Source organism: Gopherus evgoodei, chromosome 3 (genome assembly GCF_007399415.2).
Source record: "Gopherus evgoodei ecotype Sinaloan lineage chromosome 3, rGopEvg1_v1.p, whole genome shotgun sequence".
NCBI lineage: Eukaryota > Metazoa > Chordata > Testudines > Testudinidae > Gopherus > Gopherus evgoodei.
The window spans coordinates 189,737,924-189,852,006 of NC_044324.1; the positions used below are offsets into that span (position 1 = coordinate 189,737,924).

Genomic DNA, 114,083 nt, shown 5'->3' on the forward strand with positions numbered 1-114,083 from the left:
GAATTAATGTGCCTAGTGTGGATGCGCACAATCCACTTTATAATATCTGTTTTATAAAATCGGTTTAAGCTAATTCAAATTTATCCTGTAGTGTAGACGTACCCTTATTTACAATAGTACCATAATTATCATCATAATTTTTCTTTTTCCATTTGTTGTCTTAGATGAAATACATCTTAGCTAGAAAGTACAGTTTTAGTACCTAATGCTTTTTAAGACCACCTATTAAACTTTTATACACCAGTTCACCTGGTTACTGTTTTTCCAGCAGTGGTAGGAACTTTGAACACATACTCTAAATTCTTCCTCCTGTTCATCACAGCTTACTGACCAATGTCTTGCTTCAGTAGAGCATTCCTCATTCAGCAAATGCTTACGTGCTTTCTGGAAAAGGGGACATATAGGACAGAAGCACAAAAGACAGTTTGCCTTGGAAAATCCAGAGGTGGAAAAATGTGTCCCCCATTTGCCCTATCAGAATTATTATAAACCCACTTCTTGTGGAGTTCATGAGATCTTAGATGTGTTTGGTGAACTGTTTGCATCTTGAAGAAGCCTTTATTTTTTGCAAGCCACCTGGTCAGTTCATGTTCTGCTATAGGATATGGACCAATGGTAACTTAATTCAGGAACCTGGGAAAAGGGACAGCCAAAAAAGGAGAGACACTAATTGTTGTCCTTTTAAAATGAGAAATATTATCAGAACAGATTTTTTTGCAACTCTTTTTTTAATCTTACAGTCAGAATAGCAAAAAGGGATTGACATTTAATAGATACCAGGAATATCCAGAGTTATCATAATGAAATACAAAATAATTTTGGAAGGGATATTAAACCTTGTGCTTCAGGGCTTAAGCCAATCTACAATTATTAGAGATCAGGATGAGACCTAATATAGGGAGGACAAGTTACCTTACACGTGCCAAAGGCAGATTCTTACACCTTCTTCTGTAGCATTTTGCACTGGCCACTGTCAGAGACAGGATACTAGATTGGATGGATCTCATATCTGATCCAGTCTAGCAATTCTTATGTTCCTATATTACATTTAGTTTTCAGAGTTGCTGTTTCGTCTTCCACTCTGTAGAATTTGACAACTGGTTAGTGACTTGTGAATTTACTTAGGTGCAGTCATATCTGCATATAAATTTAATTATTTTTGTAATATAATGGCTAACAAGATATTTTGCCAGAGATTTTGAACTAGTCCATTTAACTACTCTTAGGCCAAACTGGAAATATCACCACTTACTGAAACAATGTATTTTTTTTGTCAATCTCTTTATATGTGAATCTTTAGCACCACCTAATGTTTGATAATCTCAGTAATTCTTTTGAAGATTTCACTGCACGCTGATTGTCACTACATAAACCAGGTTTAGGTACCAAAAACAAACAAAAGCTGGAGATGCTGCCAAACATTAGCTAACTTGTTTAAAATAATTTTTTCGTTGGTCACATATTACAAATATACTGGAGCACTATATGCAAAGTGCTTTTCACAGTTCTAAATTAAAAAATCTGCCTCTCTCCCATATTCAAATTAGTAGATCAATTAAATCTTCCATTGAGGATTAAGAACTGAGTGCCAACTTATCTATTAAAAACAAATATTCTAATACTCAGCAATGGAAATTGAACATACCTGTAGTTTATTTTGATTGACTGAAAGACTGTCAAGCACAGTTTTGATAGAGAAAGTGACTTTACAGCATTGACAAAATGGTGAAAATTACTAAAATTTGGTATCACATTGATGCATTCATAGATTCCAAGGTCAGAAGGGACCATTGTGATAATCTATAATGACCTTCTGTAGAAGACAGGCCATAGAACTTCTCCAAAAGAATCCCTAAAGCATACATCATATTTCCAGTCTGAATTTGTCTAGCTTCAGCTTCCAGTCGTTGGATCATGTTATACCTTTCTCTGATAGATTGAAGAGCCCATTATTAAATATTTATTCCCCATGTAGATACTTATAGACTGATCAAGTCACCCTTTAACCCTCTATTTGTTAAGCTAAATAGATTGAGCTTTTTGAGTCTAGTACAATAAGGCATGTTTGGCTCTTCTCTGAACCCCCTCCAATTTATCAACAACCTTCTGGAATTATGGACACCAAAACACAGTATTCCAGCAGTGGTCACAAATGTGAAAAATATAAAGTAAAATCTCCTACTTGAGATTCCCCGGTTATGCACTGCAGGATCACATTAGCTCTTTTGGCCACAGTCACAATGGAAGCTCACATTCAGCTGATTATCCACACAACCCCAACATCTTTTTCATATAGTCACTGCGTCCAGGATACAGTCCACCATTCTGTAAGGGTCTCCTACATTATTTGGGCTGGCCTACACTTAGAAAATTAGATTGACCAGCTCTGTCACTCAGGGGTGTGAAAAATCCACACCTCCAAGCCACATAGTTAAATTGATTTAAATCTCCATGGGACAGCATTTTTGGAAAGTCATGGGAGACGGGAGAGATTCCAGAAGACTGGAAAAGGGCAACTATAGTGCCCATCTATAAAAAGGGAAATAAAAACAACCCAGGAAACTACAGACCAGTTAGTTTAACTTCTGTGCCAGGGAAGATACTGGAGCAAGTAATTAAAGAAATCTGCAAACACTTGGAAGGTGGTAAGGTGATAGGGAATAGCCAGCATGGATTTGTAAAGAACAAATCATCTCAAACCAATCTGATAGCTTTCTTTGATAGGATAACGAGTCTTGTGGATAAGGGAGAAGCAGTGGATGTGGTATACCTAGACTTTAGTAAGCATTTGATACGGTCTCGCATGATATTCTTATCAATAAACTAGGCAAATACAATTTAGATGTGGCTACTATAAGGTGGGTGCATAACTGGCTGGATAACCATACTCAGAGAGTAGTTATTAATGGCTCCCAATCCTGCTGGAAAGGTATAACAAGTGGGGTTCCGCAGGGGTCTGTTTTGGGACTGGCTCTGTTCAATATCTTCATCAACGAGTTAGACATTGGCATAGAATGTACGCTTATTAAGTTTGCAGACGATACTAAACTGGGAGAGATTGCAACCGCTTTGGAGGACAGGTTCAAAATTCAAAATGATCTGGACAAATTGGAGAAATGGTCTGAGGTAAACCGGATGAAGTTCAATAAAGACAAATGCAAAGCGCTCCACTTAGGAAGGAACAATCAGTTTCACACATACAGAACGGGAAGAGACTGTCTAGGAAGGAGTATGGCAGAAAGATCTAGGGGTCATAGTGGACCACAAGCTAAATATAAGTCAACAGTGTGATACTGTTGCAAAAAAAAAGCAAACGTGATTCTGGGATGCATTAACAGATGTGTTGTAAACAAGACACGAGAAGTCATTCTTCCGCTCTATTCTGCGCTGGTTAGGCCTCAAGTGGAGTATTGTGTCCAGTTCTGGGCACAGCATTTCAAGAAAGATGTGGAGAAATTGGAGAGGGTCCAGAGAAGAGCAACAAGAATGATTAAAGGTCTTGAGAACATGACCTATGAAGGAAGGCTGAAAGAATTGGGTTTGTTTAGTTTGGAAAAGAGAAGACTGAGAGGGAACATGATAGCAGTTTTCAGGTATCTAAAAGGGTGTCATCAGGAGAAGGGAGAAAACTTGTTCACTTTAGCCTCTAATGATAGAACAAGAAGCAATGGGCTTAAACTGCAGCAAGGGAGATTTAGGTTGGACATCAGGAAAAAGTTCCTAACTGTCAGGGTAGTTAAACACTGGAATAAATTGCCTAGGGAGGTTGTGGAATCTCTGTGGAGATATTTAAGAGTAGGTTAGATAAATGTCTATCAGGGATGGTCTAGACAGTATTTGGTCCTGCCATGAGGGCAGGGGACTGGACTTGATGACCTCTTGAGGTCCCTTCTAGTCCTAGAGTCTATGAGTACTAGGTTAACAGAATTCTTCTATTGACCTAGCTACAGCCTCTTGGGAGGTGGATTACCTACACCAATGTTTCCTAAAGAAAAAACCCTTGTCCCTCCATTTTTTTAGCCACAATAATCCCTGGACAGATGGCTTCTCATACAGTTCTTACTAGTGAGGTAAAATACCCTTCCAAGAGTAAAAAGCAACACACTTAAGATTTAGGATAAAAGTGTACAGCCTAACAGACCAAAATAAGGGTGAAGACTTAAGTTTTAGGTGTTGACCAGGCCTAAGTCGACTTAGCTACAATCACTCAGATGTGAGAAAGTCACACCCTTAAGAGATGTAGTTAAGCTAACCTAAGACCCAGTATAGGCACTGCTAAGACTTCTTCCATCAACCTAGCTACTGCCTCATGAGGGGGTGGATTTACTACAGAGATAAGATGGAAATACCCCTTCTGTCACTGTAGTAAATGTCTATGCTGCAGCGGCATAGCTGCAGCACTGCAGCTGTGACTCTAGTATTTGTCATGTAGACATATCCTTAGGTAGGTCCTTCAGTTCTTTTGGGCATTTTGAGGCCGATATGAAGAGTTGTTACTTATGCAAGTTAAAGTAAAGAGGTCTAGAGGAACACAGCTGTCCCTCTTCTTCTAGTGTCCATTCTTCTTCCAGGCCTGGTGAGCAGTGCTCCCCCACTCCCTCTCCTGTTCCAATATAGTTTAACTGTTGGTTACACAGGAGTTTCCCACCCCTTAGTGTGATCCCTCCTTACTACTGTGAGCCACCAAACAGATAATTAAAGATTAGGCCTAAGTGAAACTCCAGCTCCTGATCCCATGAGCTTTGGAGGAAAAGGGGGATTTGGGGCTCTGGGTCTGAATCTGACAGCTAGCCTCTACCTCCAAGGCCTGAACCACAAACACTGCTTCTAATACCCCAGAACATTAGTGATCCCACAATAAGTAGTTTAGGCATCGTTTCTACAATCTTTCCACCTGTATTTCTCTGCTGTGTCTTGCTGTTAATCCCTCCCTTTTCCCTCCCTCTTCTTTCTTAGCACTTCCTGTCCAAGTCAATGTTTTCCTAATACTAGCTGGATAGGCCTGAAGTGTACTAGTCAGGCCATTTGGATGACGATGCACTTCCTTGGCCTCCACTATCCTAACCCTGGACATTTACAATTTAATAAAGGTAAGTGTAAGAAGCCATTTCTATTGCTGTCTGTTACCTTGCAGGAGGAGGAAGTGACACTGGACTTGCACCAGTCTGCCTTTTCAAAGGCATGTCCTTGTGATTCCATTGGAGACCATCACCTCAAACTCAAATATGAAGGCTGTAGCCTAGCTTCTCCCTTTAGGTTAAATCCAGGGCCTATGTTTTTCAGCACTAAGTATCACACATGTTCCTTACTATAGCATAAACTGGTGCTGCATTAGATCAACCAGTCGGACAATCTGAAGGGGCTACATGGCCATTATTAAGAAGGTCCCCCTCAGACATCATCTAAAACTGCAGGGCTAGGTTCAGCAGGCAGATGTGGAGTAAGCCACATGACAGAAACAGGCAGGACTAGGATCTGAACCTAATTCTACCTTGCCAGGGCTGGTGCAAGGATGTTTCGCGCCCTAGGTAAAACTTCCACCTTGCGCCCTCCCCGTCCCCCGTGGCAGCCCCCCATCCCGAGGCCCCCCCCCGCCCAGGCTCACCCCTGCCCCGCCTCCTCCCTGAGCACAACGTGGCTGCTTCATTTCTCCTGCCTCTCAGGCTTGCGGCGCTTAAGCTGATTGGTGCCGCAAGCCTGGGAGGCAGGAGAAGTGAAGCAGCCACGGTGTGCTCGGGGAGGAGGCAGGACGAGGAGTTCCCTTGCTTGCTGCCCTCCCCTCACTTGCTGCAGGCAGCCCTCCACGTGATTCCCTGCCCCAGCTCCCTCCCCCTAAACGCCGGCAGTGACCGCAGCGGCTGAAGATCTGGCTGTCGCAGTTGCTGCCGAACAAAATGGCGCCCCCCAAATCCTAGTGCGGTCACCTAAATGGTTGCGCCTAAAAGGCCCTGTACCATGCTAGCAGTTCACCAGGCTAGGATAGCTCTCACCTTTGTAAGTAACATGGGTATAAAACAAACCTTAGTTAACAAAGCTTCTTAACTTATTACCTGTACCACCTTTCTTATGGTTTAGACTTTCAATAGTTAAAACTCAATAAAATTCAACTCTCGAGTTCTTTTCCTTTAGTTTAATTAACTAGCCTTAACAATAGCAACTAATTGTGTAGAATATAAGAATGCAAAAATAGTATTGGACTATAATTTTGCTAATAAACTAGAAAACTGATCAATACAATAACCATCCCAGTTTTAAAAAATCAAAACACAATAAAAGAAAACACTTGTACTCAACCTCTATCCCAGGAAGTGGACTTCGTTTAGATTTTTGACTGAGATCCTCAGAATAGGGCCTCACTTACCATAGTTGATAAACAATTGGTTGTTAACACAATGGAAAAAAACAAATGGAAAGAAAGCATAAGACACTTAAATGCCAGTTTACCAATGGCTCTATAGTAGTCAATCCTTTTAACCTATTTCCCAATTATATTAGGCCCAGGATCTGATTCACACTTCTAGCTAGCTAATGTAACGTCCTGTATTTATGACAAATTGAATAGACCGAGTGCAGTTCAAGATGCTTGCACACTTGGTCTTATGTCTACACCTAGAAATGGGAAGGCAGTGTCAAACCATTAGTAGTGGTAGGAACATACAGTGTTTCACAATCTTTGTTAACTATAACTTGTACAGTATAAAATGGAACAACAATTTTAATTGGAACCTGTTACACAATAAAAACACTAACTCTGTGACAATCTTTACAGCTCATACACAAGCATGTACGCTTCCTTACTGATTAGGTAACAAGTTTCAGGAAGTAGTCAGTTGATTTGGATTGTAACCTAAGAGAAAGAAAGTAACACACAACCTGTCAGCTTTGAGCTCAGTTACTGTTCACAGCAGGAGTTAAATTGCAAACAAGGGTGGAGTGAAGGACAGACATGACTAAAATCTTTTCCCAGGGAGCTAGTGTTGTTGGCAATAGAAAGAGACTGTTACTTGATACCAGCTGGAGGACTCCTAAGTCGCTGGCCCAAGACTTCAGTCTTCTCCCTTCCATGTGTCTTCGGCTTTCAGGAAGTGATGTGCTGAAGATACAGGCCTTTTATCCCATTTCTGCTAGGTGGTCCAACTCATGAGATTAAAAAAAAAATAGATGTTGGGTTCTTCTTATTTGCCTTCTGTTTTTTGAGCCTTTATGGTTCACATTTTCAAACTTTTCTCTGCACCCATGAGGTCATGGAATGTAGCAGTTTTGCTCTAGGTTCCTCCTAATGTCTGTTATGTATGGCCCAAGTTACATTCTCCCTCCTTTCCAAGACTGGATTCCTAGGAGCCATTTAGACCTTTCTTCTGATCCCTATACTTAGTAGCTTCTTCCCATTTTGATGGCTGGCTGAATATTTTTATGGATTTATGCGCATACATGAGCTTAAAATTTCTTACCTCAAAGGCTGACTAAGCAGATTTACATGGAAAAGTAGAATAGGGAAGTATCAGAGGGGTAGCCATGTTAGTTTGGATCTGTAAAAGCAGCAAAGAATCCTGTGGCACCTTATAGACTAACAGACATTTTGGAGCATGAGCTTTCGTGGGTGAATACCCACTTCCTCAGATGCATGTAGTGGAAATTTCCAGGGGCAGGTATATATATGCTAGCAAGCAAGCTAGAGATAACGAGGTCAGTTCAATCAGGGAGAATGAGGCCCTGTTCTAGCAGTTGAGGTGTGAAAACCAAGAGAGGAGAAACTGGTTCTGTAGTTGGCAAGCCATTCACAGTCTTTGTTCAATCCTGAGCTGATGGTGTCAAATTTGCAGATGAACTGAAGCTCAGCAGTTTCTCTTTGAAGTCTGGTTCTAAAGTTTTTTTGCTGCAGGATGGCCACCTTAAGGTCTGCTATAGTGTGGCCAGGGAGGTTGAAGTGCTCTCCTACAGGTTTTTGTATATTGCCATTCCTAATGTCTGATTTGTGTCCATTTATCCTTTTCCGTAGAGACTGTCCAGTTTGGCCGATGTACATAGCAGAGGGGCATTGCTGGCATATGATGGCATATATTACATTGGTGGATGTGCAGGTGAATGAACCCGTAATGGTGTGGCTGATCTGGTTAGGTCCTGTGATGGTGTCGCTGGTGTAGATATGTGGGCAGAGTTGGCATCGAGGTTTGTTGCATGGATTGGTTCCTGAGCTAGAGTTATTATGGTGCGGTGTGCAGTTACTGGTGAGAATATGTTTCAGGTTGGCAGGTTGTCTGTGGGCAAGGACTGGCCTGCCACCCAAGGCCTGTGAAAGTGTGGGATCATTGTCCAGGATGGGTTGTAGATCCTTGATGATGCGTTGGAGGGGTTTTAGCTGGGGGCTGTATGTGATGGCCAGTGGAGTCCTGTTGGTTTCTTTCTTGGGTTTGTCTTGCAGTAGGAGGCTTCTGGGTACACGTCTGGCTCTGTTGATCTGTTTCCTTATTTCCTTGTGCGGGTATTGTAGTTTTGAGAATGCTTGGTGGAGATTTTGTAGGTGTTGGTCTCTGTCTGAGGGGTTAGAGCAGATGCGGTTGTACCTCAGTGCTTGGCTGTAGACAATGGATCGTGTGATGTGTCCGGGATGGAAGCTGGAGGCATGGCGGTAGGCATAGCAGTCGGTAGGTTTTCGATATAGGGTGATGGTAATGTGACCATCACTTATTTGCACCGTGGTGTCAAGAAAGTGGACCTCCCGAGTAGATTGGTCCAGGCTGAGGTTGATGGTGGGGTGGAAGCTGTTGAAATCGTGGTGGAATTTTTCCAGAGTCTCCTTCCCATGGGTCCAGATGATGAAGATGTCATCAATGTAGCCTAGGTAGAGAAGGGGCGTGAGTGGACGAGAGCTGAGGAAGCGTTGTTTCAGGTCGGCCATAAAGATATTGGCATATTGTGGGGCCATGCGGGTGCCCATAGCAGTGCCACTTCACTAAAATAAGACAGGAGATCTACATTACTCACTTCACCTCTCTACAAAGGAAAAAGGACTGTAAGCTGTCTAAACTCCTACCTGCCACATGGGGCCACAACCGTGGTACCCCTAACCCACCCAGCAATATCGTCAATCTATCCAACTACACACTCAGCCCAGAAGAAAAGTCTGTTCTATCTCGGGGACTCTCTTTCTGCGCTGCCACCCCCACCAACATGATACAGTTCTGTGGCGATCTGGAAGCCTACTTTCGCCGTCTCCAACTCAAAGAATACTTCCAGGACAACACTGAACAGTGCACTGATACACAGGTGCCCTCCCACCAACAGCACAAGAAGAAGAACTCCACATGGACTCCTCCTGAGGGTCGAAATGACAGTCTGGACCTATACATTGAATGCTTCCGTCGGCGTGCACAGGCAGAAATCGTGGAACAACAACATCGCTTGCCTCACAACCTAAGTCGTGCAGAACGCAATGCCATCCACAGCCTCAGAAACCACCCTGACATTATCATCAAAGAGGCTGATAAAGGAGGTGCCGTTGTCATCATGAACAGGTCTGACTACCAAAAGGAGGCCGCCAGACAACTCTCCAATACCAAATTCTACAGGCCACTTCCCTCAGACCCCATTGAGGAATACACTAAGAAACTACAGCATCTACTCAGGACACTTCCTACATTAACACCAGAAGAAATCAACATACCCCTAGAGCCCTGACCAGGTTTGTTCTATTTACTACCCAAGATCCACAAACCCGGAAATCCTGGACGCCCCATCATCTCGGGCATTGGCACTCTCACTGAAGGACTGTTTGGATATATGGACTCTCTACTCAGACCCTATGCCACCAGCACTCCCAGCTATCTCCGTGACACCACTGATTTCCTGAGGAAACTACAATGCATTGGTCACCTCCCAGAAAACACTATCCTAGCCACCATGGATGTAGAGGCTCTCTACACAAACATCCCACACACAGATGGAATACAAGCTGTCAGGAACACTGTCCCTGATGATGCCACAGCACAACTGGCTGCTGAGCTCTGTGCCTTTAAACTTACACACAACTATTTCAAATTTGATGACAATATATATCTCCAGATCAGTGGCACTGCTATGGGCACCCGCATGGCCCCACAATATGCCAATATCTTTATAGCCAACCTGGAACAACGCTTCCTCAGCTCTCGTCCACTCATGCCCCTTCTCTACCTATGCTACATTGATGACATCTTCATCATCTGGACCCATGGGAAGGAGACTCTGGAAAAATTCCACCACGATTTCAACAGCTTCCACCCCACCATCAACCTCAGCCTGGACCAATCTACATGGGAGGTCCACTTTCTTGACACCACGGTGCAAATAAGTGATGGTCACATTACCACTACCCTATATCGAAAACCTACCGACCGCTATGCCTACCTCCATGCCTCCAGCTTCCATCCCGGACACATCACACGATCCATTGTCTACAGCCAAGCACTGAGGTACAACCGCATCTGCTCTAACCCCTCAGACAGAGACCAACACCTACAAAATCTCCACCAAGCATTCTCAAAACTACAATACCTGCACGAGGAAATAAGGAAACAGATCAACAGAGCCAGACGTGTACCCAGAAGCCTCCTACTGCAAGACAAACCCAAGAAAGAAACCAACAGGACTCCACTGGCCATCACATACAGCCCCCAGCTAAAACCCCTCCAACGCATCATCAAGGATCTACAACCCATCCTGGACAATGATCCCACACTTTCACAGGCCTTGGGTGGCAGGCCAGTCCTTGCCCACAGACAACCTGCCAACCTGAAACATATTCTCACCAGTAACTGCACACCGCGCCATAATAACTCTAGCTCAGGAACCAATCCATGCAACAAACCTCGATGCCAACTCTGCCCACATATCTACACCAGCGACACCATCACAGGACCTAACCAGATCAGCCACACCATCACGGGTTCATTCACCTGCACATCCACCAATGTAATATATGCCATCATATGCCAGCAATGCCCCTCTGCTATGTACATCGGCCAAACTGGACAGTCTCTACGGAAAAGGATAAATGGACACAAATCAGACATTAGGAATGGCAATATACAAAAACCTGTAGGAGAGCACTTCAACCTCCCTGGCCACACTATAGCAGACCTTAAGGTGGCCATCCTGCAGCAAAAAAACTTCAGGACCACACTTCAAAGAGAAACTGCTGAGCTTCAGTTCATCTGCAAATTTGACACCATCAGCTCAGGATTGAACAAAGACTGTGAATGGCTTGCCAACTACAGAACCAGTTTCTCCTCTCTTGGTTTTCACACCTCAACTGCTAGAACAGGGCCTCATCCTCCCTGATTGAACTGACCTCGTTATCTCTAGCTTGCTTGCTAGCATATATATACCTGCCCCTGGAAATTTCCACTACATGCATCTGAGGAAGTGGGTATTCATCCAAGAAAGCTCATGCACCAAAACATCTGTTAGTCTATAAGGTGCCACAGGATTCTTTGCTGCTAGAATAGGGAAATGTTCTTTAGCGGTCTATGGTACCATTATTCACATGCTTTCCTGACACTAAATTTAGACCCACAAACCAAAGAGAAGAAGCAGCAGCAGCAGCATTTTACTTTTATTGTCACAGGTCATACCACTCACTGCTTGCAGTGCCACCTGCTGGTCATTGTGAGGATTAGCTTATTCAGTCAACACCCTCGTCCAGGGCTTGTTCCAACTCTCTGTCTGGCCAGCAGCCCCTTTCTCCATCTCAGGAACTGCAGTGTCCTCTCTGTGAATCAGCCCTCCAGCTAGCTCACTCAAAGTTCCCCCTTCCGGAGTATAGTTCCTCAGCAGTCCTAGACAGTCTTCCCATTCACGACCTCTGTGTCACTCTCTTACAGGCTGGTAGAGGAACCCAGGCCCACCTTCATCTCTAGCTTCCAGCCTAGGGACCCTCAGCTCAGAGGTCCAGGTGCTCTCTCTCTAGCCTCACTGGTCTTTTCCTGGTTTTCTTCCTACCTAGGATTGCCAACTTGGTAATATTTAAAAAGCAGACACTCCAGCAGGAGTGCTGGAACCTCCCTTGCCCTGTTCCTTCCCCCCCACAAGGCCCCAACCCCTTCCCCACCTATTCCCCCCCGAGCCTTGCCCTTCCTCTTTGCCCAGCCCCCACCCACTTCTCTATACCGCCATCACTTGTGCTTTTCCCCTCCCACATCTGGATGGATTTGCCTGCAGAGCCAGGGCTGGGAGTTGCAGCTGCCCAAAGGTAGGAGGCAACCCCAGCTGAGTAGGGGATTACCTGGTGTCTCCCACACACACAGTAACCAGACTTTGGGTGTCTAGTCAATAGACCTGACCAGACCAGACACTGCCAGGTCTCCTTTTTCACCAGACACCTAGCAACTTTATTCTTACCACTAATTCCCCTTTTCTTCCTGGGTTTACCAGTTCCAAAAGCCTCCTCCCAGAGAGTGACTGAAGCCACCACACCCTGCAATCTCCAAACAGTCCAGTCCAGTCCTCTCCTCTTCAAGTGTCTACCCTTTCCCAGCAGCCCCCAGTGGTTCCTCTTTCTTGTCTTTATATCTATTGGGTGTCTGGGAAGTGGGCAGGCGAAGCCCGCCCACTGCTAAAGGATCCTCCCCCAGCCTAAGGGGAGGAACTACAGGGCCACAGAACCCACTGAGTTCGGGGGACAACTAATAAAAGAACAGGGACAGGAGTGAGGTCAAAGGGTCATAAGAAGGGAACTTGACGGGGACACCAAGAAGAGAACCCCGGACAGCGCCCACTGCTCCTCGAAGGCGTCAAGGGAGCCAGTGGACGCCGCCCAGAGGAACTCCGCCCAGATGCGTGAACGGACCATGGATCAGAAACAAGCCCCACAGTCACCGGAGTCTCCATCGGCCAACCTCCTCTCCCTGGTCGCGTAGATGGCCTTTTTAGCCAGGGCGAGGAGGAGGTTGACCAGGAGGTCCCGGGACTTCGTGGGGCCACGGATAGGGAGTGCATACAGAAGGAGGTGAGGGGAAAAGTGCAACCAGAAACGTAATAGGATGGTAATGAGGAGCTGGTGTAGGGGCTGCAACCTGGCGCACTCTAAGTAAACGTGCGCCAGGGTCTCCCTCACGCCGCAGAAGGGGCAGGTGTCCGGGACAGGGGTAAACCGCGCCAAGTACACGCCCATACTCACAGCCCCATGGAGGAGCCGCCAACTGACATCCCCAGTGGGCCTTGGGACCAGGGTGGAGTAGAGGCTGGCCCACCGGGGCTCCTCACCCTCCAGAGATGGCAGGAGGTCCTGCCACTTCGTATCGGGGCGGGACACGAGGGTGAGGAAGTGAAGGGTGTGGAGCACGAGCGTGTAGAGTTGTTTCCTTGGCGCGGTTTGGAAACGGACTGGCTGCAGGTCGTGCAGCCGGCTTGCGGAGAAGGGGCGGGGGGGCCGGTCGGGCCTACGGGGCAGAGGCCCGATGAAAAGGTCTGGAGGGCTTGGAGTGGGGGTTGGGCGGGGCGTGCCCTCCCGCAGGACCCGGTCAAGGTAGGCCCGAGCAGCGGGCGGCAAAGCGGCGTCCACCTCCTGGAGTACGTGCCGGGGAGTGCAAGGTCTGGAGAGCCCCATGCGATGAGCGAGCATCAGGGGATCCAGCCATCTTCTCTTTATATGTCCTGCCACTCAGCTCATTCCTCCACAGCTAAGCTCCCTTACTCACTTAGGGGATTACTTGCTTGATTCCCCTCAGCTGTGGCCTGTCAGGTTAATTATCCTCCTTGGCTCTCAACTCTATTGGAGAGTAGGGGGGGCACCCCCTCATGTTATGTTCTGCTATGTTTTCCCAACACATACCTTCAGTCTACATGATTTTATTTTAGGCTGAGTAAACTAAAAAAATCTCCACGAGAGGGCATCAGTCTCCATCTTAAAATCTCCATTTTAAGAGAGAGGGTGATTAACCATTGGAAAAAATTACCTAAGGATGTAGTGGATTCACCATTACTTTAAGTCTTTGGGTATGTCTACACTTTGAGCTGGGGCTATGATTCCCAGCTCAAGGAGACATACCCATACTAGCCCAGATTGAGCTAATGTTCTAAAAATAGAGTGTAGCTGTGGCAGCGGGAGCTGCTAGCCACCCCAGTACATACCTGCCCAAGACACTAGGCACATACTAGGGGCAGGCAACCAGCCCCTCCCACTGCAGCTACACTCAATTTTTAGCATGCTATCTCAACCAGAGCTGCTACTGTGGGTATTTCTCCTCAAGCTGGGAATGACACCCCAACTTAAATTGTAGACATACCTGTCACAGGGTGGCTGGCACCTGTAAATGAAGCAGGTCTAGCTCCCCTCTGCCAGAGCAGTTGTTCCAACTTTGGCTAATTAAGAGAGCAGGCGAGCACCCGGGGGCTATAGATGATCAAGGAGAAACTGAGGGGCGACCTGGTAAAAAGAAATCAGTGAGAAGCAGCCAGGAAAAGAGACAAGTCAGAGCTGCTGGGGAGTTAGAGCACTGGAGAAGATTTATTGGGAAAGCTGCAGAGAGCAGAAAACTCTCTGCTGATCCTCCCTGGAAAGAGGGAGGAATTGTCAGGAAGCCAGTGGAGGGACTGGCTATTGATCTTGTGAACCAAAGCTGAAAAGAGCTGAGGGGCCAGGAAGCAGTCCTTACTTTGTGTCAGGGCTTGCCAGGCCTGAGCCCTGGCACCTTTAGGCTTAGCACAGGGGTGAGCAAACTTTTGACCCAAGGGCCACATCTGGGTATAGAAGTTGTATGGTGGGCCATGAATGCTCAAAAATTTGGGGTGAGGGCTCTAGCTGGGGGTGCAGGCTCTGGGGTGGGGCTGGGGATGAGGGCGCTCTGGGCTGGGACTGGGAGGTTTGGAGGATGGGAGGGAGATCAGGGCTGGGACAGGGGAGTGGGGCACCAAGGGGTGAGAGCTCTGGCTCGGGGTGTGGGCTGTGGGGTGGGTCTGAGGATGAGGAGTTTGGGGTGCAGCAGGAGGGTGCTCTGGGCTGGGACCGAGGAGTTTGGAGGGCAGGAGGAGGATCAGACCTTGGGCAGAGGGGTTGGGTGCAGAGGGGGTGGCTCAGGGGTGCAGGCTGCAGGCGACTCTTACCTCAAGCAGCTCCTGGAAGCAGCAGCATGTCACCCATATGGCTCCTTTGCGGAGGTGCAGCTAGGTGGCTCTGCTGCGTGCTGCCCCCTCTGCAGGCACTGCCCCCATTGGCTGTAGTTCCCGGACAATGGGAGTTGTGGGGGTGGCACTTGGGGTGGGGGCCGCATGCAGAGTGGAGCCCCCTGACTGCCCCTATGCATAGAGGCCGGAGGGGGGGATGTGCTGCTGCTTCTGGGAGCTGCTAGGAGTGCCCCCCAATCCTGCTCCTTGTCTGGCGCACTGGAGTGGGGCAAGCCCAAGACCCTGCTCCCCAGTGGGAGCTCAAGGGCCGAATTAAGATGGCTAGTGGGCAGGATGTGGCCCGCAGACCATAGTTTGCCCACCCCTGGCTTACCAGTTCATAGCCCTAGCACCTCTGGGCTTGCCACATCAGTTAGGAACATAAAAAGCTTGTGTGAGCCCTGGTACCTGTTTCATTACAAATTAAGCACTTCCAGGAAGCCAGAGGAGGGGGCAGACCTGCTGACCTTTCAACCAACCCAATGTTGAAAAGAATGGAGGGCTAGGAAGCCAGAGGAGGAGCCAGCCTGTTGATCTCCCTGATTCAGGGAACCACAACTACAGAGGTTGGGTGAGTGTTGAAGGCTGAAAGCAGCAGAAGGAGATGCCTATTGGCTCTGTGAGCTGAAGCTAGAGGGTCAGAGAGGGCTGAAGGCTGTGATGAGGTGAAGCTAAAAATGCTGGAGCTGTACTGGAAAGCTGGAGTGTGGTGGTTGATGCTGGAGCTGTCCTGGAGAACTGGGGCATGGTGAGGGTTGTCAGCCCTGCAGGATTGTCCTAGAGCAGGGATTCTCAAACTGGGGGGTCAGGGAGTCACAAGGTTATTACATGGGGGGGTCACAAGCTGCCAGGCTCCACCCCAAATCCCGCTTCACCTCCAACATTTATAATGGTGTTAAATACATTAAAAAGTGACTTTAATTTATAAGGGGGGAGGAGTCGTATTCCAGAGGCTTGCTATGTGAAAGGGTCACCAGCACAAAAGTTTGGGAACCACTGTCCTAGAGTCTCCAGGAATTAAAGATTAGTATTTAATTAAAGATTGTCATGTGATGGAACTTCCAGGAATACGTCCAACCAAAATTGGCAGCCTTAGGTATGGGGGGAGATGCCAGAGCAGTACTGGAGAGTTGGGGTGTGGTGAGAGATGCTAGAGGCATACTTGCTGTGTTGCATGGACTGTTTAGACAATCCATGTGGGACTTTATGATTTGTGTGCGCAGGACTTTTGTAATAAATTAACCCACACAAGGCTATATAGGGTTGAAAGGCCTTTAAGGATTACTTTTGGGGGCTCTGAAGGGGAAACTGAGGCAGGTGCACTGGTCATGCCATGAGGGTGCTCCAGGAGGGCTTGCCCTATGACAATACCCTTTAAATCAATAGATACCTTTCTAAATATGCTACAGCTCAACCAGAAATTATGGACTTGATGCCGGAACTACGGGCTGAAATTCTATGGCTTGTGTAATGCAGGAGGTCAGACTAGACGATGAAATTGATCCTTCTGGCCTTAAAATCTATGAAAATATCTCATGGTCTTTTCCTCTTGGCAGACAGAGAGATGGGCTTCTTGCACTTAAAGTTACACTAAGAAAACAGAATCATAGTTACATATGCATTGTATAGCTACATATGCTACTGCTTCCAAGAGTCCACCATTAAGGCTCTTCTATTGTGAAGCTATCACCACTGACTATTTCAAGAATAGAGTTTACCGTTATCATTAACAGCAGTAAATATATTTGTAGTTTCAGCATAAAGTTCTATGGCTCCTATCAAAGCTGAGTGATCTCTGATATAGTCAGAACCACTACTTGGAGCACTTGCGTGACAATGAAATGGGAAAAGATGTATGCAAAAAGTACAGTCTGGTTGGTCAAGCATGAAAGGGAAGAAGATGCTGCTATAGCAAGTTATACTTCCTTCTGCTGTAAGAAATGTAGTCAATCAAAAAAATTACATCCCCTAGTCACTTTATGCCAGACTGCATGAAATTAATGGAGATGACAATATCATTTTTACTAATAGCCTAGCTCATTCTCTTGTGACTCTGTGAAAGTGACCCAGCTGCTGGCCTGATGATTCAAGTTATTGCCAGGAGTAGAGGAAAGCTATTCTGCTTTAGAGAACAAAAGAAAGACAGAGGAGGAGTGGAAGGAGGATCCAGAGAACAGCAAACACAATCAGCATTTCAGCTGGCCAGTAAACACAAATCAAATACATAGGGATCCTAGCAGATACCTTGAATTTGATCCTGAACAGCACAGATTCAGTGTTCAGCTGTGCAAAATAATCAGGAGTACCAGGGAATCTGATTATGAATTAATGCCCACCAGGTCACACAGTCCTAGTAGCAGGAGGAAGGCCAAAGAGACGAACGATGAGTGTGAAGCTCTCTTCTCTTCTGACACACCTGTTCACTACATCCTGACCCTTCTCTACTCTGAATTCTTGAGAATAAGGGAACAGGCCTGCAACGGGCTTGAGAATCACTACTACAGTGCTTACCCTGCCTTGCACACCTTGAGCTCCTTCTCTCTGCTGTGTACTGCCTAAGGACTTATCTAATTATGTTTACAGACAACTCATCAACATGCTGATGCTCAGGTACCACAGGTGCTCTGACACCACTGTGATGGTTATAAAAACGTACGCAGAATAGAAATTGCAGAATCAAAGTCCTTGTCACCAATCAAAATTTTTACATAGTGCATATGATATTAGTTCACCTGAGCTGTGATTTCAAACAAATTTGTTTGACCTATCTTAAGACAGCATTCTTATATGTTAAATTCCTGCTGTAAGCAGAAGACAAAGAAAATGCCATCACTTTGGCCAAAATATGGTATAATTAAATGTCCTTTAGTTCCTGATTAGAGGTGATCAAAATTTTTCTCAATATTTTTTGGTCAAAAATGGCTTGAAAAATTTTTTGGGGAAAAAATCATCAAATGTTAGTTTTTCCATGTTAACTTTTACCAAAATTTCATTTGTCAAAAACAGTGTCTTCTTACTGAAGACTGGATTTTCAGTAAACAAAACACAAAGAAAAAATTAATGTCACTGGAAAAAAACATAGAACATGGGTTTGTTTCAATCCCTAAGAAACAGAATCAACTTCAAAATTTTGAAATTTTCACAAAATTGTCCTGTTTTGTCATTGGCTTGAATCTGGCAACTGTGTTAATCATTGATTGTGTTAGAGGGGGAAGGCAGTAGGGGCTGTGCTGCAGTGGGTACCCCAGAGCAACTGTAGCTGAATTCCTCTGGAGGCTAGATTCCTCTAGAGTGCACATGCTGGAATGGGACCTCTGCCATCATGACACAAGGGGCAGTGTGCATATTCAGTCCCTGCTCCAAAACGGCTCCGCTGATCAGTACAGGGTTAAAATGGAGCAATACTTCTGTCATTAGCTCACCTCAGTACACTCCTCACCCTTGAACAGTTGCCCCTTGAGTATAAATCCTTGCGGAGGACCCCTGGTTGCACTGTCATGCTATCAGCACTTCGCAAGTACTGTGCTTGATTGAGCCAGATGGAATGGCAGAGAAATGCTGTCTGTCCCATTAATCAAGCGACATGTGCCTTTTGTTCCTATAGTTTGCATTCTAGAGGGTCTGTGGTTGCTTCTGGGTGTCCAGATTGCAGCAGAGACCAAGTGCTTTTTTTCAGCTGTGCTTGACTACTGTCTCAGCTGAGGCCCTCACCACAGTCACCTGTGCCTTTGTCACCTCCAGAATGGCCTTCCTCTCAGTGCTACTCTGACGAACATAGGGAAACAGCTGGTGCAGAATATGGCTGATCACTTTCTCTGCACTGTTTCAGACATGGAGCATACTTCACTGGTATTGCGTAGGCTGCACTGGCTTCCAGTTCACTTGAGGTACAATTTAAGGTGTTGGTTTTGAACTATACATCCTTTTAAGGTTTGGGCTCTGTCTACCTTAGAGCCTTCCTCTCTCCTTGTGTTAGTCAATGTCCTTTGAGATCAGCTAAGATGGTTGAGCTGACACTCTAGATTTGTACATCTCAGAACTGATGGCTGCTTATTCTCAATGCAGCCACTTTAATTTGCTTCCTCTCCTTGGTTCACCAATCTTTAGGCCTTCTAAGAATCTTGCAAGGCCAACCTATTTATTCAGATTTCTTCTGAGGATATGGGTCAAGCTGGAAGATTTTGCTTTCCTCCTAGGCTTCTGGGGGTAGGGGGTGGGGGAGTTCTTGTAGTGTCATTTTTGTTGGCACTGTGTTCACCTCCATTAGCCCATCTTCTGTGTGTGTGCCTAGACCAGGGGTGGGCAAACTATGGCATGGGAGATGCACCTGGCCCTCCAGGCATTTTAATACTGCCCTTGAGCTCCCACCAGGGAGTGGGGTCTGGGGCTTGCCCCACTCCAGTGCTCCAGCTGGGGAGCGGAGTCAGGGGCTTGCCCCACGCCACATGGCTCCCAGAAGCAGTGCAATGTCCCCCTCTTGTTCCTACATGTAGGGGCTGCCAGGGGGCCCTACACACTGCCCCTGCCACAAGCACTGCCCCCAAAGCTTCCATTGGCTGGGAACTGCAGCCAATGGGAGCTGTAGGGCCCGGGTATAGGGCACTGTGGAGAGCTGCCTGGCCACACTCAATGTAGGAGGGACTTGCTGCTGTTTCTGGGAGATGCTTGAGGTAAGCACCATCTGGAGCCTGCCCCCCTGACCACTTCCCACACCTCAGCCCCCTGCCCCAGCCCTGATCCCCCTCCCACCCTCAGTCCCAGCCCAGGGCACCCCCAAGCGCTCATCCCCAGCCCTACCTCAGAGCCTGCACCCCCAGCTGGAGCCCTCCCAACCCCCAATTTCATAAGCATTCATGGCCCCACATACAATTTCCATACCCAGATGTGGCCCTCAGGCCAAAAAGTTTTCCCACTCCTGGCCTACACTGGCACCATAGGCAAACTGTAGAACAAACAAATAAAGGCCAGATTGAGTAAGGGTATTAGAATATAGCCCTCAATAAAAAAAGCCTTGTTTGTGGTCCAGACTAAATTCTGATGAGTTACTTTCAGTGCCTGCTTGGACTGTCCCCTGAATATTTACAAGTTTGCACTATATTCAATCTGATTCACTGTGTGCACTATTATAGACTGGCAGTTTAAACCCAAAGCCCTTCTAAATAGCCAAATTAAGTGTCTTTTGGGAATTGTTTGGGAATGGGCCCATGCTGCCAAGTTTAGCTCTGGACTTGAACTTCCCCAGCTCTAGTTCAGTTGGGTGATAATTTATTTATGATCCCATTTGTCTTGAAAGTAGCCTTGAGCAAGAACTGTCCCCATGCATTTGCTTGTTTCCTTAGGGTAAGAAAAGCAAGGTTTGATAAATGAATCATGAAAATGGAGATGCAAAAGATCCTCTAGTTTATCCATATTAGGGCAAGACTAGTGGTTCTAAAATATAACAGACCAGATCTCTAGTTTGGTGCGGCACTGAGGAGCAAGGAAGGTCTCTAAGCCATTTTTTCATTGTTCTTCTGATCATGGCATAAGCCAGGACTGGAGCACCTACAGGGAAAGTGGTGGGGGCTCTGTACCCACCAGCAACTCCCTCCCCGCCAACCCCAGCTCACCTCTGCCTCCTCCCCTGAGCGCACCGCCGTTTTCTACTTCTCCGTCCCAGTACTTGCACCACAGAACAACTGTTTTGCACAGCAAGCCTGGGAGGACAGGGAATGCGGCGTGCTTGGGGCAGGAGGCCCGGGTGGGGATTTGGGGAGGGATCTAATATGGGCAGGAAGGGGCAGAGTTAGGGCAGGGACTTTGGGGCAGGGGTGGAGTCAGGGCAGGGCCTGGGGCACGAGCACCCACTGGCACAGAAAAAAGTTGGCACCTGTGGATCGTGGGACTGAGTTTTACCTAGAGAGAAATGGTCCCCTAGGGAGCTGGAGAGCAGCATGCTTTAGCTACACTTCCTCATGCCTCCAACCACACCCCTGGCCTGCCTGCATGGCAGTGGTGGGCTGAAGCACACGGCATATCACTCGCTCTGCAGGTTTATGCCACCTCTAGGTCAGCTGAATCCCAGCTGCACCATTAGGGTAGTTTTCTGGCTACTTCATGTGGTTGAGTAGGAGACTATGGGTCAGGATCTGGTCCAGTGACCTTTTTCTTGTAGAATCCTAGTGATTAAATATTAGGCTTGACTTTAACTTCAGTACCCACTGAATTTCTAAGGGCTTGTCTACACGGAGCAGAGCAAAAAATGTAGATGAAAAAACATGCACTGCTGTGTTAGGGCTTGCCTATGTAATGCAACCGTGCACACCAGAAGGGTATAAATTGTAGAGCACAACACTTCAGAGTGCTCTAACTGCCGCATGTAGATCCTGCTGATGTGCTCTGAAAGGGACTTAGTGCTTATTGATGTAGTCCTGTCTGAAACAGTACTACAGTGGTAAGCTCTTTAATTTTTCCTTCTTTCAAAAGAGTTTGCATAGAATTGATCTGTAGTAGCCTCAGTACTTGTGAAGCTCTTAAGTTTGCTAGTGCTCTATTTCAGTGCTACAGACAGTATTCAATTTTTCCAACAGAAGGTCAGTCAAATTTAAATCCCATCCACAGTAGTAAGGTGTTAGGCTGTAAAAAATGAGCTTAGACCAACTCAGGCTGGTATTTTAGTGTAGAGACTCCTTTCTCTGATGCAAAGATAGTTCTTGCAGACAGACAGCTTCAGTGGCACTATACAGGCCAGCCTCTTACAGCAGCAGCTGGCCACTTCTAACACTCCTCCGGCAGGAGCTCATTCTCTGTGCCCCCAATCCTGTTCTTAAAGGGGCAACTTCCATTTCTCATATTATATATCACTATTTAATAAAGATATGTGCAATAATAAATATTCAAAATTACTACTACAAACACATCTGCTTCTAAAACATCCGTTTCAGGGACCTCACACTAAGCTCAATGAAAACCTGGCCAATGGCACACATCCCCTTATGCATGTGTGTGAAGATTCTATAAACAAGAGTCTAATTTCTACAAATAAGAACTCCAGAGAGAGAATATTTTTCTGTAATGGTTTCTATACCATGTCCATAATGAAGAAGAAATTTGCCATGCAGTCTAAATATTGATCATTCTTAAAGATAATAGCCTTTTTTTGGGTACAGGGACAAATATAAGGAATTGTTTTATACACTAACTATAATCTGATAAGAGGAAAATGCAACAATTATAAAAATAAAGTAGTATTCCCACAGCATGTGTGTTTATTTGCTCAGATACTTATGTGCACATACAGTATTGTGCAGTTCTTACTTTTGGTTCAGTACTGTGGAGATCATGTGTTCAATGTAGAATATGTAGATTAGAATCCACTATTAAAATTAATCTCTCCTGCACAAATGCCAGACTACCAATTAATGTCGATCCTCTTACCGAGTTTTTACAACTCACATCAGATAGGTTATAGTTTCAGCAATTTGTTACCAAACTATGTGCCTAAACTCTCTCAATATTGACCTTGTAAGATAACACTGAACAAAATAAAGAAGCCACAAGAATAAGCTCATGTTTCTTCAATTTTGATTTATGTTACTTTAAATAGTGAGCTGCAGTATTTAATCAACAAAATTATTAAGCTTCCAAAATGGTAATCCTACTGAGAGGACCAAAGTACAGCTGGTAGGAGACTTTCCTCTAAATTCCAGTTGTCACATTTAAGAACCATTTCCCAGGGCAATGAGCTCAGAATCCAGTTGGATAGGATGATAATTACTTTCCATTACTATCATCAGCAAACCAAAAGCTCAGCAAAATACAGGCGAAAAAAAAGCAAAAAACACCAGCCAACAAGCAACCAACACCCCTTCCCTCCAAAACCCCCACAACACCTATGCTTCAGAATGTGCATATACACAGTACAAGCAGCGTGAATTTTGATGTATGCAAAAATGATTGCAAAGCATTGCAGATGTGAGATAGAGGGCCTGATTCTGCCACCCCTAGTTATGTAGAATAGTAGGGACTAGCCCCATTTATTTCCCTGGCATCTCATATGGTAAGGTTCTTTTCAACATGAAAAAGGGTGGCAGAACTGGAAGTGAGAATGCAATCAAAGTTAAGACTGACATTCCCACCTTAAATCCTATCATTAGGCAAAATCCTGACCACAACCGCACGCCTGTAAGCGGGCATGGAGCTTTGACTGAGTATTGAGGCCTACCTGGCTCCGGGCTCATACAACATTGCTCCAGTCCTGAGAAATGAAAGCTGCTTGGGTAGCGAACACACAGCTGCCCCTTGCTTTTTCTACCTGAGGCAGAGTACCAAGGATGAAAAACTGGCCCACTGAAGCCAGTGTGGAGTTTTGCCATTGACTTGAATGGAGTCAGGATTTCATCCTGAGATCCTATCATCCCCACTTCCACATCGATAGATGGTAGTGGGTTCTAGGAGCTGACATCAGCAGGGGGGCAACACCTCATCCAGCAACCCCACAAGAGAAGAATCCCTTGTGGAAGAAAAGGGGTTAACACAGCAAGGATTCCAGCAGGCTCCTTTCCCTCTCCCAAGCCAGCACTGGAATGGGAGGACCATACTACTGCCTGGCAACTCCATTTCAAGACAGGCCATGTCCCCAACCAATGCTCCCTCCCCAGGCCAAAGGAAGTACAGTCAGCAGCTAAGCACCTTGTGACTCACCCAAGCTCTCCCCCAGAAGTACTACATGTGAGGAGAAGCTCTGAGTTGTCCCCATCACCAGCCCCCCTTTTCCCCCACAATATTTTCCTTGAGGGCTTACTTCAGCCCAAGTTCTGTAAAAGCCACCATGGTCTCTGTGAGAAGAACAGAAGGGTAAAACATTGTATAGGCCTGGTGCATGAGCTCTTATCCCTTGTTAGGCCTCTGTGGGTCCCTAGCCACAGATGGTTGAGCAGCTGCTCCTAATTCACCTTCATTATCACACTGCTGATCAGTCAGACTGGCATGGAGCATCCCAATGTGAGAGTAAGGGGCCCTCACAGGATTTCACTTGTCAAAAAGAATAAATTAAGGACAGGGTATCAGACTTCAAACTAGGTATCAACAAGGCACATCCCCTGACATTTGTGCATGCAAATGCTGGCAGTTGGTTTGAAAAATAAGTGCTTGCATGTGCAAATATTGGAGCTGGAGTGTGCAAGTTTATCAACCATCTCCTTGTGCACAGCTTTGAAAATTAAGTATGGATGTCCACCTTACCTTGAAATGTATCAGTTTGAATCTAAGCATTAGTATTTTCAAAGCAAAATGGTTGGTACTGAATTCCAAATGGGCTTTTCATTCTAAGGGAGTCTTCTATGGAGGGGTTATGAAAGGCTAATACTTAACCCTGCCATCTTCAGCTAAGCGCATATTGGGAGCATGAGCCTTTGGATGGCGTTTTTCTTTGTGAGGAAACCCAATGTTATGAGTTGCCACATACAACTGGAAGTGTCCTAGGAAGTTTTCTGTAGACCTTTTTGTCACGGAGTCACCGGCGATGCGTACTGCCACCCCGTGAATGGCACTTCTTGCAGTAACTGACTGGGGAGCAGTAAAACAAAGGAGGGATATGAGGACCGGGCGTGCTGAAGGCTCAGAGAGGGATGGTTTCAGGGGGGCAGTTAACCTCTGGGAGTGTGTGACCAGTGAGAAGGGACTGTTGGAGTAACGGGGTCCCCCTGAGGACTGCAGCGAGCAGTCTCAGGGGCGGAGGAGCTTGCCGCTCGACCCTGGCAAAGAGGTGGTGATCACGAGAAGGGCTGACACACCAGGGGTTCTTCCTGAAAACCATGGGGGAGCCAAGAGCACACAGGCCTGTGAGTCAAGAGCCACTTGGGAACAGTGAAGTGATGGCCTATCACCATCTCCTTGAGAAGGCCATTGTGATCCTGTGCACAAAGAGAGGGTTACGCATGGGGAAGTTCACCAAGGCACAGTTAATTGTGCAGTTGGAGGAGGAGGACCACTCTGAGGAGCAGATTCCGGTCACCTGACCTCTTTGTCTCCAACACCTTCAGCTGGCACCTTTGCAGGGGAGGGGCCCAGGCCATCAGTTGCTAGGAGACAGAGGGTCAGGCATTTAGGTGCACTGGCCCTTTGCTCTGCCAGATACTTAAGAACTGCCATGGGAACACTGAGGCACCAACACAGTATTCAGAGAAAACATTAAGAACGTTCCCAGTTCGTCACACTTTTATATGAAGCCCACATAATGAACAAAGTGCCATGCACTGAGTCATCATGTGACTATTCTTAAGTAGTCAACTATTGTATGTGTGGTTTGACAGTGTTCCAGTTAGTAACTCACCAGGTTATGTGACCAGGATTCTGTTGACCTTCATGGTACAGAAGACCATCAACATTAAATATGCCTGGAGTCCTGCACTACTGTAGTGAGGGATCGAGTTAAGGAACTTTATCACATTCTCTCTCTGACCTTTCAGCTCACTGCCTTCCAAGCTGTCTTCTGTGTGTATACATATTTCTCTACAAAAGTGATTCTACAGATGCTCTAACTCAAGGGATGCTGTAAAAGAAACAGAGCTAAATGAAATGTAAAGAACTTGAAGTCAAAAGCAGTGTTGCTAACTCTTGATTGTATCTCAAGTTTCATGATACAGGTTGTTTTTCTTAAAGTTCCAGCTCCTGGAATCATGAGAGTATTGAGAATTGACTCTTTAATTTTAAACATAAAGGCAGCTTCTAGGCTTCCTGATTGCAAAGACAAGCTTGAAAACATGAACCCTAAAAAGCAAATAAAAATACTCCATAATAAATTAAAATAATCTCATGGTTTTTAAGACAAGACCCTGATTTTGGGGGCTAACCCATGATTTTTGAACACCTGATATTGTCAGTACTTCAATAAGATCCTGGGCTTGAGCCACTCATGATTCTGCAACATTTACTTATGTGGTAACTTTCTCTGTGTTGCCCCACTGAAATCAGTGGTACTAGTCATATAGTAATGTAAAAGTACCGAGGAGAGATGACAGACCTGGTAATTTCTGAGTGACTTTGGGTAATTCACTTGACAGTCATGTGCCTCAGTCAGCAAAACTACAAACAAAAAAAGGGGTAAAACCTAAATTCTACTGTAAACCAGATGTTGCACATACAATGAACTTTCCTTAAGAAATAAGTTACCAAGGAGTTTCTTTGTGACCCCTCTTGTCTCTTTTCTATACATGCTTATTTTCTTTTCAAGCAAGGTTTGCATGTGGCTGGAATAAGGCCCTAGGGATTCTGAGTCTTATTCTGATCTCATGCTGGTGTAAAAGAAGACAAAGTCCACTGAAGTCAATAGAGAAAAACTGAGAAGGTCAGAATCAGGCCCTTAGTCTCCTGTTTTTCCACGGCATTCTGTCCGAAATGAGTCAACTTTGAAGAGCTACTTACTGCACCAGGGTATGAAGGGTCCTTAGCTCTCCAGTACATGATTACTTCACTTGAAGCTTGTTCTCCGTGACCTTAAGGGCCAGATGTTCAAAACTAGCTCTTAAATTGCACCCACAAAAGTACAGACCCATTTGTGTGTGGAAAGGTTGTCTTTGTGAATACAAATGGACGCTGCATGAGCAGTAGTTGGCTCTTGTGTTAAGTGGACCACCCATTAAACGGTGAGATGTAACATGCAGAGAATCAATGTGTTACACAAACACACAGATGTGTACATAAGTGGTCTTTTGGCATTTTAAACATGAAGATTTGAAATTCCACCTCCAAGTCATTTTCAAGGTATTTGTGTTTCTAAAAGAGACTCTCAAATTTCATAACCAAGTTGGCTGCTGCACACAGGCTAGCCCAGGCCATGTGCTAAATCTTTGCAATGTTCTAGTAGGAAGACTAAGGAGAAATGAGTGAGCAACCTAACCAATTATCTAAACAATTAGTTTTATTTAAAAATACTCACTGGTGTGATGAGACACAATTTTTATGGTAGAGTTCTAATGCCTAAAAACACTGTTCGAACATGGAAATGCTGACTGACACTTAATTATAACAGGGCTACAATAACAGAAAACCCATCACTGCTTCATCAGAAGCATGTTCAAAGTACCACCATAGAAATGTACTTATAATGCTCCCTAATTTCAGTAAATAGCTCATGTAAAGAGTAACTACTTTTAACAAACCATCATGACATACTGTAACTCAGAACTGATTTTTCAGTATCTCCACAATAGCATATTGATGATCTCAGTCAAGAAGAATTCAATGATATTAAAAGATGTAGAAAATGTTTTTTGACAGAATGGAAGGCCCATGAGAACTTTGTGTCTGTATCGTAAATTGTATTACATGATGTCAAGATGGAAACTTAGTTAGAAAATAATGCAGCTAATTCACCTAAATAATTACACTTTGAAGGCTATGTATCAGAAAATAGGAAAAGGTAGGTAAAGTAGCTCAAAATAGAGATAAATTCCATGTGAAAAAAATTACTTTAAAAGAACATTAAGGTAGCAGTACTTCAGAAACAACATAGTTAAGGTCACCTGTGGTTCTTTACTTCTTATGCTCATGTGCTGCAGTACAGTTCTTCACATATATGTGTGGAGGACAGAAGAGGTTTTAAGAGCCCTGCTTCTTCTATATGATCCTTATCTCCTCATAGATTTTGAGGTCAGAGGGCACCATTACACAACATCTAGTCTGACCTCCTGTATAACACTGGCAGCAGAATTTCACTCATCCAGGGACATGCACAGGAATTTAAATTTGACCGCTTTTGGAGGGGCACGTTACACAAACACAAATGAAAGATTTGTGTGACCACTCTCCCCCCAAGTTTCTCAGGATGCCTCTTGTGGGGATGCCCACAGGGCCGGTGCTACCATTAAAGTGAACTAGGTGATTGCCTAGGGCGCTAAGATTTGGTGGTGCCAAAAAGCGGCACCCCCAATTTTTTTTTTAACAGCGGTTCCTCCCCAGGCGCTCAGTCGCTGCTCCATTTCTCCCGCCTCCCAGGCTTGCAGCACCAATCAGCTGTTTGGCGCCACAAGTCTGGGAGGAGAATTAGATTGGGGGAGGCATGCTCGAGGAGGAAACAGAGCAGAGGTGAGCTGGGGCGGGGAGGGTGGGAGGGTTGCATCAGGGCAGAGGGGAGCTGCTGCGGGGGGCGCCTCACGGGCGGGGGGGCAGAGAGCTTGCTGCAAGGGCTGGGGTGGCGCAGGTGGAAGTTTCACCTAGGGTGCGAAACTTCCTTGCACCGGCCCTGGATGCCCAGCAGAAATCAGGCAGCAGCTCCCCTTGGCAGTGGCACTCTCTGTGGGGAAGAAGAAGCAGCAGCTGTAGGGATGTGGGGAGGAAGAGCTTAGCTGGCAGCCCTGCAGCCCAGGGAGGGATATATGGAGATTGGGGAGCTGCTTGCCCCCCTCCCTCGTGCACACCCCTGCATCAATCAAACCCATAACTTCTGATGAAATGAAGAATATTTTAGAAAAATATCCAAGTCCTTTATTTAAAGACTTCAGTTGATATGGAATCCACCAAGAGGCTATAGATTTACCAACATCCTCCAACTTCCTGCTTGCCATCAGGGCCGTCCTTAGGCCTAGGCAGAATAGCCAGCCGCGTAGGGCCTCACTCTGCCTGGGGGCACCACTCTTGCAGGCAGCCCAGACAGTGTAGAAGCAGGGCTGCTGGGTCCTAAAGAGAGCCGAATGCAGCACAGTCTGAGGAATGGGATGGCTGCTGGGGTCTCTGGAAGGGGAGAGGGTAGGGTTGGGAAGGAGCTCACCTGTGAGTGTGACTCTTTCCCCCCGGCTGAGGTGAGGGTGAGGCAGGCTCTGTGGCTCTGGAACCAGTATCCTTTGTTGTCCCCATAACATCCATTCTTCTCCCCCCCGCCTCATGGAGCACCCCCCTCCTTTCTCCCTCCTCCCCAGGAGCACCCACCCTCTCTCTCTCCCCCCCTCCCCTCTGTCAGGGCTGGGTTGGGTGAGGTGCTGGGGGGAGGGGAGGCTGGCTGCCTCCTGAGCAATGAAAGTGAAAGTAACTCACTTCCTGGGCAGCGGACCAGATTGGAATGTCACACAGGGCTGGGTTGGGATTAGCCAGATGGTGTGGAAAATAAGGACAAGGGGTTGGGGTAGGGTGAGCAGATATCCCTATTTTATAGGGCTAGTCCTGATATTGGGGTCTTTTTTCTTATTAAGCTCCTTTTACCCTCCCCCCCCCCCGCCCCCACTGCTTTGTCCTGATTTTTCACACTTGCTGTCTGGTCACTCTAGGTGGGGGTAATTGGTGCCTATATAAGAACAAGCCCCAAATATCAGGACTGGACCTATAAAGTCAGGACATCTGGATTGGCCACCCTAGCGTGGAGCGCCTCTCCCCGGGGCTGGCAGCTGCCAGCGATTCGTCTCATCCGGGGGGAGCGCACAGGGCAAGATGATCTGCTGTGGCTCCATGGGTGACCTGTCTGAGATCAGATGCTATGCTAACTTCACCATGGTCCGTAAGGCTGGGGGTGGTGCCCATTGGCGTGTGATTGCACCTGAGGGTTTGCTGCTGCTGTTGCCACTCTGCACCCCAAGAGGTCGATTTTGGGGTCTATTGCAGCTGTTGGACCAGCAGGCTGGGGGGTGAGCCAAGCATGAAAGCAGTACTGTGTTGCCATTTAGATTGTCATTTAACAACTTTGTTTGCCAAAAATTCTTGCTAACAATCCTGAATCCAATTTCAATATTTTTTTAAAAAAAAATCAATATCTTAGCCAAAACAGAAAATTAAGTTGTTGACACATTATTAGTGACAGGTTTGGTTTGAGGCAGGGAGTGGGCCAGTTTTCATCAGAGAAACAAAAATGTTGACTGACTTTCCTATAGACTGTTACTCCTGATAAGAACCCTCCAATAACTGTAATATGCTCATCTCCTTACTAGTGTATAAAGCAGGGGTCGGCAACCTACAGCACACGTGTCAAAGGCGGCAGGTGAGCTGATTTTTGATGGTATGCAGCAGCAGGCTGAGCGGCTCAGCCCATCACTGCTCTGGGGTTCCGGCTGCTGCCCTATTGCCAGCTGGGATACCATCGGCCCCACTCAGCACCTGCTGCTGGTCTGGGAACCCCCAAGGAACCCCAGGCTGGCAGTGGACTGAGCAGGCCAGCTGAACCACTCAACCTGCTGTCAGCCTGGGGTTCCATTCACTAAGCTGGCAGTGGGCTGAGTGGGCTGGTGGCGGGCTTAGCAAGGCCGGTGGGGGGTTGAGTGGCTCAGTCTGCTGCCAGTCTGGGGTGCCAGCAGGACTCAGCCTACTGCTACTCTGGGGTTCTGGCTGCCGGCCCCTTGCCAGTCAGGAGCTCAGCCGCCAGCCCCACTCTGCCTCCTGCCAGCCTGGGTGAGCAGAATCCCAGGCTGGTAGCGGGCAGAGTGGGGCTGGCGGCTGGGATCCTGGCTGGCAGGAGTTGGTGGTCAGAACCCCAGACCAGCAGCGAGCTGAGCAGGGCCTGGGATCCTTGTCTAGGGTTCCAGCCACCAGCCCGCTGCCAGTTTGGGGTTTCATTTACTCAGCTGGCAGTGGCCTGAGCAGGACCAGTGGCCAAGACCTCAGATAATAACAATAGTTTATTTATATAATATAGACATAGAGAGAAACCTTCTACAAACATTAAAATGTATTACTGGCACGAGAAACCTTAAATTACAGTGAACTTGGCACACCACTTCTGAAAGGTTGCCGACCCCTGGTATAGAGTGACCATATGTTGTACTAAGATTCTCCTGCTTTTTTTTTCCCCTGTGAGTCAGTATAACTTTTGCCAGCCCAGAATTTGGGCAGCCAATGTTTTACGTTTTCACAATGTTTTCTCCAACTTTCATAAAGTAAATACATAGTTAATATGAGTTAAAAAGGCCAGGGAACTTCTTTGTGAAGAATCTGTACAGCAGATCATGCCATAGACGATCTAGAAAAGAAATTTGAAGTTGAATTTTTTAATGTTGTGATGGATAAAGCAGTATCTGCTGTTGATGAAAGGTTTAATACCTTGCAAGTACACCATGAACAGTTTGGATTTTTGTATGACTTAACTAAATTCAACGAAATAGGAAAACAAGAGCAACTAATGACAAAGTGCAAGAACCTAGAGAGCCTCCTGAAGCACGGTGATAGTTTTGATTTAAATGGACTTGAAATGTACGAAGAATTGAGTACACTGTCATCAGTGTTGCCACATGCAAAATTGGTGATGGACATTGTACAGTTTATTCATACCCGCAAACTTGTTGACATATATCCTAATGTGTACATTGCCACTTGTATTCTACTGACAATTCCTGTAACAGTAGCATCAGGAGAACGGAGTTTCTCAAAACTAAAGCTCATTAAAAACTATCTCCGCTCTACCATGAGTCAGGAACGCTTAACTGGTCTTGCTATTCTTGCAATCGAACAAGACACGACTTTTTCTTTGTCATACGATGACATTATTACTGATTTTGCAGCCAAAAAGCCAGAAATTGCTTTTAATTAAAAACAAATCTTTGTTTCAATACCTCTTCATATAAATTTCCAATAAATTTTTGATAAATTAAAAAAAATGTATTATTTGCATCATTCTGTCATATCAGAATTTTTTCTATAGTGCTGCTTCTTTAGTGCTAGTCCATCAGCATTACAGTGTGCTTAATTAAGTTAAACTGGTTTTAATAACGTGAATGTGGCAAGTTTTCCAATACTGTAAACTTATGTTTGTGTTGCTAAGAGCAGATCAGGCACAGGGGCACCAGTTTAATAATCTCGCCTAGGGCACCATAAATCCTAAGGCCGGCCCTGCTTGCCATGACTTGAACCTAGGAATTCTGGCTCTAAAAGTAAGAGATATACCCTTAGGCTACCAAGCTACTTGTAAACTAGCTTGAAGTAGGCATGATTCCTTCACATCTCTTCCTCCTTCCAGATGCAACCCCATCTGCTGGAGGAATGGAGACAGGAGTAGAATTTGCCTAAGCTACATGTATGAGCATGGAACCAATAGAGAATTGGCAGATCATGAAAATATCACATTACAAAAACCAATGATGTGCAAAACTCGTGATTTTCACTGATCACCACCCATTTGCAACTGATCATCAAAGGCATATTTGCAGCCTAATAACTTTCCCTCTGCCAGTTAAAAAAATATTATAAATATTGAGATTTACATATTTGTACAAATTATATTATATTAATATGAATATTTTATATATGCCAAAAACTTGTGTTATTTTACCAGGATATTTCTGTGAAAGTTAGTGCTATTTTCTCTATGTTCTCACAGGAAAATGAGAGGATATATAATTATTTTTACACCACGAATAAGGAAAATTATCCTTCTTTTCATATGAATAAATGAAAAAATGTTTGATTAATTTTGTTAGGGAAATGCAAAGTTTATCCAGACTAGATATATATAAATATATTTACAATTGTTTATTCCATTTTAATTTCCGCTATAAAACAATGAATTGCTGGGATTTTTCTTTTGCTATACTATAAAAATACACTGTATTATGCATATGATATGTGATTTATAAATCTATATAAGAATTTTTACATAGCATACAACCTATAATAAAATATTACTTTGGGGTGCTCCAAACCTGCTGAGCAGAAAATCTCACTCTTTTTTCTAGGTAGACATCTCTCTTCACGTTCACTTCTCTATACTCTGTCTTCCCCAGGACCACTAATTAATTTCAAGTAAACACCTCGGATACACAGAGTGACAACAAGCTCTATGTGCGAAAGAAAGAGAGAGAATTTATCAGAAAAAAGATTGGTAATCTCTAGACAGGTATTGAGAAAGTGAGAAAAACTAGCCTATATTCAAACAAATATAATGAATATTATAGGCTTTAATAGCCTATAAATCATATATGCACAGAGTTTGAAATAACTTACTCACCAAGTACAGAATATTTTGATATTTATGTATATTTTCCTTCACTTCTCTCAAAACCCACTGTTTATCCTTTCCTCCACACTCTCTGAGAGTGAGAGAGAAAAGCCTGGCTGCTGGAAGCTGAGATAAGGTACCTAAGGTGAAGCAGGGCTGGGGGAAGGCAGAGAAGCTGGGGAGCTCCTGCCTGGAAAGCCCCAGGCTGCGGCCTAGAATTAGGCCAGGAGGTACTAGGGTTGTAGGGTGGAACCCAGGGGTAGGCCAAGGCAGCAGGTCCAAACCCCTTTGCTGATGATGAGTGGCTGATACTGCAGTCTGCCCCAGGGTGTGGGGCTAGACAATGACTGGCAGTAGCCTACACTCAGGCACATAAAAGGAGCACCAGGGTCCAGGAGACACGGGGCCTGTAGCCAAAAGGCAGATCACTGGCCTGCAGAGGATGCTCCTGGGTCAAAGAGCTAATTCCCGAGGACCACCAGCAGGAAATGCTGTGGGGTGAGTCGTGCCCGATTACACATACGAGTATGAACTTGGCAGGATTGCTTCATGACACTGCTATCTCCGACCTGTCATTTTTTCCCAATTTTATTGGCAGTGAGACTATTATGTATTTATTTATTTAAATAAGTTATGAAGTCATGGTCAGAATTTCACCAGTAGCAGCTGGCCAACAAAATGCTGCCTTAGGAGACTGACAGCAGACTTACTTGTAGAAATACTAATTTTACAAGTTCAATTATAGACTCATAGACTCATAGGTCAGAAGGGACCAATATGATCATCTAGTCTGACCTCCTGCACAAGGCAGGCCACAGAACCCTACCCATCCACTTTTACAACCCTTAATCCAGGACTGAGTTATTGAAATCCTCAAAACTGGTTTGAAGACCTCAAACTGCAGAGAATCCACCAGCAAGCGACCCATGCCCCACGCTGCAGAGGAAGGCGAAAACCTCCAGGGCCCCTGCCAATCCGCCCTGGAGGAAAATTCCTTCCCGACCCCAAATATGGCAATCAGCGAAACCCTGAGCATGTGGGCAAGACTCACCAGCCAGCACCCAAGAAGGAATTCTCTGCAGTAACTCAGTTCCCATCCCATCCAACATCTCCCCGCAGACCATTGAGCAGACTTATCTGGTGATAATCCAAGATCAATTTCCCAAATTAAACTATCCTATCATAACATCCCCTCCATATACTTATCAAGCTTAGTCTTGAAGCCAGATAAGTCTTTTGCCCCCACTACTTCCCTCGGAAGGCTGTTCCAAAACTTCACTCCCCTAATGGTTAGAAACCTTCGTCTAATTTCAAGTCTAAACTTCTTAATATCCATTTGTACCCATTCGTCCTCGTGCCTACATTAGAACTAAACTTAAATAATTCCTCTCCCTCCCTAACGTTAACGCCCCTGATATATTTATATAGAGCAAGCATATCCCCCGCAGCCTTCTTTTGGCCAGGCTAAACAAGCCAAGCTCTTTGAGTCTCCTTTCATAAGGCAGGTTTTCCATTCCTCGGATCATCCTAGTAGCTCATCTCTGGACCTGTTCCAGTTTGAATTCATCCTTCTTGAACATGGGACACCAGAACTGCACACAATATTCCAGATGGGGTCTCACCAGCGCCTTATATAACGGTACTAACCCTCCTTATCCCTGCTGGAAATACCTCGCCTAATGCATCCTAAATCGCATTTGCTTTTTTAACAGCCGTATCACATTGGCGGCTCATAGTCATCCTGCTATCGACCAATACCCCAAGGTCCTTCTCCTCCTCCGTCGCTTCCAACTGATGCGTCCCCAACAATATCTAAAATTCTTATTATTAATCCCTAAGTGCATGACCTTGCACTTTTCACTATTGTATTTCATCCTATTACTCTTACTCCAGTTTACAAGATGGTCCAGATCTTCCTGAATAGTATCCCTGTCCTTCTCTGTGTTAGCAATACCCCCCAACTTTGTGTCATCCGCAAACTTTATTAGCACATTCCCGCTCTTTGTGCCAAGGTCAGTAATAAAAAGGTTAAATAAGATCGGTCCCAAAACCGATCCTTGAGGGACTCCACTAGTAACCTCCTTCCAGCCTGACAGTTCACCCTTCAATACGACCCGCTGGAGTCTCCCCTTTAACCAGTTCCTTATCCACCTTACAAATTTCATATTCATCCCCATCTTTTCCAATTTAACTAACAGTTCCCCATGCGGAACCGTGTCAAACGCCTTACTGAAATCGAGGTAAATTAGATCTACCGCATTTCCTTTATCTAAGTAATCCGTCACCTTCTCAAAGAAGGAGATCAGATTGGTTTGGCACGATCTACCTTTAGTAAATCCATGTTGCAATTCGTCCCAATTACCATTGACCTCTATGTCCTTCACTACTTTCTCCCTTAAAATTTTTTCCAAGACCTTACATACTACAGACGTCAAGCTAACAGGCCAATAATTACCCGGATCACTTTTATTCCCTTTCTTAAAAATAGGGACTACGTTAGCAATCCTCCAGTCGTACGGCACAACCCCTGAGTTTATCGACTGCTTAAAAATTCTCGCTAACGGGCTCGCAATTTCACGCGCCAGTTCCTTTAATATCCTCGGATGGGATTGTCTGGGCCCTCCAATTTTGTCCCATCAAGCTGTTCAAGTTTGGCCTCTACCTCAATTGTGGTAATATCCACCTCCATATCCACATTCCCGCTTATCATCCCTCCATCATCACTAAACTCCTCACTAGTCTTATTAAAAACTGAGGCAAAGTACTTATTTAGATATTGGGCCATGCCTAGGTTGTTCTTAACCTCCATTCCATCCTCAGTGTATAGCGGCCCCACTTCTTCTTTCTTGTTTTCTTCTTATTTATGTGGCTGTAGAACCTTTTACTATTGGTTTTGATTCCCTTTGCAAGGTCCAGTTCAATGCGGCTTTTAGCCTTCCTCACTTTATCCCTACATGTTCTGACCTCACCAAGGTAGCTTCCCTTGCTAATCCCGCCTTTCTTCCACTCCCTGTAAGCTTTCTGCTTTCTCCTAATCCCCTCTCTGAGTTGCTTGCTCATCCAGCTTGGCCTACAACTCCTGCCCATGGTTTTTTTCCCCTTTCTTGGGATGCAGGCTTTCGACAATTTCCGCAGCTGCGACTTAAAGTAATTCCAGGCCTCCTCCGCATTTAAATCCGCAAGTTCCTCCATCCAATCCACTTCCCTAACTAATTTTCTTAACTTTTTTAAATTAGCCCTCGAGAAAACATTTGTTTATCCTTCCATCTAGTTTGAACTGAATCAGCTCATGATCACTCGAACCAAGGTTATCCCCTACCACCATTTCTTCTACGAGGTCCTCACTGCTCACGAAAAGCAAATCTAAAATGGCATCCCCTCTCGTAGGTACTTCAACTACTTGATGAAGAAATCCATCCACTATCACTCCAGAAAAATCTGACCCCTATTATTCTTGCAAGCACTCGTCCTCCAGTCTATATCCGGAAAGTTGAAGTCTCCCATAATCACACATTTCCCCTTTGTTTTACTTCATTAAAGACATTAAAGAGGTCTCTATCCATATCCAAATCAGATCCCGGCGGTCTATAGCACACCCCAAGCACTATCTCGGGGAAGCTCTAGTTGCTTTTTTATCCAGTGTGATTTTGCCCAGACAGACTCTGTCTTATCCATTCCATCGCTTCTTATTTCATTACAGTTAATCTCATCATTGATGTACAAGACTACTCCACCACCTTTGCCTTTCTTCCTGTCTTTTCTAAACAGCACATAGCCTTCAATACCTACTCCAGTCATGAGTACTATTCCACCAGGTTTCTGTTATCTCTATAATATCCGTTTCACTTCCTGCACCAGTAGCTCCAGTTCCTCCATCTTGTTACCTAGGCTCCTCGCATTAGTGTACAGACATTTTAATTTTTGGCGTTTAGCATCAATGGCATTCTTTCCCCCGTCGTGCACAGACCTTCTACCACCAGCATCACGCGTTATCTGGTTTCTAGTCCACTATTCCTCCTTGGATCAATTATTTGGTCTGCAAGGGTATCCCCTCTCACTTGTTTACTTCCCTCTCCAGGTTATATTCCGGCGTGGAGATCTCCTGAACATCTCCCAACCATCTCCCCGAATTTTCTAGTTTAAAGCTCTCTTGATGAGGTCGGCGAGCCTCCATCCTAGAATTCTATTTCCTTCCTTACTTAGATGAAGTCCATCCTGAGCGAACATTTTTTTCCTCAGCCCTGACCTCCCACCTGTCAATAATGAACAATTAGTGAAGGGTAAGAGTAGGGTAAAGGTATTTGTGTAGCCAGATGTGTATTTTTGTCATATTTGAACAAAAATGTCTATATTTAGAGAGAATCTTCTTTTTCCCATATCTCCTTTATTTCGACTGATTTTGATAAAATTTTAAATGGAGTCAGTTTTTTTTTTTTAGAGGCCCCTCATATTGCAAGGCCCTAATCTGTAGTTTATACCTTAAACTGGCACTGACCCCTGCTCTAACACCCTATTTAATGTTTGCCAGAGCTAAAAGGGGACACAACCATAGTATGAAACGAGCAGAGTCAAGTCATACTCTGAACTAGTAAGACCGGAACTACATAAATCACAGGTATAAGTCCTTACTGAAATTGGGCTTCCCAAAAACAGGGAAGAGTTGTAGAGATTTATGAGTACTATCAAATACCTGTTGAAGTTCATACCTAATCCATCCAGTTTGACAATCTGCTCAGAAGAAGACTGCATGACATTGGGAATACAAAGAAGGCAGATACAATAAAAGCATTCCTCACGAGGACTGAAAATCTCTCAAATACTCTGCTGTGTAACAGCCTGTCATGTTATCACTTGATGCTTCCAAATCAGAATTAGAAGCAGTGTGAATGAAAAACAGCAGAGCACACCAGTTAACTATCTACTAGTAACTGAGCAAAACCAACCGACTAACCAGAAACCATTAAGGCAGAGACAATGTTCAAACGCTGACAGCACTAAAAAAAAAAATATGAATTTTTGGCTCCCCAAACCAAACTCATATACCAGATAGAGTGAGTGAATACTTGGAGTTACTGAGGCTAACTGTATAAGGCTAAAGGAATGGTTATAAAGAATGAAAAATAATTATTCTGATTATTAATGGAGGACAGGAAGTGTTGGAGTTGAGAAATGCAAGTATTAGTGAGCAACATGAAAGGAGATGTTCTCCCCAAGAGTTTCTAGACAGCTAAGAGAAAATGCATCTAAATATAACGTGATAGCAGCACAGCAATTCTAACAAAAATAAACTAATAAATATCAGATAATCCATGGCAAATTCTGAGAACAGTCTTGAATATTGAGTACTATTCAACAGCAGCAAATGGAGCAGGGACAAGAATGGACACCCCCCCCTCCCTTCTGCTCCCTAGCGATGCACTGGACCCAGTATCAGATCTCGTTTGAGGTACCAGGCCCCAGCAGCCTCTCCTCCCTTTGTCCTAGGAGAATTATAAAGGGCCTCATTCCTTACAGAGCTAGAAGCAGCAGCTGTATGAGGTACAGTGGGAGCCAAGCAGCTCCTCACCACTGGATCCATAAACCACTTTAGCCTCGTGTCAATATCAGTGGACTCTTTATTAACTTTCATTTAACTCTTTAAAGTTGATAGATTGAGGGGAAGAGAAGACCCAAAGGCTTCTGCCCATTGCATCTGGAACTAGCTGCAGCAAGAGCTCAGGTGCTAAGTGAGGCCTTTCAGCCCTCATGCCCTCACTAGACAGACAGCTGCCCAAGGCACTGGGCCTCCCCTACATGAGTAGCAGCAACTGGAAGAGTATCATAGGGACTGGTCTGTCATGATATGTGGAATCAAGACATCGAAGTCCTTCCTAAATAGGAGGCTTTTATTATACATAACTATATACAACATGCACGCTTCCAAAAACTCAAGTTCCGCTTGGTCTGGTTTTGCTTACCAGGGACTACCCTGTGTCTGAAACTCTGTAGAGTACACAGAGGCTTCCAGTGACCCATAATATATTGAAACATACCCCAAGCACTCATTGTTCTTCCTTAAAGCAGCCGAGAACAGGAAAACTACTCAGATTGGTTTCTCATCAGTCTTCTCTCCATCGTCCACAGAGGAGCACCTCTGCATATCATAAGATGTAAATTTTTAACTGTGAGGATCATTAGCCATTAGAAAATTTTACCAATGGTTGATGGATTCACCATGACTCACGATTTTTTAAATCAAGGTGGAATGTTTTTCTAAAAGATACACTCTAGGAATTATTCTGGGGAAGTGCTATGGCTTATGTTACACAGGAGATCTATTAGATGATCACATTGGTCTCTTTTGCCCTTGGACTATGAATATTTACTCGCTCCAAAAAGGTGGACTCTAGTTATTTCCTTCATTTTCTGTGTTGCCCATTGTTGCTAGTTCCCCCCCCAGCCTACCATTGTATGTCACTCTCTCTCCCCATTTCATCCTCTTTTCACTATGATCCATTCGCAACGTCTTACTCCCACACACCCCTCCTCTTTTCCCTTCCCGCCCCTGATACCAAATGGCAGGACCTCCTGCCGCAGCTCGAGGGTGAGGAGCCCCGGTGGGCCAGCTTGTACTCTGCCCTGGTTCCCAGGCCCGCCGGGGATATCAGTTGGCGGTTCCTTCACGGGGCCGTGAGCACGGCGTGTATTTGGCGCAGTTCCCATCTGTCCTAGCACCTTGCCCTTTCTGTGTGTGAGAAGGAGACCCTTGGGTCGCACATTATAGGTGCGTTTCTCGAGTGCCCAGGTTTTGCAGCCCCTGTTCCGGCTCCTCCTGAATCTTTTCTTGCGTTTTTGGTTGCACTTTTCCCCTCATCTTTTTATCTACACGCTCCCAATCCGTGGCCCCACAAAGTCGCGGGATCCCTTCTCAACCTCCTTTTGGCCCTGGCCAAACTGGCCATCTACAACACCAGGGAGAGGAGGTTGGCCGACGGGATTTCCTGCGACTGTGTAGGCCTATTTCTGTTCCTCCGTCTGTTCACGCATCCAGGCAGAGTTCCTCTGGGTGGTGTCCACTGGCTCCCTCGACACCTTTGAGGAGCAGTGGGCGTTGTCCGGGGTTCTCTGCTCGGTGTCCCCATCAGGTTCCCTTCATTTAGCCCTATGACCTCACTCCCGATCCTGTTTTCTCATTAGTTGTCCCCCGTAATTATTTGGTGTCCTAGACCTGTGGATCCTCAGGCTGGGGGGAGGTCCTTTAGAAGTGAGTGGGCTTTGCCCGCCCACCCCCACTGGATGCCAATAGGACCCCTCCTCTTTCCCACTTTAAAGTAGAATGCATCTGTGATGGGATGAATATACCCTGCACTGGTCCCCAGGGGTAAACAGTGCATTGCAGGCTGAGGAAGCCATACCCCTTTGTCCCTGCTGGGCATGCTCAGCCTGGAGACAGGGTCTAAGGGGAAGCAGCCCAGCTCAGTTGGGATGGGTGGCTGGATGTATATTGTGAGTTTCCTCCATGCAGCTGCACAGATGCTAGTCACACTGAACCTCAGCCGGACACTGGATGGATGGCAGAGACCAGGAAAGGGACTGAGTTGCCACAGACTTCACCAGCAGACCCCAGAGACCCCATGGACTGCTGTACTGGCAGACCAGGTAGGAAGGAGCCCAGGGGAAATAGATACTAGTCTGGTCATAGGACTGAGAGACTTGTCAGTGTGTTTTGGTGGGAGCCTTGCTGACCTAATGGTGGGACCACCTTGCCACTGTTAGGGCCCTGGGCTAGGATCTGATAGAGTGAGTGGACCCAGCTCCCTCTACTGCCAGCCCCCACCAGGATGGTAGCTTCTGCCCACCTTAGGCCTAGAGGCTTGCAGTTGTCTACTGTTCACCTCAGTCAAACGTTAGACTATTAAGACTCTGTTTACTGCTCCGCCCTGTCTGAGAGCCTGAGCAACCCAGACTGTTGATTTGATGCTCTACCCTGCTTGAGAGCCTGAGACCTTGGGGGGTCAACCAATCTACTCTGACTACTAGGTAGTGCCCTAAGGGTAAGGTTAGCCCAAAGGACTCTGACTGCTAGCTTGCACTCCTCCATTTTGTGGGTTAGGACATCAGGAGACTCTAGCAATCCAGGCATAAACTCCCTGCTGACTATATGTGACTGACACCCCTTGAAGGGATGTATCTACCCTGTGTCAGCATTGTCCAAAGAAAAACAAACATGCCACTCTTCAAGACCCCCTTACTTCTTGTGTGGGTGTTTATATATATACACACACACACACACGTCATTTGACTTCTGGTATAAACAGGCCCAACTCCATTGGCCCTCCACTGACTTCAGGTTTGATTCCATTTACTTCTACAAGAATGGCTGCTGGCAGAAAGGAAATCCTGAATCCTGTCAGGGTCCAGTGCTAGCTCTAGAGATTCTACTGCCCTAAGCAAACCAGGAAATGTCTGTATCTTAAAGCAACATTCAAACAGTGTTTTACTGCCCCAAGTAGGTGCCTGGTTCTGCTGTACAGTCAAGTGTCCAGGATTATCCAGGGAGGAGGGGCCAGGCTAGTCCAGATCTGTCCTGAGAATAAAAAGACCAGGTGGAGTGAGTCAATAGAGAGAAAGCAGGCTAAACCTAAGCCATCCTAACAGGAGTCAGGCCAGATCCTACCCATCAGCAGAAGTAAGATCAGATTGAAGATGTTTGTGTGTTTCTAGTAAAAACTGGAAGAGTCTCTATTGCCATTTAGCTAAGGTCTTTGGTGTGATAGATGTTCAGGTGGGAACCCTGCACATAGGGAGTGTTTATATTTAAAGACTGTTATTTCTGTTTTTTTAATTGTGTATGAGTGGCAGTTGAACAATTGATCTCATGCCTACTACCTATGAGGTCTAAGCCTATTGGCAAGAGTGAAAAATATCAAAGTGGCATGCCTTCTGTAGTCTAAAAAATTAAACAGTTGTTTACTGGTGTTAGTTGTAACATTGTCAACCAAATTATTATTATTTGCAATACGGCTGTGCTCAAAATGTGCCAGCTGTTTTCTACACACAGTGGGAGATGTACTCGCTGCCCTAAAGAGTGTAAAATCTATTTAGACAATCAAATATTTAATACATTTTTATTTTAATACATATTTAACACAGTACTAAAGTGTAGCTGACTACCAGGGCTAATACAGAACAGGAAATAATATCCATTAAGAATACTCCTAATTCAAAGTACATTGGTCTCTGATTCGGTTTCTGTGATATGTACCAAAAGGATGAGAGTTAAATGATAATTTTAGGCCATTGCCTTCAGTTTTCTGACATGATAGCAACCCAATGTTGATGGTAGATACTGCCAAAATAATTCAGAGTTACCTCAAAGTCATCAGCAAGAGCTTAGAGTTGCTATCATCTTCTGGAACGTAAATAGTAAAATCTGTAAAGTGTCTGCCAAAATAAATTCAAATTATGGTCAGATTTCACTTTGCTGCAGTTTGGAAAGACTGAGTAGCAGAAGAGTCTCTGGAGCTATGTTTGCATACTCAGAAAGACAGCATGTAGTCGTTCAGTGGTGGGATTCCTCCCCCTCCAGGTCCATGGGAGGTCAGTCTGCCTCACTGTGTCTCTGGGCGTCACCTGTCGTGGAGAATTAGCGGTGCAGCAAGAGTCTATAGGTTGGGCCTGTAGTCAGAGCCCAAGCAACCAACACCGTTAGATAGCCCAAGCCCTCAGGCAGGGTGTAGCAATGAGCCTATAGCTCGGGCCTGCTTCACCCACTCTTTTGCATCTTAGCCCAGGGCCCTAACAGTGGCAGCAGGCTTTGCTATTGGATCAGTGGGGATCCTGACCGCAACAGGTTGACTTATGCTTAGGCAGTGCTGCAGCCAGACTAGGGTCGGCTGCCCCTGGACCACTTCCTAACTCCCGCTCAGGACATACCTGGCTCTGTAGAGGGTTGTCCAGATTGTCCGGGCCTCTGGTAGTGCTGGCAGCTCCTTTGCAGTCAGGTCAGTGTAGAGCTCTGGCCAAGCCTCAGCTCCCCAGGGGCCGGCAGCGGTCTCCCAGCTCAGGAGCAGACAGGAGGCCTCTCACTCCTCCAGTGGCTGCAGTCCAACTGAGCTTTCAGACCTGCCTTTTATACTTCCTGTCCCGGCTACTGACTTCTGGTGGCAGGGGTGAGCCTGGACTGACTCTGCCCATCAGGGCTCAGTGAGGGGTTCCTCTCCCTCCAGGCCTGTGGGAGCCCCTTCCTGACAGTACTCCAGCATAGGGTGACCAGACAGCAAATGTGAAAAATCAGGAAGAGGTGGAGCCTATGTAGAAGCCTATGTAAGAAATAGATGCAAAAATCGGGACTGTCCCTATAAAATTGGGACATCTGGTCACCCTTCTTCAGCACCTGACCAGTCTGCTCTGGCTCCCCTGCTGGCTGGAGCTCTCTAGGGTGATCAGACAGCAAATGTGAAAAATCAGGACAGGGGCTGGGGGGTAATAGGAGACTATATAAGAGAGAGACCCAAAAACAGAGACTGTCCCTATAAAATTGGGACATCTGGTCACCCTAGAGCTCCCCCCCACACACACCCCTGCCCCACAGGTGCCCTCCTTCCCTACCTGCAACCTAGCAGGGAGGAGTGATTTCCCTCCCCCCCCCGCACCATTAGCATCCTCCTCCCCTGCCCACAGCCTGAGGAGGAGGAGTAGTTGGCCTTTCCCCTCTCTTTCCCTTTCCCTACCTCCCTCTGGTATTGCCTTCTGCCCCTTGATATGGCAGGGGAAACTTGTGGGTGGAACCCCTCCCACTGACTCTGCCCCCCCCAACTCCCCTCATCTCCAGCGGCCAACCTCTCGACCTCCAGTCCAGACTCCGCAGTGGCCACTACCCCCTCTGCATCGAGGGGAGCTCTCTCGGCCAGTAAAAATGGCCAGGGGAATAAAAAGGGCAAGGGCCCTGTTTGGAAGGCACAGTTCCCCGCAGGTGGGGCCACCCGCCCTGCTGCGACCCCATCATCTGCCATGGCCTCCCCTTCTGTTTTCCATCAGCTCTGGGGGCAATCCACCTTTGGCCACCATAGCGTACGCTCAGGTGGCCGCAGCTCATCAAGGCGCCGCCATGTCATCTGCCTGACCGCTGCCTCCAGCTCCTTCTTGGAGGCCAGGGCCCCTTCCCCACCCTGACTAGGAAGCATGGCATCTGTTGCCTCCTGATGCCGGCCTCACCCCACATGGATACCTAGGTACAGACATTGGCACAGGAGGTGGGCCCAGGTCAACTGGATCTAGAGCTCTGACCTGATGGTCAGGGCAGGGTGGCAGACAAGCTCCCTCCCACCTGCTCTTCAAGCCATTCTGTGGAGCACAGGTCCTCTTTTCTATCTTGGCGTTTACCTTTCTGCCACCCATCCTTCTCCACCAGAGAGCTGGCAGGATTTGGAGGTCATGGTGGGTGAGCGGCTGCGGAGATGGACGGCACTCCTCTGGTGCCTCTCCCTGCAGGGGAGGGCACTGGTACTGAACCAACTAGTCCTGTGCCTGCTCTGGCATTGGCTCAACACCCTGAGCCTGGCCTTGGGGATCCAGCCTGTCTCCAGAAGGTAGCTCTGGAATTCTTCTGGCCAAGACTGCATTGGGTCTCTGCAGGGGACTTGAGTCTTCCCCTAAAGGAGGAAGGACAGGGCCTGGTCTGCCTCTGCAGCCAGGTCCATGTCTTCTGCCTCCTGGGCCTGCAGAGACTTTACGGTGCAGGTAGTCCAGCATGGAGCACGTTAGCACACACCATCCTCTGCCGCCTCCGATGGCTCTGATACGATTGGCAGCTTTTTTTTCTCGATCCGAGGGTCTTCTGCGAGACCTCTCCAAGCTGCCAGTCTTCTACCAGGACCTCTTCCAGACTTGGAAACTGTTCTCAGCAACCAGGTCCTTTGTGCCCATCGTAGGGGGGGACCTCCTCATGCAGCCCCTGCTACGCAATCCCTATCTATGTGTGCAGGTTGTGGAGTCTCCCTTGGTGCACTGGAGGCTGGTCCTGGCAGAAACCATCAGAAACGGAGACCCCTGGACTACGATGAGGGACTGGGTGGATCCCTGAGCGCATGGGGCTCTTCACACCCTCCTGACCCCACCCCCCACGTGTGCTCCAGGAGGTGGGGCAGCCTTGTCACCCACCTCTCGGGTTTTCCTTGAGCAGGTACTGTGAGAGGGTGCTCCCTGCCCACCCCATACCTCAGGCCCTCCAGACCTTTTCATGGGCCCCTGTCCCGCAAGCCCTCCTGGCCCCCTCCCTTTCACAGTCTGAGCCAGCTGCGTGCCCTGCAGCCAGTTTGCTTTTGAATTGTGCCAAGGAAACAACTATATACACATGCCCCAAATGTTTCACTTCCTCACCCTCTTAGTCCTGCCACTTAGTATCCGGTGGGACATTTACCACCGTGGAGGATGAGGAACCCCAGTGGCCCAACCTCTATTCCATCCTGGTCCCACGGCCTGCCAGGACCAGGTTGGTGGCTCCTCCATGGAGCCATGAGCAAGGGCACGTACCTGGCATGGTTCACTCCCGTCCCCAACGCCTGCCCCTTTTGCAGCTTCTGGGAGAAGCTGGTGCACGCTTATTTGACTGCACTATGTTGCAGGCCCCTATTCTGGCTCTTCCAGAACTTCCTGTTGTGGTTCTGGCTGCACTTGTTCCCAACACCTGTTTATATTCACACAACCCTGTCCATGGCCTCACGAGTCACAAGACCGCCTCATCACCTCCTCCTGGCCCTGGACAAGTGGCCATGTTCAATACCAGGAGGAGGATGCTAGACGAAGGGGTGCTCGCGACTGTGGGTGCCTATCTCTGCTTTGCTCTAGTCTCACTCATCTGGGCAGAGTTCCTCTGGGCAGCGTCTGCTGGCTCCATAGACAGCTTTGAGGAGCAGTGGCACTGTCCAGGGTTCTCTACTCGGTGTCCCCCTCTGGATCCCTGGTTTTGAACCTGTGACCTCTACTCCTTGCCTTGTTGTTCTTTAGCTGTCTCCTGTATCTAGTTGGATCCCAGGTCCAGTGGGTCCCTCCCGCAAGGCTGGGGGAGGGGCCTTTAGAAGCGGGCAAGGCTGGTGCTCCCCCATACCTCTCAGGTTTTCCAATACGGCCTCACTACCACCACCACATCATTCATGCTTTATTCACATTTGGAAGGGTTCTTTACAATTACAGGACTAGAAACATATTTATAGATGTAAGCAGAGTCAGGATGAGCCCTACCCGGACATCTGGTGGTGAATTATGGGGAGTTTGGAAAGGAATTTAGGTATTTGCATTGGCACACCCATCCCTCCTAGCAGAGCCCACGGCAGCCTGGGATGATTATTTTGACAGCTCTGGGATCCCCAATTTCTTTGTTATTGGGGCAGGAGGAATAAAGTGTTGTCACCCTGATTATGTGAATGAAGAACTAGGAGACTGCTTTATGACAGATGTCTCAATATAAATTAAGTGACACTTGCTAGACAAGGGATATGGGTTCCAAAACCCAGTGAATTGAGAGAGGCTGGGGACAGGTATCTGTGCTTGGTGGTGTAGGTTCACTGTGTGAGCCAGAAGCACCAATTCCACCCACTCCTTTCTCCACTGTGGAATATCAGAGTTGATTTTTTTTATTCCCTTAAGAATCTAGATACAGGTTACTGAGCTGAACTCACTTGGGCTAATGGTGCACTAGCACTGGGCTCCCCTACTATGAGCTGAAATCACTGAGAGTTGAAATCACTAAAGAGCTGGAATTACTGAGCTGAGAGCACTGAATACTGTGCTAACTAGTGGGGGAGCCTGAAGCTATACTGCAGAGCAGAGCAGCTGGCAGAGTGGAGCAGCTGTGGGATGGGTGGAGTGGCCCACAGAGTGAGCGGAGCAGAGCAGTTTGCGGGGACAGCTGGAGCAGATCACGGGACAGCTGGTGGAACAGAGCGGCTGGCGGAGCGGAGCAGTTTGTGAGGATGGCTGGAGGAGCAGAGTGGAGTGGCTGGTAGAGTGGAGCAGTTCGTGGAGAAGGCAGAAACAGAACTCCACGGAGAGGCAGGGCAGTTGGCCCCAGACCATGTAAGGTGCCACTTTCTACCCAGGCTGGTTGTGGGGGACCTCTGCAGATAGACTCTTGAACTCTGGGGCTGCACTGACCCAGGACAGAGACTTTTGGATTGTGGGACTTTGGGACTGTGGTGATTTGGGGGATTGCTGGACTCAGAGCCCAGGGAAAAGGACCAGCCCAATTTCCTGGAGTGGGTCCTTTGCTCACGGTTTGGTCTATGAACTCTAGTTGAAGTGTTTTCCCTATTTAATGCTTGTTTTTATCTCATGTAATTAAACCTTTTCTGCTACACCAAGACTCTGTGCTTGTGAGAGGGGAAGTATTGCCTCTTCGAGGTGCCCAGGGGTGTGTGTAAGATTTTCCCAGGTCACTGGGTGGGGTCTCGAGCTGGTTTTGCATTGTGTTATTGAAACGTAATCCCTGGATACTGAACCCGGCCCTTGTTGCTGCCAACTTAGAGGGGCAGAAGGGTTACACAAATAAAATAAAAGTTTTGAACAGAAGTTTATGGCACTCCACAGGGGAAAGATTCCTGCTTGCAGAGTGGATTTTTTAAGTCAGGATTGTTTGGCTAAAATGGCTTGATTAGTCAATAACTCCCAGAGAGGCATTAATATTGTTCTGTGAGTGATTCAGGAACTCTTGCTCTGCGAAAAAGTGTGGGTAGGCCACCAGCTTTCAACAGCCTCTTACACAGTTTTCCAGACTCTCTCAGCATGTTCCTCAAAATCAGACTGGAACAATAGTGAGTAGATAAAACAGTACTGCACACACACAAACTGAACAGGGGCTGCATTCACCAGAAAGCAAAGTTAAAAAACAAAAAACAATAGCTATTTCAAACAAAGGCCCCAATCTCACACTAACTTAATTACATGGTTACATTTTGCATCATGGGTAACTCCACTGAAGTCAGAGGCTACTCACACTCTGGAATATTAAACACAAAGTCTTTGAAAGATCAGGGCCAAACCTTTTTTTTTTTCTGAAGAGTGTGAAGCACTTGGGAATACTCCTGAAAAACAGCATTGGGGCCTTAGTGTGGAACCTCTTTATAACATTGCCAGCAGCAAGCTGCTTATCACACAATCATTAATCTCTTCAAATAAAACTGGATCTATTCTTGTACATCTCAGCTTGGGGACGATTTTAGAATAAAATGCATAGCCTTAAGAAACAACAATAGCAAAAAATGCTTTTAGATATGCACAGTAGCTTAAATTCTTGATAGCTACAAAGACACACATTCATTTAACAGAGAGTGTTCTATTACTCCCTCTCCTGCCTATTAAATCCCTGCTGCCAGGCAGAATTTGCTCTGTATGAGCCAATAAGCTGCAATCACTTACAAATATACAGGATGGAAACAGTTTCTATTATTACTTCAGGTTATGACCTTAGACATGGCAAGAAATAAATCTTCCTATCTTACCTCAGGCTAATTCAGCATAAAGTATATGAGACAAGAATTTACAGTTCAATTTGCAGCTTGCTTATTGAAGAGCAACATATTCATTTCAGGAGCAGGCTCTAATTTTAGATCAGGATTGAAGGTGCTATGAAAACAAGAATGCTGCAATGAACAGTAGGGCTTTTCAAGATCAATCCAAGTATAGTTCTTGAACTACAGTACCCAAAAGATAAAAGGAACCATGGAAAAGGCTTTATTGTGGTAAACTGTACCCATTGCAGTGGTGAAATCGGACAATAGAAGCGAGGGAAAACTGTTTTTTCCAGGGATCACAGGGTATCGTAAGTCAATGCCACATTAATTACAGTATGTTGCTTAGCCATGGGATATTTAGGGACTGTGATAAATGAAATGTGTCTGTGTGGGGGGAGGCGGGGAGGCTCCCTCTTATGAACACCTAGCCAGCAGTTATAAAATCCCTCTTAGTAGTTGCTGTCTAGTTGTTCTACCGGTAAAGGGATAAAAAGTCTCACTGCTATGCATAGGTAAAGGAAATGAGTGAACACCTGGCCACAAGAGCCATGGGAAGGCTAGAACTTTTTAAAATTGAAATAAACACTCTCCTTTTGTCTGTCTGTGATTGATCTCCAGGGAGAGGCAGATAGGGTGTAGTTATGCTGTAGGAAGCTTGGGGCCAGGCATGAAAATCCTCATTTGCATATATAGAAACTACTCATTTGAAACACAGATATATAAGTAGATTAGGAAATGTCAAGGAAGATGCAATTAGGTTTATCTCTTTTTATTTCTTTATGGCTTGTGAACTCCTCTGTGCTAACCCCAAGTGCTTTTGTTTTGCTTGTAACCTTTAAGATGGACATCAAAAAAACTATTCTTAATGCTTAATCCTTGGTTTTTTTTAATGTAGCAAAAGCCTAAATTCCCAGGTGTATTTTTTTTTTAATTAATAAAATTTACCTTTGTTAAGAACATAATTGGATTTTTGTGTCTTAAGAGGTTTGTGCACATGTTGTTTAATTAGCTGATAGCAACAGCTAATTGCTTTTTTCTTTTCCTTCTTTCTCTGCTCTTCCTCGGACAGGGGGTGAAAGGGCTTGAGGGTACCTCACAGGAAGGAATTCCCAACTGTGCCTTTCTGGGTTCTCAAAGGAGTACTGCACTTGGGTAGTGGCAGCATCTACCAATCCAAGGTCAGTAAAAAGCTGTAACCTTTGGAGTTTAATACTAGCCTGGAGTGGCCAGTATTAATTCTTGAAGTCTTGCGGGCCCCCACCTTCTGCACTCAATGTGCCAGAGTGGGGAATCAGCCTTGACAGGGACCAGTAGAAATATGCAGATAGAAACCTAGGCTCCTAGGTGCTTTTGAAAGTTCCAGTACTAACTCCCACTGATTTCCCACTAGGCATCTATCTGCATCTTTAGACAACTAAATTCCTTAGAAATCTATTCCTTAATCCCTATAGGGTAAATCCTGCCTGGCTTCAGACAGAAGAAATCTGCAGGTGGCAATTGAACCACTGTCATTCCAAATGTGGCATACAGGAGTAGGGGAGGACACCCAGAAAGTCTGTGCTGTGCGCTGTACAACGCCCTTTGCCTAAGGGCTCTCTATAGGGCAGCACACTGGGTGTGGGTGGGGCCACAGGATCAACTGCTATATCTACCTTCTAGCATTCACTGTGGTAACAACATTGCATAAGGGCTCACGTAGATTCAGCCAGCTATTGGGATGCAGTAATCTTCATTGAGTGCTCCTCAGCTGCTCAGACTGGGAGGCGGTGGCTTACTGTTTTCCACACCCAGCTACTTGGGTTGCGCATTGTGCTCAGCATTCCTACTTACAAACAGTTAGAGACAAAAACTCTGAAATCCAAGTAGGCATACTATAATGTGTAGGCCCCTTCTTTAGGCACACCTCCCTTAGGGACTTCCAGATAATTCCCCCTAAGTGCAGGGTGCCCTCTTAAAGTAACCTTTTCTCATCATGCTTTTCTAGGGATGGTTATTTATATTTAGCAGAGCCTAGCAGCTGCAGTACTATAGTAGCCATTTTGCAATTGTCTGCTTCTTTCTCCTTCAGCTAGTAAGTACCTGATTTGTTTTCTCCTCCTTGTTGCAGAGAAATTGGTGCATCCCACTAGGAATGAAATAATGCTATGTGGCCTCTTGGTCTTTATCAGTGGGTTAGCGTGATGAGTTCCTCCTCGGTGCCACCTGGAACTGGGGTATAATTGAGCCCCGTGACCCCCAGTCTGGGGTCTCTTTCATGTTGTACTGCTGTGACAAGCTGCAAAGCCTTCCAGCCTGCACTCTCATCAGCATTCCTACAGGTAGGGACACACCCAGCTGAAGTTAAACGCAGGCTGTCTAGCCACCAGCTTCCCAGCCTGGGACCCCAGAGCATTACTGTCCTGCCCTGGTCAAATCTGGCCAGTATATGGGTTTAATACCTGGTTCACCACTCCCTCAGCGTGAAGAGAAAAATGAACCCCTGTAGTAACCAAGCAGAAAATTTTTCCCAAGCACTCCAATCAAAGCTTACTGGTTTAGATTAAAACAAAACAAGTTTATTAACTACAAAATAGATTTTAAGTGATTATAAGTGATAGCAAATGGATCAAAGCAGATTACCTAGCACAAACAAAAATGCAAACTAAGCTTAATATACTAGATAGATTAGATATGAATAGCAGATTCTGACCCTAACTGATGGTACAGGTGGACTTGTACATTCTTAAGCAGCAAGCTGCACTGTGTTACAGCTTAGAATCCCCCGGTGTTTCATACACAGGTTAGAAATCCCTTTAGTCTGGTTCAAGCACTTCCCCCAGTTCAGTCTTTGTTCCTCAGGTGTTTCCATGATTGTGTGGGGTGTAAAGAACTACAGATGATGTCACTCCCTGCTTTATATAGCTTTTGCATATGGCGGGAACCCTTCATTCAAAAGCTTGGTTCCCAGACCCATCTGTAGAAAAATATTGACATCCCAAGATGGAGTCCAGCATCATGTGGCCTGGTCATATGTCCATGTAGCATCTGAGCAGCCATCAATCAGACTGTCTGTAGCGTTCTCAGGAAGGCTTACCAGGAAGAAGATAAGCTTCTCCTGAGGCCTATTGTTCTTTAATGGCCAATTATCCTGAATAGGCACTTTACAACCAGCTATTTAGACTGAAATCTATCTTGTCTAGTGGGCATTATCCAGGTATAACTACATTTGAAATACAGATACATAGTCAATATTTGTATCTTCAGATACAAAAATGATACATGTGTACAAATAGGATAATAATCAGCAAATCATCACTTTGCCAATGATACCTCACATGACTTATCTTGCGTTATAGCATAATTATGATGCATTTTATCGTATCATAATAATAGCCTGATGAAGAATATGGGGTGCAGTGTCACAGTTAACACAAAGGTACAACCCCTGGACCCATGACAGTAGCACAAGTTAATTGCAAAGAAGGTACAAAAGCAGTCCAGTGCCTGCTGCTGCTGTGGCTGTTACATTCACACATTATCAGAGATGTAGGAAAATCAGGTACATCCCTTAGCTTCCTCTCAGAATTACTTCTCAAGCTAAGAGATGCTTCCTAGAATGGAGAAGGCACACCCCTTGGAGATACTTGGGAGACCTTGTCTACACTTGTGGTGGTGGGTAGGGCACATGTAGCTACATGCCACAGTGAAAGGCAGGCAGTATCCACACTTGTCTCTGTGATGCGAAGCTACACACGGCAGGAAAGGCTCCAGCAGCAGAGAGCTTCCAGAGCCTTTCCCTGCCACAGTGAAAGGCTCTGGAAGTGGGACGCTGCTGAAGCCTTTCCCTACTGCCTTCCCCCCACCAGAGTCTTTCACAATGGTGGGAAAAGGCTCTGGCAGCAGGTAGGTAGGCAGTGATACACTACACTGCTAAAAATATCAGTGTAGACATGGGAGGCATAGCTTGGGCATGTAGAGAGCTGCGTAGGGTATATCACCTAGGGTTCAGGCACGTAGGGCCTACTCACCTAAGCTGTTTCTTATCATCTACGCTGCTATTTATACCTATGCTAGCTAGGCATGCAGTGTGCATACTCTATGCGCTGCTTAAGTGTATATGTACATTCATTCAGCCAGCCAGCGTATTGTCACCCCTCTGCCTAGCTGTTGGGGCCTTGCAGGCCAGCTTCCTGTCAGAGAAGAAATCAGCGATACAGTCTGGGTATATTCTTAGTTCAATTTGTTTTATTTTATGTTGTATATACCAGTTCCCGAACAGCAGTGGTAAATAATCAACTCAGCTCCTTCAGGAATCTCAGCCCAAACACTAATGGGAGGTTTCCAGGGAACACATCTGTCTCATGAACTGACTCTAGTTAGAGAGACTAAGGCAGAGGGCAAACTCCTCCAAGATGAAAGTGCCCGTCAAAGCTAACAGTGCATAATTCCTTCAAAGAAATTTCTTCACTGCTCACACACTAAAAGAACCTATAAGATTGTGTAACAGCTCCATCTGGTGATTCTTGCTGTCATGGTATAATTCCCCACTCTGAACCTTAGCGTCTAAAAGATGAGGTAGCAGCATGAATTCCTCTAAGCTTAATTACCAGCTTAGAACCTGTAGTGCTGCCACCAACCAGGAATTCCAGTGCCTGGTACACTCTGGTCCCCCCAAGACCCACACCCTCTGGATCTTAACACAAGGAAAGTAAACCCTTTCCCCCACTGTTGCCTCTCCCAGTCTTCCCCTCCCTGGGTTACCCTGGAAGATCACTGTGATTCAAACTCCTTGAATCCTAAACAGAGAGGAAAATGCACCTTCCCCCTCCTTCTCTCTCCCGCTCCCAGACTCACCCTGAGAGAGACAGTAATCCTAACAGAGAGAAATTAGCCTCTCTCCCCCTTCCCTCCTTTCTCCCCACCAATTCCCTGGTGAATCCAGACCCTGTCCCCTGGGGTTTCACACCAGAATAAAAAATAACAATCAGGTTCTTAAACAAGAAACTTTTAATTAAAGAGAGAACAACAGTAAAAATTATCTTTGTAAATTTAAAATGGAATAGGTACAGGGTCTTTCAGCTATAGACACTGGGAATACCCTCCCAGCCTAAGTATTCAAGTACAAATTAAGATCCTTTCAGCAAAATATAAATTTGAACTCCTTCCAGCCAAATACACATTTGAACTCCTCCCAGCCAAATACACATTTGCAAATAAAGAAAACAACCATAAACCTAACTCGCTTTATTTACCTAGTACTCACTATTCTGAACTTATAAGAGCCTGTATCAGAGAGATTGGAGAGAAACCTGGTTGCACGTCTGGTCACTCTCAGAACCCAGAGTGAACAGCAACCAAAAACTAACTGCACACACAAAAACTTCCCTCCCTCAAGATTTGAAAGTATCCTGTCTCCTGATTGTTCCTCTGGTCAGGTGACAACCAGGCTCACTGTTCTTGTTAACCCTTTCCAGGCAAAAGAGATATGAAGCACTTTTGTTCTATTAACTCTTACTTATCTGTTTATGATACCTGCCATAACAATATTAACAAAGTATCAAAATGTACCTATCTACAGATAAGGTGACCAGACAGCAACTGTGAAAAATCGGGACGGGGGTGGGGGTGGGGGTAATAAGAGCCTATATAAGAAAAAGACCTAAAACTCGGGACTGTCTCTATCAAAATCAGAACATCTGGTCACCCTATTTACAGATATCATTTTTATACAAATCATTCTTGCAGTACTGTTCTAGTATCATGACAATTGAATGTCATCAATACAGTGTCCACAGTGATTTGTACATAACAGGATGACATAGACCTGTTTGCTAGATGTATCTGCAGCAGTCATGTGATTTGAACTCACTTCACTTTGCTCTCTGACCCTTCCTGTCTGACATACATGTGCAAACACCCCATCCTAACGGGTACTTATAATAAGTTAAGGTTCTCAAGTTTTACAGATCTGAAACTAGGTGCATAAAATTTGACAGACAAATTCAAAATTGGACCACTAACTTTGGCAGCCTAGTTTTAAAATGAATAACAATAAAGTAATATTTTAGAACCTCTAGAGTGATTTAAATCTTGAAAGCACTGTGCAAATATGAACTTGGTCCTGACCAAAACCAAAATTCAGCTAGATTTCAGTTTTTGAAAATATGTATCAATACTTTATGGGGGAAAAACTGAAAAAAGCATGAAAGCTTTTAAAAAAAACCCACCAATCCAATAATAGAAATGTCAGGAAATGTTCATTCAGAAAAGGCAAATCTTCAAAACATAAAATAAAACAAACACTGGGAAATATGGAAATGCAAAGTTCAGGTATCCCAAGCAATTTACAAAGCGTGGACCACTCTATTCTAATCTGGTCTTTGGTGAAGCAGTATGATAACCTAGAGTCAAGCACCAACCTAGAGTCAAGACACCCAATACACAATACTACAGTCAGATCTTGCAGCTGTGCAGAGCCCCACTGATGTCACAGGGCTCTAGTGGGTGTAAGGATTAAGGACTTCAGCCCTGACCCTGCAAAGAGAACTGTGGATTCAGGCTTTGAATTCCAAGCCACTGTGTGAATTCGGGCAACTCATTGAACCTCTGTGTCTCAGTTTCCCTATCTGTAAAAATAGTGACAATGATACTGACCCTCCCTTATAAGGTGCTTTGAGATCTACGGGTGAAAAGCTCAATATTATTGCTAGATATTATTTTTATTTTAAAAGTCCAATATCATTCTGTTATTTTGAATACAGTCATGAATAACTTCTAAATATGGTGTTCCATTTCTTTAAAATGGTTAAGATACTAGTTTTCATCCAGATCTTTAGGGAAAGAAACAGATTTGAAGATAGTTTGGATTTGGCTGACACACTTAGAGGGGAGTGACAAAAAAGTCTTAAAAGATTTTTTCCAAATGTGATTTACAGGTGTTGAAGAGTTAGCTATATCTCAAAAACTGCTTCTCCTGGCTTTCTTAAATGTGACTAAAACAGCCTTCTCAATCCACATGTACAAAATTGAAGACAGGATTACTTTTGAGTATTTTAAGGAGCTAATATTAAGTAAGTGGGCCCAGGGTCTCTTCATAGGCAGAAACATTTTAAGAAGTCCAACAAGCCACTGGAAAAACTATTATGTGGAAAAAGTAACATATGATATCATTTTTAACTAGTAGATGAGGCCATAAAATAGCAGACAAGGCAGCCATTTGATTCCACACATCTTTACTTAATCAATGTTGAATTTGTATAGTGACACTTCAGTGAATTTACTGTCCCAAAAGAATGCCTTTGAGTATTGCATCATCGCTAACCTTTAGTCCCTTTGAATACATTATAATTTTGACCCCTAGATATAATGTTCTGAAACATGACCATCTTGTAGAAAGTTAAAGGCTTACAACCTATCTAGAGGTACTGAGCACCAGGGCTGGCTCTAGGCACCAGCATTCCAAGCATGTGCTTGGGGCGGCTCTTCCCAAGGGGCGGCACTCTGGCCCTTTGGGGGCAGCTCTTCCCAAGGGGCGGCACTCCGGTTTTTTTGGTGGTTGTTTTTCGCTTGAGGCAGCAAAAAACCTGGAGCTGGCCCTGCTGAGCACTTGCAGCTTTCATTGCTCAGCATCTCTGACAATCAGGCCACTATAGTCTGTCTTGTCTTCCTAGTATTGCTCTTAGGTACTACAGTGATAAATGCAGGTAGACAGAAATAAAATAGACCCAATTTAATTGCAACTCACACAATCTAAGGCACCCTGCCTATTTCCTACCGAGGGCTCAAGGCATGAACCGGTCAATTTAGGCCTACATAATATTCCTGCCATAAAGTTCTTATTATTTATTCCACACAGTTTTGTCTGCAAATCAAAAATATATTAGCTGCTAGTTGTTGTTTTTTTTTAAATCACATGATTAGACTCACAGTAAATAAACTGATACGCATGCATTTTGATAGCAGTCTATCCAGTCCCATCACCATCTCTCTCTCTCTCACACACACACCCTTTGACATGTACACTTTGTGCAGGTGTGCAGGTTTACACTGAGGTTTCATGCTCTCTGTATGTGTATATATATCTCCTCAATATATGCTCCATTCTATGCATCCAAAGAAGTGGGCTGTAGCCCACAAAAGCTTATGCTCATATAAATTTGTTAATCTCTAAGGTGCCACAAGTACTCCTGTTCTTCATATGGTGTTAGGCTGTCTGGAAATGAGAAGATTTGGATTCTAGCAATTGAATGTTTCTATGAAATATTGTGGTTTCTGATTTGTGTGACTCCTACATATGTTTGCTTAATGACTTTTCTGAAATGAGATTAAATTGCTTGCAGGAGAAATTTGTTAAAGTAGCTTTATCCGTTGCTGTACTTTACATGACCTTGGATTGAATCAAAGAATCAGTGCCAAGTCTCGGGGGATGAGAAAATTGCATCTGGGGCCATACTTTCAGTCAGTGGAACATAGGATACAACCACAAACCCCCTCATTCAGGTTTACACTGGCATTTACATGTGCAATCAGGCAAGTGAACAAGTGAGTAGTTAAACATCTGTCTGCATGTGTAAACTGGACTCTTACAGATGCAGGAGAGTGTGTGTGCAACTCTGCATATGCCTGGGGTTGAAAATTTGCTAAGGTCAAACAGGCTTTGAGGAAAATGTTGACTGGTTTCATGGACTGCATCTCCAAATCATACTGAGTTAAGTAATAGCTGTTGGCTATTTTTAATATTTTGCCCCAACTGTTAACTACCATCAGACCTTTATCTAAATCATCTTACTAGTAATATACAATGATCAGAAAGTTGAAAAAGCTACTGGGGGGAAGCTGTTCTAGACTTGATTTTAACAAATAGGGAGGAACTCGTTGAGAATTTGAAAGTAGAAGGAAGCTTGGGTGAAAGTGATCATGAAATCATAGAGTTTGCAATTCTAAGGAAGAGTAGAAGGGAGTACAGCAAAATAGAGACAGTGGATTTCAGGAAGGCGGATTTTGGTAAGCTTAGAGAGCTGATAGGGAAGGTCCCATGGGAATCAAGACTGAGGGGAAAAACAACTGAGGAGAGTTGGCAGTTTTTCAGAGGGACGCTATTAAGGGCCCAAAAGCAAGCTATTCCAATGGTTAGGAAAGATAGAAAATGTGGCAAAAGACCACCTTGGCTTAACCACGAGATCTTGCGTGACCTACAAAATAAAAAGGTGTCATATAAAAAATGGAAACTAGGTCAGATTACAAAGGACGAATATAGGCAAATAACACAGGAATGCAGGGCAAGATTAGAAAGGCAAAGGCACAAAATGAGCTCAAACTAGCTATGGGAATAAAGGGAAACAAGAAGACTTTTTATCAATACATTAGAATCAAGAGGAAGACCAAGGACAGGGTTAGGCCCACTGCTCAGTGAGGAGGGGGAAACAGTAACGGGAGACTTGGAAATGGCAGAGATGCTTAATGACTTCTTTGTTTTGGTCTTCACTGAGAAGTCTGAAGGAATGTCCAATATAGTGAATGCTTACGGGAAGAGGGTAGGTTTAGAAGATAAAATAAAAAAAAGAGCAAGTAAAAAATCACTTAGAAAAGTTAGATGACTGCAAGTCACCAGGGCCTGATGAAATGCACCTAGAATACTCAAGGAGTTAATAGAGGAGGTATCTGAGCCTCTAGCTATTATCTTTGGGAAATCATGGGAGACGGGGGAGATTCCAGAAGACTGGAAGGGGGTAAATATAGTGCTGTCATAAACAGATAGCTAAGGGTTAATGTCTCTTTCACCTGAAACACCTGACCAGAGAACCAATCAGGAAACCGGATTTTTTCAACTTTGGGTGGAGGGAATTGTGTGTCTGGGGTCTTTTGTTTTCTCTCTCCCTGCTGTCTCTGAGCTTTGGAGAAGTAGTTCTGCTTTCTAATCTTTTGTTTCTAAGTGTAAGGACAAAGAGATCAGATAGTAAGTTCTATGGTTTTCTTTTCTTTGGTATTTGCATGAATATAAGTGCTGGAGTGCTTTGATTTGTCTTCTTTTTGAATAAGGCTGTTTATTCAATATTCTTTTAAGCAATTGACCCTGTGTTGTATCATCTTAATACAGAGAGCACATTTGTATGTATTTTTCTTTCTTTTTATATAAAGCTTTCTTTTAAGACCTGTTGAAGTTTTCTTTACTTCAGGGAAATTGAGTCTATACTCACCAGGGAATTGGTGGGAGGAAGAAATCGGGGAGATCTGTGTGTTGGATTGCTAGCCTGATTTTGCATTCCCTCTGGGGAGAATAGGAAAGTACTTTTTGTTTCCAGGATTGGGAACAGAGAGGGGGGAGTCTCGGTGTAGTTTCACAGAGCTTGTGTCTGTGTATCTCTCCAGGAGCACCTGGAGGGGGGAAGGGGAAAAGGATTATTTCCCTTTGTTGTGAGACTCAAGGGATTTGGGTCTTGGGGTCCCCAGGGAAGGTTTTTCAGGGGGACCAGAGTGCCCCAAAACACTCTAATTTTTTGGGTGGTGGCAGCAAGTACCAGGTCCAAGCTGGTAACTAAGCTTGGAGGTTTTCATGCTAACCCCCATATTTTGGACGCTAAGGTCCAAATCTGGGACTAAGGTTATGATATGGTGTAGCAGCGGGTGGGATCTAGACAGAATCCAGAAGCCAGTAGGAATATTATATTTTTCTTTTCTCTGCTAAGGGCTTTTTAGCAGAGAGAGAAACAGTTGGTTTTAAAAGGGAACCAGAGAGAATTTTTTTTTTCTGCTCTCTCTGGCAGTTTGTGGCTTGCATGTTAAGCAAGAAGCCATTACCAGACTGTTAAGGGTCTTTTGTCATGCAATAGCCCTCCCATTAGGAGGCAAGTTCCAGCACTATATGCATGCAGATAAAGTGGTTTTTCAGGTTTACTTAACATTGAAGATTAGCTAAAGGCACTGTTGCTAGGCAGACTTCAGGAGGCAACAGAGAGCCTGCAGTGCAGAAGATAAACACCGGAGGGCACCCCAACACAAGAAAACAGGAATCATGACTTCTAAGGCAAAAATTGAGGCCGAAGGGCAAATCAAAGAAGCTGAACACAGGCGACAACTGGAAATAAAACAAAAAGAGATGGAGATGAAAGAAAGAGAAGAACAAATCAAACAGGCAGCACACAAAAGAAAACTAGAAGAAGAAGAGTTCGCCCACCGAAGGAAACAAGAAGAAGAAGAGTTGGCCCACCGCCGAGAAATGGAAAAACAACAAAAAGAGAATGAAGAGAAGGAAAAACAGAGAAAACATGAACTGGAGTTGGCAAAAGCTGGGCTGCCTGTGCCAGCCAACCCTAACAACCCGGCGCCAATTATTGCTCCACAGCACAGAAAATTTCCCACCTACAAGGCAGGTGATGACACCGAGGCCTTCTTGGAAAATTTTGAAAGAGCCTGTCTTGGGTACAGCATCCCCGAAGACCAGTACATGGTAGAATTAAGGCCACACCTCAGTGGACCTTTAGCAGAGGTGGCAGCTGAAATGCCTAAGCTGCAAATGAATGACTATAAACTTTTTCAAACCAAGGCCAGATACAGGATGGGGATAACCCCAGATCATGCCCGTCGGCGCTTCAGAACCCAAAAGTGGAAACCAGAGGTGTCATTTCCCAAACACGCCTACTACATTGCAAAAAACTATGAGGCCTGGCTAACAGGAAACAACATTCAAACCTTGGAAGAACTGAACCTCCTCATACAAATGGAGCAGTTCTTGGATGGTGTTCCTGAAGACATCACACGGTACATACAAGATGGAAAACCCAAAGATATCGCTGAGGCGGGGGAGATTGGAGCCAAATGGATGGAACTGGCAGAAAGCAAGAAAGCTACTGTCAAGGGGAACGATTACCACAGGGGGCACACAGATCATAAACCCTACAACCGAGGACAGCCAAAAACCCCACATACCACCCAAGTAAAGCCACAGATACCCTACCCTTCAACCTCACCAGTCTCCAGTAACTCACCTCGGCCCAGTGACCCATCAGATGGAAGATGCTTTAAGTGTAATGAACCGGGACATATCAAGGCCAACTGTCCCAAGAACACCATGCGAGTGCAATTCATTACACCACCATCACACCAAAGATCCCCAGGCCCGGATGCCTCTCAAATACCCTTGGAGCGAAGGGAAAATTTGAGAGTGGGCGGAAAGAAGGTTACTGCGTGGAGAGACACGGGGGCACAAGTGTCAGCTATCCACCAATCCTTCGTTGACCCCAAATTCATCAACCCAAAGGCCAAAGTTACAATTTACCCCTTCATGTCACAAGCTGTAGACTTGCCTACAGCTCAACTGCCTGTCCAGTACAAAGGCTGGTCAGGAATGTGGACTTTTGCAGTCTATGACAATTATCCTATCCCCATGCTACTGGGGAAGACTTGGCCAACCAGGTGAGGCGGGCCAAGAGAGTGGGAATGGTTACCCGTAGCCAAACCAGGCAAGCTTCCAGACCCATTCCTGTTCCTGAGCCGTCCACAGAGGCCCCGTCTGTGTTACCAGAGACCCAGACAGAGGTAGTGGACCCGGATTCCATGCCTACCACTGAAACAGCCACAGCATCTCCAGTCCCAAGCCCGGAACTGGAACAGCAACCAGCACCAGCAAGTGCAACCACATCTTCAACCTCAACGCCAGAGGGCGCTAGCGAGCCAGAACTGGCAGAAGCACAAGACAGCCATACCCAAAAGGCTCAGCCAGAGCCTGAAATACCCTCAGGTGCACCAGCGGAGAGCGGTTCACCAGCAACGGAAACAACCCCATCACCTACATCGCTTCCAGAGGGACCAAGCCCAAGTCCACAGTCTGAGGAAGAACTGGTGACCCCAGCCTCAAGGGAACAGTTCCAGGCTGAGCAGGAAGCAGATGACAGCCTTCAGAAAGCGTGGGCGGCGGCACGGAGCACCCCACCGCCTCTCAGCTCTTCTAATCGATCCCGGTTTGTTATAGACCAAGGACTTTTATACAAGGAAATTCTTTCTGGTGGACACCGGGAAGAATGGCAGCCGCAAAAACAGTTGGTGGTTCCAACTAAGTACCGGGGGAAGCTCTTAAGCTTAGCCCATGATCATCCCAGTGGGCATGCTGGGGTGAACAGAACCAAGGACCAGTTGGGGAAGTCCTTCCACTGGGAGGGGATGGGCAAGGACGTTGCCAAGTATGTCCGGTCTTGTGAGGTATGCCAAAAAGTGGGAAAGCCTCAAGACCAGGTCAAGGCCCCTCTCCAGCCACTCCCCATAATTGAGGTCCCATTTCAGCGAGTAGCTGTGGATATTCTGGGCCCTTTCCCAAAAAAGACGCCCAGAGGAAAGCAGTACGTACTGACTTTAGTGGACTTTGCTACCCGATGGCCAGAAGCAGTAGCTCTAGGCAACGCCAGAGCTAACACTGTGTGCCTGGCCCTAACAGACATCTTTGCCAGGGTAGGGTGGCCCTCTGACATCCTTACAGATTCAGGGTCTAATTTCCTGGCAGGGACCATGGAAAAACTGTGGGAAACTCATGGGGTGAATCACTTGGTTGCCACCCGGTACCACCATCAAACCAATGGCCTGGTGGAAAGGTTCAATGGAACTTTGGGGGCCATGATACGAAAATTCATCAACGAATTCTCCAATAATTGGGACCTAGTGTTGCAGCAGTTGCTGTTTGCCTACAGGGCTGTACCACATCCCAGTTTAGGGTTTTCACCATTTGAACTTGTGTATGGTCACGAGGTTAAGGGGCCATTACAGTTGGTGAAGCAGCAATGGGAGGGGTTTACGCCTTCTCCAGGAACTAACATTCTGGACTTTGTAAGCAACCTACAAAGCACCCTCTGACACTCTTTAGCCCTTGCTAGAGAGAATCTAAAGGATGCTCAGGAAGAGCAAAAGGCCTGGTATGACAGACATGCCAGAGAACGTTCCTTCACGGTAGGAGACCAGGTTATGGTCTTGAAGGCGCAACAGGTCCATAAGATGGAAGCATCATGGGAAGGGCCATTCACGGTCCAAGAGCGCCTGGGAGCTGTAAACTACCTCATAGCATTTCCCAATTCCTCACTAAAGCCTAAAGTATACCATGTTAATTCTCTCAAGCCTTTCTATTCCAGAGACTTACAGGTTTGTCAGTTTACAGTCCAGGGAGATGATGCTGAGTGGCCTGATGGTGTCTACTACAACGGAAAAAAAGACGGTGGCGTGGAAGAGGTGAACCTCTCAACCACCCTGGAACGTCTGAAGCGGCAACAAATCAAGGAGCTGTGCACTAGCTTCGCCCCATTGTTCTCAGCCACCCCAGGACGGACTGAACGGGCATACCACTCCATTGATACAGGTAATGCTCACCCAATCAGAACCCCACCATACCGGGTGTCTCCTCATGCCCAAGCTGCTATAGAACGGGAGATCCAGAACATGCTACAGATGGGTATAATCCGCCCATCTACCAGTGCATGGGCATCTCCAGTGGTTCTGGTACCCAAACCAGATGGGGAAATACGCTTTTGCGTGGACTACCGTAAGCTAAATGCTGTAACTCATCCGGACAACTATCCAATGCCACGTACCGATGAGCTATTGGAGAAGTTGGGACGTGCCCAGTTCATCTCTACAATAGACTTAACCAAAGGGTACTGGCAAGTACCGCTAGATGAACCTGCCAAGGAGAGGTCAGCATTCGTCACCCATGCGGGGGTGTATGAATTCAATGTCCTTCCTTTTGGCCTTCGAAATGCACCCGCCACCTTCCAGCGGCTGGTAGATGGTCTACTAGCTGGACTGGGAGAATTTGCAGTTGCCTACCTCGATGATGTGGCCATTTTTTCAGACTCCTGGCCCGAACACCTACTACACCTGGAAAAGGTCTTTGAGCGCATCAGGCAGGCAGGACTAACTGTTAAGGCCAAAAAGTGTCAAATAGGCCAAAACAGAGTGACTTACCTGGGGCACCAGGTGGGTCGAGGAACCATAAACCCCCTACAGGCCAAGGTGAATGCTATCCAAAAGTGGCCTGTTCCAAGGTCAAAGAAACAGGTCCAATCCTTCTTAGGCTTGGCCGGATACTACAGGCAATTTGTACCACACTACAGCCAAATCGCTGCCCCATTGACCGACCTGACCAAAAAGACCCAGCCAAATGCAGTTAAGTGGACTGATGAGTGTCAAAAGGCCTTTACCCAACTTAAGGCAACACTCATGTCTGACCCTGTACTCAGGGCCCCGGATTTTGACAAGCCATTCCTAGTAACCACAGATGCATCTGAGCGTGGTATAGGAGCAGTGCTCATGCAGGAAGCAACAGATCACAACTTCCATCCTGTCGTGTTCCTCAGCAAGAAACTGTCTGAGAGGGAAAGTCACTGGTCAGTCAGTGAAAAGGAATGCTATGCCATTGTGTATGCCCTGGAAAAGCTACGCCCATATGTTTGGGGACGGCGGTTCAAACTACAAACTGACCATGCTGCACTAAAGTGGCTTCATACTGCCAAGGGGAACAACAAGAAACTTCTTCGTTGGAGTTTAGCTCTCCAAAATTTTGATTTTGAAATTCAACACATCACAGGAGCTTCTAACAAAGTTGCTGATGCACTCTCCCGTGAGAGTTTCCCAGAATCCAGTAGTTAAAAAGTGTTCTTAAAATGTAAAAGTCTGTTAGTTATATACTTAGGGGTATATGTAAAGGCGCATGTGTTGTATTAATCTGTTTATTTTCAAGTTCTAGAAGGAAATTGCCGCCAGTGAGCTTCCCCACTGTCTGCAATTTGGGGGGAGTGTCATAAACAGATAGCTAAGGGTTAATGTCTCTTTCACCTGAAACACCTGACCAGAGAACCAATCAGGAAACCGGATTTTTTCAACTTTGGGTGGAGGGAATTGTGTGTCTGGGGTCTTTTGTTTTCTCTCTCCCTGCTGTCTCTGAGCTTTAAGTGCCCATCTATAAAAAGGGAAATAAAAACAACCCAGGAAACTACAGACCAGTTAGTTTAACTTCTGTGCCAGGGAAGATAATGGAGCAGGTAATTAAAGAAATCATCTGCAAACACTTGGAAGGTGGTAAGGTGGTAGGGAATAGCCAGCATGGATTTGTAAAGAACAAATCGTGTCAAACTAATCTGATAGCATTCTTTGATAGGATAACGAGCCTTGTGGATAAGGAGAAGCGGTGGATGTGATATACCTAGACTTTAGTAAGGCATTTGATACGGTCTCGCATGATATTCTTATAGATAAACTAGGAAAGTACAATTTAAATGGGGCTACTATAAGGTGAGTGCATAACTGGCTGGATAACCGTACTCAGAGTAGTTATTAATGGCTCCCAATCCTGCTGGAAAGGTATAACAAGTGGGGTTCCGCAGGGATCTGTTTTGGGACCAGCTCTGTTCAATATCTTCATCAACTATTTAGATGTTGGCATAGAAAGTACGCTTATTAAGTTTGCGGATGATACCAAACTGGGAGGGATTGCAACTGCTTTGGAGGACAGGGTCAAAATTCAAAATGATCTGGACAAATTGGAGAAATGGTCTGAGGTAAACAGGATGAAGTTCAATAAAGATAAATGCAAAGTGCTCCACTTAGGAAGGAACAATCAGTTTCACACATACAGAATGGGAAGAGACTGTCTAGGAAGGAGTATGGCAGAAAGAGATCTAGGGGTCATAGTAGACCACAAGCTAAATATGAGTGAACAGTGTGATACTGTTGTAAAAAAAGCAAACGTGATTCTGGGATGCATTAACAGGTGTGTTGTAAACAAGACACGAGAAGTCATTCTTCCGCTTTACTCTGCGCTGGTTAGGCCTCAGCTGGAGTATTGTGTCCAGTTCTGGGCACCGCGTTTCAAGAAAGATGTGGAGAAATTGGAGAGGGTCCAGAGAAGAGCAACAAGAATGATTAAAGGTCTTGAGAACATGACCTATGAAGAAAGGCTGAAGGAATTGGGTTTGTTTAGTTTGGAAAAGAGAAGACTGAGAGGGGACATGATAGCAGTTTTCAGGTATCTAAAAGGGTGTCATCAGGAGGAGGGAGAAAACTTGTTCACCTTAGCCTCCAATGATAGAACAAGAAGCAATGGGCTTAAACTGCAGCAAGGGAGATTTAGGTTGGACGTTAGGAAAAAGTTCCTAACTGTCAGGGTAGTTAAACACTGGAATAGATTGCCTAGGGAAGTTGTGGAATCTCCATCTCTGGAGATATTTAAGAGTAGGTTAGATAAATGTCTATTAGGGATAGTCTAGACAGTATTTGGTACCGCCATGAGGGCAGGGGACTGGACTCGATGACCTCTCGAGGTCCCTTCCAGTCCTAGAGTCTATGAGTCTATGAATCAGTAGGTCCAGAAGGTATCTAAATCAAATTATTTCTGTGTCTGCTTTTAGGAACTTTGTAAAAGTACAGTCTTATAAGGATACATTTCACTAATTCTATTTATTGAATCAGATATTTATTGAGAATAATACAATTCTAAAATTTGAGTTGTTGCACTCTTGTATCCTAAAAATAATTAAATTGATTTAAACCAAATTAATAAAATACTTGCTTCTAAGATGACATGGTTTGTGCCACATCTGAGTCCAGAAATTTGAGGGACAAACTTATAAACCTTTTACATGTGTGTTTTTTTAAAGGAAATGTTCAGAGACAGACTGTAATGGCATTCATGGGTACCATTATAATTACTATTCTGTTCTGCATTTCCATGAATTAATTTTGTCCTCCATTATGTTCCAGGTGTCTCAGGCATTTACGTGTGTTAAAGGAGAGAGCTGTATTAATGCTTATGTCTCACGAAATAAATGTTATGCTCTTCATGCAACTACATGCATCTGGGTACGGCTTCAGCTATAAAAGGCTACATAACTGTCAGCTATAAACAAATAGTCCAATAACGCAAGCACTTTTGTATCAGGCATGGTACTTACTACTGTGAATAGCCCTATTGAAATCAATGGGATTACCCGGAGTAATACACAGCAGAGCTCCCATTGACTGCAATGGGCATACCATGCATAGTGCTTGCAGAATCAGGCTATCAATGTTCAGCATTGTACACTAGCCTAAAATAACACCAATAATTAAACTGCAGCGTTTAAGGAAAAATTCAAGTCCCCAGTGGAACACTCTGCTGTTTCTCCATATGAGGCAGCATTATTGCTGGCCTGACTAATGTGAGCAGGGATCATTTTCTGAGAACTATGCTGTTGTACAAGTATCTCCAGGTATCTACTGTACAGCTTGGTTCCCCCACCAATAGAGCCCTGTGCGGATACAAAACTTGTATTCGCATCTGATCCATGATCCACAAAAGTTGTCCGCGGATATCTCTGTATCCATGGATGCAGATATCCACAGGTATCTGTGGATTTGTAGGGCTCTACTAACAACTCCACAGGACATCACACAGCAGTAACGCCAAGTGCCCACCCCCAAACACCCACCTCCCACTTCTTCCCCAGACCTTCTGTCCCATCACTGCTCCACCCCTCTGTAGCCAGGAGGCTACAATCCTAGGCCCTTGTATGCAGTTCTGCACTCTCAGTGGGAGGGCTCAGACACCCCTATGCAGCTGCAGTGGCCCTAATGCACGCAGGTCCAGCAGGACAGACAGTGGCAACTACTCTCTTTGAAGCACCCACCCTTGCCACCCACTAATTTAAAGTGCAACCACACCTCTTCCAAAATAGGGCTTGGCTCACTCCCTTCTGGGAGTTGTAGTTTACCTCCTCTGTCCAAGCAACCTGGGGACTGCAACTCCTAGCATGCCCAGGGGCTATTACCACATATTGCAGTCCGCTGCGTGATTCAGAGAGCCGAGCTGGAGCCTCAGGGCAGGCTGACAGCCACTCTGTTCAGGTGAGTGTGTGCTGCAGAGCCCTGCATGAATACAAAATTTGTATCTGCATTCAAGCTGCGATCTGCAAAAATGGTCCACAGATATAAAGTGGATATCCGCAGATTTGCAGGGCTTTATTCATTAGAGCAGGGAATAATGATGATTAGTTTCTTTTAAACCATTTTGAGATCTACAAATGAAAAGTGCTATATAAATGTTAAATATTGTTCCTCCATCTTGAATCCTAGAAGATGGTGAGGCATCTTCAATTTACAGGGACAGTACTCCAAAGATACAAAACTAGCCACATATCCTGTTAGCATCAACCAGGTTTCAATATCATGGCACCTAACTCATTTCTATCCCTAGCATGGCCTTAAAAGCTACACAGATATGTTGCAACTGAAGTGAAAATGGTAAAGAATGAAGAAATTCATGGCACAGCAAAGCAAGCCCACACAAGTCAGCTACCATGACGCAACACAACTGGACATTCAAACACAATAGGCACAAATTAAGAGCTCATGAAAAATACGATTTTACTAGAAATGGCCATGATCAGTCAGTGGTGGCACAAATCCCCTCTGAGAGGATGATTTTTTAAACTGTTTTTCAGTGTCCCTGAAACAGTACAGTGCTTCAGGCCATTCTGATAACATTGCCAGCTTGTCCTGCTTTAATAATCTACTTGTAAAAACTCAATGGGTCAGATGATTTGGGTTTTTATTTCAATTGCTTTGGAGAACATTCATAGTTGCAGGTGCATAATAAGTTTTTCTTATTGCTGTTTTAAAACAGTTAAAAAGCTCTTTTACCTAAAGGGGAGGTAAAGTTTGTATTAGAGTGTCTGTGATGATAATTAATGAGCTCCACAACCAGCACCGAGAAAGATCCTGAATGAGATTTTCAAAAGTGACTAGGGATTTTGGATACCTTTGTGTTTGGGGCTCAGCTTGACACACCTTAAACAGGGACCTGATTTTCAGAAAATGTCGAGTACCAAGGCTTTTTATCTGGATCTGACTGATACTGATGCATGCAGAGGGCTCTGGGACAGACTCCCAATGGTCAGTGCAGGTGACAGGGACTGGCTGGAGCTACCTCTCACTGTGGCCGAGCTCTCAGAAGCCCTCCATCTCATGCCCACTAATAAATCTCTGGGCATAGATGGGCTGACCATGGAGTCCTTCCAGGCCTTCTGGAATGTCCTCAGCCTGGACCTTGTTGTCTGGCCAACTTCTTAAGGAGCGGCATGCTCCCCATTGTGCAGGTGAGCCGTGCTCACCTTGCTACTGAAGAAAGGGGACCTCTGCAACCTTAGGAATTGGCGTCCCATCTCGCTCCTCAGCATGGACTACAAAGTCATACCAAAGGCCATCTTGCTGCAACTGGGGTCTGTATTGGTGGACTTGGTCCACCTCGACCAGACCTATACCATCCTGGGCCATACCATCTTCGATAACCTTTATTTGGTCCAGGACCTCATCAAGCTTTGGTGTAGGGATGGTCTATCATTCGCCCTCCTGTCCCTGGACCAGGAGAAGTCATTTGACAGGGTGGATGACAGGTATCTCCTGGGCACTCTGGGGGAGTTTGGCTTTGGGCCCCAGTTTGTGGATTTTCTCCAGGTGTTGGACACCTCCATGGAGCATTTGGTCAGCTCAACTGGACCCTGACTGGACCTGTCAGCTTTGGGCGAGGGGTACATCAGATGTCCGTTGTCTGGCCAGCTGCACACTCTAGCCATCGAGTCCTTCCTCCATCTCCTCCATAGGAGGAGGACGGGGTTGGTGCTCTGTGAGTCAGAGTTCCAGGTTGTCCTATCAGTGTATGCTGATGATTGGGTCCTGGACCATGAGGAGCACAGCAATCTGGTGCAGGTGGAGGCTTACCAGGCAATTTACTAAATGGCCTTCTCTGCCCAGGTTCCCTGCCACCTGCACTTCAAGCCATTCCATGGAGTGCTGTTCCACTGCTCTATCTCAGCATTTACCTTTCTGCCACACATCCTTCTCTGCTGGAGAACTGACAAGATTTGGAGGGCACACAACTAAATTTAGAGGCAGATAAAATTGCTATTAAAAGATTGATGAAGGCATGTACAGTTTCTAATTCTATTAGAGGAACCAAGATGAAAAACCTGTGTTGGATCTACATCTCCTCTGCTTGGCTTCAGCCAGTTAACCCAGTCTTGTCTTCTCTTAGCTGGAAGGGCTGTGGTCAGATCATTAGCTGACATGTGGTAGCTGTGCACAAGCTTCATTCAATTTGCTCAGTATTTCAATAGTTTCCCTCTGTGGTAACTGGCATACAACTAATGTTTTTCTGTTTGGAAAGCTGCTCTCTGTTTCTTTGACTAGTCCCTATCTGATTCCCTGGGCCTGATTCAGTGAGTGAGAAATGGTGCCAGATCTGAATTGTAACATTTTATCCTCACTCTGCACTGATGTTCATGAATATGCAAGATGTAGCACAATAATAATTGGAGATATACCAATTCCTACAACTGGAAGGGACCTTGAAAGGTCATTGAGTCCAGCCCCATGCCTTCACTAGCAGGACCAATTTTTGCCCCAGATCCCTAAGTGGCCCCCTCAAGGATTGAACTCATAACCCTGGGTTTAAGCAGGCTAGTGCTCAAACTACTGAGCTATCCCTCCCCCCAACAGTTAGCCAGGGCCTCAGTGGGCTTCTGATTATGGCAGCTACAAATCCAATTACCTGTAAATAGCAACTAACAACTTTACCCTGCACACTGGATATCTCTGTGCTTGGAACACAGACTTAATGGTGCCAGGGCTCCAGGCCTGGCACTTCAGAGCCCCGGCACCTCTGGGCCTGTCCTGTCCGTTATGAAAGTAAAACAAATTGCTTGAGTCCCAGCACCTCTTTCATTACACATTAAGCACTGTTGGATCATTCTAGTAATGGAGAAACTGTGCGCTTTTTGGAATGAAAAATATGCTGAACATATCATGGTCTGGACTCAAGCACACTGAAAGAGAAGGATCAATTGGCCCCAAATCTCTGTATGTTCCCCCACATTAATTAAAAATTTAATCAGTCCTTGTCTATTACAAACTCAAGTAGATTTCTCTTCTGTAGCCCGGTCCAATCAATGGTGGGTTAGTGTATTTTGTCTGGTTGAGGGTTTTATGCATTTTAATTGTATGTTGTTTGTTCTATATTTTGTGCATTGATTAAAACTACATTGCTGCTATTTCCCTAGAAATAGTAACAATGCATCTCAGGATTTACATGCATGTAGTAGTAACTCTTTGATTTATAAATAAATATGTTTATTTCTTTTCTTATGTTAATAAAAAAATTGAATTGAAAAGCCTTGAAAAATGTTCAGGCAAATATACAAAAACACGAACAATAATACAATCTCATGAAGATCTTGGAAAAATGAACGTGAACTAGTTGGGGTAAAAAACATTGTTCTGTAGATTGAAAACTGGCTTAAAGGCCATAAACATTGATTGTAGTGTACTCACACTATGGATGAATTTGGCTGTTGGACTGTAAATAGAATGGTGAATGACTAAAGAAGAGAGTGAGTTCCTGCAATATCTGGCAGCAAGGCAAGATGACAACAGCATAGCAGAAGGGACTATTGGCCTCCAGACTCTTTACGGAGATTCTGCAGTGAATGATGTATTACTTAGGGAGTATGATAGTTTATTTTGTTTGTTACTGTTCTGAACCTTTGTACACCCCTTGCACAGGTGTGAATAATGACACAAGGGGCAAGGCAATGGAGAATCAGACCCTCCATATCTTGCCTTAAAATTAGGCACTAACATTTTAAAGTTGTAGTACAAAATAAGGCCCTAATTCTGCAAACAATTAGCCAAGTGAATAACTTTATTCATGGAGAACAATGCCATTCAACTCCACAGTACTACTTACATGGGTAAAGTTACTCACATGCATAAATGTTTGCAGGATCGTTTTTTGAAGGAGCAACCCCCAGAGAGACCAACAAAATGAGTATCAGGCATGAAATTTGTTATAAAAATATGTGAACCTGCATCTCCATAACTGAAAGGCCAAAAGAACTCAAGAGTGATACATATATAGTAAAACACAGTAGAGTGAATAAGGGAACTTAAGAACACCTTTATGAACCAATCAAAATGCCGAGAGCTTGGATCATTGGTTTAGAAGTGATAGTGAAGTATATCTCAGGCAAATTTCTGAATGTTCCTTTCTACATTTTCTTTCTCCCCGTAGAAAGGAACATGCAAAACCATAAATTAGCAATTCAACTGTAAATGAGCTACGGTATTTACAATATATGGATTGAAACAGAGTTGAAATTCCTCTTCCATACTTTTGGTGGAGAGAAATCAAAAACAAACCACACACCACACACAACAACCTGTGACCAGTATAGTTAAGGACAATAGGAAGGAGTTTAAGTATACTGGGAATCAAAGGAGTTCTAACAGGTATTGGTCTATTACTAGATAGAAATGATGGGATTATTAAAAATGCAAAAGTATTCAGTTACTATTTTTGTTCTGTACTTGGGAATAAACAGATGATGTAGTCATCATATGATGATGATAACACTCTTCCTGGGCTATTAGCGTATCAGAGAGATGTTAAACAGCAGTTACTAAAGTATAAATCAGCAGGTCCAGAGAACTTGCATCTGAGATTTCTCCAAGAGCTGACTGGTGAGCTTGCTGAACCATTAATGTTGATTTTCAATAAGCCTTAGAACACTGGGAAGCTCCAGAAGACTGGAAAAAAGCTAATTCCAGTGGATGTTTGTGGCACTCTGTACCTCAGAGTAGCACTCTTGCACCCCTATATTCGCCCTGGAGACGGGGATATGATTATGATGTTTTGTACGAAGTGTGCCTTGTGAGATATTTTAAAAGTTTTGAACAATTGAACATTCTGTAACCCTTCTGCCAGATGGAGCCAGCAGCAACCAGGACTGTTTTCAGTATCTAGGGGTGTTCCTTTCCATTGATGCAACACAGAACCAGCTTGAGCCCCGCCCAGTAACCTTGGAAAATTACGCACCACCCATGAGCGGACTTTAATGACTACACCAGAACCCGACCCTGAAACCTCACTACTCATGAGGAAGACTGATGAGCATGATGGCCTCTTTTTTTCTGCTCCTCCTGGAAGAGGAAGGTGACTGTAGCTCATGGGAGTGGCCAGCAGACAAGTTGAACAGAAAAGACGTTGCACAGGTAAAGGAACAATTAAGAAGCGAGGGTCAAGAATGGGGTGTAATGGGTTGGAACTGAACCAGGGTTACATAAATTAAAAAAAAAAAAAAAAGAGGCATGAGCTTACAGTATTTTCTTTTCTGAAAATCTCTTGACAGCTCAACAAATGTCTTTGTAGAGGCCCTGGAGGCCCTGGCTGGCATTGCATCAGACAGTGAAGATAAATCAGGTCCAACACTGGTACCAGGGGCGGCTATAGACATTTTGCTGCTCCAAGCATGGCAGCATTCCATGGGGGGTGCTCTGCCGGTTGCCGGTCCTGCTGCTCCGGTGGACCTCCCGCAGGTGTGCCTGCGGAGGGTCCGCTGGTCCTGAGGCTCCACCGAAGCCACGGGACCAGTGGACTCTCCGCAGGCATACCTGCGGGAGGTCCGCCAAAGCCGCGGGACCAATGGACCCTCCGCAGGCACGCCTGCGGGAGGTCCACCGGAGCTGTCTGCCGCCCGCCGCCCTCCTGTTGACTGGCAGAGCACCCCCCCATGGCATGTCACCCCAAGCGCATGCTTGGCGTGCTGGGGCCTGGAGCTGCCCCTGACTGGTACAAATCATTGATGAGGACACCAAGGATGATGGCTATTTGAAATTAAGGAGGACCCTTGGCATGGAACTAACAGAGCCAGTGTCACATCATAAGCTTAAAAAAGTCATGGAAGTCTATTGTCTGTGCTGCTGTTTATGCTGTCCTTATTCACTACCTTAGGGAGAAGCTTTTCAAAGATGGTGATGGCTGTATCATAAGAACCAGCATCATGACTGTGTGACTTGGACTTCAGAGGATATATGCTTCAAGCTCTGGGTGCTGACCTGTGTTTAGAAAGGTTATTAAATGTTGTTATTGCCATAGGTTATGCTTCGCGATGTCTGAGCCTAACCCAGGAAAATTTTGCACAAAGAATGACCTTGGTAAATGCTGTGCAAAGTACTCGAGCCCCTGACAGTGTTTTAAAGAAAATGACCACACTGGAGGATACCGCTTAGCACGTTATATTGACCATCTGGTCTGCACAAAAAAAGGTTACAGAATCTTGCTTAGGAAAAAGAATACACCTCTACCTGGATATAATGCTGTCCTCAGGAGCAAAAAAAAATCTTACCGCATTACAGGTGAAACCATGTTCTCGAACTTGCTTTGATCTGCCGGAGTGTGCACCCCCCCGAGCGCTGATTTACCACGTTATATTCGAATTCGTGTTATATCAGGTCACGTTATATCTGGGTAAGATACAATTGCAAGAAATTTAAAAGGATTATGTTAGAGAATGGGGGAAACAATCATGTGATATAAAAGTTGGTAGCTATAAATAAAAAATATCTATTGAAAAGGGCTTTGTGATTATCTATGTTTCTGTTAGAAGGTCTGTGTGGCCCTTAAGATAAAAGTTTTTGATGAAGCATCTTGGTTTGTTTTCAAGGGGCTGTATGTCTTTTAAACAAAAAGTTTGTGTGAATCCAGCTCTTGTGTCTTTGTGTAAAGAGACCTAGGCTATGTCTACACTTGTCACTTAAAGTGCAAAATGTCCCTTTCTTGTGCTAAAACCGCGTGAGCGTCTACACCTGTTAATGACTTTTTGCAGTGAAACTCAGAAGTTTCACCACAAAAAGAAAACCTCCTTCATGAGAGGCACACAGTTCTTTCCGCTGATCTTTTTGCACTGTTGTGAAAGTGAAGACACATTCTACCAGTGTAAACACCTTTTGGCCTCCGGAGGATATCCCACAGTTCCAAAAGTGACCACTCTGGCCAGTATCTCCACTGCTCTGACGCCAGGTAAATGGACATCCTCCCCTCCCCCCGCAAGCCCCGGGAAGTTTGAAACTCCCTTTCCCTTTGCTTGTAGATGTGGCTGGAAAAGCAGCCAGATAGAAAGGGGGTTAAAAAAATGCCACGAAAGAAACAAGGAAGCAGTGGGGCTGCTGGGACATGAAGCAGGGCAGCATGGGGCACTGAGCAAGGACCAGAATGCCTTCCACTCACCCCCACCCCCTTCCCACAAGACCTATCCAGAGAGATGCACTGAGGGATAGCTGCCCTCGAGCGCTGCTCTCATGGACGATGGAAGGGCTGGTAGTGTGAACACTCTGACGCCTGAGGAATCACGTGAATACACAAACCAGCGCTTTTCTTTCATTGGTTCCCTGTCACTGGTGAAACTTACAGCACAGAAACTCTGCAAGTGTAGACATACCCCTACTTGCAGCAGAAAGCTGAAATGTGTGTAGTCAAATCCTGAGTGGGATGGGGGTATGGTCAAAAAACAAAAAAAAGTGTGATGTTTGAGACATGTTCAGGGGTGAAAGTAACTTACAGGACTTACTGGTACTGCCAGAGTCCTGAGGGGGGCGTGGCCTCATCTGGAAGAGGCGTGGCCTCAAGCAGAAGAGGCGGGGCCTCTCAAGATTTAAAGGCCCTGGGGCACCGGCTGTGGCTGGGACCGCAGGGCCTTTAAATCAACCAGGGGCTCCCAGCTGAAGAGGTGACTGGGAGTCCACTGGGGCTCAGGGGCAAATTAAAGGGCCCAGGCCTACGGCTGCCGGGGGGAACCCTGAGCTTTGCTGGGCTGGGAGCCGCGGGTGGGATTCAAAGGGCTTTAGGCTGCCCGTGGCCGCGGGGATCCCTGAGCCCTTTAAATCCCGGCCCCAGTCCGGCCGCCAGAACTGCGGGCAAGATTTAAAGGGCTCTGGGCTGCCTGCAGCAGTGGGGAGCTCTGAGCCCTTTAAATCCCAGCCCCAGCCTGGCCACCGGAGCCACAGCTGGGAGTTAAAGGGCAGTCCAGAGCCCTTTAAATCCCCGCCGTGGAAGCCGGTGTGGTCTGGCGCGGCGTACTGGCTCTTGCCAGTACGCTGTACTGGACTGTACCAGCTTACTTTCACCTTTGGACATGTTTCTGCATACAAACAGAGCTGAGCATTTAAGCAGACCCCCACTGAAATAGCAGGAGTAACTCTATTGGCGTCAATAGAGATTGACTTAGATGTGATTATCCACCTTTGTTTCCATCTGGGTTAAAGGTATTAATGATCAGGTTTGATGGATGTACACCCACAGTAAGGGAGGCAGGTGGGTGGGGATGATGAGTGCTGATTTATATTAAATGAACTAAACCAGGAGTTTGTCGACGCTGTTGGACAGTTAAAAAAAACCTCAGGAGTTTGTTGAACACTATGGGCCAGTCTTTCTAGCAATCCACAGTCATTAAAAGTTTAAAATAATATATTTACAAATTAAACAAGAGTCTAACACAAAACTGAAATGTTTCAAGGGTTCACAACCCTCCACCATACTTTTATATAATAAGCATTTGCAGTAAGAACCATCAATCATTTAAAAGCTCTGGGTATTTGTAGTGTGGTCATGCTACATCCATTTTATTTCAGAACAAACCAAAACTTTAAGCATGAAAGAAACATGTTTAAAACAAAACACAAACTCCTTAAGACATTCATTGACAGCTGCAAGGTTCCCTGCTCAGGAGACTCATAGAATATCAGGATTGGTAGGGATCTCAGGAGGTCATCTAATTCAACACCCTGCTCAAAGCAGGACCAATCCCTAGAGAGATTTTTGCCCCAAGCGGCCCCTTCTCAAGGATTGAGCTCACAACCCTGGATTTAGTGGGCCAATGCTCAAACCACTGAGCTATCCCTCCTCCCTGAGAAGAGAGAGACAGTAGTATTAAGAATATCTGTGTGTGTTGATTTTACTGTTTAATATTATAATAAAATGCTACAGTGCCCTTGTTTTTTCATTGAAAAAGGAAAATTTATTTTAATGAAGTTTTAGTCAAAAGCATCCCAGTTGTGCAGAGAATTTAATTTTCACCTCAGACCACAAAAAGGAATGTTTGGGGGGGGTGCCTAAATTCCTTAAGTATCTATTAATTAAGACTTTTAGTGATCAAATCAACTTGCTAATTACAGACATTGAAGTTTGTTTGAAACAAAGAGGTAGGATGATATAATCCCCCTCCTTCTGGTGGGGAGAGGGAAGACTGTCCTCTTATAACAGAAACTATCTTGAACAAAATAGCTGCTGCTGGACTGCAAGATGAGGTATGTTGCTTGTTTTTAACTCTGAAAATATATCTTATAAAACGTTACTCTTTGTCCATGTTGTCCTTACTAATACTGATACCTGTCCTTATTGCAGTGTGATCTGTTTAGCATGGAAATAGCAACCTCAAGCTGTATTTCACCAGGGCAAGGTAAAACCCCATTTTTAATTACAGTTGTGCTTAATACTGTTTAATAAAAAACAACTGGTATTAAACAGGTTGTATAAGAGTTGGATGCATTTGGGGAATAATATTAACTAAAATTGTGTTTGTTCTTTAACCCAAAGTCCCAAATACACATGGGGCGAAAACAGAATAACCATGTGCAGCACCCCTTTACTCTATGATGGAAGGTAAATTTCTGGAATTGGTTTTTAAATGAGTGTGTTTTAAAATGGTTTTAAAAGTTGGTTTTAAAGTTTAAATTGTGAGTTAGGGGCCTGTGCATGACATAGGTGTGGATTTATTGAAAAGTACTTTGTTGCAAACTGTCAGTTTGGTGTGTTTAAAACTATGGGAGGTGGGGTCTAGTCTGTGCAAAATGAATTTCAAAATAGTTTAGAAGAAGATGGTTGTAATGTATAAATTGTTGTTGGTAAGTTAGGCGCCTGTGCAAGACATAGTGGTGGTATGTGTGGGAGGATTAAAAAATATTTTGTTGGAGTGTTTAAAGCTGTCACGGGGCTAGTACAACCCATCACCCCGGGGGTGGGGCAAGGGTGTGGTAGCCCTGCAGTTAATATGGTTGCGCTCAGCCTCAGGGCTGCATGGTCCAGTGGCCAGCCCCACTAGGGAAGCACTTGTCTGCAGGGAAGTAAGCCCTAATGGCCAAAGTCAATAGGTCATCCCAAGGTGGCAGGGAAGTGCAGCCCTATGGCCAGAGTTGATAGAGGGGGGCTTTGATGGGCCACTCCCTATAGAAGGGGGGGTAGCCAGGTAGGGGGACCCAAGCCCTCCCTGCTCCACTGGGTCCCCAAAGTTGGCCAGGAATCCACCCATACCACGCTGACTGCTGCAGGGACACTGGCTAGTCCCTCCCTGGCAACTTTCTACCATGACTCCTGCAGCTGAAGTCAGGGTGTCTTTGGGGACTCAGAGTGCCTCAGGTGGTGGCTGTAATCTCCCTAGGGTATCCACAGATACCTGGGTGCCTGTCTGTGCCTCGGCATGTGCTGCTCCTTTGATCTGGGTACCTAGCTGCTCCTCAGCTGGAGCCAGCAAGGTGTATCCTTCCTCTTTAGCAGTCAGCCCAGATTTAGCTAGGCTGCTCCCTTTTATGGTGCAGAATCAGTTGCAGCATGCCCAGCAAAATCAAGGGGCATGGCTTCTGCTGCTAAGAGTGCTTCCTTAACTCCTTCCACTCCAGTGAGGGGCCAGTACACCCTGTCACACATCTTTCCCCTCAAGAGGGCACCTGTCTGGTATCCTTCCTTGTCCTCCTCCCTACCATACCTTGAAAAGATGTCTGCATTGGCGTGTGCTTTACCTGGTCAACGGAAGACGTGGAAATCATATGGCTGCAGGGAGAGGTACCAATGCATGATCTGGGCATTGGTGTCTTTCATGCTATTAAGCCAGCAAAGGGGAGTGTGGTCTGTAATTAGCTGGAAGGGGTTCACCAGTAAGTAATAATGCAGGGTCTCCACTGCCCATTTCACAGCTAGTGTCTCTTTCTCGATAGTCAAATATCAGGTCTCCCTGGGGAATACTCTCTGGTTTAGATATAGGACCAGGCATTCTTCACCATCAGCTTGTTGGGAGACAACAGCCCTGAGTCCCATTTCTGAGGCATCTGTCTGTAGAATGAAGGGCCTCATAAAGTCTTGGTTGGTTAAAACTGGCTCCTGGGCTAGCCATTCCTTCTGTGTTAGGAAGGTTGTCTCGCATCTCTCAGACCAACGGTCTTTCTGTGGTTATGAGTTCTTGGTCACGTCTGAAAGAGCTAGCATTATGAAATTGGATACGAACAGGTGGTAATACCCCGCCAGTCCTAGTAACTTCCTCACTTGCCTCTTTATCATGGTGGCAGGCCTGTCTTTTAGGGCTTGCACTTTATCTACTGGGGCCTCAGCTTGCCACTGTCCATTGTATACCCTAGGTATGTCACCTCTTATTGACCAAGGTGACATTTGACCAGGTTTGTTGTGAGCCCGGCCTCTTTTAGGGCTCCTAACACATTGGCAATGTGCCAGAGATGGTCCTCCCAGTTTGTGCTATATATCATGTGTCATCAATACATGCCACAGCATACTGGTCATGAGGCTGCAGGATGGAATTCATTAGCTTCTGGAGGGTGGCAGCCTGAAAGGTATCATCGTGAAGTGAAACAGACCGAATGGTGTTGGGAAGGCCATATTTGCCCAAGAGTTTGGCATAATGGCTATTTGCCAGTACCCCTTTGTCAGATCGAGCATGGACAGGACTGTAGCCCCTCGTAGCCTAAGAGATCCTCCACCCACAGGATGGGGTATGCATCAAAGCGTGAGATGGCGTTGACTTTCCAAAAGTCGATACAAAAGTGTCTAGTCTCATCTGGCTTCAGGACCAGGACAATCAGGATACACCATTCATTCCTTGATTCTTCCACTACCCCCAGCTCCAGCATGGTATCTAATTCCCTCTGGACAGCCTTCCACATCTTCCTCCAGAGGGGTTGGTGGCCCAGTAAGGTGGCTATATGGTAGTGCATGACTTATGTCCACCCAAGGCACACAGATAAGATTTCTGGAAAGGCCTACAAGACCTGCTGTAGCTGTACCTTCTGCTCAGGGCTTAGCTTGGTGCCCATTGTGGCCAGCCCTGACTCTAGGGGTCCATCGACCAGAGGTCCCAGTTCAGGCGCCAGAGGGAAAGGCATAATGAGCAAGCCCTTCCTGGCCTTCCATACCTTCAGCAGGTTAACATGGTATATGCGTGTCTCTTTCTGTTACCCCGGTAATCAGATCTCATAGTCTACCTGTCCCACACATCTGGTGACCTCGTAGGATCCCTGCCACTTGGCCATCATTTTGGACTCGTGGGAGGGTAACAAGAGTAGGACTCTATCTCCCGGCTCGACCTTGCAGAGTTTGGCCCCCTTGTTGTAGTGCTGTTTTTGTATGTGTTGAGTCTGTAAAAGATTCCTTTGGGTGAAAGTCCCTAGAGTATGGAGTCGCTCATGCAGTTGCAACACATAGCAGACCACCCGCGTGACCCAGGTCTCTTGCTCCTCCCAATTCTCCCGAATGAGGTTGAGGATGCCATAGAGTTGACACCCATAGAGAAGCTTGAAGGGGAAGAAGCCAGTTGATGCATGGGGTACCTCCCATATGACAAAACAGCAGGGCCAGGAGCAACCTGTTCTAGTGTCGGGGGTCATCTTCCACAAACTTAGTTGGCAATCATGGGCCATGACCGAGACCAGAGCTGCTCACTTGGGGCTGATGATTACAATAAAGGGGAAATGCCAAAGGATCACAGTGCTCACTCCCCAGGATGTCGGGGAGGGAAATGAGTGTGGTACAGCTATGCTTCTGCAGGGTGTAGTTGAGCTTCTGCTACAATAAACCAAGCCGTAACTGAAGACTCCAGTCTCTATGTGTTCCTGTGTGTGTCCGTTGGTCATGTCTGAAGACATAGGATACCCAACAGGTTCCTCCCTCTGCTCCCGGACTAAGTCCCTGCTGGTCTCCAGTTGTGTCAGGGCATCCTCTATGGAGATCTCTGCCCAGGGTGGTGGTCTGTCTGGGGCCACAGAGGGGTCAGAAGGGCTCTCCCCTGGGTCAGAATCTGCTGATCGGCCAAGTAGCCCTCTGCACAGGGTTGCTACCTTGTCCCCACCCAGGTTTCACTGCCTGTGGCCCCTTAGGAGCTCCTTGAACCAAGGCCAGTTGTTCCCCAGGATCACAGGATATGCTAATCTGTGGATGACCCCAACCTGGAGGACCGCATCATGTGGGGTAATCTCCAGTTTAACCCTAGCCGTGGGGTAGAGCTGTATGTCCCCATGGATGCACTGCAACTGTATCTCCTTCCCTGTGGGCTTGGGGTTAGGTACCACACCATCTTGGATGAGGGTCTGGCTGCATCTGGTGTCCACCAGGGCCAGCATTGGGGTCCCATTTATGCTTACAAGGACCACTAGTTTCTCTGGGCCCTTCCTGTGGGCTTGGGGGTTGGCCACTCATATTTTGCCATAACTACAATCCAGGTATGGGCAATCTTGGCAAAAGTGTCCCTCTTACCCACACTCATAGAACCGGTCCCCAGCCTCCCCCTGTGGGTACACCCATCCAAGGTTTGGAGTAGGCGCTGTGTTCTCCCCAGTTCATTGCGGCAAGAGCTCCCTTCAGCTGGACCATCCTTCTCCTTTCAGTGTTGCTGGCTTGGGGGATCGTGGCTCCGGGGTTTCTGCCACCAGGTAGTCTTCCATTAATTCGACAGCTTCAGCGAGGGTCACTGGCCAATGCTGCTGGACCCACTCCTTCCCTTTGCTGGGAACTATCTGGGTGAATTGCTTGGGGATCATTGTTTTGGTCACTTGGGCCCCCGAATGTTTCTTGGAGTTTAGTCACCACCAGGTATAGTCCCAGAGACACTGAGCCACCACCGTTGGCCTGCCCCCAGGAGGGTACCATTCCCGGTGGAAATGCTGGTTGTAGGTCTCAGGGCTGATGACTGTCTGGTCCAAGACCACGGCCTTTCCCTTCCAGTATTCTAGGGCATTCAGTGTGTCCACACTGCGGTATGCGCACTGAGCTGGACCTGTCAAGTAGGGGGCCAGCAGGTTGGCCGAGTGTTTGGGAGGCCATCATGCAGCATTGGCTACCCTCTCAAAAGTCATTAGAAAGGCCTCTGGGTCATCTCCAGGCCTAATCTCTGTAAATCGTACCGTGAGGTTGGCGAGGAGCATTCCTGCATCTGCTCCCACCAAGCCAGGGAGATGGGCCCCTCCAGGCCACAACAATTGTGCCATTTACTGTACCAACTGCTCCTGCTGAGTCTGGTGCTGGTTGGCCAGTTCACACATCAGCTGTTGCTTCTGGGCAGTGATCTGCTGTATCAGCTGTGCTTGGCATTGCTGCTGCTGGGTTGTCTGTAGTTGTTGGTGCTCTAACAACCACTTCAATAATTTGTTGGTCTCCATCTTGCTTCGCAGTGGTTAACAGGCAAAGGGAACTCTAAGCTTGCTTCAGGCAGTCCCCCCTCACTCAGGGCCTTTTAGCAGGTCCCAACTGTTACCCATGTTCTCCACCACATGTCACAAGGCCAGTACACCCAGTCACCCTGGGGGTGAGGCAAGGGCATGGTAGCCCCGTGGCTAAGTTAATATGGTCGTGCTCAGCCTCAGGGCTGCGTGGTCCAATGGCTGGCACCACTAGGGCTTCACTTGTCTGGAGTGTGGCCTAATGGTCCCTCAGTCCAGGTACCTAGCTGCTGCTTGGCTGGAGCCAGCGAGGTACATCCTTCCTCTTTGGCTGTCAGCACAGACTGAGCTAGGCTACTCCCTTTTATACTGCAGCAGCAGTTGGAGCAGGCCCAGCAGGGCTGAAGTGGCGTGGCTTCTGCTGTTAAGAGTGCTACCTTAATCTCTTCTGCTCCAGTGCAGGGCTAGTATCCTGTCACAAAAGCATTGGGGTTTTTACTCTGCAAAATGTTTTTTGTTTGTGTTTTAAAATGGTTAAAGTTGTTGGTGATTTAGGTGCCTATGTTAGAGATAAGTGTGGGATTCTTGAAGGGTTTTGAGTGTTTTAAACTATTGGTGTTTTTACTCTGCAACATGTAAAAAATTTTAAATGGGTTGTTTGTTATTTAATTAGTTTTAATGTTTAAATTAGTTGGTGATTTAGGGGGGCCTATCCAAGACATAGTTATGAGGGGGCTTAAAGTATTTTATTGCACACTTTGTTTTGGTGTGTATGGTGGAAACAAGTGCTTATATTAAAAATCTCTAGGTTTTGGAAAAACACTAGTGGTAGAAATAAACCAAAACCTGTATGTTTTTTAAATCTATGACTTTCTTTAAATAGAAAAACCACCCTAAAGAGTATTTTATTTGTAAATGTTTACAGGATCATTTTCATGCATTTTATAATAATGTTGTCTGCTCCACAGTATGGTCAAAGCATGAGAGATCGTTAGACCAAAGGGTAAACAAGATCAAAAGAAAGAGACAGCTGAAAAGGAAAATTCACCAGCATCAAGAGCTGACAGATGGAAGAAGCCAGTAAATATATTTTGCTTATTTGTTTGGTTGTTTATGAAGTTTTGTATTTTAAGCAAATACATAGGTGTGAGTGAGAAAGATTGGAAAATTAAGTTTTGTGTGGGTTTTGTGAATTTTTAAAAATGTTTATTTGACACTAAATTGGAAGATCTCTGTTTTCCTAATCAGGCCTGGGCAACTCACTTGATGATGCCATAGTTAGAGCTACAGGGACATCTCCAGTGGAACCACCAAAGAACCAGGAATCTTCTCTGAGACCTTTAACAATGAAGAGTGCAGACTTAGCATCCAAAGCTCAGATACGTCAAACCCAAGGACAAAACAAAAGTCTCTGGTAAAAAGCAACAACACAAACACAGTTCCTCAGTGGTCAACACCGCACAAGGCCCTGAGAAAACTGAGTGAAAACACACACATTCACAACCCAGAGCACATGCTTTAGGGGTTGTGAATAAAAAAAACGAGGACTGAAAGCTCCTGCATTATGAAATATCTAAAAATTATTACAAACTATTTTCCCATCTCAATAAGCTAGGCATATCTCTTCGGCATTCCAAAGAGATTTGGAAAAAATATGACACTTTGTTCAGAAAGCTGGGTGTTGTATCCTCAGGATTTCTAAAAGAAAGGATGACTAGAAACTACATCAAAAATGAAAAAGCTCTTTTGGGTAACTTTGAAAAATAGTTCAGTTTTCCCGAGGTTGGTTCTGAGCAGGCACGACTAGTTGTGGACAGAACATGCATCTGAAGAAGTGGGTATTCACCCACGAAAGCTCATGCTCCAAAACGTCTGTTAGCCTATAAGGTGCCTCAGGATTCTTTGCTGCTTTTACAGATCCAGACTAACACAGCTACCCCTCTGATAGTTGTGGACAGGAGCTCAGGTAAAAGAGGCATCCTCAAGGGTACACATCAGCTGAGGTGTAAACAAAAGGGGGGACAGAATTTGGGGGATAAACAGACATCTGCCAAAAAGTTAGGATGAGGGTTGTTGTAAATTTTTTCTAAAAGGCTAAAGAGGTGATGAGGAGAAAAACAAAACAAAACGAGATGCCCCCTAGTGGAGGCTCTCAAACTGGCATTCCTGAGAATGGAGAGGTGGAATCTGACTCTGGGTTCCTGCGAGCCGGTAGTGACTCTCACATAGATTCTGATTTAGAAAATTGCCCAGAAGAATCTCTTGATGGGTCCCCATCTGCTCCTGATAATCCTTCTGATGGCCTCTTGGAGGCTGACTCTAATTAGCATCTGATATAGAAAATGCACCTGCTGGTTCTATAGAGGAACTCCCAAATAACCCTGTAAAAGCAGATGAGGACCCACAAACAGACATGTATATGGAACAAGTGAGAAGTTGGCAACAGGAATTACCTCGATTTAGGGGGTTAGGTGTATTGTGAGGAATTGAGTTTTGTCAGCTTGGCAGGTCGTTGAAGCCATACATAAGGGAATACAGCTAGTTTTTGATGGCATTAACAGTGGGCTGTTACATTCTTGCATGTTTAGAGAGTCATAATTTAACCAATTCTTTATTTTCGGTAAGAAAAACTAGGGATGACCTATCTCCTGCAGATATTTTAAATCAAGCCTCTAAGCTGTTACAGAGTAATAGAGAAATGCATGTTGATGGGACGTTACACTTCATTGATGATCAGGTGGCAAGAGCAAACAGGACAAATGCCAAGTTTTGCCAAAAAAATCAGGATGGCTGGGACAGGACCTAAAAAAGGGACTGTCCCAGTTGAAATGGGATGTATGATCACCCTCAGCTGAAGTGTCCTAGCTGTAGACTGTATTGTTGAGCCAAAGAATGCCTAGACAGGCATGTAGACTGTGCATCAAAAAAACAACAACCTCAAATGCCTGTCTACATTAGACTGACACTTATCACATTAAAATTTTAGACAAGGGTTACAGATGCAAATTTTATACAGGTTACAGGTGCATTTTATAAACTCCGTAAACTTCTTGCCCATGAAGCTTAGGAAGCTCGTGCAGGCGATGGGGTTTGAAGGTGCAAATGGATGCACTGTAAGCAGTGTCAGGGTTTGAATACTGATGATGTAGACAGCCACCTATGTTTTACGGACAGCATTAGAAAGCCCAAATAATCAGAAGAGTATATTTTTTACGATTTTGTATGAATGTAGGAGAGGGGGTTATGAGTGTTTAATTGCATTTTTGCTATGTTCCTAAAGCCAGAAAAATCCTGGAAATTTAAGGGCCGTGAGTGTCTTTCTACCTTTGTTACGATGTTTATCACCAAAAGGTTCCAGGACTACACATTAATAGCACACAATTCCAAAAGTTATGATGTGTACTTTGTCATTAGACAGTTATTGAAGGAAAAGATGTGCACAGAACTGATAACTCAAAGTAGTAAGCTAATGTGTATGGAAGTTAAAGCCCTGGGTGTTCATTTTATAAACTCCATAAACTTCTTGCCCATGAAGCTTAGGAAGCTCATGCAGGCGATGGGGTTTGAAGATTGCAAAGGGTATTTCCCACATGTTTTTAACACTTTAGAAAACCAAAATGACATGAGGCCAATGCTGGGGGTGGAGCACTATGGTGTCAACAGCATGATGCCTGGGCAGAAAGTAGAATTTCTCAACTGGTATTGGGACAACCAATAGGAGACATTTGACTTGAAGAAAGAACATGTGTATTATTGTCAGTGGGATGTCAAAGTTTTGAGATGAGCCTGTATCCTGTACAGAGAAGTGATCATGAAAATGACAGAGATGGGAGATATTGCAGAGAGAGACCCTGATAAATTCATAGAGGTAAATTGTGTATAGATCATTTTGGGTACATAAAGCTGGCATCTGTCTATGTGACAAAGTACAGGTTTATATTTTTACAGTCTAACATGGTAGACCTTCTATCTCTGGACAACTATCACAGGCAGAAAAAGAGATATTCGAAACCAGCCATTCAGTGGCTGTTTACCACTCACAAAGAAAATATACAAACATAGCATGCGTTACGGGGTGGGGAATTACAGGTAGGCCCCTATTTGCTAGATGGTTGCGCTGTCGTTGACTGGGTACGCATGGTCTTTAACAGGTGTTTTTCTTCACAGCTGTTTCACCGGTTATCATGAAAAAGCACAGAATCCTAGGATGGGGACAACTTTCAGGTTTCTTTATTACAAGATGCAACTCAAGACCAACTGTCTGAAAAGACTAGGGTATGTAGTTAGGACCCTCTGAGAGCATGAGTAGGAGACAATAGTAGAAACAGACAGGAAGCCTGCAGATTTCTTAAACAAAGCACAGTTGCCTCAGTCTTGGTGCCTAGTGATGCTCTTTTTGCAGGGAGGACTAACATTATCCACCTATATTACAAACCTAAGCCCAGTGAAGAAATCCACTATTACGATTTTACCAGCCTGTACCCTTTCGTAAACAAAAATCAAGGAAGACCCAATTGGACACCCCAATACAGTTCATGACAAATTTGGACCCCTCACAAATTATTTTGGATTTGCGAAAGTTAAAGGGTATCCCATGAGGCCTCTTTCTCCAATGTTATCTGTCAGAGCGGGTGGCAAACTTGTGTTCCCGCTCTGCCAAACTTCTGCCGAAACCGAGCAGCAGGAGATGTGCGCCCATACTGATGAGGAGAGAGTAATCCTGGGGACTTGGTGCACAGTGGAATTGAACATGGCTGTAGCAAAGGCATATGCGATGGCAAAAATCTACAAAATCTGGAATTTTGAAGAAAAGCTTGACAAACTCTTTTCAGAGTACATAAAATTACACCTCCATCAGAAACAAGAGGCTTCAGAGTATCCCAGCTGGTGCACGGATGAAGAAAAACAAAATAAGTATGTTAATGATTTCTACTGGAAAGAAGGTGTGCATTTACGCCAGCATGAGATCTCGGTGAACCCCGCTAAGCACCAAATCACTAAACTGTTTTTAAATGCTCTCTGGGGTAAATTCGGCCAAAGAACAAAGCTACCCAATACTAGCATTGAGAGACACTGACGAACTCTTTCAGTCCCTGTTTTTCCCCCCCAATTATGAGGTTTCATCCTGCAGGTTTGTCAATGATGAAACAGCGTGCGTGTGTTGGAAGCACGCGAAAGACCGGTACTCTGTTTCTGGCAATACCAATGTCTTCGTAGCCTGTTTCATCACCGCTTACTTAGAACTATACAACCTGCTAGACAGGCTGCAAGAGTGGTGCCTGTACCATGACACTAACTCAGTGATATTCAAGAAGAGGGAGAGTGACTGAAACCCCTCTCGGGGGGATTATTTAGGGGACCTCAAATGTGAGATCCCGCCAGATCAACACCTCACCGAGTTTGCGTTAGACGGTTCAAAAATGTTCTGGTACAAGCTATCGGGAGGAAAAGCCTATATGAAAGTCAAAGGGATTAGCCTGAACATAGCAAACTGGGAAAAGATTAACTTTGACAGTTTGAAAGATCCAGTCCTGGACTATAGAACAGACCTGAGAGAGAACACCCCAAAAACAATAGAGGTGCAAACATAAGGACCAGACATCAGCGGCAAATACAGACAAAGACCCTTAAGAAAACACAAAGTTGTTTACAACAAGAGGGGCCTTTAAAGAAGCCCTATGGCTTTTGAAAATGGATACATAGTGGAAATACCTCTTTTCTGTAATTCTCAAAGGGCCTAGAAACTGTGGAAAAAAGTTACTTTATAAGAAATGTGTTGTCAGTTATGCCCGAGAACATTATGTGCTGTTACAGTTGCTGGCAACCTCTGTATAAAAGCTGCTTGGTAAATATCCCTTTATTAATTTTGTGGGGGGCTGCCTTGAAGATTTTGACTATGACTGGCTATTTCCTACCCATACAAATAAATGTGATTATTGTAGATGTTCTGATGAACTCTGCTTGTGAAAGCAATAAAATTGAGAAAGCCTTTACCAAGTACGTGCACCACAGGAACCTGAGCATTATGTATATAGTTCAGAACATAGTTTGTCGGGGGGGGGGAAAGAGTTGCATTATTAACCTAAATGCAAAGTACGTGGTTCTGTTAAAAAAAACCCAGGGATAAATTACAAATCACTATGCTCGCTGGGCAAATGTACCCCGGAAAAGCACAATTCTTTCTGGAAGCTTTTGAGGATGCTACCAAAAGACTTTATGGCTGCCTGGTGGTGGATTTAAATGCTCCACAGCAGAGGCTTACAGACTAAGAACCGGTCTTTTCTCTTCAGATTGGCCATCAGTTTATATTTTGAAAAGAACAACAGTTGGGTATAAAAAGAGATGAATTATCAGCAGGTCCTTTTTAACAGCCAGGGTTGCCAACCAAAAGCATGTCCAGCTGCACGAAGAGAAACCTGGTCCTTTTAAAATTACTCAGCAAATCATCTCTGCAGCAAAGGAACACAGTATAGCCTTTGGCCTCTGACGATTTAGTAGTGGCCATCTCAGAAATAGCACTCAATACCTTAAAAGGAAACGTACCTTTCACACAGAATCAAGAGCCCATGCTGAAAGAGACTCATGTTTATAAAAAAAACAGGAGTACTTGGGGCACCTTAGAGACTAACAAATTAATTTGAGGATAAGCGCTCATGGGCTACAGCCCACTTCATCGGATGCATAGACTGGATCCGATGAAGTGGGCTGTAGCCCATGAAAACTTATGCTCAAATAAATGTTAGTCTCTAAGGTGCCCCAAGTACTCTTGTTCTTTTTGTGGATACAAACTAACACAGCTGCTACTCTGAAACCTGTAATAAAAGGGTCTCTCTCAAAAGAAAGAAGCATCCGGTGAAGCAGTCTGGGGAGTTTATTGGACCTCTTAAGTTTTGTTATCTCTCTGATAACAGGACTTTTGACTAATTAATAATGGAGTATGAAGGGAAAAAGAAAAATGTACCTGGTGCCCAGCTGCCAATTGGAGCAATTAAGGGCTCCCCCTCCAGTGAAGGAAAAATATTAGAATGACCGTGACTCGCTTACTGGATGCTGAAATGAAGTCTGTTCTTCAAAGAACTGATTTAGCTGAATACGAAAAGGCTAAACTTTATGGCATTGTGCTTCAAATGTACCCAACATACTTGAGGCAGAGCGATGCAGATAAAGGGAAAATAAGTCTGTTTCTCCCAGAACAGGAATGCAGCATGACTGCCAAACCTCCAGAAACACCAAAGACCTCTGAATGTGTTGCTCAGGAGGTGCTGGATAATGTGAATAAATGTTATAAGAAAAATGCATTAGTATTGCTCAATAAGCTGGACCAGGATAAAAATCTCTTTGTAGAATGAGAAAGGGGATTGTTTGTACAAAGGATCAGTGGTTTATGGTTCTTAACATGCTTGACTTAGTCAGGGCCATCACCCAGATGCACTCTGTTCCTAGCAGACACATACCTAAAGGATGGGATGTGATTACGAATGCCATGTCTTATAGTGAAAGACTCAAGGAGCTCAATCTGTTTAGCTTAACGAAGAGAAGGTTAATGGTAACTTGATTACAATCTATGAGTACCTACATGAGGAACAAGTATTTGATAGTGAGCTCTCCAATCTAGCAAACAAAGGTATAATAATCCAGTGGCTGGAAATTGAAATTAAAGACAAATTCAGACTGAAAATAAGGCATCAATTTTTAACAGGGAGAGAAATTAACCACTGGAACAATTTATCAAGATTGTGATGGATTGTCCATCACTAGCCATTTTAAAATCAAGATTGAGATTTTTCTAAAAGCTCTGCTCTAGGAATTATTTTGGAGAAGTTCTGTGGCCTGTGTTATTCAGGAGGACAGACTAGATGATCACAATGATCTCTTTGGGCCTTGGAATCTGTGAATGTATAAAGGGCAATATAGAATTTTTACAGTCAGAAGGAAAGGTTATTCTTTCCTCTCCTATTTCCAGGAACTGCATATTCAATACATTCTTTAACTACAATAATAGATGCTGTAATTGACTGCAGTGTTGCCATGACTACTGTGATACACCAATCCCCCTGATGCCCAGTACTGTGTTGCGCATACCATGAGCTCTGAGACAAGCAATGTAGAAGCTCCAGGCACTAGGCTAGTCTTTAGCCATTGGTGGGCTCCCATTAACATTCACCAGTTTCAGATATGTAACCCAGAATTATTTTACTAGGCCTGGAAAAAGTGAAGGAATCAAGTTCTCTTGGCATAAAGATTTCAGCAGATCAAACCAGTTCCTGGTATAGCTTCTACGGTAGTAAAGTAGAGGCATAGAGAGATAAAGTCTCATTGTAACCCACATGCTGTCCTCCTGCCAGCAGCCCACTGCCTGGGGTGGCTACTGCTGGCTTTCTGCCAACAAGAGTTATCACCTTCCAGTCCCACCCCAAAGCTACCTGCTGCTCAGCCTTCACTCCACAGCCAGCTCCCAATCCAATGCTGCCTCTGACCTTATGCTCCGACTCACATAGCCTACAGCTTTCTGCCTAGTATGGTCCCCCCGATCTCTGGATAGTGCTACCATTCCCTATTTACTTGGGATTATGGAGCCCTCTACTGGCTGGATATTGAACTGGATAGTAGCGTTTTCCACTGGTTACATTCTTTTTCTCCAGTTCACAAGGGGAGGTATCGAGTAATGAGCCAGTAGATTCAATATAGAGATCCCAACAAACAAAAGCCAGTTCTGTTGCTCTGTTACTCCAATGCATCTCCCACTGAAGTCAATGGGAGATGCATCTTTGTGGCTGAGAACAAAATCTGGCCCTATATTTCCCAACAAATTTGTAAACATGCTTAAGGTAGTAGGAGCGGTAAAACAAAGATACTTACTGAGATGTGACAAGGTCAAATATTTCTATATTTCTGCTATTGCAGGGATTAGCAGAATCAATGCTAACATTCACTACACTGGGAAATAAACCTACAGTAATAACAGAGGCGTTGATATTAATTGGCAATACAAATTAGAACCATCTTTGGCCTTAGTTTAGGGTGGTTAGCCCATAAGTACAGTGATTTATTATTGTAGTCGTTGTAATGAATACTCAACTCTACTGAAGGGATTTACAGAGCATCTTGCAAGCCGCGGGTTAAGGGGCATGGCCAGGGGCAGGAGGGTTATATCAGTGTTTTGGAGGTAGGACTATTCTGATGAGATGTCACTCACGACCAGCAGGAGGCACCACAGTGGTGTCTTGCCCACTGTCACCTCTGTTCCTGGACACATATCACTCCCAGGACCATGGCATCCTCTTCAGTGACACTGCCCTCGGGCTGTCCTGCACTAGATTCACCCCTTCTGGGGGGGACCTGCAGTCCACTGTCCAGCCACTCCTTTCAGCAGTTCCAGCACCCTCTTGGCCTTTACATCAGGGCCACAGATCTCCACAGCCCACCAGGAGCTGCCTGTAGCCCTCTGGATCGCTGTCTGCAGCATTGCTTGGTCCAGGGTGCTTACTACCCTCCACCTGCAAGCAGAGCTGGTGATTCCATTTAGGCAACCTAGGCAGTCGCCTAGGGCACCAGGATTTGGGAGGGTGCCAGACTGCTCCAGTGGACCTCCCACAGGCGTGCCTGCGGACAGTCCGCTGGTCCCGGGGCTCTGGTGGAGCATCTGCAGGCACGCCTGCGGCAGGTCCACCGGAGCTGCGGGACCAGCGGACCGTCCGCAGGGACGTCTGCGGCAGGTCCACTGGAGCCACGGGACCAGCACACTGTCCGCAGGAACGCCTGCGGGAGATCCACCGGAGCCACAGGACCGGCGAGCTGGCCCTGCGCCTAGGGCGCCAAAATCCCTGGTGCCGCTCCTGCCTGCAAGGCAGCCACTGCTCTTCCCTTCTCAAGCTCCAGAGGCTAGCTCACCCTGCTCTGTTCTGCAGCCCCAAGTGGCTGCTCCTATAAGCCCTTCTGTGATTTACTGCCTCCTGTACAGCCTCCCTAGAGCTACTTTAAACCCCTTTTCTGCCAGTGTGGGGTAAATGCCCCATCACAACCATACTGTTGGGTCCAAAATTTGGACCCACGACACTTCAGTATTGGTCTGCCTTTAATTATAAATTGATTTGTTAATTTATTCTGTCTAAATGGGGAGAAAGGTAGTGACCTGCCCTAAGGGAATTGCCAGGAAGTTTGTCTGACCCGTAGAGGACTCCCCAGAGCAGGCTAATACTGCTAACCCTTGAAAGGGCATGAATACAGCCCTCCACTCAGAGGATTGTCATACAAGCAGTAGTTCTTTGAAAACAAAGTCTTATTTATTGGGATAAAATTATGTGATTACAGTACATTCAGTAAAGCAAGACAGAACAGTACAGTATATAATAGGCAGTAAGGCACAGTTTCATTACTTTTAAAGATTATACATTCAATTTACCCAGAAGACTCTGAGACAATTAAGAAACACAGTAAAAGAACTAAAAAAGAACCACCGTGGCTTAACAATACGTAAAAGAAGCAGTGAGAGATTAAAAAGACTTCCTTTAAAAAGTGCAAGTCAAATCCTAGTGAGGCAAATAGAAAGGAGCATAAGCACTGCCAAATTAAGTGCAAGAATGTAATAAGAAATGCCAAAGAGGAGTTTGAAGAACAGCTAGCCAAAAACTCCCAAGATAATAACAAAATGTTTTTTAAGTACATCAGAAGCAGGAGGCCTGCTAAACAACCAGTGGGGCCCCTTGATGATCGAGATACAAAAGGAATGCTTAAAGACGATAAAATCATTGCAGAGAAACTAAATGGATTCTTTGCTTCAGTCTTCATGACTGAGGGATGTTAGGGAGATTTCCAATCCTGAACCAGCTTTTGTAGGTGACAAATCTGAGGAACTGTCACAGACTGAAGTGTCACTAGAGGAGGTTTTGGAATTAATTGATAAACTTAACATTAACAAGTCACCGGGACCAGATGGCATTTACCCAAGAGTTCTGAAAGAATTCAAATGTGAAGTTGTGGAGCTATTAACTAAAGTTTGTAACCTGTCCTTTAAATCGACTTCTGTACCCAATGACTGGAAGTTAGCTAATGTAACACCAATATTTAAAAAGGGCTCTAGAGATGATCCCAGCAATTACAGACCAGTAAGTCTAATATCAGTACTGGGCAAATTAGTCAAAACAATAGTTAAGAATGAAATGGTCAGATACATAGAAAAACAAACTGTTGAGCAATAGTCAACATGGTTTCTGTAAAAGGAAATCGTGTTTTACTAATCTATTAGAGTTCTCTGAAGGGGTCAACAAACATGCGGACAAGAGGGATCCAGTGGACGTAGTGTACTTAGATTTCCACAAAGCCTTTGACAAGGTCCCTCACCAAAGGCTCTTACTTAAATTAAGCTGTCATGGGGTAAAAGGGAAGGTCCTTTTCAAGGAAACAAAGGGTAGGAATTAATGGTAAAGTCTCAGAATGGAGAGAGGTAACTAGTGGTGTTCCCCAAGGGTCAGTCCTCAGACCAATCCTATTCAACTTTTTCATAAATGATCTGGAGAAAGGGGTAAACAGTGAGGTGGCAAAGTTTGCAGATGATACTAAACTGCTTAAGATAGTTAAGACCAAAGCAGATGTGACGAACTTCAAAAATATCTCACAAAACTAAGTGATTGGGCAACAAAATGGCAAATGAAATTTAATGTGGATAAATGTAAAGTAATGCACATTGGAAAAAATAACCCCAACTATACATACAATATGAAGGGGGCTAATTTAGCTCCAGCAAGGCAGGAAAAAGATCTTGGAGTCATCGTGGATAGTTCTCTGAAGATGTCCATGCAGCGCGCAGAGGCAGTCAAAAAAAGCAAACAGGATGTTAGGAATCATTAAAAAGGGAATAGAGAATAAGACAGAGAATATACTATTGCTCTTAAATAAATCGATGGTACACCCACATCTCAAATACTGTGTACAGATGTGGTCTCTTCATCTCAAAAAAGATATACTGGCACTAGAAAAGGTTCAGAAAAGGGCAACTAAAATGATGAGAGGTTTGGAATGGGTCCCATATGGGGAGAGATTAAAGAGGCTAGCACTCTTCAGCTTGGAAAAGAGGAGACTAAGGGGGGATATGATAGAGGTATATAAAATCATGAGTGATGTGGAGAAAGTGGATAAGGAAAAGTTATTTATTTGTTCCCATAATACAAGAACTGGGGTCACCAAATGAAATTAATAGGCAGCAGGTTTAAAACAAATACAAGGAAGTTCTTCTTCACGCAGCACACAGGCAACTTGTGGAACTCCTTACCTGAGGAGGTTGTGAAGGCTAGGACTATAACAGCATTTAAAAGAGAACTGGATAAATTCATGGTGGTGAAGTCTATTAATGGCTATTAGCCAGGATGGGTAAGGAATGGTGTCCCTAGCCTCTGTTTGTTAGAGTGTGGAGCTGGGTGGCAGGAGAGAGATCACTTGATCATTGCCTGTTAGGTCCACTTCCTCTGGGGCACCTGGCTTTGGCCACTGTCGGTAGACAGATACTGGGCTAGATGGACCTTTGGTCTGACCTGGTACAGCTGTTCTTATGTTGTGAGTTGGTACACATTACCCTTCTTCATACACATGCATAGGGCCTCTAGTACAATATACTCATGCATATGTATAAAACAGCATTACAATAGAACATTAAAATTACCATTTCATGAGTGGTGATCAGACAGTCACAAAATGGGGTGAGATAGAACACATTCAGAAATAGGCATTCAGGTTTATTTACAGGCACACTCAGTCATTTCTTGAGAATCATCATAAAAATTAAAAAGAACAAGAGTACTTGTGGCACCTTAGAGACTAACAAATTTATTTCAGCATGAGCTATCGTGAGCTACAGCCCACTTCATCGGATGCATAGAATGGAACACACAGACAGGAGATATTTATACATACAGAGAACATGAAAAGATGGAAGTACGCATACCAACAGGAAGAGTCTAATCAATTGAGATGAGCTATCGTCAGCAGGGGAAAAAAACTTTTGAAGGGATAATTAAGATGACCCATAGAAGGTGTGAGGAGAACTTAACATAGGGAAATAGATTCAATTAGTGTAATGACCCAGCCATTCCCAGTCTCTGTTAAGGCCTGAGTTAATTGTGTCTAATTTGCATATTAATTCGAGTTCAGCAGTCTCTCTTTGGAGTCTGTTTTTGAAGTTTTTTTGTTGCAAAACTGCCACTTTCAAGTCTGTCACTGAGTGGTTAGAGAGGTTGAAGTGTTCTCCCATTGGTTTTTGAATGTTATGATTCCTGATGTCAGATTTGTGTCCATTTATTTTTTTGCGAAGCGACTGTCCGGTTTGGCCAATGTACATGGCAGAGGGGCATTGCTGGCACATGATGGCATATATCACGTTGGTAGATGTGCAGGTGAATGAACCCCTGATGGCGTGGCTGATGTGATTAGGTCCTATGATGGTGTCACTTGAATCGATATGTGGACAGAGCTGGCATCGGGCTTTGTTGCAAGGATAGGTTCCTGGGTTAGTGTTTATGTTGTATGTTGTGTGGCTGCTGGTGAGTATTTTTTTCAGGTTGGGAGGCTGTCTATAAGCGAGGACTGGCCTGTCTTCCAGGATCTGTGAGAGTGAGGGATCATCTTTAAGGATAAGTTGTAGATCTTTGATGATGTGCTGGAGAGGTTTTAGTTGGGGGCTGTAGATGATGGCTAGTGGCGTCCTGTTATTTTCTTTGTTGGGCCTGTCCTGTAGTAGGTGGCCTCTGGGTACTCTTCGGGCTCTGTCAATCTGTTTTTTTACTTCAGCAGGTGGGTATTGTAGTTTTAAGAATGCTTGGTAGAGATCTTGTAGGTGTTTATCTCTGTCTGAGGGATTGGAGCAAATACGGTTAAACTTACACTCTTTCAACAATTCCTCTGAATCATTTAGGGTCCTTCTGCTTTGTCAAATATGCTGCTGCTCTTTAGTCTTCTCTTCTCTTTTCTATCCTCTTCTCTTCTCGTTCATCCATTCATTTGTCTGTCTATACACACACAAATCCTGCATCGGGCCAGACTTATATTTAGTTTCTGGCCTCCTTTGATTGGTTGACCTTACAAGCGGAGAGCTCCCTGTATGGGTGGCAACCCATTCAGCTAATCAGAGTTGCCCTTACATCATAGCTACTGCACTTTCTGCCCCTCCCTGCAGGTGTTTTGAGTCATTCTCCTGAACTTTGTTCAACTCCTGTTTCTGACTTGCTATTGCAATTTAGTCTGTGTCCTCCATCTTGGGAATTCTTAATAGAAAATAATAGCGGTGGCCATGCTGGATTTTTAACTACAAACTAACATTAATCATAATTTATCTAAAGCTCCAAATTTAAACCTAACTCCAGTTTTATGCAAGTTTTATGCATGACACTGTCACCATCTTTGTTAATCTGATTGAGGAAAGTGAATTTTTCAGCAATTTAAACCTCTCCAAGGGTTTTCCTTGCAGATGCATTCATATACTTCTGTCCTGGGTGCTGCCAGTTGTCACATAGGACTAGAGCAATTAAGAAAAACTCCTTGTATCAATACTGCCCAGCTATTCTGATCAGCTGTAGATGACGGAGCTGCTCAGAGGCTTCCCAGGCAGGAAGTTAGATTAAGTTACATGGGGAGTTGTACTGGCCCCTAACTAGCCCAGAATACTGGGAACACAAAGGTGATTTAAAGCTGTGCAGCACACAATCACATTCTATGGATCAAAACTTACTTTCCATACTCTTCCTATTGGTGCTCTTGAGATTTGGTTTCCCTTCATTTGTATTGACCAGAGCAGGTCAAACAGAAAATAATGTATTTGATTTTCTTTGATAGCAGCAAAGTCAGGAAAGAATTTCCTACCTTTCCAAGTGGCATTTGGCTATGGGTAAAGAATGTTAAAGCTTCTGAGAGTAGCACCTAAAGCCAGCTACAATCTGACTGATTATCTTGGCATTAGCATGGCCAGTGGTTTGTTGCACATGTCTGACTTTGAAGGTTCATTGTTTTAGGATCAACCTGGACGCTGTGATCAAAATGGAGGTGGGGTCTGTTGCCCTCTCATTTATCAAGATTTTACAGTATTTGAAATAAGTATGGTGGACAAGGGATACAACAATGCCACACTAATTTCTGACTACTTTTTTCTATCTATTTAAAGGATAACATAAAGCAATCTGGCACTAGTCTGTTAGGCTTTCAGACACTACTTTTGTTTCAATCATTTAAAAAGAGAACAGGGTATGCTTTAGCCTGAATGTACTGTATACAGTATTGGCCACAATAGCATGGAAATGATTAATTGCACATGTTCTTAGCCAACTTTGTTGTCTTGAAAGAGAGAGAAGGGAGGTGGTTTGCAATGATTCTTCAGAAACTTTCATTAATCAACAATGGAATAGACAAAAGACATTGTTCCACTGCCTTTCTATGTAGTCATGATGATGCTTGCAAAGGTGTATGTGTGGGGTCGGAATAAAATTATTATTCCATTTTGAAATGGTTAGCTGTCAAATATTGAGTTATAAAACCTAAGTTAACGTCATTACCCACTCTATGGTCCATATATGATTAACTTTTTAGAAAGGAATTGATCTGTATACCTTTTGTGTATGCCCTGTCTTGGATGATTTCCTTCCTTGCCTAAATTGCTAAAAACTTTTTCAGTAATGGTACCAAATTCCATATCCTTTACCAAAACTCCCTGGTGACTTAATGGCTTTCATTTCTATTAAATTTAGAGGAGAAAAGAATTACTTTGTAAAACTTTAATACAATATTCATTATCCCTTTGTGACTTGGAGACTGCAGATAATTTTTGGCTATTTTTTCTCCGTAAAGTTAACATAAATTGCAAGCTATTGGTTAATTATCTTTTAAATGGACTCTTCTGTCAACTTAGCTACCACCTCTTGGAAAGGTGGATTTATACAGTGATGGAAAACTCCCTTCCATCATTATAGGAAGCATCTACACTACAGTGCTACAGCGGCATAGGTACAGTGCTGTAGCTGTGCCACTGTCATGCTTCTAGTGTAGACAAGCCCTTATGGAAATTCCAATTGATTAGCCAGCCCCCTTTACCATGCCCCAGACGTGCTTTCTTATAGCACATCATCCCTAGAGCACTGAGGGGATTTGGGTGAAATTAATAAACTATTTCTACAAAATCCCCAAAATGCATAGGCATGTCCTGAGCTGGGCCCCCTTTGTGCCCATGCAAGCTTGATTATAACTCCTGCGTCTGTGACTTTTGCAAAGCCATAGTGGGACTCAGGGGTTCGTGACTCCCAGCCCTATGCTCAGACAACACCAATCACCAAGCAATTCACTTATTATGGAATCATATCAGAAATAAGATAAACCTGTTTTTTGCTGGAAGAGGCTTTTTTGTTTTTAAAAGAACACAAGTTTCAAAAGCAGTAGTGGGACTTACTCTCAGACACAATTCCACCCTTTTCTGAAGCTTTAAAAAGCGCTGGTTTCATTTTAAGTTCTCACTGACCACTTCCTAAGGAGTTTGGAATAAAGAATTGTTTAAATCTATTTACAAAATATAAAGACTATAGAACAAGAACTCAATGTCTACACAAGCAGCTCCACTGAGTGCCCCAAGTGGGACAATACATTGCAGAAGGGTTTAGAAAAGCTACATGTGAAACAGAGATTGTTAGTTAATATTGGCGATGGTTGCTGGCTGTGCATTTATACATCAGAACATACAGAAATGTAGGCCCTATATAGAAAGTCCAGTTCTACTATCACTGCAGGCAGCTGGAGTTTTGTCAATCTATGTACAGTATGTGCAGAATTACATTGAAAATAACATTTTGTTTCTTTTTTTCTCAGTGGCAGAAATGTGAAGTAATCTGAGGGTATATGTACACTGTGGCTGTGGGTGAGGGAGATTTACAGCACAAGCAGACATGACCGCTGGCTTTAATCTGGCTAGTTTGCTGAAAATAACAGAGAGGATGTGGTAGCACAGGCTTCAGAACAGCTTGCACAAACCTATGTGACCCTTGTGGGTACTTCCTTGCTTGTCCAGCCCATGCTGAAGCCCTCACTACTATGTCCTCACTGCTATTTTTACCAGGCTAGCTAGAGTACAGCTACACGAGGTATGTCTACACAAGAATCCATTCACACCCCCAGCTTCCGTGCAGCTGTGCCTTTAGAAATCCAGACCATATTGCTCAACAATTCATAACAACTTTAATGTATTGCTTACATTAAATTATCATGAATAACTGCTGTAGCGTAGAACAATTTTAGAGCTTACAAAATCTGACAGTGTCCCCTTTAATCAACATACCTGTTGACATACACAAATACATTTAAAAATGACAACTTAATTCTATCTATGGCCTCAATTACTGTCGTATCTGAGCACCTGACAATCTTAGCATTCATCCTCACAACCCTCCTGTTAAGAAGGGAAGTACCATCCCTATTGTACATATGGGGGAAGTGAAACCCAGGTAAACTAAGGGCTTGTCTACTAGGGAATGCACTGTGAAATAGCTACTGTGCAATAGTTATTCCACACTAGCTCTCGTGCGGACATTATGGGTACCTTTGTAGGATTTAGGTTAATCCACTTCGAAATAGCTATTCCAGACCTCTTCTTCCATGCAGACAAACCCTGAATGACTTACTCAAGGTCACAAAGGAGGTGTGAGGCAGAGCACTAAGTTGAATCCTGGTCTCCAAAGTCCCAGGATGTTGGCCAAACTACTGGATCATCTTTCCTCTCACTATTTTTGATTAGAGACTTCTTTCTTTCCTAAACTCACAAACTTTCTGTCTCAGAACATAAAACTTTGCATTTCTTAAACATTTGCCATTGGGTAGTCATTTCTAAAACCGATGAAGTCTAATACATTTGAATGACATCTTCCAATAGTCTCAGTTCTGTATATATTTCATTGGGACACAGCAGCCTGATAGATGTGGGATTAGTTACTATTTTCCAGGTATAATTGAACCCTAAAATGCAGTAACATTAAGAGGTATTTGCTCTACAGACCAGCTGGAGATATAACAAAACAGGGATCTTACATTTTAAAGAAAAAATTCCTCTATTTCTGAAAAATCTTTGTAAATTTCCAGCACAAAATTGTTCATAATCTGTTGTTAAAAATATAAATTTGCTAGAGAATTAATAAAAAAGTAAAATATTCTGAATGCTGAAACCAATGGGATTTTTATAGAAAGAGAGGAATTGCCATACTGGATCAGAACAATGCTCCATTTTAATCTTTAAATCAATACTGGATATCTTTCTAAAAGAGATGCTATAGTTTAAACAGGAGTTATGTGCATGGTACGGGAATTACTGGGTGAGGTTCCATAGCTTGTGTTATGCGGGAGGTTGGACTAGAAACTAGATGAACATAGTGGCCCCTTCTGGCCTTAAAAATCTGAGTCCATCTAGCCTAGTATTCTATCTCCAAGAGCAGCCAGTACCAAATACATCATAGGAAGGTGAATGAAAACCACTAATGGATAATTAAAGTTTAGTCTGCCCAAAAGGGAAGCGTCTGTTTTGTTTAGGGATATGCAGGCCTTCTGTGACCAGTATGGTACTCATGTAGCCTCCAAGCTGAGGTGAAACACTTTAATTTTCTCACTTGTGATTTTAGGGTTTTTTTAATTACTCCCTATTTTTTTTAAATCCTGTCTTCATTTTAATATTATAGTGCTAGCTGTTTGTCCAGTCCCTCCCACAAGGATGTTATACATAATTATATTTTGAGCACTACTACTTCATCTTTGGTTATTTCTTGGATCAGGGTGGCCAACTGGCATACAACTTGTGTTGCACCCATTGTGACATTGTGATGTTCCCCTGGTGTTATCTGGACCAGTGGTCTACTAGGTCACTCCAATCCTTGACTCTGGGAGCCATCCTTCCCCTGCTCTGCTGTGAGAACCCCCCCTCCCCACAGCCTCTGGCCTGTAAGCTGCTCCTCAGATCGTGCAACTGAATGACACTAGCCAACGTCTCCGGTCTCAGACACAACCCTAGGAACCTCTGTCTTGAAATGTCCAGTTCATCAATTTAACAAAGAAACTGATATACACCAGGCTTGTTATCCCAAGGGGAGTCTCTGACACACTTTAAACCAAACACACTGCTTCAGGTAGAATAAATAAAGAGATTTATTTACTACAAAGATAGATTTTAAGTGATTATAAGTCAAAGCATAACAAGTCAGATTTGGTCAAATGAAATAAAAGCAAAATGCATTCAAAGCTGATCTTAACACTTTCAACGCCCTTACAAATTTAGATGCTTCTCACCACAGGCTGGCAGGTTGCCCTTCAGCCAGGCTCTCCCCTTTGATCAGCGCTTCAGTCGCTCGGTGTGGTGTCTGTAGGGGTAGGTCGAAGACAGAGGAAGAGCATGGCAAATGTGTCTCCCTTTTATCATGTTCTTTCTTCCCTCTTGGCTTTGCCCCCTGCCCCGTCAGAGTCAAGTGAAAATTACCTCATCGCAGTGCAAAACTAACCAAAGGAAGAGGGGTGACTCATTCGAGAGTCCAACATATCCTTTGTTGCTGCCTAGGCCAGTGTCCTTTGTTCCTGTGAGGCTGGGCTGGGTTTGTCCCATACCTGCCCTGATGAGGTGTGAACTGCCCCTCTGCTCTTGGAGAGTCTTTGCCTGGGCTTGCTTTAGGCCATAAGGACACATTCTCAGCCTCATAACTATATACCTGGAATTACAACCTATAACATAACATTACTATAACAACAATGCTCAGGACATCATAAGCCTTCCAAAGACACCTGACATGACAAACTTTGCATTAGATACCACACAATCATATTATAAGGATGAACATGGGGGTGCTGGGTGTTCCCCAAGGTACAGAAAAATCACACCTCCCCCCTTAGTTTACTGCAAGAGGGTTAGTCCCTGACTATCTCGAAGACTGTTTGTGTTATAGTTCTATTGGCATCCAGCCATTGAGGCCATAAGGCAGTGTGCCTCAGTTTCCCCGTTCACACACAGAAAACCAGGTTTATTATGGTTTTTCTGCTGTGATCAGCTTTAAATCTGTTTTAGGTATTGACTGAGAGCTAGTGTTACCATAAGGTTTAACATCAGTAACAAAATTCTTATCCCAAAACTTTACATTAATACCAAATTTTTTATCATAGATGGGTGTTTACAAGTATCTTTATAATACCACACCGTCTCTTCAGATACTGTAGTTTGAGGTTAGTTTGTTCATTACCCATAGTGTCCTCTGACTCTTTCCCATGTAGTCAGTCACTGGCTTTTCTTTCCCTCCAGTGTTCCCATCTGTGTGGCTCTTAATTTAATCATGTTTCTGGAATTTTGGTGCCTCAGGTCTGGCAAGATAGGTGTTCATGGGAATCCTTTGGGGAGCAGTCTCCAACCCCAGAACTGTACATATGCAGAAAATCCAGCTCCCCTTTTTGAGGTTACCCTGTGTTTTCCCCCTCCCAGCGCTGAGACCTTCCCTACCCCCTAGAGGGCTGTGATCTGTGCTCTGTGGTCTAGGTGTGTTTACCTTTTGATCCAATTCACCTTTTCCCAGCAGCTTTCCCATAAGTGCTCTCTGTGTCTCACCAGGCTGGGGGAAAATACCCCCTTCTCTGTCAGTTGGGTCACTTGTATTCTGGCAAACTACCACCTGGCAATTTCCTGGTCCCAACTCCCTTTTATCACAGGCATTGAAGCTGCATCTTGATTTAAAGAGACAGTTACATTTGTAGCAAACCTAGGACAAATAGCTACCAAAGGAGGGATAGTAATTAGTCCCAGAGAGGCTAAAAGGCCTCTCCCTATTCATTGAGGGGAGATAGCCATGGAGGAATAAGGTTCAGCTGGAACAGGTGTTGCCAGGGAACTAATTAGGTTCAGCTGGCCCAAATTGCTGGAGACCTTTTTAAACCCTCCCTGGCAGGGAAGTGGAGGGAGGAGAAGAGAGAGAGAAAAAAAAAGAAAAACTGCCAGTGAGCAGGTGCAGCAAGACTCTGAATTCTTCCAGTCAGGAAGACTTGCAATCTTCCCAGGAGGGGAGAAAACCAGAGCAAGGGACTGACTGAGAAAAGGATCAGCCAGACCCTGTGTGACTGGGAAGGACTTTACTCTGCCCAAGCCTGTGTCTCTAGGGAAAAAGGGGACTGAGGCAGCAGAGGAGAAAGAGGTACTTTGCCACACATTCCAAAAACTTATCAGAAATAGCATCCTGAAAAATTGGGACCTGGATTTGGGTACCCTCTGCCACCCCTTTCTCTGTCCCTGAGAAGTCAGCTGTGTGACTGCTCCCCTCCAGGAGGACAGTTACACAGTTCTTTCTCAAAACCTGGGTCACAGGCTGAGTGCCTGGGTGGACAGATGCTGACCCAGCCATCCTCCTAGTGGCCTGGGTATTCTGCCCCAAGAGACTAGTGAGGAGACATTCCTGTACCCCCACTATTCCTTCCCCAGTTTCCTCCTCTGGGCCTCCTTCTAAGACACATTTCTCTGTGCTCCCTAGAAAGGGTTCTATCTCTTGTTCATCTGCAAAACTCTGCCAGCTAGCAACTAGGACAGTTTCCTTAATCACTGACAACACCTCTCCTGCCCCTGTGCCTGAGGGCATGCTGCCTTCTGCTGGAAAGGAGCTAGCCTCGGCCCCTCCCATACTTGGAAGCGCACTGCTTCCCTATGTTACAGTCACAGGAATCCTAGCCTACCTCAGTGGTTTGTGAGATCACCTGCTCCTTCTTGGGCTCTCATCTGGGACACATTGCTCTATGCTCCCTAGAGCCAGTTTTGCCTCTGGTTCAGCTGCAACCTGCTGGCAGCTAACAACCTGGACAGTTCTATCCCAGGCAGGCATTATACCCCCATCCCTTCCAGATGTGGTGTTGCCTCCAGCTGCAGTGCAGGAGTTGGTCTCAACCACCCTCCCACTTGGAAGCATGTGGCTTCCTCCTGCTGTAGAAGAATCAAGGAGACTCTCTCTCATTCTGTCAGCAGTTCCTGAGACCTTACCCCTTCCCTCAGGGGTCCCAGCATAAAACTCCTTCCTGCTGCAGGAAAATCCTTTGACCTGAGCTACATAGAAAAAATCATTACCAAGAAGCAGGTCAGCTAGGAGGTGTTCTATTACCCCCACAGTCAAAACACTTTCCAAACCTTCCCAATCTACATGGATTTTGGCTAGGGGTATGAGGAATCTGCTTTCACCCACTCCCACAATCTCTGCCATTTGACAAGGCAACATACTGCTTTTGGGACCACATTTTGCTTAACCACAGATATCTGGGCCCCCTGTAGCTCTCTGCCCCAAGTATTCTCTGTCATCAATTTGGACAGCCTTAACGTGCTCTGTATATGGTTTTGCAGAGGCTAACCTCACAAAACCAATATGATAGGTTTCAATTGCTTAGGGGGTTTCTGTGTTGAGGACAGAGAACTAACATGAGCTATTGGTTGCCTGCTTCCTCCTAGCACAGGGCATTTATTCCTCAGGTGATCAGTGGAATTACACTGATAGCACCTTTTGCACTCTTCTGCTTTTACAGGAGATTTGGGATGAGGGTTGGAGGAATGTTTTTGGGTAAGGGAATGTTTAGGCTCCCAACCTCCTTCTCTCTTCCCGGGCAAAATGAACTCTTCCCTTCAAACAAGTTTTAAGCCCCTCCTTCTGTGCCCTGCCCTCAGCAGATGCCTGAGTCTGTTCAAAGGCATCAGCTAAAAAAGCCACCTCATCCACAGACTTTACATCTTTGGCCCATAGACAGTGCTTTACTTCAGCCTTACGTATGCTTAGGAAATGCTTTTGAGCAACAAAATCAAACATTCCTTCAAAATTTGCCACTGCTTTACCACCAACCCATTTTCTCAACAAATCTTTCATTTTGTTTACATAGTCCCCATTACTCATACTGATATCCCTCTTAAGATTCTTAAATTTCATTCTATATGTTTCAAGGGTTATCTGAAAATGTCGCAAAACAATGTCTTTAAATTTACAATAGACTAGAGCATCTTCAATAGGTATTCCATTGAATAGTTTTCGAGTTTTACCAGTTAATTTCACAATCAGGGTAGGAACTGGTAACGTTGCACTCCATGTGAATTTATGAAAATATGCTAATAAGTTTGAATATAATGTAATTGGAATATGCTTCATGCAAAAGGTCTCTTGTATCATTACAAAGCTTATAATCTACTGAATGTTGTCATCCTATTTGCATAAATGTATCATTCTTGTATCTGAAACTACAAATATGAAATATAACTCTGAGGTCCTATTGTAATTATGCAAAGTGTGAGCCATTAATGGTGGTTTCCATCAACTAGGACAATTGGTTGTAAATGGGTCTGTTTACTTGCAAGCGTTCCTGTGTGTCAGGCCAGGAAGAATGAAGGCTTGGGGGTCTCACAGGACATGTGACCATGTCACCTGGTACTAGAATCCATCTTAAATCTGGTGCTTTTCCATTTAGAAGGAGGGGTGGGGACCCAGAGAGACAAGATTCCCACCTTGTGCCAAAGCTGTATAAGGGGGGTGAAACAGAACAAAGGGGGTTCCAGTCATGAGAAATCCTCTAGTTACCTCCTGAGCTGGAGTGAACAAGAACTTTACCAGGGGAAAGGATTGGGCCCAGACTAGGAAGGAGTCCAGTCTGTGAAAGAAACTTATTGGAACATCTGAGGGTGAGATTTTATCTGTAATCAGTTTCTTAATGTATTAGGCTTAGATTTGCATGTTTTGTTTTATTTTGCTTGGTGACTTACTTTGTTCTGTCTGTTATTACTTGGAATCACTTAAATCCTACCTTTTATACTTAATAAAATCACTTTTGCTTAATAATTAACACAGAGTAAGTAATTAATACCTGGGGGAGCAAACAACTGTGCACATCTCTCTATTGGTGTTATAGAGGGCAGAAAAATTATGAGTTTACCCTGTATAAGCATTATACAGAGTAAAATAGATTTATTTGGGGTTTGGATCCCATTGGGAGCTGGGCATCTTGGTGCTGGAGACAGGAGCACTTCTTAAGCTGTTTTCAGTTAAGTCTGCAGCTTTGGGGCATGTGGTTCAGACCATGGGTCTGTGTTGGAGCAGACTGGCCTGTCTGGCTCAACAAGGCAGTGTTATGGAGGCCCAAACTGGCAGAGAAAATGGGCTCAGGGGTAGTCTCAGCACATCAGGTGACAGTCCCAAGGGGGTTTCTGTGATCAAACCTGTCACAGAACAATCTTATCATCAGAAATTTTATGTATTACACACAGCCTTTTGAAGGTAGTCAGATATTCAGCAATATCATCCTCTTCACTGTATGCAGGACATAAGTATTCCTGTTTGTGGATTTTTGGAGTGATGGGAGTTGTTGGGTTCGGGAGCTTCTGGTTCTGCTTCTCTAGCGGGTCCAGTTGGTGTGTTTGCGCTCTCTCTCTTCCTTCCTGCTCTCTTACTCTTTCTCCCTCCCCACCCCTCTCTCTCTATCTCTCTTTTTCTTCCATGGCCCTTCTGTGTGCAGCCTGCTCTGTGGCTTACTCTTTCTTTTTCTTCTCTCTCTCTCTTTTTACTTTATCTCCATATCTTTTAGTTGCAATAATCTCTGGTGCTCCCTCTCCTTTTCTGCAACCTACAACCTAAAAAGCTCCAACTTTGCAATCGCTTCACTGCTTTCACTCATTTTCCTTCTTTCCTTTCCTGAAATAAGCAAACAGAAAATAACAAAGCTGTCACCTTCTCCTGACTGTTCTTAGCCACTGCACTTAAGACTCATTTAAAATCACAAATATCAGGGCTTAGAGTGTGAACTCCACTTGGAGTAACAAGCTGCACATACATCCTGCTCACTGTACCATTGTGATGTTCCCCTTGTGTTATTTAGACTGGTGATCTGCTAGGTCACTCCAATCCTTGACTCTGGGAGCCAGCCTTTCCCTGCTCTGGTGTACCCCTACTCCTGGGCTATTCACGCACAGCCTCTGGCATGGAAGCTGCTCCTTGGATTGTGCAATCAAATGACACTAGCCAGTATCTCTAGTCCCAGACACAACCCTAGGAACCTCCATCTTGCAGTGTCCAGTTATGCTCGCTGGATGATGCAAGCTTATGTGAGTCCATCAATTTAACAAAGAAATTGATATGTATCAGGCTTGTTATCCCAAGAGGAGTCTCTGACATGCTATAAAGCAGGGGTGGCCAACCTGAGCCTGAGAAGGAACCAGAAGTTACCAGTGTACATTGCCAAAGAGCAACAGTAATTTCTAATGAATATATAGGGGTGTGTGTGTGTGTATATATATAATGCTCACACATAATCATTATATAAGTTGATAATGTATATTTATTATATGTTTATAATGTATAGTTAATGATAATAACTTAATCTTTTACTTAGTGGGACTTCTGGTAATCTTTTCTTTCAACAATTCCCTTGAAATTTGGTTTGTGTTCAGTTGTGCTCACATGCAGCAGTTCTCTTCAGTGACAGTTTAAGTCTAGAGAAAACAGACTCACAAAAACAGGTCAAGGCAAACATTGAGATTAATTTTAGGGCTGCACCTCTGATGTTGAGGTATTTATCCTTTGGAACAGATGTCCTGAAAGTAAAGGTTCACTCTGTCTTCTGAACAGATTTCAATCTGTCGTCTTTCAAAAGTTCTGTTATTTCCATCTAGGATGTTGCTTTGTCAGTGACTAAAGGGGGTTCAGACAATCGGCTTCAGCACTAAAAGCATCAATCAAATCTGATTTAAGGTCTTTTCCACTGCAAATCTTGGAAACTTTCCTCAAAACCATCCTTAAGATCTCTAATCATGCCTGCATACCTAGTTGTGCTCCGTTTTAGGAGTTCTGCTGCATCTTCTTTTGATCTGGCTGGGAGTTGTGACATTGAGGGAAAGTATGTCAGCTCTCCTTCAAACATTTGTCTGTGAAACAACTGCAGTTTGTTCATGAACACAAATATGCCCTGCACAAGATCAGAGAGCAACCAAAATGTTCCTTGTAAGTCCATGTTTAGTTTATCCAAATGCAGCAGCATATCTGCAAGAAATGCCAAGTCTAGAACCCATCCAGGATCTGTAAGCTCAGGATGTATTCTGTGCTTCTCCTCCATAAACAATTTTACTGGTTCCAGGAGCTCGAAAAAATAGGAAATAACTTTATCTTTCGAGAGCCATCGAACTGCGCAATGAAATGGCAAATCAGCAGGGGAGTCGATAGGGCTACCAGTGGGTGCTGAGCACCCACCATTTTTCCCCAGAGTTGGCTCCTAGCCGCATATTAACTTCTGAAGAGCTGCATGCAGCTCTGGAGCTACAGGTTGGTTGGTCACCCCTGCTTTAAATCAAATGCAGGTAGAATAAACAAACATTTATTAACTACAAAGATAGATTTTAAGTGATTATAAGTCAAAGCATAACAAGTCAGATTTGGTCAAATGAAATAAAAGCAAAATGCATTCAAAGTTGGTCTTAACATTTTCAATGCCCTTACAAATTTAGGTGCTTCTCATAACAGGCTGGCTGGTTGCCCTTCAGCCAGGCTCTCCCCTTTGATCAGTGCTTCAGTCGCTCGGTGGTGATATCTGTAGATGGAGATGGAAGAGAGAGGAAAAGCATGGCAAATGTCTCTCCCTTTTATCATGTTCTTTCTTCCCTCTTGGCTTTGCCTCCTCCCCCTGTCAGAGTCAAGTGAGCATTACCCCATCACAGTGCTAAACTGACCAAAGGAAGGGGAGTGACTCACTCGAGAGTCCAACATATCCTTTGTTGCTGCCTAGGCCAGTGTCCTTTGTTCCTGTGAGGCTTGGCTGGGTTTGTCCCATGCATGCCCTGATGAGGTGTGAACTGCCCCTCTGCTTTTGGAGAGTCTTTGCCTGCGCTTGCTTTAAGCCATGAGGACACATTCTCAGCCTCATAGCTATATACCTGGAATTAAAACCTATAACATTACTATAACAACAATGCTCAGGACATCATAAGCCTTCCAAAGATATCTGACATGACAAACTTTGCATTAAATACCACACAATCATATTATAAGGATGAACATGAGGGTCCTGGGGATTCCCCTGAGGACCCAGGCCCGCCCTTTCCACAAGGTCCCAACCCAGGGGCTTAGTAGTGGCAAGTTCCCCTTGCCACCGGCTTTGCAGGGATCCGACCAAAACACACTGAGCCCTGTGTGGCTCTAATGCCATTTTCCTCTAAATTTCCCCTAGGTCACTTCGTAGAAGAACCTCCGGGCCCTCCGTGTCAAGGGGTCCTCCAGTCTGTTCCCCTGCGGTGACGTGCTCTGTTCGGGCATTGGGGCACATCGTGGCTTGGCTGGCTTCCAAATCCTGGAGCGCAGTCTGTCCCTCCTCAGGAGCTGGAGGCATGTCTCCTTCCCCTCCAGTAACCAGCCCCAACTGAGCAGCTCCACAGGCTTTTATACCTGTTCTCCAGTTGGAACATGCCCAGCAGAGCCTCAGGGGCGGGGCTTCCACTGCTAGGAAGGAAGGGTTAACCCCTGCAGTGTTGCTTCGCCCCGTCACACACTCTTCTCCTTAAAACGACTGCCAGGGCCAGCTGATCATTGACTGTTCCCTCTTCTTCCTCTTTCCCGACTTGGGAAAAGAAGTTTGCATGCCCATGGACCTTCCCTGACCGATGTGCCACGTGGAAGGAACAAGGTTGTACCACTGCATGATCCGTGCATTCGTTTCCTTCATGCTATTAATCCATCTGAGGGGTGCCTGGTCAGTCACCAAGGAGAAGGGGTTCCCTAATAGGTAGTACCTCAGGGTGTTGACTGCCCATTTAACCGCAAGGGTCTCCCAGTCTATGGTGGAATACCGGGTTTCTCGGGGGAACAGCTTTCGGCTTAGGTACAAAATGGGGTGCTCTTCTCCCCCCCTATTTCTTGCGATAGCATGGGTCCAGCCCTACCTGTGAGGTGTCAGTCTGGAGGATAAAGGGCATTGTGAAGTTGGGCTGTGTCAATATTGGCTCCCAGGTCAACCATTCCTACAGGGTGCAGAAGGCATTCTCACAGTCTTCCGACCACTGGACCTTCCATGACTGGGAGCTTCTCGTCAGGTCTGTCAAGGGGCCAGTGAGTGTAGCAAAATGGAAGTACAAATCATCAATAGTATCTGGCCAGACCTATGAACTGCTGTACTTACCTTTTTGTCTTGGGGGTAGGGTAGTTCTTCAAGGCTTCCACCTTATCTACCAAAGGGCGTAGTTTTCCCCAGCCCATGGTATGGCCCAGGTAGGTCACTTCTCGTTGGCCCAAGTGACATTTGGCTGGGTTTGCAGTGAAGCCTGCTTCACCCAGAGTTCATAGCATATTGGCAAGGTGCCGGAGTGTTCCTCTCAATTGGCACGGTAAATGATGATGTCATCAATGTATGCTGCGGTGTGCGAACTGTGGGGGCTCAGCACTTGATTCATGAGCTGCTGGAAGATAGCCACGGCCCCATGCAACCCAAAAGGCATCATCGTGAATTGGTAGAGGCTGAATAGTGTTGGAAAACTTGTCTTTTCTCTGGAGGTGGGTGTCAAAGATATTTGCCAATATCCTTTGGTCAGGTCTAGGGTGGAGATTAATTCTGCCTTGCATAGTTGCTCCAGCAGCTCGTCTACCCTCAGCATGGGATAGGCATCAAAGCGAGAGATGGTGTTCACCTTATGGAAATCAATGCAGAACCTGACTGTTGTGCCTGGCTTCGGAACTAGCACTATTGGGCTCCACCATTCGCTCCTTGACTCTTCAACCACTCCCAGGGCCAACATCACCTCAAGCTCTTCATGCATAGTCTCCTACAACTTCTTGGAGAGCAGGTGGTAGTTCTCCCTCACTCTGTGGCTGGGAATGGTGGTGTTATGATGGCTGGTCAACATGGTTTTCCTTGGCCGGGCTGACAAGACAGTGAGGAAGGATGTTATCAACTGTTATACCTGTTCCTGCTGTACAGGGCTGAGCTCCTGGCCTATGGCTGCCACCTCTGGCTCCGCCGGTTTGCCGGCCAACGGCCCCAATTCAGGTTCTGGAGGCATAGGTGCTGATCCCATGGGTGCTCCAGAGCTGGAGCACCCATGAGGAAAAATTGGTGGGTGCTCAGCGCCCACCAGTAGCTCCTTGCCCAGCTCACCTCTGCCTCTGCTCCACCTCCTCCTCTGAGCTCACCCCATGCCTACTTTTCCCCCCAGTTCCCAGCACTTGCAACACGAAACAGCTGTTTCATGTGGCTGGGGGGAGGGGAATGTGGTGTGCTCGGGGAAGAGGCAGGGCCGGGACAGGGATTTGGGGAAGAGGCTGGAATGGGGGCGGGCCAGGGGCAGGGTACAGTTGGGGTGAGGCTGGGGGAGCACGAGCTCCCACTGGCGCCAGGGAAAGTTGGCGCCTATGTCTGGAGAGTACAAGGCAATCATCAGGCCTTCCTGATCTCTTCAGGAGGTTCACGTGGTATACCTGAGTGTCTTTCCTTTGCCTTGACATCTGATCTTCGTAGTCAACAGGCCCTATTTGTCTGGTCACTTCAAAGGGACCTTGTCACTTTGCTAACAGCTTAGATTCGGAGGAAGGTAACAACAAAAGGATGCGGTCCCCAGGCTCAAAACTCCTCATTTTCACCCCTTATTATACTGAGCCTCTTGATCACATTGGGCATGCACCAGGTTCTCTCGTGCCAAAGTTCCCAACTGCTGGAGCTGCTCTCATAAATGGAGGATATATTGAATGGATCCTCTGACCTGGTCTCCTGTTCTTCTTGTGTTTCTTTTAGGAGATCTAAGATTCCGGGTTTCCTCCCGTAAATTAGTTAGAAGGCAGAAAACCCTGTGGAAGCCTGTGGCACCTCTCGCATGGCAAAGAGGAATGCTGGGAGCAACTTGTTCCAATGCCAAGGGTTGTCTTCCACGAACTTTCTCAGCATGGCTTTTAGGGTGCCATTAAAACTCTCTACCAACCCATCCGTCTGAGGGTGGCAGACTAAGGTCTTTGGGGCATGGATATTTAACAGCTGGCATAGCTCCGCCATCAATCTAGAAGTTACATTAGTCCCTTGGTCCATTAGTATCTCCCATGGCAGAACAACATGAACAAAGATCTCCAGAAGCTTGTTGGTGATGACCGGGGCTGCTTGTTGGTATTGCCTCTGGTATCGCGTGGCATAGTCGACCATGACGAAGATGTACTTATGGCCCAAGCTGCTCTTTTCCAAGGGCCCCACCAAGGCCAATCTGCTCGAAGGGTGTCCTGATCACCGGCAAGAGCACAAGGGGGGCTTTCAGTAGCCCATTTGGGCTGTTCTTCTGGCACTCGGAGCAAGAGGCACAGTAATCCTGCACATCTTGATGGATGCCTGGCCAGAAGAATGTCTGGGCTATCCATTGCAGCATTTTCTCCCTCCTCAGATGTCCAAGGCACTGAGTGAGCCAAGTGGAGTAAGTTCCGCTGGAACCACCGCAGGACCAACAGTTGGTGCAGGTCTTCTTTTGTTTGTGATTCCTGGACGACCTGATAGGGTATGTTGTTATGGATCTCAAAATGGGGGCCTTGCTGTCGGTGTCAGGGCAGGTCTTCCTCCTACAGGGAGCCCATCACCTGCTCCCAGGTGCAACTGAGGGTGGTGTCTCTCTTTTGCTCTTCTAGGAAATCAGCATCTACATCCAGGCATCCCTGGCCCTCCCTTGTCGGTGCCTCGGCCGGGGCTCGACCTCCTTCGGCTATCTCAGGATTCTCCAGGGGGCTGGCTGGTGCTGGCTGGCCTAGTAATCCATTCCTCCTGGCCCGCACCCCCCTTTTCATCGCAGGCTCCCACAGGAGCTCAGCTAAGCCCGGCCAATCACATTCCAGAATCACTTGGTAACCTAACTTCAGGGCCACCTCTACTAGGCACTGCCAGTCTTGCTGAGCAGCCTCAAGCTGCACCCAGATGGTGGGGTAGGGTTTCACGTCCCCATTAATACACTGCAGGCATATGGGAGCCACGGTGAGGCCGGTGGGTTCTACCAGCCCAGCCCAGATCACTGTCTGGCTACATCCTGAGTCCACTTTCACCGGTACAACGATCTTACCCGGCTCCCACTTCCAGGCGCATTGACTGGTGGCCCAAATCCAGGTAGGGCATTTCCAGAGGGATTGCCCATATCTGTCCGCACTCGTAACACTGGGCTTGCTTTCCTTATCCAGGTGTTTTGGGTATCTACCTTCCCGACGAGTCATCTTGGCCCTGTGTGAGGTTCGCCCCTGTTGGGTCCCATACACTGACAGCTGGTGGGGTCCCTGATGGCAGGGTATATCCCCTCCCCACCTTGCACGTCCTCCATGCTGGGGTTGGGTTCCGTTCACCCAAGTTTCCCAATTTGGAGCTGATCTCCTCCCCTCCCTCCGCTGCCATGTAATCCTCCATTAGGGAGGTCGCATCGGCGAGTGTCCTCGGGTGATGCCGCTTCACCCCCTCCTTCCCGCCGGTAGGTAGGGTCTGGAGGAACTGCTCTAGGGCAACAGTCTTGGCTACCTGAATGCTCGTCTGGCATTCTGTTTCTAGCCACCTCCAACAGAGGTTGCAGATTCGCTGCACCACAGCTTGTGGCCTTTCTCCCGCGGGTACCACTTTCAGCAGAGTTGATGGTGATAAGTCTCAGGGTTAATGCCCCTTTGGTCCAAGATGGCTGCCTTGACTTTAAAGTACTCCTGTGGATCGAGGTTGTGATATGCAGATTGAGGGGGCCAGTTAAGTAATGGGCTAAGATAGTGGCCCAATGTGCGGTGAGCCATTGGATGGTGGTTGCAACCCGCTCGAAAGTCATCTTTGTTAAGTGCACTGGTAGTCCTCCGCGGCCATCCCCGGCCTGCCCCCGGCCGCGCCTGGGGAGGACTTGATGCGTGTCTTAGCAAAGTTGCTATCTGTTGAAATAGTCTCTCCTGGTTTGCATATTGTTGGGCAGTCAGCTCCCAAATCAGCTGCTGCTGCTGTTCTTGCTGCTGCGCCACCTGCAGTTCCTGTTGTGCTGCAAGCTGCTGGAACAACTGTGCTTGCTGCTACTGCTGTTGTGTGTTGTCCAGCAGCCATTTCAGGAGCTTCTGTGGCTCCATCTTGGGTGTCTGGGTCCTTCTTTCAGGCCCTGATCGTTGCCTGCATTCTCCACCAGTTGTGGCGGGCCTGGCACCTTATTGCTCCCTTGGGGCAGAGTGGGGGGGATGGTGTGTCGGGACCTTGCCACTCCCAAGTTCGCAGGCTCATCTCTCTGTAGGTGGCCTGACACGGCCTGACAGCCTCCCTCCCCGCAATCAACCCTTGGTCAGGGTAGTGAGTCCTAGTGGCCAGAGTCCATATAACTTGTT

The 114,083-nt window shown here is 45.3% G+C and overlaps 2 long non-coding RNA genes across 3 annotated transcripts; both read left to right on the forward strand.

Annotated features, from left to right (window-relative positions):
* The first annotated feature begins 48,477 nt into the window (after positions 1 to 48,477).
* On the forward strand, positions 48,478 to 73,694 carry LOC115649109. Its single transcript, XR_003999762.1, has 5 exons — positions 48,478 to 48,827; positions 49,589 to 49,697; positions 50,627 to 50,837; positions 72,266 to 72,552; positions 73,292 to 73,694. It is a non-coding gene; the product is annotated as an uncharacterized LOC115649109 (long non-coding RNA).
* A 2,531-nt stretch (positions 73,695 to 76,225) lies between these two features.
* Positions 76,226 to 87,775, forward strand: LOC115649110. 2 transcript variants are annotated; one of them, XR_003999763.1, is made up of 5 exons: positions 76,226 to 76,793; positions 76,931 to 76,996; positions 82,737 to 82,848; positions 83,017 to 83,182; positions 85,936 to 87,775. It is a non-coding gene; the product is annotated as an uncharacterized LOC115649110 (long non-coding RNA). The 2 variants fall into 2 exon arrangements; XR_003999764.1 differs by lacking the exon at positions 76,931 to 76,996 and having other exon boundaries at positions 85,936 to 87,774.
* Positions 87,776 to 114,083: the final 26,308 nt, after the last annotated feature.